This window comes from Ursus arctos, unplaced genomic scaffold (assembly GCF_023065955.2).
Source record: "Ursus arctos isolate Adak ecotype North America unplaced genomic scaffold, UrsArc2.0 scaffold_19, whole genome shotgun sequence".
NCBI classification, from domain to species: domain Eukaryota; kingdom Metazoa; phylum Chordata; class Mammalia; order Carnivora; family Ursidae; genus Ursus; species Ursus arctos.
This window is the reverse complement of record NW_026622863.1, coordinates 41123599-41248946: the sequence shown is the minus strand read 5'-3', so window position 1 is coordinate 41248946 and position 125348 is coordinate 41123599. Positions and strand designations below refer to the sequence as shown.

The window sequence follows — 125348 nt, the reverse complement described above, 5'->3', positions numbered from 1 at the left end:
GGACATGGTAAGAATGTGGATGTGTTGGGTGGGGGGTTATGGAAAGCCATGACAGCCCCGGGGTTAGGTGTCAGAGCCTAAGCAGACTGTGAGGAGTATGCACAGGAGGGTTGCACAGTACGGGCTGTTAGAGCCCTGGTGGAGTGAAAAAGACTGATACGGAGGACAGGGGTAGCAGCAACAGTAGGAGATCAGTTAAAGACAGGGGGATTGATCAAAGAAATAAATATATTAATGTTAGCTAGATTTCTCACTATCAGAGAAGGGGCTTATGCATGGATAAGAATGCATCATAAACCAAAGATAATGGTTGATCCCTGAAGTCCAGAAGAAAAGAGAAAAACAGAACAAAACAAAAATATTCAGGCACAACCATGTGCTCATGGAAGCGTACATTTGTACAACCACTTTGTTTGGCTGGGTCTACTAATTCTTAACATATGTATACCCTACAAACCTATAAGTATACTCCAATGTATATACCCAGCAGAGATGCTTATATCTGTGAGCAAAAAGACATAAACTAGAAAGTTCATTGGTACTAGAATCTGAACACAACCCAAGTGTCCACCAGGGAGAATAGACAACTTAGTTGCATATTCATCCAATAGACACTATGACAATGAGGATAAATGAACTACTGATTCAACAGTGTGGATGCGTATCAAACACATAGCATTGAATCAGAGAACTCAGACCCAAAAGAGAACATACTCTATGATTTCATCCGCTTGAAGTTTAAAAATAGGCAAAACGAATTGGTGGCATTAGAAGTCAAGAGTGGTCATCTTTGGGGCAGAGAGAAATAGGGATTGGAATGTGATACAACGAGAGCTTTCAAGGGGGATAATAATGTTGTTCTTTGACCAGGGGTGCTAGTTACACAGGTGGTGTCACTTCCTGCAAATTTATCATATCGAACACTTGTAATATGAGCACATTTATGTGTGTTTTACACTGTTAAAATTTTACATTATATCTCATAAGCGGCATTATGGTTGGAATTGAAATTTTCCTATATGGCGAACCTTTGGTGCCGTTCTGAACAACAAAAATCATCATTTTCACTCTATTCACATTATAGTTTCATTTCAGAAAAAGTATGTTTTAAATCGTACCACAAATTTTTATGCATTTGTATATATGTTATATTAGTAATTTCAGATAATTAAGAAACTTTTAAAACGCCTTTAAGGAAGGTTTCAATTTGTTTAGGGCACGGACGCAGGGTCTAGCGTTCCTGATTCCTCTCCTGTAAAAGTCTGTAGTGCCCTCCAACCAGCGTGGCAACCAAAAACGTTTGCGCAAGTTTCCAAAATTCCCACCAGGGGGCGGTACCGCCCCGTTTGAGAAGAACAAACCTAGCCCAAGATTCTAAGAAAGTGTTTTGTATACTGGGATCTGGAGCTCAGCAGAGAGGTCTGTGCTGGAGATAAAAACTTGATGGTGGTAATGGGAGTGTCCTCTGATGTTAAGTGGTCACCGAGCCCCGATATTAAAGGCTGAATAGGTGTGCAAGTCATTGAAACACAGAGAATCGCAGGAGTACTTGGGGGAGAAAGATTTTCCTAAAATTGTTGCTGGAGAATTGTTAGCGCAGGGAGTGATAGGAATTGAGGCTGGTGAGATGGACTAGGATAAACCATGAAAATCATCTTATGGTGTTTGTACTTTATCCTATGAGTGGTCAGAAGCCAATAAATAGTTGAAATAAGGACAACAGACAAACAGTATTCATAAGCTGTCTCCACATGCCAATCCCTATTCTAAGTTCTTTTTACGTGTTTTCTCCTGGAACCATTAGAACCACTCATGAGCCCAGTTGTTCTATCACCCAGCGTCCATTCACCCTTTCCCATTGCTGACTCTTGGGAAGCAGCAATACCTCTTCCCCCACTTCAAGCAGGCTTTCTGCGTTGGATGTAGCCCCCTCTACTTGGGGCTCCAGCAAATGGCCATTTGGATTCGGCCATTCTGAGTATCTAACTCTCCAACCCCAGTGATTGACTTAGGGGTCATTAGGTGACCCAATCAAAACGGAGAGGACTCTGATCCCACAGCTTTTCTCCCACTTAGAACTATGTCTCTTTGCTAATTTAACAGCCCCTTTCCCTCTCACCACAAAATGGGTGACCACCCACAGGACCATCTGGAGCTTCATGTGAGTACAGCATCTAAAAAGTGCATCTTCCAGCCTCAAACTGAGCTGTCCCTGCTCATACTGCATGGAGCGGAAGCAAGCTAGTGAATTGACAATCTGCAAGCAAAATAAGTTACTGCTGTGGTTTTAAGCCACCAAGTTTAGGGGCAATTTATTTTGCAGCAGTAGATAACTGGAGAATTGCTTCTGCCAACTCTCCCTCCTGGTGGCTTATTTTCTTGTGTGTTTGGTGATCTTTGAGTGTGAACTTATTACTTGATCTTAGTTACTGGGAGTCCTACACACTTAAATTGGGGAAGCCTTCCTCTAGAGAGGATTTTCTTCTGGTTGTGCTGGTAGTTAAGGGGCACGATTAACCTGGGTCTATCCCAGCCCCTCTCAGGGTCTTGGCTTAACTTGCGAGTACCAAGTCCAAATCCCCTACTACCTCTCCAACAGCCCAAGACTTAGCATCTCAGGAGCAGTGCTGTTTTCAGCAACACTCTCAGGGCAACTCTACCTCTCAGCTGTCCCCTGCTCTCCCCCACTGCCAGATCATGAATTTTTTGAGGGGGTGATTCTTGGGGACTCTTTTACTTCTTGTAAGATCACAGTGACTCAAGAAGGGGGTCTTATCCACAATTTACTCGTACTGCTGAAAGAAGGAAACTTTAAGTCCTGTGTCCAGCAAATGCCAAATAAATCCATTAAATTATTCATTCATTCAACAAAAGTTAAGTCCCATGCTAATCACTGGGGATAAATTAACGACATAAATGCGGTCCCTGTCCTCATGACACTTATGGTCTGGTGAAGAGGGAGCTATTAATAGGTATTTGCTCAAATAAGGATGAATGTGTCAGGAACTACAAGTAAAGTGTAGAATGGTTAAATTTCTCCTTGCAGGACACCTGGGTGGCTCAGTTGGTTAAGCATCTGCCTTCGGCTCAGGTCATGATCCCAGGGTCCTGGGATCGAGCCCTGCGTCAGGCTCCTTGCTTAGTGGGGAGCCTGTTTCTTCCTTTCCCCCTGCTTGTGCTCATGCGCTCTCTCTCTGACAAAAACAAAAACAAAAAAACTTTAAACTTCCCCTCAAGGCAGGGGCTGCTCAGGGTAGGCCTTGTTGAGGGCGCACCTTAAATCCTGAGACCTGAGGACATGTGGGAGTTAATTATGCAAATAAAAAAGGGAAGAGTTGTTTATTTTTTTATTATTTTAAAGATTTTATTTATTCATTTGAGACAGAGAGATACAGAGGGAGTATGAGAAGGCGGAGAGGCAGAGGGAGAAGCAGACCCCCTGTTGAGCCAGGAGCCGACGTGGGACTCAATCCCAGGACCCGGAGATCATGACCTGAGCCGAAGGCAGATGCTTAATCATCTGAGCCACCCAGGTGCCACTGTTTGTTTGTTTAAAGATTTATTTGTTTTAGAGAGAGAGAGAGAGAGAGAAAGAGCACAAGCAGTGGGGGGGAGAGGGGAGAAGCAGAGGAGGAGGGGGAGAGAGAGACTCTCCAGCAGACTCCATGCTGAGCGCGGAGCCTGACGTGGGGCCCAGTCCCATGACCCCGAGATCACAACCTAACCAAAATCAAGAGTCGGACACCCAACCAACTAAGCCACCCAGGCCCCCGTTTGTATTTTAAGTAGGCTCCATACCTAGCCTGGAGCCCAATGTGGGGCTTGGACTCACAACCCTGAGATCAAGACCTGAGCTGAGATCAAGAGTCAGATGCTTCACTGACTGAGCCCTACAGGCACCCCAGGAAGGGGAGAGTTTTAAGGGAAAAGGAACAGCAAGTGCAAAGGCCCTGAACAGGAAGAAGAGACAACAAGGAGTATAAGAGGGTGGTGGGGGGATATGTGAGGTCTAAGTCAGTGGAGTGTAGGGGTCATGTTAAGCGAAAGAAGACCATCTCAAAGATTACATACCATATGGCTGCATATATTTGACATTCTCAACAATACAAAACCACAGCGATGTTAGAAACGATCAGCGGTCATCGGGAGTTATGGGTGGGGAGAGGGTGTGGCTGCAAAAGCAATGTTTTGGGAGGATGCAACTTATGTTCTTATCTTGATTGCAATGGGGGTGTGTGTGTGAAATGAATTTACACATGTGATAAAATTCATTGAACTGCCCACCAGAAGAAAAAAAAGTTATTTTTTATGGTATGATCATTTTAAAAATAAAATTAAAATAATCTCTCCAGGTGATCTCAGTGTGCAGCCAATGTTGAGACACTGGTGATGGCCTTGAAGACCATTTGAAGGAGCTTTTCGTTCTCTTCAGAACCATGGGGAGCAAGGGAGGGGCATCCTTGAGATGGGAACCCCCAGGAGGATTCATACACTGAGGCGGTCCAGGGAGACCACTCTTTGGTCTGAAGGCGCCAATACTCTGGTTTGTTTCATGCATTCATTCAATAGTTATTCAGCACCTAAGTTGTGCTGCCTGTACCTGGGTAACAAAGCAAGACAAAAACTAAACTACTCCTTCCTCTTACCAGGTAAGGAGAAAGGAGTACTTTAGAGATTGCAAGGGGGAAATCTGGGAAAGGAGTCAGAAGCCTGTATATCTGCTCCCCACACTTGGCTAGAGTCCCTGTGCTGGATTCCCTGGAACCTGGGGTTCTCATGGAGAAGTTTTTGGGGGTCAGAGTGAGTAGACAGTGTCCCTCAAATGCCACACTGATCAAAGTGTTTGTGACTGTCACCCTTCGGATTTGGGGTTTCCATGAGGATTTGGGGGGATCTCCCATCTGTGTGGCGCCCTATTTATCTCTCCACTCTGGCCCCGCCTCATCCTTGCACCCCTATCCCTGCCTCAGTCTCCTCCCTGGCTTCTAGACTCTAACCCTCTCTCTTATCTACTCTCCCACTGGGCAGCCAGGGGGATCTTCTTTATTTTTTTTTCCAGAGGGATCCTCTTAAAGCCTAAATGTGAGTTTCTCTCCCACAGCTAGAATCTTCCACAGCTCCCCAGTGTGCTCAAGGTAAAATCAGTTCTTCATAATGAATATTTAAGGTCCCTCACAATCTAGTCCCAAAAGACAATTTTGTTTCTGGCTTCTCTCCTCTCCCTATACCTCTACGAACTCTAGTCCTCTTAATCGTCCAATGGCAGGTGTGGGAAGGCTTTGAACCTAGCCCCTCAGCCTGTCTCCTACCCTTCTGTCAAGGCTGCTCTGGCAGAGCTGATGAGGAGCCTGGGAGGCCTAATAACATGGTGATTAAGAGACCAGGCTTGGGGACTCTGGAGTCAACCTAACGGTCACCAGTAGGAGGCTGTTCTACTAAATTATGACTCTTGACCAAAACACAGGATTTACAGTAAATACATAGGATAAAGGAACACATTAGGTGACATCACATGAGTATAATCAGGGAACTACAGCACGTGGGGCATTCGACAAGACACCTGGGGTCTCAGGGTCATGAGATCCAGCTCTGCATCGCTGTTGTTGTTGTCGTCGGGCTCTGTGCTCAGCAGGAAGTCTGTTTGAACTTCTTTCTCTCCCTCTGCCCCTCCTGCCACACTGTCTCAAATAAATAAGTAAATCTGTAAAAAAATCATGAGGACTGTACCAAAAATATACCCCAAACACTAAAGAGACATAACAACCAAATGCAAAGCATGGATGGGCATGGATTGACTCTGGTTTAAAAAATAATAATAACAGCTATAAAAGCCATTTTGGAGTCAATTGGGGAAAACTGAACACAAATTCGATATTGATACTAAGGAATTATTGATATTTTCTTAGATGTGAGATGGTGGTGTGGGCATGTAGGAGGATGTTCTTCTTTTTTTCAGATTTATTTATTTGAGAGAGAGAATGAGCAGGGGAAGGGGCAGAGGGAAAGGGAGACAATCTCAAGCAGACTCCCTGCTGAGCAAGGAGCCTGAAGTGGGGCTCACCTCGAGACCCTGAGATCACAACCTGAGCTGAAATCAAGCGCCAGACATTCAGCCGACTGTGCCACCCAGGTGCCCCGTTCTTATTCTTAAGACATACATGCTGAGATGCCACAGGGTTTATAACTTCCTTTTTCTTTTTTTTTCTTTTCTAATATTTCATTTATTTATTTGACAGAGAGAGAGAGAGCCCAAGCAAGGGAAGCGGCAGGCAGAGGGAGAGGGAGAAGCAGGCTTCCAGCTGAGCTCGATTCCAGGACCCTGGGATCATGACCTGAGCTGAAGGCAGACACTTAACGGACTGAGCCACCCACGCGCCCCTGTAACTTACTTTCAAATGATATGGGGCACATGTTTATATTAAGAGGGAAAGAGGAGAGAAAAAGCAAAGGTGGCAAGGTTGCTGGATCTAGGTAGAGGGTGTATAAGTGGTCTGTGGTCATTCTTTAAACTGTGTTTGCCAATTTTTATGCTAAGTGTCAGAGAAAAATGAAATCATCAATGAGGAGAGTCCATACAACAGTACAATCTGCAAACGTTAAAAATGAGACAGATCAGCAAACCATAGAGAAAATTAACAAAGCCCAAGCTAGTTGTTTGAAAAGATCAACAAGATTGATAAAATCCCTAGCTAGACTGATGGAGAGAAAAAGAGAACAGAAATGACCAATATCAAGAGTGAAAGAGAGGTTATCTCTACAGATTCCATAGTTAGATTTGACAATTTAGATGAAGTGACGATTCCTTGAAAAACACAAGGAATGAAAGCTTGTGAAATAGAAAATATGAAGAGCCCTATATTTATTAAAGAAATTGAATTCATTATTTAAAAACTTCCCACAAAATAAATAAATAAAATCTTAAAAAAAAATACAAACTTCCCACAAAGACAACTGGCCTGAATGACTTTACTGGTAGATTCTATTAAAGACTAAAGGAAGAGACAACATAGAACGTCTCAAATTTGAGACGAAGCTATATGTGCTGAGATGGGAATGATCTTTCAAAATACATTGTCAAGTAAAAAAAAAATCAATGTGCAAAGGAATGAAAAGTATTTTCTCATTTCTCATAAGTGTGTATTCTGTCTTTGCAAGGATAGCCCATTGCCTTACAGGGAGGAAATTGAGGGGCTGAAATTCAGGAGTGGGAGAAAGACTAATCTTTCACTCTGCCTCCTTTCGTAGTATTTTACTTTTTTAAATATGAACTGTGCATGGAATTAAAACAAAACTGTTTAAAGACTTAGTTCAAGCTTTACCGGATTTATAGTCTGACTCTACGCACGTGTTCTGTGAACTAGGTACTGATAAAAGACTGCAAAAAGAGGCTGCATGGCTAAAATCTTGAGCCTGGGGTCTAGCGGATGAGGTCATTAAACCCATACTTGGCCACCCACTGGCTGTGTGATTTCAGGTAGGTAGCTCTACCTCTCTGAGCCTCTGCTTTTAACACCTGTGAATTAGGGGTTATGCGGTCAAAGATTAATTTTGCCTGGCTCCTGGGAGGTAACCTCTTGGAATATCCTGCTTGGTAAGAGTGTTTTGTTCACCTGAGGACATGCAGTGTCAGCTTGACCTCTGGAGGACCTAGAGACTAACGTCAATCATATGTGAGCACAGCGGTGACTGTGTGACTGACCCCCCAGCAGAAAGCCTGGACACCAAGGCTCACGTGAGGGCCCCTGGCTGCCATTCCCCGGGCGTGTCGTCACGCACTGGGGCTGGGAGCACTGAGCACTGTGTGCTCCATGGCCCTGGGAGAGAATGACTAGAAGTTTGTGCCTGGGGCCACCTGGATCCCCTGTGCCTCTTCCCTTTGCTATTTTTAATCTGTATCCTTGGAATAAACCCTGACAGTGAGTAAAACAGCTTTTCTGAGTTCTGTGGATCCTTCTAGCGAGTCACTGAACCTGAGGTGGTTTTGGGGATCCCCAAACACAGGAGTGGTGAACAGTGTGCACCTCACTGGGGGCACGGGCACCAGGGAGATCGTGCACACCCAGCACCTAACGATCATAGGCTGTACTTACTGAGCACGTCTGAGGACCAGGCTGCGTGAGCACATGAACGCACCGGCTCCTCACAACAGCCCCAAGAGACTGGCACTCTGATTCATGTTTCCTTTTTATTTTATTGTGAAATGTATGGTACATTCAGGAGTATAAAATGTAGGTGTATGACATGAAAAAAAAGTACTTAGGGGGCTGCCTGGGTGACTCAGTCGGTTGAGTGTTTGCCTTCTGCTCAGGTCAGGATCTTAGGGTCCTGGGATCGAGCCCCACATGGGGCTCCCCCCTCAGCAGGGAGTCTGCTTCTCCCCCTGCCCCTCCACCCACTTGTGCTCTCCCTCTCTCTTAAATAAATAAATAAATAAATAAATAAATAAATAAATAAATAAAATATTTTCAAAAATACTTAGAATATGAACAACTGTGAATCATCAGGTTAAGAAAAAAGGACAGGGAAGCCCCCAGAAGTCCCTACCCAGTTACAGCTCCTCCCATCGCCCGAGGTAACAATATCTCTGACTTTTGAGATAATCATTTCCTTTTTTGTCTTTCCTGAATGGTTCAGCTACCCATGTACATATTCCTAACACTAGTGTTTCATTTTCCCTGCTTTCAAGTGTATTGAACAGAATGATGCAGTGTGTCCTCTTTGGCATCTGGCTTCTTTCACTCACCGCTATGCATGTGAGATTTAACCATGGAGTTGGACGCATCAGGAGTCTGTTCCTTTTTCATTGCTGTATAATATTCCATATAGTTTGCCTTTGTAGCCCACAGTGCATCTCTACCCATTCTCTGGTTGATGGAGATTTGGGCGGCTTGTGGCCGTTACAAACAATGCGGCTGTGAATGTTCCTCCCTCTACATGTTTCCCGACGGCCACGTTCCAATTCTCTAAGATGTATGCTCAGCCTGGAACAGCTGGGTTACAGGTTACGTACGTTTTCAAATTGATTCAGTAACACTGCCGTCTTTCCTGTTTGAAGATGTAGTAATTGCAACAAGCGAGGTTAAGTAACTTTCCCAAGATCACAAAATCGAATTGCCTTGAACCTGGAGATCCTTGTTCAGAGCCCATGCTTTCCCTTAACACCCACTGGCACACGGTGGGCGTCTCACAATCGTGAGTGTTCTGCTGAGGGTTGTTGGGGGCTATGATTGGGGGTTTCCATCCCTGTCCCCGTTATTTTGAACTCTGTCCCCATCAGTTAATAATTAACTGCCCCCCAAGGAGTCTATGACCCTAAAAGATTCGCCTTGCCCTGGCTACTGCCTGGTTAATCAGTCACTCTGCCCCTGGCCGGGCAAGGGGCACTTGGTAGACCTCCTGCCTCCAAAGCCCCTTCACTTGCTCTAGAAGCAGCTAGGGGTTCATGATGCTTCGGACCTGTCATGTGCTCTGTTCCCAAGCTGGACCCTCTGCTGGGGGCTGGCAGCCCCTGAGCTTTGATGGTGGGGCTTTTCACCTCAAAGGCACAGGAGAACTGACACGAGCTTTGTTGGTGCTGCGGCTGTGTGCCTGGCCCCCCCTGGTCACACATGGCCTGGCGGTGAGTGGGGACCCTGGGGACTGGCCTTGGGCACTCCCAGGGCTGGGCTCTGAGCCCTTGCTCTCTGTCACTGCAGCTCCAGGCCTGGTCTCGGCGACTCCTGGGCTCCCGGCTCTCGGGCGCACTTCTCCGAGCATCTATCTACGGGCAGTTTGTGGCTGGTGAGACAGCAGAGGAAGTGAAGGGCTGTGTCCAACAGCTCCAGACCCTAGGCCTTCGGCCCCTGCTGGCCGTACCCACTGAAGAGGAGCCAGACTCAGCTGTCAAGACTGGGTGAGTAGGGCCAGGCCCCGGGAGGCTGGGAGGTTGGCCGGAAGGGGATTGGTGGGCTCCGGAAGCTAATGCCTGCTGGCTGGGCAGTGAGGCCTGGTATGAGGGAAACTTCAGTGCTATGCTTCGGTGTGTGGACCTGTCACGGGGCATCCTGGAGACCCCTGGCCCAACTGGGAACATCCTTATGCAGCTGAAGGTGACGGCGCTGACCAGTACTCGGCTCTGTGTAAGGGACTGGCAAGGTGGGGGAGGGAGGGTATGGCTGCCTACCAGGTCCCCCTCACCACTCCACCCACCACCCCATTCCAGAAGGACCTAACCTCATGGATCAGAAAACCAGGGGCTTCCTTGGAGCTAAGCCCTGAGAGGCTGGCAGAAGCCATGGACTCTGGGCGGGTAAGGATCTCAGGCTGGGAGAGAATGGATAGTTGGTGGGGACGTTGAGGGGGGGAGAAGTTCTCCGTACTTGGATGTAGCAGGCACCTGCCTAGCACCTGCTGGCAAGTAAGATGTTCGAACTATGTAACTACTGCTACTCCCCAGGCTTAGAACAATCGGAATAAATGCGGCTATAGCCCTAGGGTGTGGTTGGGATGGATGGAATATATGGGTCATCTGGGGGTCCTAGGTGAGGGCCTTGGGGCTGGAAGCTCTCAGAGGAGGGAGTGAGACAGTAGCTCTTTACCAACTAGAAGAAAGTAATCAGTATTTGGTCAATCAACTCAGCTATGTCGATGTTGACTGGAAGTTATGATTAGGCCAGTGGGGTTTTGGTTTGGTCATTCATTCATTCACTCATTCATTCACTTCTTTTTCTTTTTTTTTTTTTAGATTGAGATTTTCTTTCTTTTTTTTTTTTTAAGATTTTATTTATTTATTTGACAGAGATAGAGACAGCCAGCGAGAGAGGGAACACAAGCAGGGGGAGTGGGAGAGGAAGAAGCAGGCTCATAGCGGAAGAGCCTGATGGGCTCGATCCCATAACGCTGGAATCACACCCTGAGCTGAAGGCAGACGCTTAACCGCTGTGCCACCCAGGCGCCCCCATTCACTTCTTTTTATTTACATATACTATTGCTACCCTCCCTGCCATTGGCACCCACTCGATCCTGTATAATGTCTATTTCTTTGTTATTGTGAGTTTGTTTTGCCAAGTACAGTGTTTGGGGGACATATTTTTCCAAGATTTTATTATGAAAACTTTCAAACATATGGAAAAGTCAAGAGAATTTTACAGTGAACACGGTTAACATTTAACTATACTTGCTTGAAATCGTATCTGTCCCTCTATCCATTCCTCCATCTGTCCATCAATCCATTTTATTTTTCAATGCATTTAAAAATAAGTTGCAGACATCAGCACAGGACCCTCCAAATGCTTCAGGATGTATATCGCTAATTAGAGCCTGATAATTATTTACAGTATTTTACTTCTTTTGAGGTAAAATGCATATGCAATGGTATATACAGGTTGTAAAGGTATCTACTGATTATATCTATTTGTGTATTTCACAAATACACACACCTGGGCAATTCAAGTCCCTATCAAGGTACAGAACATTTTCATCACTGCAGAAAGTTCTGTCCTGCCCTTCCCCATCAGCCTGAGAATAGAATTTTAAATGTATACAGATAGCATGGTTATCTCTCTCTTTCTGTTTTCTGTTTTTCCCCTGAGCACTCTGATTTTAAGATCCGTCCAAGTGTCTCAGTGTGCATCTAGTCCACTGCTTCTAGCCGCTGCTCCTGGCCGCACAGTGCACCTCTCCAGGGACGGACCCGTCGGGGGGCCTCCGGGCCTCCACCACCACAAACAACGCTGTGGGGGAGGTGGTGTTCCTTTTACATTTTTTTAATTTGTCATTTTTAAAATGTGTCGCAGAACACATGGACGCAGGACTTCATGTTTCAGAGGATCAGCTTTAGAGTATAACAGAGTTTTGTCTCTTTATGAGCTTTAGTTTACTCGTGGGGACAGTGAGAGCAACTTCTTCCTAGGGCGGTTTTAAGGATTAAAGCCCCTGCCAGGCTGGCATCTGACTTCACAATGAGCAGAGGGGCCTTCCTCATCCTTGCGTCACATGCTTTCCTTGGCATCCCTAATACAAACCCCTGGTTTTCCTTTTCCATCTCTTCTGCCTCATTCTTAATCCTTGTTAGGTTCTTTTCTGTCTGTCTCTTCAATATGGCGGTTCCCCAACCCTAGCTCCTGGCTCCTGCCTCCTCACTCCTTACCCACCCTGCAGCCTCAGTTTCGCCACTGGGTACTCATGAGGCCCGTGTTTGTCTCCAGCCGCAGCCTTTCTCCTGAGCCCCTGGACATCCTCTAGACCCCTCACACCTACCAAGTCCCCAAGCCTGCACCCCTTCCTGTCCCCATCTCAGAGACAGCCCTCCCATCCCCGTCTCAGTCCCTACCTCAGGAGAAGGTGAAGATTGGGTGAGTTAAATATTTGGTGAGGTACCCGAAATAGCACCAGGCACCAAGTACGCCCTCTTTGAGGTGGCCATCATATGTAGGGAGTCTCACCAGCTACTAACTCCACAGAACTGCCCCCAGACTCTGCCCCCAGCCAGGGGGAGACAATTCTGACTGAGGAAAAGATAACTGGGCAGGTGCCCCGGCTCTTCCCTCCTTCTGGAGAGTTTTCTCCACTAAGCTGAGGGGGGGTTGCCACAGCCTGATCCTGGGGTGTTCCATTAGCAGAACTAGACCTGCGTCTCCACAGGACTCTGCTGGGTCTGGTAGAACTAAGTCCCACCTATTCCTCCTTCTCGAAATCCCCAATTTCTTTGAACCCAGCTGGACTCCTTGAGTCACCAGCTGCTCACATTAACCCTTGGAATCTCCATAGCAAGAACGTAAGTTAGGGACAATTATTATCTCCCCTGTGCACCCCCAGGGGTGGAGGAAATGATGACCAAGACAAACTCCCAGTCCTTGAGGCACTCATTTGCCAGTCAGGGAGGGGCAAGAGACACTCAATTACTAAAACCAAAGCCAATAACTAACAAGTATAAATAAGCATTGTAGGGACCAATAAGGCTGAGGAAGGAGAAGGGAAAGCCCCAGAGAAGGAGTTGCAAATGTGAACCAGGGAAAACCTTGTTGAGAAGGTGACATTGAGAAAAACACCTGGAGGAGAGGTAGGAGTGAAGCAAGTGGACATCAAGGGGAAGAGTGTTCCAGGTGGAAGGAACCGCCAGAACAAAGGTCCTGAGGCAGAAAGGTACCAGGCATGTTGAAAGACTAGCAGGGAGGCCATCATGGCTAGAGGGCTGTGAGCTCAGGAGAGCTGAGGAGATGAGAGCAGTGGGGCCAGACGGGTGGAGACTTGTGGGTTGCAATGAGGTTGCAAAGCAATGCCTTAGATGAGGATATTGAGGTCCTAATAATACCAGGTGACAACTGTGGCACCTACTAAGACCTGGCTACTCTTCCACACACTTTCTATGTGTGAATTCCTAGTCTCTCACTCACCGAGCTTCAGTCTCCTCACTGGTAGTTTGGGATAATTCTCTACCGCGATCATTGTGAAGATTATATAAATAAGATAGTATATGAAGTTACCTATTATTATAATGACAATAACATATATTGAGTGCTTATCATTTGCTAGCCCCACCCCATTCTTAGGTCCAGGCACGTCTTACAGTTCAACACAGCAACTCCATGAGGGAAATGCCATTATCCTCTAATTGTTGAAAAAATAGACAAAAATTGAGGCTCAGAGAGGTTATATGACTTGTCCAAGGCCATACAGTGAGTGGTGGAGTCAGGATTCAAACCCAGACCCTGGGCTCCTAACCACTTTATTCACCTCAATAAATAGTTCTATGTGATACAGCTCTGTTTCCTATTTCTAACAATTTCTAAACTTTTCTCCCTTCTGGGTGGTGGGGGAGAGGAGACCTAGGCCCTGGAAGGATCCAATCACCTGAGCCATTCTCGCCTCCCTGCTGCTCCCCCAGGATCTCCAGGTCTCCTGTCTCAACACCCAGCAAAACCAGCATCTCCAGGCCTCTCTGAGCCGCTTACACCGGGTAGCCCAGGTAACACCAGCCGTGGCCGGCCTCCACCACGTGTGCTGGACACCCTGAGGCCTGACCGTGGTCCCTCTCACCCTCAGCATGCCCGGGCCCAGCACGTGAGGCTGCTGGTGGATGCCGAGTACACCTTCCTGAACCCGGCTCTCTCTCTGCTGGTGGATGCCCTGGCCATGCGCTGGAACGGCCCCGGGGAAGGCGGGCCCTGGGTGTGGAACACTTACCAGGCCTATCTGAAGGTGTGTGGTGTACTCTGGGAGACCACGGGCTGGGGTCCTGGGGCCCTGACCCGAAGCTGCCGGGGTGCCCCACCAGGACACACACGAGCGGCTGAGGCGGGCCGCGGAGGCCGCTGACAGGGCTGGCCTGGCCTTCGGAGTCAAGTTGGTACGAGGGGCATATCTGGACAAGGAGAGAGAGGTGGCTCGGCACCACGGGACAGAAGACCCCACTCAGCTGGACTATGAGGCTACCAGTCGGAGGTAGGACTGGGCCAGACAGGCCTTGGAAATAAACATCTGACCTTTCATCCCGGCGCGCTGCCCGTGATGTTGAGCACCCTACGTATGTTCACATATCATTTCCTCTCCCTTGTCCAGGGCATCGTCACTTCCCGCCTCCTGTTTGGGTTCCCTGCTCCCTCCTTTGTCCACCACCACAACCCCTACCGCACAGGCAGCCAGGGGGAGCCTGTCAATATCTAAGTCAAACCACATCCCTCCTCAGTTCAAAACCCTTCCATTGCTCCCATTGCACCTCAATAACCCCCAAATCCTTACAGCAGCCCCCAGGCCCCACGTGATCTGGTATTGTCACCTCAACTTCTCTTCTGCCCCACTCTGTTCCTCCACACTGGCTTCCTTGATGATCCCCAGGGCCTTTGCATGTCTTGTTCCCACTGCTTAGAATGTTCTCCCTCCAGACAGCTGCTTGGCTCAATCCCTCACCTCTTTAGGTTTCCACTTATTTGTACCTCCTCAGGGGACCTTCCCTGCCCTCCCTACCAAAAACTAAAACACCCACACCTACTCTCTCCCTCAATTTATTTTTCTCTTTAGCACTTACCAGCATCTGAGGTTCTATAGACTTTTGTATTCGATTGCACACTGTCTATCTTCCCCTCTAGAGCGTGGGCCCAGGAGGGCAGGGGTTTCTGATTTGTTCATTGCTGAGCGCCCAGTGCTCAGAACTGTGCCTGCTACACGGCAGCAGTTCGGTACAGATCTGTTGAACACATAACCCCCAAGCAGTAGGCACTATTATCATCACCCCTCCCCCCATTTCACAGAGGAAGGAACCCAAGCACAGAGAGGTAGAATCACTTACCCAAGGTCACGGAGCTAGCAAGTGGCAGGGCCAAGTTCTGAACCCAGCAGACTGACTCTAGAACCTGGATTCTTACCCACCTCAAATCAGCCTGTGCTGGGAGCAAATTTTGGATGAACTCCTTGGGCCGCCATCCCGTGACCCTGGGAAGAACGAAAGTGGTCCTTTACCATATACTTTCTGATCACCTGATTTAGATCAGGACCTGTGCTGGACCCTGGTCCCAGTACCAGCTAAGGTAGTCCCCAGGCCCTGTCCTCCTAGAGCTTACAAAATCTATCTCCATTTCACATCGGATCCAGGAGAGGTTTGTAGAACCACAGGGACTGACCCAAGCTCACAGGACAAGGGGCCACACCATGGCCAGAAGCTAGACTTGCATCCGAGGCCCATGAGGGCTCCTATGTACGTTTGTGCCCCAAAGGCTTAATCACTGGCACCATTATTATTATTTTTTACTAAGATATAATTCACATACCATAAAATTCACAATTTCAAAGTGTACAATTCAGTGCATTTTAGTATATTCACAAGGTTGTGCAGCCATCACCACTAATTCCAGAACATTCTATCACCCCCCCAGAAGAAACCCCATGTCCACTGGCAGTCACTCCCCATACGCCTCCCCCTCAGGCCCTGGCAGCCTCTAATCTATTTTCTGTTCCCATGGTTTTGCCTCTTCTGGACATTCCATATCAAGGAAGTCATACGATGTATGGCCTTTTGTGTCTGGCCTGTTTCACTTAGCATAATGTTTCCAGGGTTCAACCACGTTGTCAGATGAATCAGTTCTTCATTCCCTCTTACATCTAAATAATATTCCACTGTATGGATGCACGACATCGCGTTTAGCCACACATCAACTGATGGGCATTTGGATCGTTTCCACTTTGGACTATTGTGGCTAGTGCTGCTCGAACATTCGTGTGCACACTGCTCTGTAAATACACATTTTCAATTCTCTTCAAAGCTCACTTCTCTACGAGTGGAATCGCTGGGTTCTGTAATTCCCTGTTTAACTTTCTGAGGAATTGCCAGGTGGTTTTCCAAAGCTGCTGCACCATTTTGCATTCATACATTGCACATTCTGAATAAATAATAAATTTATGTGATTAAAAATCAAAATGTGGGGTGCCTGGGTGGCTCAGTCGGTTGAGCATTTGACTCTTGGTTTCAGCTCAGGTCCTGATCTCAGGGTCATGAGAGTGTGGCCCTTGTCGGGTTCTGTGCTCAGAGCAGAGTCTGCTTGGGATTCTCTCTCTCCCTCTCCCTCTGCCCCTCCCCCTGCTTGTGTGCATGCTCTCTCTCTCTCTAAAAGATGAATAAATAAATCTTTAGAAGAAAATCAAAATGATATATGTGATACCTGGATAGCTTAGTTGGTTAAGCGTCTGACTCTTGATTTTGGTTCAGGTCATGAACTCAGGGTCATGAGATCGGGCTCTGTGTAGGGCTCTGCTCTGGGTGTGGAGCCTGCTTGGGATTCTCTCTCTCCCTCTTCCTCTGCTCCTCTCCCCTACTTGCTCTCTCTAAAAAAAATCAAAATGATGTGAAAATGAATACGTTGACATACCTCACTTCCACCCAAGTCCCCCTCTCATTTTGGAGTCTCCTTGCCCTCCCCAGGTGACTTACTTTGGTTAGTTTCTTACACATTTCCTAAGTTCCTTTATCCATAAACAGACAAACACAGAGATTTGTGTGTGCGTATGTGCAAAAGGCATCATGCCTACACACTGCTCCTTGCTTTTCCACTCCATTGCATATTTTAAAGGCAGAATAGTCTAATGATAATAAACCCAGGCCCTGGAGCATCAGACAGCCTAGGTTCAAATCCCAGCCCAGTCACTTTCAGCTGTGTAACCTGGGGACAAGCTTCGGTCTTCCCCTCTGTAAAATGGGGATAACCGGGACATCTACCACATGGAGCTGACTCGAGTGAATGTATGTGGGTCAGGCAGAACACTGGAGGAAAGAGAATTCCAAGCAAAGGGGTTTAACTAAAGGAAATGTAGTAAAATGTACTCTTTCTATAGACTATGGGCAAGGTTAGGGGAACCCCTAAGAGCATGAAGCTGTTATGACCACTGTTCCAGAGCTGAGGAAGTGGGGGCCACCCTAAAGGTGTTACCACGCACGGGACTGTCAGCGTGGGCCAGGGCGGGTGCTAAGGGGCGAAATACCCCAAGCTCCCTCTCCTCCCATCTTCTGAGCTCTTGCCCATTCCTCCATGGGTGATACAGGACATAAAAGTCAGCTTCCTGGGGGGCAGGGAAGGTCAGAGAACAGATCTGGGGGGCAATGGAGAATAACCAGTGTAGTACGCAAAGTCCTTAGGGTGGCACTTGGCTGGCAGCAAGCTGGCAAAGCATTTGCCAGTCAGTTTACCTTTCCGTATCACTGCCCCAGTGTCCTCACCCTTCTTTAGTGCCTGGCGCTGCACTATCCTTTGTGCGCCATCGTTCATTTGAGTCAGTCCCCACCGACAGACAGTTGCATTACTGCTCCTTGTGTTCCGTGGCCAATGCTGCAGTGAATGACCTTGGGTAAGTGTCATCTCGTGCACAGGGATGCGGCCCTTTGCTGTGAGATGGCCATTGAGCCAGGGGCTTTATGACACCCTCATCTCACTCCACCCTCAACAGTGCTGTTAGGTGAATTTGAATTGTTACAAGAGAGGAAACAGGCTCAGAGAAGGGCTATCCTTTGCACCTGCTGCAGGTGAAATGGGGGTATTGTCTGACTCCAGAGTACTTGCCCTTAAGCACCCCACATCCCGAGGACAGGAATCCTGAGTCCCTGGGGGCTGACCTTTAATCACTAGGTCCCATCAGCTGAACAGAATGTCTTCCTTCAGTTACAGCCACTGCCTGGAGCTGATGCTGACCCATGTGTCCCACCGTGGCCCCATGTGCCACCTCATGGTGGCTTCCCACAATGAGGAATCTGTTCGCCAGGCAACTAAGCGGTACATAGAGGGATGGGAAATGGGTACCCACAAGGAGGACCCCTCGACTCCTCTCCCTTGCTCACATGCCAGGGATGGGCAGAGGGTGGCGGACATGGAATAGAGGGAGAAATGGTGAAGGGCCAGTAGGTCCACAGGGATTCAGGGGAGGCTATTCAAAATATTTAACCCCCACAAAACCTGTAGGCCCCAGCTAACCAAGACATTGCTCCTTATATGCTGGGGCATAGGGAGGTCTGAGGGTCCTAGGGAAGGAGCTGGGACTCACTGGCGAGCTTCCAGGAGCCTGAGAGCAATGGTTATTTATCATTGAGTTTAGAAGTACTTCAAAATTTTAATAACTGGAACAGCCATGTGGGTGCATAATGGCTGACTTTCAGCTCTGGATCCAGCCACTGTCTGGATTGATGATGTGGCCTTTTCTGTAGCATGTGGGAGCTGGGCATTCCTCTGGATGGGCCCGTCTGTTTTGGACAACTTTTAGGGATGTGTGACCACGTCTCCTTGGCACTGGGTATGTGAATGGCCCATTCTCCCCATCCCACCACCATGACCCACCCAGCCCTCAGCTTCATCCCCTCCCAGCCAAATCCCTTCTCCCACTCCCAACCAGTGCCTGCCCAGGCTCCCCTCCAGAGCCTAAAGCTGGGCCAGCCGCCAGACTCTTCCAGATAGATCTGTGGTTCCGATATCTGAAGGCCTTGCACGCCTGTCTCTGAGCCTGCCGTCTGTCGCTGTTGCTGGTTCTTGATCATGGTGTCTTGTTTCCTGTGTGCTGTGTTATCTTGCCTGTCTTGCTCCCCGGGGTCTGAGACCAGAAGATTTATGTTTTCTTCTGCCAGGTGCTAAGGGGTACAGGACCAGTTTACCCTAAATTCAGAGCTTGAGGTTTCCTGAGGCATCTCCTGGGTGCAAATTTGAGCTACAAATATGTGAGGCTAATCCCTGGCCTTGATCTCTCAGAGATGGGTTTCTGTTTTCTTCACTGCTCCACTTATGGTCGAGGCCACCATTCTCTGTGAGTGGGCAAAGGTGGGAGGGTTGACTTCTGGTTAACTCTTGACACTGAGGGCGCAGCTTAATTTGAGGAAGTGCTCCATTACAACTCACCCTGGTCAGGCTCTGGGCCTCGATTTCTGCACCCCCTCAACTCTGTGAGGTCATCAAATTTTGCCTTCAGGGTGGAAGTGCCTCCTTCACGTCCTTCCCTCTTTGGATTTTCACTTTCTCTTAATGCTTGGATTACTAAATTCCTTACTCTTTTGGCAGTATTTTAATAACTTTGGGAAGATTTTTCTAAATGTTTACTGCAGGATTTTAAGTTTTTTCAGTGGGAAATTTTCTCCAACTGACCTAGTCTGCCATGTTCTCAGAGACGGAAGTCTCTGTTCTAGATGGGGCCTCCCCCCAAACATGAGTTTACACCCTGCCAACACTCTCCCCACAGGGCAGGCCGGCTATGCCGTGTATAAGTCCATCCCTTATGGCTCCCTGGAGGAGGTGATCCCCTACCTGATCCGGAGGGCCCAGGAGAACCGGAGTGTGCTGCAGGGTGCCCGCAGGGAACAGAAGCTGCTCAGCCAAGAACTTTGGAAGAGAGTGTTGGGGCGGGGCCTGAGGGCACCCCATTAGCATCCCCAGTGGTCATGTGGTTAATAAAGACCCTGAGCCATTGCCCAGGCTGCTGCCCTGCACTGAAGCTGCCTCCTTGGGGAAGGGCTATCTGTGACCTCAGTAGGCCCAAGCTAGGCTGCAGCTCAAGGGAGACCACTAGCTGACCCTAGAGCATAGCAAGGGCATTGATTCAAACACGAATGATGCCTCCCCCTAACCCTGAGGCAGCCTATCCTGCAGTGGGCCTGGAATCAGCTTTCCTCAGCCAGTCAATGACTCCTGTGTGAACTTTCTTCACTCCAGGGGATCCCCAGATGAAGAGCAGGCACTGAGGCTGGGAGGGATAGAGGGAAGAGGCAAACCACTTTTTCATTTAATAAGCATTTACTGAGGCTCCTTCTGAGCTATGCTCTGAGCTGAACAATGCTGGGGACACAACAATGACAAAGACAACTGCAGGCCCTGCCTCACAGGGCTCAGTCCAGTAGGGGTAGACAGACTTATCTTCAGACTGTGACAGCCTGGTGGATCAAGAGGAGACACCTGGTGATCAAGAGGCTTCCCAGAGAATTCATAAAGATAACCAAGGGAATACTGAGTAGAGCATTCAAAGGCAAGGGCGTGTGCGCAGACAGAAAAGTGTGAAATAGACTGGGGAGTGGGAAGACAGGGATGGAAGGTAGGCGGGCCAGATAATGCCATCTTTGATGCCAGATTTCAGGGCTTGGAATCTGTCCCAAGGGCTCAGGGGAGTCAGGAGGGTTTCAAGCAAGGGAGGGACAGAGTCAGGTCAGCCAGACCTGACTTTAGTAAGAGTCCCTGGCTACCATATAGTGACTGTACCAGACTGGGGAGACAGGCTGGGAGCCCAAGGGAAGCTGGAGTAAGAAATCCCTGCAGGCAGCTGGAGCATGGCAGGGCTATAGCGAACGGAGGAGGCAGGACAATCTGGAGGCTGAGTGGATGGGCCCCCGGGCTGAGAGGCTGGTTTGGAGGGAGACATTGAAGGGCGAGGTCCACAGCTCTGGCTTGAAGCGGGGAGACCCTGAGATGGGACTCGGGGAGGAAATGCAGTTTTGAGGAGATACTGCCAGTGCGGGACCCAGTGGATGGGAGGGCCCCAGGGGATTTCCAAGGGGGAGGTCTCCAGGACACCATGGGGCTCCAGGTTTGGGGCAAAGAAATGAGGCCGGGATTAGGGAAAGAGGAGACAGCCTGTGGTGTTGGTGAGAAGCATGGGAAGAAGACAGCCGAGGGCAGCGATCAGGAAGGGCCCAGTACCTGGGGGAAACAAGTCCTGGGGCAGGCGTAAGGAGAGGGTAACGTGTACCGCAATGCAGATAGCTCCGGTGTGGTTATCGCTTTCCCTTTTCTCGTATCACCTCAGCGTTGTAGGGGCGGGGGCGGCGGGGGGCCCACTGCGCAAGTGCAAGGCACTGATGCGCATGCGCCCCTGATTCCCGCTCAGTCCGACGCCGGAGCGAGCGTGCCCCGGTCACGTGGCAGTCATGTGGCGATCACTCTAGGAGTCTAACGGTAGGTGCAAAGATCTGTCCCCTGGGGCCTAAGCCCCAGAATCTTCCTGGAGCTCAGTGGGCCCTCAGACTAGACCCCGCCCCCCAGACCTCCCCCGTCCCTTATACTCCTCCTTCCTTCCCAGGCCTGGTGGCCCGCAGATCCGACCCCTTATAGGAATCCGGTTCCCAGCCTATAGACGCAGCCCTCAGACCCCTTCCGTCCTCATCCCCTTCCCCTAGCCCGCAGACCCCACCCCAACACCCAGAGGCTGCCCTGAACCTCAGTCCGTGTCCCAGCCCACAGAGCCTGCCTCAGGGCCTCAGGCCCTGCCCTGACTGCCCTCCTCCCTTCCACCCCCTCGCACAGCATGGAGACATCATCCCCTCTCGGGCCCCAACACTTCCTAGGCCCCTTTTCCACCAGACCCTTTCCCTAAACCCCTAGTCTCCTTTCCTCAGCTCAGATCCTATCCCTGGAGCCCTTACACCCCCTCCGCCAGACAGAATACCTAGCCTCAGACTCACTTAGACCCCAGACCTGCCAGTCTGTAGCTCTCCCAGATCCCACCTCTTTTCTCATTCAAACACCTAACAGCAGAGCGGATTCCTCCTGAGACCCATCCCTTTCTCAAGCGGCCCTCCAGGACTCCCAGCCAGGTCTGTTTTTCTTGCTCCCAGAGGTCCTATCTTCCCTTCTGTCTTCATGAGACCCCCTAGGTGATCCCTGCCCAGGAGCTGAGCGAGGCCGGAGCCCACAGATGCCCTCCCTGCGCTCTCGCTTCCCCGTGGAGCTGGGCTCTGTTAGGGATCCAGAAGGCCAGGTGGGACGACTGCATCGCCTGGCTGTGGCCGGGGGCCCAGGCTGGGGCCTCACTCGGCTCCTGCGGAGAGGTGAGGATTCGGCTCCTGCAGGTGCCTGCGGGAGCCATCTCAAGAGGCCGTGTAGGAGGTGGGACTTCAGTGGGCCAGTTGTGTACCAGGCACTATTGTGTGCCAGCCTCTGTGATGGGGATTTAAGGATTTAAGGATTACCTTCTGGGTCATTGTGAATGAAATCTATCATGAGAATTTAAGAGAGTGGTGAGGATGAAGTAGATACACCGAAAAGAGTGGCTTTGTAATTACAAGAGCCGGTCATGCAACTCCCCCTCCCCAACCCCAGGGTGAAATAGCCAGTGCAAAGGCCTTGAGGTCAAAACAAATTGTAAGTAGCAGCAGGGGAGGAGGGGGACTCGGAGAGGGCTGAAGCTAAGAGGCACCAGCTACAAACAGGAAAGGGCCTCTGAAGTAGTGGGTGAATTCTGTTATATTTTGTTGTGTGTGTGATGGGAAGCCATTGGAGTTGTAGGCAGGAAATTAACATCTAATTTACAATTTCCATTTTTCACTGATTTTTCTAAGTCGATTGTGTTTCTGGCCACTTTCTGAACTTAATAATTGTAAATTTTTATTCTACAGTTTTTGTTACCTACAGATGGTGACAATTTGGTCCCAGCCCTTTAAACTCTAATTCTTTTTTTCTTCGTGTAAGGTGTTGGCCAGAACCCCCAAACCTTGTTGTCAATGGACATCTCTTTCCTTGTTCTTGATAGTAAAGGGATTATTCTGTATTTCTCCATCAAGTATCGTGGGTGCTCTCGGGTTTTGGTTTGTAATTTTTGTAAAGTGAGGACGTTCCCATCTATTCTTAGTTTTTTGAGGTATTTGCCCCCCAAACATAAGTAAGTATTGAATTTCATTTTTAAAAACTTATTAATTTAGTGATTCATCACTTACATATACCACCCAGTGCTCATCATAACAAGTGCCCTCCTTAATACCCATCACCCATTTAGCTCATCCCCCCACCCACCTCCCACCATCAGCCCTCAGTTTGTTCTCTGTCATTAAGCGTTTCCTATGGAAATTTTGAATTTTATCAGGTGCTTTTTCTGTATCTGCTGAGCCAAATGTGATTTTTGTTCTTTAATCCATGAATATGTTTTCCTACATTGATTGATTTTCTTATGTTGTATCGTCCCTGATTTCTGGGAATAAATCAATTGGATAATCCCTTTTAGTCTGTTGAGGGGGTTAGCATTCCATAAATGGAATTGAAATATGATTTCATTTTTGGTTCTGGAAACTTACCTGGCTTTGAAATTAAGGTCATTCTATCTTCATAAAAGGAGTCTTGCCCTCTTTTTCTGTCTTTTTGTTTGTTTGGTTGGTTGGTTTTGGAACAACTTGTACAAGATTGTCTATACATGAAATGAAATGATTACCATTGTAATGATTATCTATATCGTGCAGTGATTTGTGTTTTAAGAACATCCTTCTGCAGGGCAAGACAAATGCAGAAAACCAGTGAGGATGCCATTGCAAAAGACAGTGGGCTACTGGGTAAAATAGAATGCAGTAAATGTGATATTCAGATATTCCTAAAGGACCATGTTTGGAGGGATTTTGTAACAGAGACCAAGCTGGGTTGGGCCAAGTGCGTGATTGATTTTAGCCGTATCTGCCTAGGACATAGGACTGCAAGGACAAAGACAGCATGCATTTGCCCTCAGTAGGGAGATAGGCGAGGGCCTAGGGGAAGAATTCGGGATAATGGGTATGGAGAGGAGGGGTTGGAAGAGAATCTGGTCAGGATGGTGGGGGGAAGGGATTGGCATAAGTGGAGTGCAGAGGAGGTTGCTACTTGGATTCGGCTCTTAGAAGCAGTATTCAAAAATAAACTTGAGATTTTGCCTGATAAAATCCAAAGAGTTTGCTTTTCTTGAAGAATTGGCTGCTGGCCACATGGGACCTGTATATATACACTGAATTAGAGCTGGGTGGAGGCTGCCTGCCCTGGACAGTGCACGAGGCTCCTGTCAGCCGAGGTCCCTGAGACATACACTTCCACCTGGCCCCCCGGGCACCTATGTGTGATTTTGACACTTCTGGGATGGCAGATGGGTGTCAGCATAGCAGGTAGATATCACCCCTTGTTGCAACTCTGGGGACTTACTAATGGTGAGCGCTGTGTTGAGACAGATTCTGAGCAGAGTTCCCAATGGTTGGAGGATGGGGGTTCCAGAACATACAGATAGAACCTGGAGTTGAGGGTGACCCAGGCAAGGAGGGACTGCGGGGACTGGGAATTGGCAGAAGTATTGTTGCATAGCAGCCCCCAGGACCTCTGCCTCTGGAGTAAAGGGCAGGGACAGTCCTAAGTGTTGCTGCCCCATAGTTGTCCAGGTGGATGGCGAGAACTCTGCTGGGCAGACGGGGCTCTTCCTCTCAGCGCTGCTGGGCCACAGCTGTGCCGTGCAGCTCTTGCTGACCTTTGGCGCCAACCCCAACCAGTGAGTGGACCGATGACCATGCCCCCACACTCCCAGGGGTCTGGGTCTGAGCCCCAGAGAGCCTGAGAGTCAGGGCTTTCCTCCCCAGAGACCACTCCCTCATGACACCTTTCCATCCTGATGATCCTTCCATCCCCACTGATCTCTCGCTTGTTCTCTGGACTAACCCCTTGTTCTCCAGGGACTATTCCCATTCTGCCACTACCTCCCATGCTCACAGTGAGACTCTCACCTCTCAAAGGCCCCACTGTGTCCCCAGGTGACCCCTCCTGTCCCGGTATCCACCTCCCATGTTCACTGTGACTCCCCTCATCCCTCAGTGCTTCCATCCTGCCACCACTTGTCCCTTTTCTGCCCCTTTCCTAATCCATTTCTGTCCTCATTGTTCCGCTGCAGCCGCTGCCTTGATGGCAGCACACCTGTGCACGCAGGCGCCTTCTCGGGCCGCAGCCTGGTGATGCTGCACCTGCTACAGGCGGGGGGTGACCTGCGTCTGCATGACCAGCAGGGTCGCACGCCTCGGGACTGGGCAGAGCAGGGTGGTGCTAAGCAGAGCTGGGAGGTGAGCAGTGGCCCAGGTGGGGTGGGGGCATATAGAGCCGGCACCCCCGTCTGCTTCACTGCACACGTCCCCCATCCAGGTGCTGGAGCTGTTAGAGCTGTGCCGAGCCCACATATCAGCGCTAGTGCATGACGGTGAGTTGGCAGCCAGTGCATCACTGGGCCAGTTGCAGGCCGGCTCTAGACACAGCCTGTGTGGCTCCCTGTCCTTGCTGCGGCTGGTGCGTGTGGACAGGTAACTATCCACATCCTGAAGCCCCCTCACCCACCACCTCCAGCTGCCCTAGACTCACCCCTGGACTTCCCTTTGCCCCAGGGCGCCGAGGCCGGAGCACATCAGAAGACCCCCCCAAATTCCAGCCTTGGGGTTTGGTCAGGTAAGTGGTAGAGGTTGGGGGAGCAGGGAACACCCCTGTCCGCTTTGTGCCTCATAGTCCCGCTCCCCATCCCCAGCTGAGCAGCCTGTGGCCACTGGGGCTGGTAACAGGCATACCCCTCGCGGACCCCAAGGAGATGCTGCCAGCCCAGGGCGAGCCCGACCGCACCTACGAGAGCAGCTCCCACACCCTCATGGCCAAGTGAGAGAGAGCCCCTCCCACACCCCCTGCCTAGCTGTCCAGCAGAGTTCTGGGAGGTGTCCAGCTCTCCTCCTTCCCTCGTAGGAAGACCCCCCATTTCAGACCTGTGGCTCTTTCCCCCTCCCCATTCTCTAGCCTCCTGTGGAGGGGCCACCCTGTGACAGCTCGGCAGCTGAAGGCACCTGGAACTCAGCCAGATGTGCTGTTGGCTGACCTTCAGCACTGCAGGTACACCACCCCCGGCCTTGCCCCAGGCTGGCCCAGCCCCACAGACCAGTCTCCGGCCTGCCCTCCGGACTCAAGTGTCTCACAAACAGGAGGCCAGGGAGTGTGGCAGTGGCCACAGTTACAGTCTTCACCTCTGGGCCAGGACCTGGCAAGGAGCCCTCCTGCTGGAGCAGCCACCCTTCCCCCACACTGTAAAGTGGGTCCCAGGGCTGTGTGCGGTGTATTACAGGCCACAGAGGGGTGGCTGGGCATGGGGAGGGGTACCCCAGATGGGGTATGAACTGGGTGTTGGCCCTGCGAGCCAGGTCTCAGTTTCTCCTCTGTCTGGCGGCTGGTGCAGATCGTCAACCCCTGGCCCATGCTGATCTGTGCCCAGGAGCAGCCCCCGCCATGCAGGTCGGGGCCTCCTGGTGAGTGGCCTGCTCTCCTCCCGCCCAGCACCCTGCACCACCCCAACCTGCTGCTGCTGATGGCACTGAGCCCATCAGCGGACCTGTCAGGGCTGTGCCTTCTCTTCGAACCCGTGTGGCTGGGCTCCCTGCATGTGGTGCTTCACCCACGCGGGCCGAGTCCGGGAGGGCCCTGCACTGTGCCGGGCCTGCTGCCTGGCCACCTGCTGCTGCAGGTGCTGGAGGCCCTGCTGTTCCTGCAGGCCCGCTGGCGCGCTCATGGCGGCCTCAGCTCTCACGCCGTGCAGCTGGTACGGCCAGGCCTGGCCAAAGTGGGCAGCCTGGAGCACGGGCGCCCGCTGCACCAGCGCTGGCTGCAGCCCAGGTGAGTGCCCGCCTCACCTTTCTGCCCCTGTATCCCTGTCCAGTGGCCCCTGGCTCACCAGGCCCCTCGGCCTCCACAGGTCACAGCAGGACTACGCCCGGGGAGGCCCAGGCCCAGGGCTGCCCCCGCCTCCTGAACTGTACCCCTGGCTGCCACTTGAGCTCATCTGCGGTGACATGCCTGCTGCCACCTCAGATCTCTACAGCTTTTGCATCTTGGCCCAGGAGGTGTTCACTGGTCAGTGAGTGATCCTACACCCTGCCCCACTGAGGCCGCCCTCTGGTTTGGGTCCCCCAATCATGCTTCCTCACAGGAGAGCTGCCCTGGGCCGGGAGAAAGGGGCCAGAGGTGAAGGCTAAATTGGAGGCAGGTGAGAGCCCGACCCTGGATCCCCTGGTGCCGGCCCCCTACCAGGCCCTGGTTCAGGCTGGGCTGGGCCTAGGGCCCGCTGACCGCTGGGGCAGCCTGCAGAACACTCAATACCTGCTGCGGGAAGCCATGGCCCAGGTACGGGACAGGTTGGCCAAGGTGGGTGGTAGCCACGGAACCTTAGGCAGGACCCGTGTCACACACGCAGCCTCCTTTCCACAGGACTCAGCTCCTGAGGTGAGTTCCCCGAGGCACTGGACCACACGAAGCCCTGTGTCTCAGGGTTTCCTACCAGGTTAGAGGGCATGGAGGGGGTGGTAGCCGGTGCTGAGCTCAGCTCTGCTCCCCATGTTCCAACCAGCTGGTCTGTCCCCCCAGAGACACTGTACTGTGAGGTGGCCCCCAGAGCCCAGACTACACCCGGGCCTGTGCCCCCTTTGATGTCCCTAGGCCCTTCCCCATGCCAGGTAGGAGCCAGAGCAGGTATATGGAGGACCAGGGGAGCTACGGAGCACTTGGGCCACTCATGCCAGCTCCTGCCATTGTCTCTGCAGGCCCTGAAGACGCCAGAGGTCACAGGCCACAGCAGAGTCCAGAGGGCCACAGCCTGGGACTCAGGCAGCAGCTTGACTCTCGGCAGCAGCCCGAGTCCCGGCCTCAGCGTCTACCCAGGCTCTAGCCCTGCAGCCAGGATCAGCCCGCACTGCTGCCTGGAGCCCAGCTCAACAGTATGGATCCCGCCAGTGACCTGCGCGACTGTCCATTCATTAAACTGTGACCCCTCACCCCAGTTGTCACCAACCCGTTTCCCTGGCTGCCTCTCCTTTGACCAGGGACCCCCCCCGGAACCCCCCAACTGTCCTCTCACTGACCTGTGCCCACTGACCAACCCAACTTCCCCCAGGGCCCTGTGCTGCACTCTAGCCTTCAGGACTCAGCCTCCCTTCTGGGGACCCAGGGTTCTGTGGAGCAGTTTGAGAGGAACTCAGCCAAGATGCCAGCCCTGCAGGGGCTGCAGTGGCACACACACAGGGCTGCCCTGCTGGACCCCCACCCCCGCCCTGTGAGCCCACCCCCTGCCTGCTGACCCACACCCTGGAGGCTGCTGGCAGGGAAGGCCACGAGGGCGGGTGAAGCAGGGGACCCTGAGCCTGTCCCCTGGCCCGTTTCACCCTCCCAGGCCCATCCTGAGCTCCGTGGCTACTGGGGGGCAGCTCCAGCCTTTTTCCCCTGCAGGAGCCCAGTCCTGAGCTGATCAGAGGAGGTCGCTTCTCCAGCCTGCAGAAGTGAGAACTGGGCCCTGCTGGGGACCCCTGGGGCCCTTTCCTCGTCCCCGCAGTGACCCCGGCTCCACCCCATCCCACTGCTCCCCAGGATGGACCTGCTGGAGGAGATCCTAGCAGAGCTGCGAGATGGACGCCGACTCGGAGACAAGCCCAGCCTCGACCCCGCTCCTGACACGGATTCTTAGAGGGCCAGTGACTGCCTATCTGCAGACACCGCCCCTCAGAGCCTCCCAGGAGTGACTTCCCATGCAGCACTTGCTGAAATGATGAAGTGATAAAGTAATCCATCTGTCTCTGCCTCTTTGTTCCCTGAGTCTGGCCCCATCATGACACTAGCAGCCATGTTTTCACTGTTTTTATTCATTAATTTTGTCAGATGGTTTAGTGGGGCGTGTGGGGGGGAGATGGGCAGGAGCTGTTCCCCAACCCCCTGTGCACAGGTCAGGACAAGTTGGGGGCTCCTGGAGGGAGAGGGAAGACAGGGTGTCAGCCTAGCCCTCAGATTTGTGCGAGAGCCCCCAGGATGGGAGGATGGTGGGTGGGGAATGGGTGTGCCCTTCGGCCCAGGGTAGGGAAGCTATAACAGGTTAGGGACCCACATCAGAAACAAGTTACAAAGTTAGAAACCTGGGGTAAGGGTCAGGAGTTCAAGAAAATACAAAACAAGGGACTGAATTGGGCCAAGATCAGTGAGGGGGAAGGGAAGGGAGGAAGGTCTTTCCCTGCTGTGGCTCAGCAGTAGCTTCGGGTCTGACCCTCAGAGTGGAGGGACCAGCTGGGAGTGGGGTAGGGGGGTGGGGGACCAGCCCCCTCCCTTCCTTGCCCCCCATTCCTGTACAAGGACCCACGGTGGTGCTCGCCCCCCCTCCCATAGGCTGGTGGGGCTGCCCTGTACAGCAGGAGAGGCTCTGGAGTTCCCCAGGGTGCAGGCACCCTGTGAGGGGTGTGGGGGCCCCAGGGGGCCCGCTGTTTCTGGGGTAGGCGGGGGGCTGGGGGGCCAGGATCTGAACGGCTACGGGGGTGGGCAGGAGGGGAGGAAGAGCTGGAAGAGGCGGGTGAGGGACCCCTGGGCCCCAGCGCTAGATTAACATAGAGGGGCTCAGGCCGGGTAGGGCGCCTGGCAGGATGCTGGGGGGCTGAGTAGCCAAGGTGGTCATGGGGAAAGCAGGAAGGGGCTGGTGGGTAGCTGAGCAGGAAGTCGGGGGACCTGTGGAGTGGTGGCGATTGGCCAAGCAGGCCATATGAGGCATTGAGCCTATCTGGGGGCATAGAGCGAAAGGGACTCCAGGACCTAGTGGGGCCAGTGTAGGGGGCTCCCTCACCCGTCTCGATTTCATAGTACAGGTTCTCTCCCCTGTCAAGTGGTGCAGGGGGACCTAAGGGGCTCCTCCAGACTGGGGCTGGGGAGCTGGTCTGGAAGGATGAGGAACCCAGGGGGTACAAGCCTGGTTTGGGGACCCCAAGGAAGGGCGGCAGGCACTCCCGAGGGGCTGAAGAGAAGAAGCCGGGAGTAGGAACCTGTGAGGGGACAGAATACAGGAACTGAGCTGCCATCTCTGGCTTATCCCCACACGCCCTGCACCCCCCACCTCTCCCGAGCTGGGCACTGACCTGGGCAGGGCCTCTGAGTCCCCTCCTTGAGGTCCCTGGGGGCCGCTGGCTCCTCACCAGGCTCCCATCACTTTGTTGCCTTGGTAGGGAGGGTGGGGGTCCAGGAACCCAGGCACCTGGGTGGGCTAGGGAGTTGGGGGCTGGCCCAACCCCTGAGGTCCCTGGGGGCTCACCGCCCACCTCCAACGACAGTGAAGGGTGGAAAGGGGAGTGGGGAGCAGAAGGGGTGCTCCCATGCTCCTGTTGGCTCTGTCTCTGGGCCACCTGCTGAGCCCGCTCAGCCAGGGCCAGGGCCATGAGGCGTGCTGGGTTCTTGGGGGGTGGGGGTGGGGCCCCCCCAGGGCGCAGGAGGGACAGGGGTGGGGGCAGCAGCGGTGAATCCATACCAGGACCTACACAGGGAGGAATGGGAAGAGGAGTCAGCCAGGTCTCGGGTGCAGCATCAGGGTCGATCAGGGCATGAGGCAGGCTAGCCAGACTCACCATGCTGGCCTTGGGCTCCCCGGGGAACAGGCAGCGCCAGCTTGCTGCAGATCTCCTGTTGGCACGTGTCACTCAGCTGGGCCTCAGCTCCCCGCAGCAGCAAGGGGATGAGATGGGGCCGGAGGCCTGGGCTGGGGCTGAGGGTTGGCGTTGGGGTGACTGAGGCAGGCGTTCCCCCGGCCCCCAGCAGCTCCAGGACAGCAGGTGGCACTGATACAGCCAGGGGCTCTGAGATGTCCAGGGCAGTGGGCGAGGCAGGACTGGCGGCCCCACGGGGTGAGAGGGCCTGTGGGGTCACCCTGGGTGGGAAGGCAGAGGCAGGGGCTGGGGGTGCCGGGCTGGCGGGAGGTGCCGGGTCCCCTGGTGTGGGGCTGCTGCAGCGAAAGGTCAGGGGATCAAAGTCGAGCCCCCGGAGCCCCTCCAGGCAGCGGGGTGGGCTGAAGTCCAGCTCGTCACCATCATCTAGCCAGGCTGAGGTTCGGTGTGAGGGGGACCCAGAGAGTGCCCCCAGCCCAGCTCCTGAGGATCCAGAGGATGAGGACTCCGAAGAGGAGGAGGATTCAGAGGAGGAGGATGACGAGGACAGGCTCTCGCAGGAGCCAGCTGGTGCCGGGCCCACAGGGAAAGCGTCACTGCTGGAGTGGGGTCGCCGGAGCCTGTGCAGCCTCTGGAGGCCTGGAAGGGGGAGCAGTTAGGTCAGGGGCCAGAACTTGACATAGCCATACAGCAGTAATAGTAGGGTACATCACCCAGTGCGTTAGGCTGGGGAAGTTACAAGAAGAGGCGCCTCCCTGGATAGGGTCCCAGTGGCTGCAAATCCAGGGAGAGCTTTTCGCTGTTCAGACTCACAGTGAGAAAGGAAAGAGACGGCAAGGCCATGATGAGACTCCTTCTACACCCAAAGGCAAGACTGACATCTGACAAGCACGCGGTTGGTGAGCAGGAGTCCAGCAGGGTCTCCTGGGCTCTCACTATGGGGAGTGCAGACTGGGCAACCAGGTTTGGAAAATGATCCTGCCTCCTCACGTAGGTGGAACATGAACAGGAGCATGGCCTGCGGGGCACCCTCCGCTCCTGGGTGCCTGGGGTGCTCTCCACAGTGTGGCCGTGCCGGGAGTGCTCACCAGGGCCCCCAGGCCCCTCAGGAGTCGGATGGACAAGCGACTCTGATGGGAGAGCCGCACACGGATACCAGAGAGCAGCCAAGAGGAATGAGCCTGAACTACACTCCGCCACGTGGGTGGCAGCGAGCAGAAAGTCAAGTTCCATATCCAGCACCACACCCCCTTTCTTAGGAGATCTTTAAAGTTTCAAAACAGCAAGGACTGTGCCATATGTTACTTAGGCAGAGGCCTTCAGGTGGTAAGTAAGACCTTAGAGCAAGGGGATGCTGCCCATCAAATCTAGGGTCCCCTCCGGTGGAGGGGCAGCAGATGGGAGAGGGGAGGAGCTTGCAGGTGAGGGAGTGGGGCTCTTCTAGTTCTGGCCAGTGGGTTCACCGGTGTTCGATTTATTATTTAGATTTTTTTCAAAAGGAGTGAATAAAAGCCTGAGAGGCCCCTGCCTGGACCAATGATCACAGTACATCATGAACCAAGGGTGAGGCTTTATCTAGCACCCTGCACCTCATGCCCACATTAGGAACTAAAAAACAAAACAAAAAACCACCCCAAATGCCCCAAATTTGAAGTACATTTAGAGGCCACCTCAGGGCCCCCAACCCTCCCAGCTCCACCAGGGCCTGGGGATGAGCCACCCAGCGCTCACCAGCCCCGCTGGCTTGTGATGACAGAGACTCCTCACTTTTGGCAGATCTCAGCGTGACTGTGTCAGGTCGGCCGCCTGCGAGGAGAAGTAGGATGGTCATGGGCACTCCGGAGTGCCTCCCCTCCCACCCTACACCCACGGCGGCCTCTGACCTGAAGGCTGCGGTGGGGCGCGGGTGCCCCCCAGCCAGGGTAGAGGCTTCTTTCGGGGGATGCTGGGGCCCCGACCCAGTGCAAAGAAGGTCTTCCAACTGCTTCCCCCTGGCTTTCGCTGTTTCTCGCCTCTCTCCCCTTTCCTCCTGGGGTTTGCGTGAGACACAGGAAGCAGTCTGAGATCTGGGGCCTCCAGGCTGGCCCTGTGCTCCCACCAGCATCCCACTCACCTTTCCACAGGTGAAGCTGGGGCCTTGGGAGGGGTGGGCTCGGTAGGAGTCCCCAGCCGGCCCTGGGTCCGAGCCTGGGCTTCCTCCAGCGTCAGCAGGCGAGTGGAGGGGCCGCTGCCCGCAAGAGACTTGGGCCTGGGGAGGAGGCAGCGGCCTAGGGAGTTGGGAAAGGGGGCAGCTGTCAGCTCAGGGGGCCACTCAAGGCCACAGGCAAAGCCAAGCGCTACAGCCCAAGCCCCGGCCCCGCAGCGTGCCCACCCGGGCTGGCAAGGCAGGGGGCCAGGGCGGATCAGGCGGGAATGGGTGGGCAGCAGGCAGGTGAGGAGGAGGAGTGAGGCAGAACGAGCTGATGAGGAGGCAGCTCCCAACAGCCAGCGAGGGCAGCGGCTCTGGCTTCAGTTACCTCGGGCCAGAGGGCCCTCCGACGTGCTGAATCCTGATTGGGCTGGGGTCCGGGGTAGGGCGGGGAGTCTGGGTGGGGCCGGGGCGGGGTCAAGTCTGGGGACCTCCCACCTCCTCCCTGGTTGACCCATGGCCCCAAGAGCCCCCAGGAGCTACAAGGGGTGAAGGAAGAACGATGTCCGGGCCAAGAAGTGGGGATCCTGAGCGTAGGAGCTGAAATGAGAAGGGGGGGGAGGGGAGGGAGAGGCCGGGGCGGGGTCCTCAAGGAGCCAGGAGGGAGGTCCAGCTTCAGTGGGGTAGGGATAGGGCTGGGAGCCCACCTGCCCTCCCACTGCAGCCCTAACAATGAGGGGGCAGTAGCCAGGACATCAGGGGGTGGGATGGGCATACCTGCAGGGTCGAGGCCAGCAGAGGTGAAGGTGTCGCTAAACAGGACATCCACGTGAGTGAGCAGGAATTCCACCACCACCGACTGCACCCGTACCTCCCTGAAGGCTGCTGCCCCACCCAGCCCCACTGACTCCAGTTCCATGGACCTGGATGGGAGGAGGGGGAGGGAGGCCAGGTGCTTTGAGCCCCAGCTGGTGGGTTCCAGCTAGGCGAAATGGGGAGCCAATGGAAGAAATGACGTCATCTAACACCTCCGACCTTATCAAAGTGATCACATCCAGGATTGGGTTCTCAACCTTTCCCCAAACCCCTACCTCCCTGCCTTCCCCATCTCAGTGAGTGCTCAGGCCAAATCCCTCTGGGTGTTGCTCCTGACCCCTCTCCTTTGTTCCCTCACACCTACATCCAATCTCTCAGCAATCCCTGTCTGCTCCACCCACAAAAATATCTCCTTATTCTAAGCTCTTCTCCCCACCATGGCGCAGCCTCCATCCTCCCACTCCCAGACGTCACAGCAGCTCCTCCCTGGGCTCCCTGTCTGTCCTGCCCCCTGCAGTCTGCTCCCCTCCACAACCAGAGGGAGCCTGTGATGTCAGGGCCCTGCTGGCTCAGAGCCTCCCCTGGCTGCACCTCCGTCCTGGCAGAAACTAAGTCCTCACCATGACCCAGGACCCCGTAAGTCACTCCTGTAGCTGGTGCCCTATCACTTCTGACATCATCGTCTCCTCCCCCTCAGCCGCTCCCTCGCTTGCTCACCCACTCCAGCCACACTGGGCTCCCTGTGGTCCTCCAGCACAGCAGGCACCTTTCAGCCTCCAGACACTGGCACTCGCCTTCCCTTGGCCTGGTCTGCTCCTCCCCAGATATCCCCACAGGCCCCTCCCTCGCCTCCTGCAGGGCTTGACTCAAATGTTACCTTCCCAATGCAGTCTTCCCCACCCACTTTATTTAAAGTCCTAAGCTTCCTTCTCTCTTTTTTTTCCTTTGTCCTAATAGTTCTTATATCCACCATCTCATGGACCACCTATTTTATTTAGGACAGAGAGCTCTTCTGCCTTGGTCACCATCGAATGCTCTGGGGCTCACCCTGCTACTGGCCTTAGGAAGACTTCTTATGGAAACCTCCCTTGTCACTCAAAACTTTCAAAATGCCATGACCCCGTGGATCTCCTTTCCCTGCTTTGTAATCTTTCTCCTTGGTACTCATCACCATCAGACCTTATTCTCTATTTTTCTTGTTGATAGTTCATTGTCCATCTCCCCATGAAAATGTGAGTCTAGGAGCACAGGATCTTGCTCGCTACCAGGTCCCGGTGCTGAGAACAAGGGCTGGCACCCAGGAGGTCCTTACGAAATAGGTGTTGAATGAGATGAATCAGAGAACAAAAGCTGTGTGGGTTCTGGGTGGGAAGTGTGGGGCAGACTTGAGGCCCAGCCTGTGGAAGGAAGCTGATGGGGGCAGGCTGTGAGCTGCCCGCTTACCGTAGAAGGTTGGGTGCCCAGACAATGGCCAGGTTGCGGGCATGCATGCTGGTGTTGGCACTGTGTCTCGCCATGCGGGCCAAGTGCCTCAGCAGGTATTCCAGGGTCCTGAGGATGGGAGTGGAGGAGAACACCTGAGCCTCAACTCCCTTGGGACCCCACCACAGGCCTTCCCTGCCCCTTCTGGCTTACCTGTAGTGAGGCGGGGGCAGCTGCTGGATGACGTCGTGGACACGCACCAGGCGTTCCTCCTCCCCAGGCACGGACATGGCTTCCTGAGATGATGCATAGGCGTGATGGGGGTGGGCCGAGGCATCCCCACACCCTCCAACCTTGCCAGCTCCCTTACTCACACTGAACTTCCCATAGAGCTGGTATGTGAGCAGGGGGTTCGGCAGCTCCCGGAAGTAGAGCTTGCAGAGGGAGGACACACTGTGGATGTCCTGCAGGAAGGCGGGGCCGGACAGTTCAGGGATCCTCTCGCTGTCGAACTCATGCCTGAGGCCACCAGGTCAAGAAGAAAGATTCAGGTCAGAGCTGACCTACATGGCTGTATTCTTCCCCCACCTCTCAGAGTGTCCGCACATGGATGCCACCCTCTTCCTGTGCTGGGCTCTTCAGAGGCAGAACCTTACGGAACCCCCCAACAACTCTGTGTGCTTCAACGGGCGTGCCCCCCATTTTACAGAGGAGGACACTGAGGCTCAGGTGGGAGAGGCTCCTGCTTGCGGCTACCTGAGGCCATCTGAATACAGAGCATGACCACGCATGCTCCAGTCATTTTCCTGGCTTCAAGAGGTCACTGGAAAATGTGGCCAAAATCCCAGCAGCCCCCACTCAGAACTCTCCGGTGGTGTCCCACTGCTCTTGGGTGAACGCCCTCTCATGTGACCTCGTGCCTTGTCTCTCAGAGCCCCAGGCTCCACACCGTCACCTCACGCCTCCTGTTAGTCCTGATGCTCATGCCTCACTGCTTCCCGCTTGAGACTGTTCTTCATGCTGTCCCTCCTCAGCTCAGACCCTCCTGTGGTTACCCCCTTACTTTGTGTAAAAGGCAAAATCCCAACAGTATCCTAACAGAAGGCCTTGTGTACTCTGCCCGCATTTACTTCTGGGACATGAACTCCTGCTGCTTTCCCCTTGTACTAACTGTTCCCACCACGGTGGGTGCTCATCCCAGGACGTCCGCACAGCTGGCCTGTCACCTCCTCTAGAGCAAGCCCTCCGCCAGGCGGCCTTCTCTGCCCACTGTATTTAAAACTGCAATTTCCCTCCCCAACATACTACGATCCTCCTTACCCCATTCTATTGTTCTCCACAGCACTTGTCACCTACTAGTACACTCTCTCATTTCCTTGTTTGTCTCTTCCTCCAGTGTGTGACCCCGCGAAGGCAGAAGTGTCTGTGTCCCCAGTGCCTAGTGTGTGGCATGTGGCGGGTACTCAATGAAGACTGATCTCTGCTTCCAATGCTTATTCTGCTCTTGCCTTTCAGGCCTCAGCTTGGGTGTCACTTCTTCAAGAAAGCCTTCCCTGACCCCAGCCCCAGTCCAACCCCACCCTAAGCTCTCCTAACCGTCCCCTCACCCAGATAACTCTGTGTCCACAGCACATGGCACAGGGCCTGGAATAGAGACAATGCTCAGTAAGTGTGTGTGGAAGGAAGGACTTGGTGGAGGGCCCTCACCGTAGCCTCTGGATGTTGGATGACACTCCTGAGAGCCGGTAGATTCCATCCACCACCCCATGGGCCTCAATAAACTCGGAGCAGCAGCGAAGTACCTGGGGCACTGGGAGAAAGCAGGGCTCAGGTCTGGGCAGGCTACAACAGGGTGGGAGGAGTAGGCTGAGCAGGTGGACATGGGGCCTCACCGTCCTGGCCTGAATTGCTGAGGTGCTCTCCAAGGTCACAGCCAAACACCCTCTGCCGCAGGATGCCCCGCTGCCGCAGCCGCTGCCGAGAAGGGCGGGAGCGCATGAAGGTTCGGAGGAGGCCAGCCAGCTTCCCACGTGGCCGGGGCACGGCTGTGGGAGGAAAGGCAGGTCATAGAGTGTCAGAGCAGCCACTGGTCTTATGGGGAGTGGGGTGGGCAGGGGCCTGGCCTCTTGTTCCCATTACCTGAGGTTAGAGAGGAGACACCCTGGTGTGTTGGGACACCACATGGGGGACCATCGGCATCTGTGGGGTGAACAATGGGTGGAAAGAATGGACGACAGGCAAAGGATGCAGGGAGGCCTCCCCATTGTGCCCCCGGCACTCACCCCCTTTTAGTCCTGGACCAGGCCGCTCTGTGAACAATTCCACACACTCACTGGGGAAGAAACCGACCTGAGGAGGGTTTGGGGTCAGTGAGCAGGCCACCCTAGCTGGCACAGTGCCCTGACCCCTGTCCACCCAAGCCAGGCTCACCTGGAAGCCTCGTTTGCCCCGCCACCAGCTCCGATCCTCGGTGGGTGGCATGTCGATCACGGAGACAATGTCTCCCACCTGGGAGGGGGAAGGTAATTGGAGGGAGGGTCAGAAGGGACAGGGAAAGTGGGGAGCCCAGCCAGGAAGCCCAGGCTTCCCCACAGCCTCACCTCAAAGGAGAGCTCATCTGGAGCCTGGGCTGTGTACCGTTTGATTACGTGCGCAGCGGCCACTGCAGGGATGTTAAGGGAGGCCTCCTCACTGAGGAGCAGTCGCCGCCCGTGGTTGTCCAGCTGAGATGGAGAAAGGCCAGAAGGAGGAGATAATAAGGGCCCGGGGGAGGCTGCTACCTGTCCCCTACCTAAGAGCCTCTGTCAGTCAGAGCTATTGGTCAAACACCTAAATTCTTGCCCAAAAAAGCCCCTCCTTTCCTCTCATGTCCCAGGACACCCCTGTACCCTCATCCTCCAGAGCAGACACTGCACATCTGCTCTCCGAAAACCTACTGGTTTGAGCCACTGCTGGACAGACGTTCTAGGAGTTACAGTCAAACCTATTTCTAACTGATATATCTTGAAATCCTCCCATCCCCACAGTCCAATGCCTGCTGACACACACGCACACACACGCACTCATTCTCTCTCACAGGTATGTGCCCACACAAACACTCCTCTGCTCTGGCTCATTTCTCTTCTGTGCCCACACACACTCTCAGACTGGTTCTTGCTCCTCAGACATCCCTCACTCACTCCCAACTCCAAGTCCCCCTTCCTGGGCCCACCTCCATCCAGGTGAGCACAGGCCCACAGTTGAGGTTACTGTCCACCAGGCCTGACAGGGTCTCCAGGTATTGCAGCAGCAGTGGTACCAGCATCTGGGGGCAAGTTGTCAGGGGGGCTTTTGTGAGGAGACCTTGAGAGAGTTTGCGGCCCTCCTATACTGCCCTAGCTCACCTCTGGGCAGGACTGAAATACAGCCTGAATGCATGGGTGCTGCTCCGCTGGTAAGCACTGAAATATTTCCATATCAGTTAGTAACAGGCTATGCCAAGCTCCTGTGTGCCCCCATGGGTCCGGGCCATGCTGACTCTCCCACTGAATCCCCTGGAATGCCTCATGATCCTAAAACTGAAAGGAGCCTCCCACTGCAGTTTCATTCTGGGCCTCTCCATTCTGACTGGTTGGAACCTGGGCCATACCAGTGTTTAAATATTTAACTATCCTCTCTTGATGGTTTCACACATTGCTCATGAGGACACACCAGAGGATACACCAGAGCTGAGGCGGGGGCTGAGACAACAGTTTACCTGGGCAGCCCTGGCCCCCTCTGGGGGTGGGGGAAGCTCTGGGAGGCAGGAGAACCTCCTGTCAAATATGCACCGGTGTAGGTGGGCATCCAGGGACCGGAAGTCATCATAACTTCGGAGAACTGGCCAGGAACGGCCCTGTGGGAGCAGGAGGGACAGAAAGGAGCAGTAGTCCCATGACACTGAGCTGAGAACCATGAAGACCAGTCTGTCAGGCCAGATGAGAACGGGGTGGCCTCACCTGACACGTCACTTGCACCCCAAACACCAGCTCATTCTCTCCAGAGAAGCTGGGGCCTTCACGCTCTGGGGACAACAGGAGCTGTAGAGGGAAACAAAGGCCCAGGTAAGGGTCTCACTTTTGTCCCAGTCCTGACCTTTCCAGGTTGGCACTATCTAGAGATGAATCTGTGTCCCCTGCCTGGGCCTCCCTAAGGGCAGGTGATGTCTCAAAGTACAGGGTCCTGGCACAGAGCATACACCTAACAAAAAGTTAGGTGAATGAATAAAGAAACGAATGGATGAATGAATGAACCATTCTCCCCTTCCACCCTACAACTCCTGCCACTGACTGCTCAGATGGGGGAAATAGCTATTCCTGAGATAGGTTTCAGGGGTAAAGTGGCTGATATTGCTTCAGGCTTGGGTAAGATCTCACCCTCCCACCTGAGTGCAAAGCCCTCCTACCTGAATATGGCCAAAGTCAACATTCTCATAATGGAAATGGGCACAGTCGGCCAGCCGGGGGAAGGGACCTCGAGGAGCCGAGAGCCTGGGGGACAGGTGACACATCACTGGCGGCTCCTGTGTTTGGCCCCCCTCCTAAGCTGAGCCTCACCCTCACCTCACCTTTTCCCAGGCTTCCCCTTCACACTGGGCCCCCCAGTGTGGGGCAAGGGCTGCACTGAGCCCTCCCCTGGGCCATCCAGGCTGTCAGTGCTGCGAGCCTGTAGAACAGAAAGAAGAATCAGAGGCCTCCAGAGATGGGAGCAGAGAGACAACGGGGGCATTGTTATCTGTGAGCCTGGGCACGAAGGCCCGAATTGCTTCACAGGCAGTCCTGCATGGAGCAGAAGGTAGGTCAGGGGGAGGTGAAGGCAACTAAGGTTAGGCTTGCTTCTTTGTGTGTTGTCTGGGGTGGGAGGCTGGAAGAGCAGAGCCTGAAGGCGAGGCAAGGAGAGCACATGCTGGTACCATCTCTCTTTGTTTAAAGCCCTCCTTCAGCCCCTGCAGGGTATAGTTATCTCCCCTATGTGCCTCTCCACACCTTTTATTGATGTCTGGACAATCACAGCTCCCATCTTATCAATCTTCCTGCTTCTAACCTCTCCCCTCCTGCTAGCTTCTTCACAGCAAGTGCCAGTATAATTTTCATACCACACATATCTGCCTGTCTCTCCACAGATCATAGACCTTCAATGGCTCCCTGTTATCTTCAAGATAAAGTCTGAATTCTCAGGTCTGTTTACCTCTCCAGCCCCATTTGCCGCCACAGCCTCCACTCTCAGAGCTCTCAAACTTCTAAGAGTCCAAAAAAAGCACCATCTTCTTGTTTCCTCCTAGGCCTTTGCAAAGGTTGTTCCCTCTGCGTGGAACGCTCTTCCCCATCCTTTCAGTAGGTTCCTTCCTCCTCATCCCTCAGGTCTTGTCTCTCTCATTCCCTCCTCTTGGAAGTTCTCCCTGACCCAGGCTTTGTCAGCCTCCTCTTCGAGACCCCTCTATCCCCTGAAGTTCTCCCATCCCAGCCCTGAGCACTCTGAAATATTGGTGACAAGTCCATCTCCCCCATTGGACTGTGACTTCCCCAGGATCAGGGTCCAGCACAGAGCTGGGCACAGAATGGATGCTCCTCACAAGTAAGGTTGAGCCTGATTCTTCTCTGGGTTCCAATGCCCAGTCACACAGCAGGAGCCAGGTAAAATCTGATGAATAAATTAACCAGCTGCCAGATCAGGATTTCCCAGGCTGGGCTTTAGCCTCTCCCTCCTTCATATAACTGCGACCCCAGGTTCATCCTTGGGTCTCACCCTCGGTTCTGTCCCTCTCCAGCCCATGAAGCTCCCCAAGGCAGGACAGGATGTGAATCTCTTTGCGCCTGGAACATGGGGTCTGCCAGGAGGTATCAGGGAATGTCTGTTAAGTGAGCGAATGAGGGAATGAATGGATGAATGAGCAGGAGCAGCATGGTGGGGAGGGGGTGGGGAGGGAGGGTGAGGACAAGAAGATGGAGAAGGACCCAAGGATCTAGCGAGAGGTATACTGCTGGTTTGGGATTGGGACTGGGGTGGAGTAAAGAGAGGGGAGATGCTGAAGAGGCTGAGGTTCAGGCTGATGGCAGGGGTAGGGGAGGGTTGATTGAAAGGGAGCTGAACGGAGTGAGAACGAGGAGAAGAAAAGGGTCAGGCTGAGGATGGAGCCGGGTGGGGGTGGGGCTCAAGAACCACCAAAGGGGCTGGTGGTGGAGGGGGAGGGGGCTAGTCAGGGAGGGGTGGTTGTTGGGAGAAGACGCTGAGGACCGCTGTGGGATGGGGGCTGGTGAAGGACCCAGGAAGCTTCAGCAGGTCCCTAGGGGGGGCACTTGGGGGTGCGGGTCCTTCCCGGGACTAGCCCATCCCCCCAAGCCTGGGTCCTCGGCCACTGTCACCTCCATCCAGGGCGTGGAACAGGATGCACACTGAGGGGGCGGGGCCGGGGAAAGGGCTCCGGCCCAAGACCTGCGGGGAGACGAGAGGAACCTCGACGAGGGGTGAGGGGCGGCGCGGGCCGCGGGCTCGGGCGGGGCCGGGGGCGGGGCGCGCGGGGCGGGGCCGCGCGCGGACAGACTGACACGCGGACGGACTGACGGCCGCGTGGGCCCCTCACCACCATGGTAGCGTAGCCTCCTCAGGCGCCGGCCGCGCTCGACCCCTCGCTCGTCGTCCTCGTCGCCGCTGCCGCCGCCATGGCGACACAAAGGGGAGGGCGCGAGCCGCGCGCGGGCGGCTGCAGGCCCCGCCCCTAACGGCTGCCCGTGGCTCCGGCGCGCGCCCCACGGAGGCGGGGGCAGCGGGGACGCGGCGCCGCTTCTCATTGGCTCCACCCTTGGCCTTAGGACGACACCCCGCCCACCCGGAGGGTTTTCATTGGCTTAGGCTTCGGTCCCATCCCTGGCTCGGTCGCTTCAGTCCCGCCCCGCGAAGTTTGACAGCGCCGCGCCCATGACTGCTTTTCATTGGCTGTCATTGCCCTCCTGAGACACACCCCTAGGTTCTTTATGCTTTGCTTCCAACACTTCCGACGCTAACCAGTGGGCCCTCCCCTTAGTCCACTCTCATTGACCAGTCCTCCGACACTTTTTCTCCCCTTTGACATTCTTATTTGGATTCTTCCATGGCCTCAGAGCTTTTCTCCACCGCCAAGCAGCTTTTCAAGGTCTCCCTCCTTTAGCTCCATCTTGTCGGTCCCGACCCTGACACTGCCCACAGAATACTGAGGGCATTTGCCCATGGAAGGTTTTCACTGGCTCAGATACCCTGTCTGGGACGTAATGCTAGGCAGTCTGGGACTGGGCCTCGCCCTTCCCACTGGACATTGTCCTTGCTTCCTCCTCTACTGCTTCTTACAGGCCGGCCTCCAGCCTTGACTCCTTTTTCCTAGAACTGGTTTCGCCCGCAACACCAGAACGTGACCACGCCTCCCATAAAGCCAGTCCCAAGAGTTCCGCCTCTGACTTGAGCCAGGCCCAGAATACACTATAACAACGCCCTTTCCAAGAGAACTTTTCCATTAGTCATGTTCTCAACAGGGTTCCTCACCTCAGAAACTACTGCTTTGAGTCATTCAATCATTCATTCAAAAACTCTAATCACTTAATTTGTGGCTACATCAGTAAACAAAGCAAAGGAAAATATATCCTGCTCACATGGGGCTCAAACGCTGGTGGGAGAAGACAATGAACAAAATGTTCAAAAATATAGAAAATTAGAAGGTGATAAATTCTATGGATAAAAAATTAAGCAGGGATTGAGGAAAGGGAATGCTGAGGGAGGGGGTCAATATAGAGTTACTTATTTCAACTTACTGAACTTGCTGACCTCACTCCCATCACAGGGATTTCTTATATGATGTTCCCATTGCCTGCAGTCTCCCCTCACCCCCCCCCCCCCCCACTAACCCCTTTGGTGGTTTTAAAACATGACTGCAAATTCTCTGATTCTGCTTTCATGAAAAGCTGGAGTCTATGTCCCCTCCCCCTTGAATCTGGGCAAGACTGACAACTTCAACCAACAGAGAATAGTGGAATTGACATTATGTGATATCCAAGGCTAAGTAGCAAAAAAGCAACGCATCTTCCTTTTTGTCTACTGCACTGACTAGCTCTAGAGCTTTGAGGCATCATGTGAGAAGTGCAGCTATGGCCAGGAAGCCATGCTTTGAGGAAGCCCAAGCCCTATGGAGAGACCATGTGTGAGCACTACAGTCCACAGTTCCAGCTGAGCCCAGCCTTGGAGTCATCTGAGCCCTGGTGCCAGACTTGTAAGTGAAGAAGCTCCAGAGATTCCTCCCCTGGCTGTTGAGTCACCTTTGAGTCTTTCCAGTTGAACCCCTAGACATCATGGAGCAGAGACAAACTGTCCCCAACTGTGCGCTGTCCGAATTTCTGACTCACAGAATCCATGAACATAATAGAATGATTGTTTAATGCCACTAAGTTTTGGGGATGATTTATAATCCAGCGATAGTAATTAGGATGGCCCTTTGTCAATTAGATAATTGACAATTGTCAGTTCCTACCTGTCTCAGCTTAAAGGTAACTTCCTCGGAAATCCTTCTAGGCTCCAGTCACCTCCCAACTAGATCAGGTTCTGCTACTATAAACATCTTTCATTTCTCTTTATATCTAAACAGCGACTTCCTTCTTTTTGATTTCATTTAAATGTGTGGTTTATTCAAAAAGGCTGAAAACAAATATATATCATGTCCACGATATACAGAAGCTACTTTTAAAAAAAGATTTTATTTATTTATTTGAGAGAGAGAGAGAGAACACAAGCATGGGGAAGGGCAGAGGTAGAAGCAGCCTCCCTGCTGAGCGGGGACCCCGACGTGGGGTTCATGGGGTTTGACGTGAGGCTCAAACCCAGGATTCCAGGATCATGACCTGAGCCAAAGGCAAATTCTTAATTAACTGAGCAACCCAGGTGCCCCAAGGAGCTACTTTTAACAGAAACCTATTCTATTCTCCCTTTTTTATAAATACAGATATTAAAATAATCCTGATCATACATTCTCAACATTTTATTATGAGAAGTTTCTAATATACAGCAAAGTTGAAGACACCCGTATACCCACCACTTAGATCTTACCATTGACATTTTACTGTATCTACTTTATGTCACATTCACCTATTACTCTATTCATTCTATTTCATTAATCTTACTATTTTTTTGATATATTTCAACATAAATAACAGACTTTGGTATACTGTCCCCTAAACACTTCAACATGCATATATTTAACTAGAGTTCAATATATGTTTTTATTTTGAGGTCAACTTTACCTACAATAAAATTCAGAATTTTCACTGAATTTTGACAAATGCATACACTGTGTAACCAAAATCCATACCCAGCAGGACAACTGGACTTTTTATATGGCAGCCCAGGGCTCCAAAGCACACAAAAGAGAGGGGATGCAGGGCCACCAGGTGGAAATTGTATCATCTCTTCTAATCTGGTTTAGAAAGTTAAAGCAGTGTCATTTCCTCTATATTCTATTTGGTCAGGCAGTCCCCAAAGTTCTACCTAGTTTCAAAGAGAAGGGACACGGACTCTACTTTTTAATGGGAAGTGTGTCAAAGAATTTACAGACAGAACAATAGGTTTTTCAATAGTCCAGACAGGTGATGTAGCCTAGACTGGGGTGAGGGCAGTGGAAGAAGAAAGGTTAAATTCTGGATAGATTTTTAAAGGAATTGCTAGTCAACTAACTGACAGTGGGGTGAGTGAGAGAGAGAAGTCAAGAAGGGCCAGGAGGATTTCGGCCTGAGGAGCTGGAGGGATGGAGCTCAGGAGAAGCAGGGAGGGGCAAGTTTAGGGAGAAGATTGAGAGCTCAGTTTAAGACCTGTGGGGTTTGAGACGTCTCTTAGGCCTTTGAATGGAAATGGTGAGCAGGTATCAGAATATAGGAGCGTAAGGTTCACAGCCAGGTCTAGGCTGAAAATAGAAATGTGGGGACCATTAGAATAGAGATGGGTGTTAGAGTGGTGAAACTAGATGAGAGCACCTGGGAATGAATACAGATAGTTAAGGCTGGGGACCTGGGACATGCTCAAGTGACAGGCTGGGGCAATGACAAGATGTGACCAGAGAGGTGAGGAGAAGGGTGGGACACTGGGAGCAGGGGAAGGAAGTGTTTCAAGGAGGGAGGGATGAGCACGCTAAATGCTGCTGCTGGCTCAAGCAGGCTGTGGACTGAGGGCTGACCACTGCCCAGCACTCTGATGAACCCATTAGCTTCATGCTCAGAGAACAGCCCTTTGGTCTTAGCTGAGACAGGAGGATCCATTTTCCGAGCTGAGAGTCAACTAAGGTGAGTCCCAGTCTTGCTTGACATCTGGCCCGGAATCCCTCCCCAGTCCTAACCTCAGAAACAATTCCTCAGAGGGGAAACCAGAAGAGATTTCGTGCCAATGGTAAGGAACTAGAGTGAGGGTGGGGCAGGAGCTGGATAGGGGAGGGAGAGAGCTATTTCTCTGAATTAGCATGACCCTTAGCCTTTCCAGAACGACTTTCTCAGAGGCAATCAGTAACGTGGAAAAAAATTTTTTTATTGGGAAAACTATAATTTGTACAATTCAACGTCGTCTGGTCTCAAGTGAAGCTCCTTCCCTCCGCAGCCGCCTTCCTGGGGACCTGGGAGGTGACCTGGTTGGAGGAGACCAAGTCCCTGGGTCTTCAGTGTGCTCCAGTAAGAGTGACAGTTGGGCGTCCACTTTCCTACAAAAAAAGCCAGGGTAGTAGAGGCTGAGGTTATGTGCTCAGGATTGGGGTCTGGGGTGGTGGTGGATGGCTCTGGGAACGGGGTGTTGTAGATCCTGGTGATGGTCTACCTTTTCTGCCGTCTCAGCTCCGCCCTCTGAACTCTTAGCAACTGAAGTACCGGGTCGTCCTGGAACTCGCTGCCGTCAGAGTCTAGGAGTAAAAGGCAGAGCGCCAGGAGGTCGACTCGTGAGGTGCTGGACTGCCATCCAGATCCGGCAGCACGCACAGCAGCTCACCTTCTGCAGCCTCCAGAAGTCGGGCGGCCTGGCAGAGCAGCTCTTCTGAGGGGGCGTGCTCAGCAGCGGACGAGGGCGTAGCCACCGCCTCGAGAGACCCCGCCTCGAAGGAAGGGGGCGGGGCCTCGAACGAAGGGGGCGGGGCCTCGACGCAAGTGGACACCTCCTCAGCTGGAGGGGGCGGGACCTTGCGCGGCGGATCCCCAGCTTCAGCCAAGGGAGTGTCTTTGTCTTTCCGAGACTCCCACACCGCTAGGGGGAGCGTGGCCTTGGCTTTCCGAGACTCGGCTTTAGACCGACCTGGCGGAGTCCGTGCCTTGGGAAATCGTGATCCAGATAGAGGGGGCGTGACCTCGGAGCGAGGTGGCGCAATCTTGGTTTGGGGGTGTGCGGCCTTGACTTTCAGAGATTCAGCCTCGGGCAGAGATGGGCCCTCAAGGTGAGGGGGCGTGTCCTCCAGGCTGTCCGGGAAGAGCCGAGCGGATACGACTTGGCCCAGGGCGCCTCGGAGCTGCGGGCCAGGTCCCTCGTCGGCTGCCAAGACTGTCCCAGCGGACTCCTGGCGCGGGGCTCTGCTACTCCGAGGCTTGGGGTCCTGCCTCTCAGGCTGGGCCGCGCTGCTTGGCGCAGGAGTGGGCGGGTCCTGGAGGGCGACTGGGGGCGGGACGGTGGAGGCTGTGGGTGCCGGGGTGGAGGCCGGGGGCATGGGTGTGGCAGCCGGAGGCGCAGGGGTAGAGGGTGTGGGAGGAATGGCCCCAAGAGATACCCAAGGTCCAGACTGTGGGGTCCAGAAGAACCCAGGGGGGCTGGGGCCCCAAAAGATGTGTGGAGAGAACCCTGGGGGAATAGGAGGCCTCTCCATATAGAAGGCCTCCAGGGGCCCAGGCCAGGCCACAGTGGCCCAACGTGGGACGCAGGTAGGCTGGGTTCCCAGGGAGCCAAGGGTCTCTGCAGGGGTAGGAAGGGCCTGTAGACAAACAGGGGCAGGGACCTGAGAGGGAGAGAAAGGGTAGAGGGCTCTTCAGTCCCCTTCTGGCTCCCCCTTCCTCCAGCTTCCCTTAGCATCCCTCCCTCCAGCCCCCTCAGGCTCCTCCCTCCCCCGGCTCACTGGAGTGGTGAGGGCAGGAGTCTGGGGTAGCACCCAGGTTCCATCACCCTGCCCTCCTCGAGCCTGTTCAAGCTTCCGCCGCTGCCGCCACTGGTATAGAATGTCATCCTCTGGATGCAGGGGTGCCTGGGAGGAGACCGGGGCTGGAGCAGGGACGGGGGCAGGTGCTGGTGCTGCTGTGGGGGTAAGTAGAAGGAGGAAGGATAAGGCCACAGCTGGGGTGAGGAGCAAACCAAGGACAGCCTGTGCACATACCCTTCAACTGTACCAGAAAGGTATTCAGACAGGCTCTCCAGACAATGTCCCAGCTCCTTTCCCAAGCAGGAAGTGAGAAAAGGGGCAGGGTCAGAGGAGAGAGCACTCATGGGCTTCTCAACCTGTCATCATTCAATTCTTTATTCATCCGCAAATATTTATTGAGTTCTTCCTATATGCCAGGCACTGTTCTGGACATTGTGGTTACAAGAGTGAACAAGACAGATCCTCCAGAATCTGCCCACTTCTCCTCCTCGTGACTGCCCTTTCTTGGGGCCAACCCTAAAGCAACCTCTTCTCTGGTCCCTCTACTTCTGTCCTCCCAATCTGTCTACCCCGCCCCCCCGCCCCCCACACATACCTCAGCCCACCCCACCCCCGCAGCCAGAGGGAGCCTAGGAACACCTGAGTCAGATCAGGGCCCTCCTGGACTGGAACCCTCCCCTGTCCTGATAAAAAGCAAAAGCCTTTGCATTTGTGCTTCCCACTGCCTGGAGTGCTGTGCCTCCTGTATGCACAGGGTTCCATCCTTCCCATGCTTCAGATCTTGGCTCAGTATAACCTTCTTAGCGGGGCCTTCCCTGGCTACTCTATTTAAAACTGCAGCACCCCCCAGCCCTACCACTTCCTGTCCCCTTTCCTGTTCCAGGTTTCTCCTTAGCTCTCTTCACCTTTTAACATATTCGGTGTGGTACTTGTTTGCTTACTTCTCTCTCCCTTCACAATGCCAGCTACACAATGGCAGTGGTTTTCGTCTGTCTGACCATTGCTATATCCACAGTGTCAAGAACAAGGCCTGGTGCGGTCAGAATTTATGGCATAAATGCCAAATGAACTATTTATTATATTGAAATGCAGGGTCCAGACCTGTGCTAGGGATACAGCAGTGACCAAGGGCAGGGCCACGAACTGTCCTCAGTTCAATGGGGCAAATGGACATCATTCCCATCACCCAGAGCATAACTTCATCGGTCATGATCAGTAGGGCTCCCATTGTCTCTTAGATGCCCCACCATCTGATGCTGCATAGAGAAGGGGGGTGTCATCCTGGATCTCTCTCTCCCCAACTCCCCTCTATATCCTGTGACTCTACTTTCAAACCTGGCCACTTCCCTCTACTCTGTTCCTCAGGCTCTGGACCAAGAGAAATTGCCAGCATCTCTCACTGGGGGGTCCACAGCAGCCAGAGGGAGTCTGTTAATAACCCAAGAAAGATCACATCCCTCCCTGCTCAGAACCCTCCCATGGCTCCTCAGTCCTAAGATAATGACCTCCCTAAGATAATGCCTCCCATGCCTACATGGCCCAATGTAATCTGACCCCTGCCAATCTCTTCCACCTGACCCCACACCACTCTCATTCCCTCCCAACACCCCCCCACACCCCACCATTTCTAGTCCATTATTTATACCATGCTCCCTCCCACCTCAGGTCCTCTGCAAATGCTAGAGGGCTGTTGTCCCCACCTTCATTGTTCAGGTCTCCACTTAGACAGCACCTCTTCCAGGAAGGCCTTCTCTGACTTCCCAGCATCACGATCCTCTCTTGCATGGCCCTCATTTCTGCTTACATTTCACATTTGTTTGTGGGGTTATGTAGCTATTTTCTGCCCCACATTCACTATATTGTGAAGACCATGAAGGTGGGACCACACACGGTTCGTTCACTGTGGAATCCCCAAGCCCAGGGCCTTATCCACAATAGGTATTCAATGTTTTTTAGATGAAAGAATGAATAAATTTAATCTGAAGGATAACTCATAAGGTCCTAGTTTTATCCCCATTTTGCAGATGAGAAAACTGAGGCTCAGGAAGGAGAGGTGAATAAAAGGTGAGGTGAAGCCAAAAAAGAGCAAAGAATCAGACAAGCGAGAGCTCAGCCAGGATCACACACCATGCAGGAACACCTCCCTGTTTACCACGCCTGCCTGGCCCCACTCACTCAAGCCCCATGAGACACGGACAGCATCTGTTCTGTGTGCCACCGCGTCCCAGGACCTGGCCATGCAGTAATAGTAACCCAGGTCCTTAATCCCATCTCTGAAATCTGAAGACTCCAGGTGGCAGGAATTGAGAGTTCAACAGTTTGTCTGCTTCAGCAAAGTCACGTCATATGTCCAACATCGACAGAGGGCTGGCTCAGTACACCAGGCTCAAACACATTAGTATTTGGTTGAACACTATGAACTTGTCCATATCCAACCATTTTTTACTGACAAAGACAAAAGTTTCATGTGGTTCAATGTAACACCATAGCAAAAAGTATGTCTGTTCACCCTCAATGAGATATAGAGACATGATAAACAGCCTTCGTATTCTTTAGGTCAGATTTTGCTGTCCAATCAGGTATGGGGTCAAATGAGCAAAAAGCCACCTGATTTTTGGAAATTTGTGTTCAGAACTGCAAACAGGATCAGAGAGAGAACCTGTCATACTAATGATAGGTATTGTTAGGACCCGTAGCAAGTGCTCCCTGTATCCCCCAACTCATTTATTACCCCTGTTTTAAAGTTGGAGAAACAGAGAGGCCCGGAGAGGCCCCAGGTCACACAGCTGGTAAGTGTCACAGCTGGGATTCACATCCAGTCTCTTCTCAATCCTGGCCTCAGAACTTACCATGTGCCTTGAGGTCAGAGCCCTTGCTGGAGTCAGGGGGCAAGGTCACAGAGAAGGGAGAGAGGCCCTCAGAGCTGACTGGGAATGAGGAGCTGCTGGTATCGCTCCGGCTGAGTGAAGAGGAGGAGATGGAGGCCTTGCTGTAGTGAGAAAGCAGAAGGGAGGCAACGGGGGTCTCAAAGGCAGTGGGTGGTGCTTGGAGCTGTAGGAGTGGGGAGGATGGTGGGGGCAGGGAAGGCACCTGCGTTTGAGCAGCCTGGCAGCTCTGCTCTGCAAGCTCAGTGTCTCCAGGTCCAGCAGGGATGAGTTCCATGTGTTGAGGCTCTGCAAGGGAAGAGGGATTAGAGGCTAGCCCCCATCTCAAAGAACACTGGGAAAGTGGCTTTGGACAGAGGGCCTGGAGTACAGGTCTGCATTCCCCCTGGTATCCTCACATGCTGGTAAGTCATTCTATGGAATCCGCTCCTCCTCCTCAGGGTCAGGGAAGAGGGACCCAGTTCTCCTCTGTGGATCCGCACCCCTCCTTGTAGTCATTATTGTGGGAGAAGTGTTGACCCCCCACCTTCCTGACCAGGCCTAGCTAATCACAACAATCTGTCCTCTGGTTCCACAGCAACTGGCTCAAAGCTGAATGCATGAGAGTAAGGCCTGGTGCTTTGGATGGAACTACTGGAAAATCTTCCTCTTTCTGCTGAATTAACTATGTAAGTTAGAAGCCTAGATTCACTGGAGCCAACTTCACTACTTCAAAGGGAAAGCCTGTCTGAGATTGAGCCCAACAAAGAGGAACAGAGAGTCAAGAGAGTCGAGCTCCTCCTAATAGTGTTCAAACACCTGGATCCGGCCATGCCTGAAAGCATATACATTTGGGATTTCTTGATTGCATTAGCCAATAAATCCTCCTTTTTTGTTTAAGCTTCCTTGAATCGGGGATTGACTCCAATTCTATCCCAGGGCTGGTGCTATCAGTTCAGGTACATAGGGAAGGAAGTAGATGAGGATGTCACCTGCTTCATTTCCTGAAGGGGTGCCACAGCCTTAGCCTGAGATGCGCTGGCCACCTTGGCAAGAGTTGGGACTGCTGTGTTGGGTCTTCCTTCTGGTTCACTGGCTCCTGCTGAGAAGCCCCAGTTGATTTTGGGAGGCCATGACGAATCTCTGCTGGGGGCACTGATCAGGAAAGGTTTTAGGCCGGCAGTGGATGGGACTGAAGCTGTTACCTGCTGCAAGTTGAGTGCTGGTGTCCGGAGATTCAGGCCGTAGCCACCAAAAGTCAGCTGGGGTTGGGCCTGCAGGGTGGCGTTCCTCTCGGCTTGTGGGCTGAGCCTGGCGGAACCGGTTTATGTACCTGTGCGCATCAGAGAATGGGAGGTGGGTGAATGAGGAGAGCCATGTAATAATAATAATAATGACAACAACAATCACAACAGCGATGTTTATCAAGTACTTTGGCAGTACCTAGTACTTGTCCCTCAACATCTGTTCTCTCTTACAGAGTAATGCAATATTATATAAGACTGTATAATACTGGGCACATAGCCACTCTTCTACAGATAGATTTAGCAGGGGTACCTATAGTTTTATGGCCACATAACTAGGTTCTTGACCAGCAGGGTTATGAGATGAGGAGATGTGATTCTGGAAAATTGATGTGGTTGGGAGCCATTTTGGTCCATAAAGGAAAGGGCAACAGCCTAGTGATGGGAGGCAGTAAGAGAGAAGGAAACTGTGTCCCTGACACCTTAACCAGGGGCTGCCATGTCAGCCCTGGTTGCTTCTGTCTGGATTGTTGGGTGAGGGAGAAATAAATGCTATCTTGCTTTAGCCACATTTAATTTGGGCCTGTTTGTTAAAGCAGCTGAACTTGGGTCCTACAAATCAAAGGGCTCACTATGTGATAGCACTCGTTATAGATGCTTTATAGACAGTAACTCACTGAAAGCTTGAAACAGCCCTAGGGGATATGTGCTGTTAATATCCCCAATTTACAGATGAAGAAAACTGAGGCCCACATCATACAGAGGGTAAGTGACAGAGCTGGGATTTGAACCCAGGCAGCCTAGTTCCAGAGCTCTTAATAACACACATAAAGTGTGGTCCTAAAAGTGCTGCATAAACAACTCTGGCCATGGTGATTATTATGGGAAGCCTGGCCCCTCCTGATCCAAAGCCTTCTTCCCCCCTGTCCCCCCAGGGCTGCTGGTACTTACTTGGCTACCACGGACTCCCTGCTGTCAACCAGGATGGGTGGTGGGGAGGCTCCCATCTGTCCTTCTGTGGTGCTGGGTGGGGAAGGGGTCCCTAAGCTGGATGGCCAGGACTCTTCAAACAGTTCAGAGGAGTTGGGACTTGTGGCCAGAGCCTTGGGAGCTTCTGGGCTTCTGGACCTCTGGGACCTGGATGGGCTCAGGGTCTAAGATAGGGAGACGGGGAGAAGAAAGTGAGGGTTGAGGGGTCATCCCTGTAGGGAATGAAGGCACACATGAAGTGTGTCTTAGTCGAGAGGGGAGGAAACATATCTCATAATGGTAACAACTCAGAGTGACTGGAGGCTACGATAGGAGATCCAGGTGACAGAGGACTGGGTGAGGGCAGAGCCACGAGGAAGGACTGTCTCTTAATCCCCCAACCCCCAATCTCTCATCATATGTCCTCCTTCCCTCTAGTTGTCACTCCCTCACCACTGGGCTCACACACAGCACTCTCTATGGAGTGTCCTCACCTTGGGGTGCCAGGTCTGGCTTTGGGATGGCCAGTAGTGGCTTTGATCCAGGGGAGTATCCTCAAAGGGGCTGTCTTGGATGGAGAAAACTGGCAGACTGCAAGGGCAGAGTGAAGGTTGGCAGGCAGAGCCCCCCTGTTGGGAGGCTATGGGGTGGAGTCAGGTTTCAGGGTTGGGAAGAGGAGGGCAGAGCCAGATTACAATTCCCATAGATTCCAGGAAGAAATGGACTATAATTCCCACGAAGCAGCACTGCACATTCAAGATAATGATACTAGAAGCTCGATTCCCACCAGCCCTTGGGGCAGTCTCAGAAAACCAAGTAACTGCCAACTGGTGGTTCTTAACCCTGAATCCAATCTAGGAGACGTTTAAAAATACAGATATACTGTCCTCACCCCAAGCCAAAAGAATCATAATATCTGGAAGGGGGCTGGTCATCTGCATCTCTTTCGCACCGTCCCAGGTGATTTTGAAGTGGAGCTCGGGTTAAGAACCATGGCTAAACCCGAATACTGTACATTTCCCTTAAGTACTGGGGACACTAAGGAGGAAATGGTAAATGGACTACAATCCCCATCAGTAACTGGGCTCCGCCTAAGCAAGAAAGGTCAAAACCAACATTCACAGGAGTCTGGGGCAGTTTCAAAATTCAGAAATTTAATTCCCAAGATGACACTGGACACCCTTAAAGGAAAAAGAAAAGCCCTTTGAGCCATTTGGGAAGCGGAACGTAAGACGCTAGGGGACCCAGATGTTGTGAAGTCCAGGCAGGAGCTGCCAAAGGATTTGGAGCATCTTGGGAGTTGTAGTTCCAGTGCGGTTGAAAAAGCGAAGACTCCGGACCCTAGCAAACCTAACCCAACGCTGTGTTAATCTCACCCTAGGACCTCCCCAAGCCTCCTGTGGTCCCCGGGAGAAGGATCGGTCTCACCTGCGGTCCATTCCGCAGCCACCTGGGCGCTTCCGCCAGCTCCGCTCCCTCACTGGGTTGACCCCGCGCGCATCTTTGTCGCTTAGCAATGCTCTGTCAGGCCCGCCCCTCTCCGGGAGTGCCCGCGCGGGAAGAGAGCGGCCTCCAAGGCGACCAATGATGGAGAGGAAAATAAAAGTAATTGGAAAGTGGCCAAAGAGAGATGTCGCACAACCAGCTGTAACTTCGGCCTGACTGAGAGAGCATGTTTGATTGGAGAACCGTAGCGCGCAGCAGTAATTGGCAAGCCTGTGAACCAATGGAAAGGACCTGAAGGTGAGCTCGCGGTTAGGAGGGGTCATAAAGTACTCTCGCTTTCCTGCAGTGACTTATAGCCACTCCCCCTTTTGCTGCAGAAATCTTGTCGGGACTCCAATGTAACGGCCGCTTTTCGCGTTGCAGGGCAATCGGGGAGTCCGTCCCCTCTCTAACCGCCGCCCCCTCCATCAGTCGGGCCAGCCAACGGGTCCCGCGGAGTCATTAACCACTTCCGTCTTGCTGCAGGAGCAGCTGGTTGCGCTAAGTGCCAGGCCTGGGCTCCCAGCCGAGGTGGTGGGATCAAAACGAGCTATTTCGGGTCCGACGCGCGGCCCCTGGGGGGCCAGCCTGGACTGTTCGTGCCCGCGCCCTCTGGCTGCTGCTCACCTGGCAGACCGCGCTACCCTGCGCACCCGAGGCTGAGTCAGAGGCCCAGAATTAGGCCCGGCTTGCCGGGGGGCTGGGCTCAGGGCCCTGCTGAGATGGAAGTAGGGTCTGTTCTGTGTCCTCCTGACAGCCTGGCCGGCTACCACATTCCCTGTACCCAAGACTCTGCTCCTAAGACCGCCATCTGCGTCATCCCCAGAGCTGCCTGCGGGGCGGGGGTGGATTAAGGGACTGCGAACTCTGCGGTGGGGTTTTCGGGCCCTGGGTCCCAAATGCTGCGTCGTCCTACCCACTCGGCAAGGCTTCGCCTCCTCAGCCTTAGTTTCCCCTTTGGGAAATCGGGGCATCACCTCTCCGGCATCCAGCAGGCACTTAGTAAATGGCCAAGTCATTGTTGGGCTTTCTAAATAAGGCTCTATTAATGGCCGGGGCTGGCCGTGGTCCCAATGTCCCCGGGCGGCCCGCCGAGGGGCGGACACAAGGCGTACTATAAGAGCGGCTGCGGCGCACGCAGGGGCACTGCGGAGCCTAGGGGAGGCGGCGGCGGCGGCGAAGCAGGATGGAGATCCCCGTGCCCGTGCAGCCGTCTTGGCTGCGCCGCGCCTCGGCCCCGTTGCCCGGGCTTTCGGCGCCCGGGCGCCTCTTCGACCAGCGCTTCGGCGAGGGGCTGCTGGAGGCCGAGCTGGCTGCGCTCTGCCCCGCCACACTGGCCCCCTACTACCTGCGCGCACCCAGCGTGGCGCTGCCTACCGCCCAGGTGCCAGGCCTGGGGGAGGGCGGTAACTCGACCACTTGCAAGGCTTGGGGCCCCGGTCATCCCGGGGTGGGGGGCGGTGGTGAGGAATGTCCCCCGACTTTGAGCGGGGGGAGAGTCCGGCCACTCAGAGGGGGTTCCAGAGTTCGCTGAGTATGGAATCTCAGGGCTGGATTACCGAAGGGGCTGGGAGGTCCCTGCCGGTCTGAGGAGGGTCTCGGCTCCGAAATGGCTGAGTCACGGATAGGGTGGGGCCGTCACTCTGAGGCGAGCGTTGGGGAGTCTGAAGGAGGCTGGTGACCCAGGAAATCTGGGGGAAAGAGGGCGCTCAGTTATTCTGAAGGGCATGGGGTTCCCAGGGACTCCTGAGGGAAGGGAAAGTTTTGTCATTCTCGGGGAAGAGTTTGGAGACGAAATGTGGCGACCCTATGTCTTCTGGAGAAACAGAGGGGAGGAAGGGTCCTGTGACTTGAGAAAGGGGGGCCTGGACACTCTGAGAAGTAGGGGGAGAATACTGGTAACTGTTGAGGGCATAAGCGGCCCCGTGACTCCAGTGGGAGGGTAAAAAGACGACTCTGGAAGCTGGGGGAAGAGGCATCTTGGCAATTTCGGGGGGGGGGGGGACGGTGTGCAGTAAGGGCACCAGGGGTTCTGAGGGATAGGGGGCTGGGGACTCAGTGTCCAAAGGACGCTCTGACACTGGGGGAGGGGCCAGGCCTGTGAGAGTGGAGGTCACTGACCTTGCAGGGGAAGGGGGTCTCATCACTCTGGATGAGAGAATCTCAGTGATTACAGAGGGAGGGATGAGCCCAGTTATTCTGGGTGAAGAGATCCTCTGGATCTACGAGTAGGAAAGGGGACTGCCCAGTTCCGGAGGCCTGGGACGGGAGCAGCGCCGGAACCGACGGGGAAGGGGCCTTGCTGGGTCCTGGGAGCCTCGCCCCTCTGATGACGATCGGGCTGTGCTTAGGTCCCGACAGAACCCGGGCATTTCTCGGTGCTGCTGGACGTGAAGCACTTTTCCCCAGAGGAAATCGCCGTCAAGGTGGTTGGCGACCACGTGGAGGTGCATGCGCGCCACGAGGAGCGCCCGGTGAGCCCGCTGGCAGGGGTGGGGCCAGAACGCGTGGGCGGGACCCGCAGGCCGTTGGGGCGGGGCATCCATAGGGAAAGGGCGGAGCCACTCAAATCTCTCTCTCCAGGATGAACACGGATACATCGCGCGCGAGTTCCACCGCCGCTACCGCTTGCCGTCTGGCGTGGACCCTGCTGCCGTGACGTCCGCGCTGTCCCCTGAGGGCGTCCTGTCCATCCAGGCCGCACCCGCAACGCCCCAGGCTCCACTGCCGCAGCCGCAGGCTGCTGCCAAGTAGGCGTCATGCCTGAACCCCGGGAGCCGCCTCAGGCCCCCTCTTTTAAAGCCGACCTGACTCCGCCCAGCCAGATGTCCCGAGCGCGCCAAAACCACCCACCCAATCTGGGATCCTACCCTGACCTTTCCCACGTAGACTGCCCTGGTAACATAGACCATTCCACTGACACTCTCGTTCTCACACCCCCTCCAGCTTTCAAACTCCTGACACCTTCCTAGCTTCCAGGCCCTCCGCGGACAATTCAGCCTACAGTCTCCCGGCCCCACTGACCCCTTTCTTGGCATATAAACCCACTCAAAACTCCCTCCTCTGCTTCCTTCTGACTCATCTATTAAAACATGCCCACATCCCATTTTAATCTTCTTCCCCCTCTAACACTAGATTATGGTGTGGACAGCCCTGCCTCCACCCTAGGCCAGTCAAGCATAATCCCTCTCCACCCCTCAAACATCCCAGACCATCCAAGGCCTGGTTCTCAAGATTCTGGATCCTTCCCCTCATCCCAACTGACAATCTACTCCCCCCCCATCTTGTGACTTGAAACCCCAGCACCCCTCTCCCTGACTCCTAAACCCCTTTTCTGACCCCCCACCCTTGGACATCTATTCCGGGCCTAGCAGGACCCTCAACCTCAGACTGCACAGATACCCATCGCATCTCCCCAGACTCTGCACGGATATCCTAAGCCCCACCCCCAACTCTAACCAGAACCCCCCCCCATTCTGTCTTAATCCCCAAATCTCCAACCACATATCCCACGTAACCCACCTTTCACATACCTCCCCTCATTCTCCAAGATTCAACCAAGCAGCCACTTTTGCTTTGGTACCCCACAGTCCTCCTCCCTCCTTGAATTTCCTGCCACCCATCCCCTCATCCGTTCCCCCAATAAATGTGCTAAAGCCGTGCCAACTGCTTTATGTCTGGGCCAGGAAATATGGGCTGGAGCAAGCAGAGGCTGGTGTGAAGGAGGGGAATGTTTATTGGGGGGATGTGGGGGGGCAGGGGAACATCACTGTCGCTCATACATCTCCCGTAGGATCTTCATGCTTTCTGAGTACCGAAGCTGATTCCGATGAGATGCCTCCTTCCACCTGTGGTGGGGGTAGAGAAGCAGAGGGAAGACTCAGCAGTTGGGGAAGAAGCCATAGGAGTACGAACAGGTTTGGGGACGCTCACCTCTGGCGGATGCGTTTCCAACGCTGCATGTTGCGGTAGATGAGTGTGGATGGTGAGGGCTCAGGCTCGGAGGGCTGCGTGGACAGAGAGGCCAGGCTGGGTTGGCCACGCCCAAGCCCCGTACCATATGCCTCATAGCCCTGGGCCAGCCTGCATACCCACCTCATCCTCAGGGGTACCCTGCGTCTCAGGCTGCAGGGGGGATGGAATTCGGGATCTGCAAGCATCTCCAAGTGGCCCAGGGGCTGTGGGTGGAGGCAGCTTGTACACATCACGACTCTTGCTGTTGGTGACCTCTGAACTCTGCGGACGCAAGGGCCCCACACCAGGCCCAAGAGAGTTTGAGAAGAGGGCCAGCAGTACACACTTCACCCCTCCTGCCTTTCCCAGTGACAGCAGACAGGAGGGTTTCACCAGGGACTGTCTTAAGAGCCATGCCAAAGAAAGGTCTGCTCCAGGGATCCCTGCCTGTATTCTGTCCAGCCCAGGGACCCCCAATCACTCCTACCCAGCCCAGTAACCCCCATCTGCTCCCCTAGGCCAGGTGGCTGCACCTGTTTGCAGTAAGGATCTCTGTCAAGCCCCCCAGCTTTTGGGGACCTCTGATCTTGGAGTTCACATCTACCTGCCCAAGGAAACCCTGTCCCCTCTCCCTCTCAGGCCAGGTAGTCATGTCTGTCTACTTTAAGGGGTTCCATCCATACCCTTGGCCAAAGGGTTCACATCCGTGTGCCTCACCGGATCGAGAAATCACTGTGGGACACGGAGACCTGTGCGCATCTATCCCACCAGCTTTGGGAGAGGACACCTCTAACCATCTACCCACTGGCTGCTGGGAGGGGGGCCCACCCCACATCCAACCTCCTCATCTTCAGGCAGTGGGGGCAGTGGTGAGCTGGGTGAGCGTTCACGCTCGCGCACGGAGGGGCTGTTGCGCATCCAGGCTCGGCAGATTGGGTACAGGGGCGTGTTCTCACTGAACTGAGCCAAGTCCACACTCCGGTCAAACAGCTTGATCACATACGTGTCTAGGGTAACAGGAGGGGAAGGTGTGTGAACAACCTCACACAGCTCCCTGTCACCGCCTGCCCTCTCCGGCCACTGCCTACTCACTGGATCGCTGTGGCCCTCCCTCAGCCAGCCCGTCATCCATCTCCCTCCTCTTCTTCCTTCGCTGGTGGGGGAAGCGGGCGGATGGCCTGTGTGGGGCAGGAGAACATCAGGACCAGGGTGGGGGTTGGGAACTTCTCGTCAGTCGGCTGGGGCCCCTGCCACCTTACCGTTTGCCAGTGGCTGCAACAGAACAATCCCTGTGGGGAGAGACAAGGTGTCAGCAGACTGGCCCTCGAGGGCGCCCCTGGGGATCCTGAGATGTTCACGTGGACCCCACCAACCCCTTAGACCCTGAGTCCCGCTCACGCCTCCGGGGCTGTAGGTGGCAACCATGAGGGAACCTAAGCTTCTGCTGCCACAGAGTCTCTGTACATGCAGGGTGGAGGACTACGGTGGAGGAAGCACGGAGAACGGTGGTCAGGGCTTGGATGAGGGAGGAAGTTGTCCATCACAAATGCTCAGATCCAGATCCCATCCACGAAACTTACTTGTTGTGGGTGTCCGAGGGGGTTTTCCCAGCTTCCTCCTCCAGACGCTCCCTGGTAGCAGAAGAGAACTATGGGCTTGGGGTTCCCAGAGCCGAGTGGGAAGGTGCTGAGTGGCTTGTCCACTGGGATCCTTGCTCCCTAATCCAGCCTCTGGGGTCCCACCCAGATCCGCCCAGGACTGGAGGGTCCAACTTGCCAGGACCCCCAACCCCCTGCGACCCGTGCCTGGCCAGGTCCCAACCTGTCCATGTGGCTCTTCTCCAGCAGACATTGCAAAACAGCATCAAGTTGGTTCCGGGCCTTGGCCATCTCCAACTCTGGGGAAGAAGATACCGAGCAGGACTCAGTTCCCAGGCCCAAGGCAGGTGGGCAGCCAACTGGGCCAGGGGCCAGGTATGCTGAGAGAATGCAGTGGGCAAGGACAACTGAGCAAGAGTGCTGGGTTCCAGGGCTGTCCCACATGCTCGTGTGTGACCACAGGCAAGCCACCTTACCTCACCTAGCCTGTTTCCTCATCTTGAAACTAGGTCTCCCAATGATACCTATCTGCAAGGACTGTTTTGAGGTTTAAGTAAACCTATGATGTATGTGAATCTCTTAGCAGCATGCATTAACAGTAAGTTGTACAGAGTACTTTTATGTGCCAAGAATTGTTCCAAGCACATCACACACGTTAACCCCGTTACATTTTCACAATAACTCTGACAGGTAGATATGATTATCCCCATCTTATGTATGATGAAACGGAGGCACAGAGAAGTTAGGCTACTTGCTCAAAGTCACACAGCGAAGAAATTGCAGGGCTGAGGATTTGCACACAGGCCATCTGGCTCCACAGCTGACATTATAAGGCAGAGACTCAAACTGGGTGCAGAATCTAGCCCCCAGATGTGCTTTGTTTGGCTGAAGCAGTGGTGTTATTTTAAATCTCAACTAAATCTGAATGGAAAACATTTAATAATTCGGAGATTGCACCTAAAATATCCATTTTTGGCTCCCCCCTCCCCCGTCAGGAAATGATATCTGGGCCCAGCTTCCTGTATTCCTGGCTCTGTCAGCCTGTGTGTTTACTTCCCCTCATCATAAAACTTAAGGATGTGATATTATAAATATTCTCCTCTTGCCCTTGTGGGGCGTTTGCTCTCCTCTTCCAACCAGTACCTAGCTTCACTCTGGCCCAGTGCTCAAAGCCTGGAAGGATACCTGGGGACATGCTTTACCAGCCCTTGGATGGGGAGACACAGGGATTCCCAACATCACTGAGGAGAGACAGGGTGGGGGGAAGGGCTTAAGGGCAGCTAAGATTCTAGCAAAGAGCCCTGGGCAGGAGCCAAGGTATAGATCATACCCACATCTCTTTCCCTAGCTCCTGCTTCTTTCCTGAACCTTAGACCTTGGGATCCCATGGTCTCCTAGATACCTTTCCCTGGACATCCCCTAGGCCCCTACCATCTACTGGGTCCCACACTAGCCTCAGTGCCTCTCTAAACTTTACCCCTTTTCCTGGGCCCCCACTTCGGGGGTAGCCCCAATGTCCCCCAGTCCCTCTTACCCTCCCGCACCGCAGCTCACCAACCCCATGGCCTGTCCACTTGGCCTCCTGAGTGTCTCTCCACCTACCTCCTCCCTACCCCGGTCCTCTCCCTTCCTTCTCCTGGACTCCCAGACTCAATCTCCTCCTCTGATCTACCCTTCACAAGGTGGCCAGAAAACCAAACCAACGCTCTCCGGCTTAGAACACTCCACAACTCTGAAGAGCCCCAGGACTGAGCTCTTTGGCCCAATGTTCACAGGCTCCCATGACCCTGCCTACCCCTGCCCCCCCAACCATCATTTGTGGCCAGGCTTTTACTCTCTGACCCAAGTTTTTTTTTGGCATTTGGGGGGCATTTTTAGTAACTCACTAAACTCATTTTAGTAACTCACTCCTCAGCTCCAAACTCGCCCTTGGCTCCCCATTTCCATCAGAGCAAAAGCTAAAGTCCTAACTTGGGCCCACAGGATCTGTCATTCCCTCCTGCTCCCCACTGCACTCCCTCTGCTCCAGCCACACTGGCCTCCCTGCTCCTCCTTGCACAAGCCAGATGAGTCTTCCACCTCAGGGCCTCTTCAGAGCTATTTCCTTGGTCTGATTTGCTGTTCCCTCACCTATCCTCATAGCCCTTTCCCTCGTCTTGTCAGATCTTACGTTCTGCTTCATTGTATTACCACTTATACCATCTAACACCCTACACATCATTTTACTCCCCGCCCTGGTCTGGATTCCATGCCTCTCTCACCACCCTCAACGTGCCAGTCCTGGTTTCCCATCAACTTGGACCCAACTCAAAATGACTTCCTCTCTCTCAGCGTCGGTTTCCCCATCCACCACGTTTCCTACTTCCTAGGATTACTGGGCTACAGTGACTGCCAGGATTAAAAGCTTCCTTGTACTTCAGGCGCTGAGCACAATGCTTGACCACTGCTGGAAATAGGGAAACTGAGGCAGAGCCAAGAAGAGTCCTTTCAGAGTCACACGGCTCGGGATCCCCATGTCTTACCGCACCACACAGTTTGAGCCACCACCATTCAATCTCAACGCTACCTAGAGCACAAACCGGTAAGGTATGAAGATGGCAAGAATCGTTCCATGCCTGACATGGCGATAGTCACAAGGGCGGCAGGAAGAAGTCGCGTGGTCCGTCTTATCGCGATAATCCTGTCTTTCGGGACTCCCGTACCCTGCTCGGTCGGTGCTCCCCTAAAAGCCCCCTACCTCGGGGTCCTCACCTGATTTCTCCACTTTCACCTTCACCGGGAACATGGTTTGGGTCTGAGGTGTGGCTAGCTGGGTCAGAGGAGCCCAGAAGAGCCCAGGGTCACAAATCAAGGCTGAAGGCAGACGGGAAGAGGTCAAGATAAGCTTTGTGCGCAGCCAGTCCTCCGCGGTGAGCAGTGTCCGGCGGCGACCGCTACTGCTGCTGCCACCTCCACTACTTTCCCTTCTGTGGGCGGGCCCTTTTGGCAATTGCCTATTTCCATTTGTCAGTGCAACCGTCGATCTCGTCCCTGACCAATTGACAGCTGCCTCCATCGGCTCCCAGGTCTAAGTCCCACCTTTCGAGGCCCCGTTTCCGGAAACAAATCAACGACATCCCGGAGCGCTTCCTGGGAGGTGTAGTTCCAGCTCCCGAGACTCAGCCAGAGTAAGGGCGCCTGCGCCGCGCGTGGCACGGTGGGTGATGTAGGATGAGGGCTTCGCAAGGCTTCTTGGAACTTGTAGTGTTAGAAGCTTTGCGTAACACCAACTTAGCTATTGACAGGGTTTATTTAACTGTGGGAGACCTTCTTGTCCCTGAGGAAGAGAAGTCTGGAGGTAGGCCTGTTCAATCTTACTGAGCACTCGCTAGGTGCCAGCTACCTCTTAATCTCTCTTCAGGCACAACCTCATTTATTTAGGAAATGTTTAGTAGTGTGCCCGGCACTCTTCTAGGCACTGGGGACGCTGCACTGAACAAAACAAAAGCTCTTGCCGTAATAGAGCGTATATTTTAGAGGATGTAAGATTACAAGAAACAGTGGAATATTTTAAATGAAATGAAATGAGAAAGGATACAACCTGAAGGCACATAGGGAGTACCAAGGTAGGGATTGAAATTTTAAATAAGATGGTCAAGAAAGCCTTCTCTGATAAAGCTCTTGGCTATGTCTATTGCTGCGGACATCTTCAGAAAATGGGAAACTTCCATTTACCACATATGGTTTGGCTTAGACAAATTCTAGGAGGTAGCACTGATATCCACATTTCTGATGAGAATACTGAGAACAAGTGGGAAAGTACAGTTTTCAAATTCACACACCAGCAGAGGATAAAAGCCCCTAGCAGTGCAAGCATTATTCCTTTCCTAGTTCTGCATCTGTAAAATAGGGTTCCTGAGCAGGAAAGTTCCTATTTCAGAGGGTGCAAAGAATGAAGGATTGCACAGAATGTGCGAAGCACTAAGCCTGGCACAAAATGGGCATTCAATACGTATTTCTGAATATTAAAAACCATTTTATGCTTCAACCTCCAAAAGATCCATAAAGTCAATATAGAGAATTAGAGTCCTTTATTGGGGGATGTCAGCAAAGAACACAGGAAATGGGAAAAAGTCTTAGGGGTTTGAGAGTGAGCTTAGAGTAGAGGAGCCCATCCTGGGTGAATGAGAAGGTCCCAGGCCTGTGCAGAGGAAACTATCACGGAGTACCCAGGGGTATGGTGAAGGAGAGGTAGTCACCAAGGGCGCCCCAACGGGGCCGGTAGATCTGGAAGATGGTGATCCAGGTGGTGAGCACAATCACCCAGAAGAGGAAGCCCACAGCTGAGCGCCAGACATCTATAAAAGGGAACAGGAATGGGTAAAGTTGGCCTCCACCTGCTCTCTGGTCTCTCCCCAACCCAACCGCTGGGCCTCTCTTCTCTCCCAGAGAACCAGAATTCTGGAACCTCCATCATTCCCTTCCAACACCTGATGGCTTCCCTTCATCTGTGCCCTGGACTCACAGCCTTTGATTTGGCTCTGCTCCGTGTATGCTGGGACAAGGAAGGCCTCTCGGAAGAACCAGAAGATGTTGACCAACCAGAGAAAAGGCAGGAAAGCAAATCCGCCTAAGAGAGAAAAAAAGCAAACAAACTGGAATGTAAGGCAGTGACGATCCTCCCCCCTCCCCCCGCCCCCAACTCCCACCTAGAGGACGGAAGGCCCTCTCCCATACCCAAGTTCAAATGGAAATCTCTGCTATCAGAGACTTAGAAATCCTGGCCCCTCCCTAGGGCCCCAAAATCTGACTCCTCATTCATCTCTTCCTCAGGACCCAAAGTCCGGACCAACTCTTCCCGTCTCTTGGGACCCAGAAGCTGAGGCCCCAGCTTCCTCTTCCCTCAGGTCCCAGGCCCTTCCCTCAGACCCAGGAGTCCGCAACCCCAGTCGCTTTATCCCTTAGACTCAAGAATCCAGGCCCCCGGGCTCTCTTCCCTCAGGCGCTCTAGTCCGGTCCCTTCTCTGTTGGGATCCTAGGAACCGGCCCTTACCCAGATAGTACTTCCGGCACAGATTCAACTTCTCCTCGTTAGACACCCGCTCCAAGTTCATAGTTGCGCTGAGACAGAGTTGTCCCGCGGGTATGTAGGGCAGGAGCCAAGCCTTGACCCCAAATGACAGATGCAGGGATCGCGAACAACCACGCCCCTATTACGACAAAACGCCGATAAACTGAAGGGTGGATTTGCTGAAAGAAGGGTACCCCGGCCCCCACCAGCAAGCTGACTGGGTTGAACGCTCTTCATGTTTATTCGGGTGCGCGAACGGCCCCCAACTCACCGGTGCCGTCTACTTCCTCCGCTTGGAAGCCTTTGCCACTTTCAACTCCGGACGTTTGCGCGACAGAGCGCAAGTATCTCTGGAGTTTGTAGTCTTTTTGGATGCGGCAACGCTGCACGCATGCGCTTTCGGGGAACTCCAGGCGGTGATTTTTGCCGGGAGGGCTCAAGCCTCTAACACGCAAGCGCAGTAGGCAGTTTCTGAGCGCGTGCTGTGTCGGGAGGCAGCGACGAACTACACTTCCCAATGCTCTTAAGGAACGGAAATGACGTGAGAGCAGCCAGAGTTGGAGGGTTCGGGTAAAAATGGCTGAATATTTAGCTTCGATATTCGGGACTGAGAAGGACAAGTGAGAACGGGCGCAGGGAGTGGCCCCTTGCGGGGGCCGGGACCGGAACGTTTGGTTCCCTGGTGGCTGGGAGGCGTTGGGCGGTGTTTCTGGGGTGTCCAGCCTCCCCGGCCCTCGGTTCACCTCTGTCTTTGCACCTCTTCCAGGGTTAACTGCTCTTTTTACTTTAAGATCGGGGCCTGCCGGCACGGGGACCGGTGCTCCCGGCTTCACAACAAACCGACTTTCAGCCAGGTGAGACCCGGCACGGAGCCTTGAGGGTTAACGCCTCCCGGCCGTTTCCCCTTCTGTTGTCCATCACCACGAGGTCCCGCCTTTTCCGGATTTCTAAGCCCCACCCCACCATCGGCTTTTTTCTTGTCGGGCCTCTGCAGGTTCCTCCCCCTCCTTCAGGCCCTTCTCCCAGGAACTTGGCCACGCCCCCGTACGTACAAATCACACCGCTGGGCTGTCCCTGACTGCTAGGTGTCTATTCTGGTTTCCTTAGGGGCAAGCATCGCTGATGCACTCAAGATGCTTAGACTTCTTCTCTGTTGCCAAGTCTCACCCCCAACCTTCATACCTCACCTCACCCCTTTGCATGCGCTCAGGCCCCGCCCCCTTTAAATTCTGTTCAGACCATAGTGCTGCTCAACCTGTACCGGAATCCACAGAACACTGCCCAAACCGCAGATGGATCGCACTGTGAGTGAGGGACCGGTCTTGGGGGCAGGGCGGACAGCCGCCAGCAGGCCACCCCCTGATTTCACCCTGCCCCCTCCTCCAGGTCACGTGAGCGACGTGGAGGTTCAAGAACACTATGATAACTTCTTCGAGGTGAGGATTGGCAAGGGATGGGTTGAGTTTCCTGTGGAGCAGGAGTTCAGCTGAGCTCCTCCTGGTCTTCCGCAGGAGGTGTTCACGGAGCTGCAGGAGAAGTACGGGGAGATTGAAGAGATGAACGTGTGCGACAACCTGGGGGACCACCTCGTGGGCAATGTCTATGTCAAGGTGCCTGCTGTCCCCACATTAGAGCCTAGATGTGGAGGCATTTCAGTGCCTGATGGCCACCACGGAAGCCTCACAGCTTGAAGTCCATCACTAAATCCAGCCCAGCCCAGAGCTGCTAACCGATCCCCTAAGACTTCTGAGTTTGATTGCTGACCCTGATCGACTTTCCCCTCAGTTTCGGCGTGAGGAGGATGCAGAGCGGGCGGTGGCTGAACTCAATAACCGCTGGTTCAACGGGCAGGCTGTGCATGCTGAGCTGTCTCCTGTCACCGACTTCCGGGAGTCATGCTGCCGGCAGTATGAGATGGGGTATGGTAGTACGGGCGTGGGGTGGGCACCTGGAGTCCCAGACTCCTGTGTGTTGGGGTGCTGTCATTGACAACAGCCTCGTCCATCCATCCATCCTCCACCCAGGGAATGTACCCGCGGTGGCTTCTGCAACTTCATGCACCTGCGGCCCATCTCCCGGAACCTCCGACGTCAGCTGTATGGGCGGGGACCCAGACGCAGGTACCTCAGGACTAGCTTGTCAAGACATCTCATACCCTAAGGCCTTTATACCCTGAGATGGACCTGATCCTATGCCCCAATAACAGTGTCTCTCTTTTGTATCCCAAGACTGGCTCTGAGCACCATCCAAAGACCAGCGCCTGAGTCTCAACCCCCAAACCAGCTGGAACTCCAAAGCCCCAAACACAAGACCAGTCTGGATCTCCAATCTGGAGATCAGTCCCTGAGAACCTGTCCTGATACCACTCAGGAACTCTGGTTACCTGCCCCATCCCAGAGCAGAGAGGCAGACCTGGGGAACTGTGCAGCACTCCTTACAGCTCTAATCCTCATCTCTCCACTCCTGTCCCCAGGTCACCCCCGAGGTCCCATACTGGCCACCGTCCCCGAGAAAGAAACCGACGACGTTCCCCAGACCACCGGCATGGCCGCTTCTGAGACCCTGGCTCCCTTGACCTCCACCCTTGACAGGCATAAATGTTCCTGGCCAGGACCCCTCCTGAAAGCTCCCTTAACCCCCCAGCTCCATCTTCCCCAGGCTCCGGGGCTCCATGCTGTAATCTGTTCAAAACAGGGACCTTCTCTTACCACCCCTCCCCTAATAAAGTTCTGTATTAAGGGTTTAGAACCTGTTAGCTTGAGCCTAGCTGTGGGCTGGAGTTTCCTTCCACCCCCACATCTCCTGACGAAAAGGGGAAGCGGGCTGGGCTCTGGCCACAACTTCTGCTGAAGAACTTCCAACAACAGGTGGGAGAGCAGCAGGCTCAGGGCCCAGGGCTGTAGAAACCCCTCAGTGGGACCGGTTGGGGTGGGGAAGCCTCTGTGCTGGGAACCTCAGCACTCTCAGGCTTCTCAAGGGGGCGGTACCTGGTTGTGGCAGGTTGGAGGATTCCCAGCCCGCAGGAGATTGGGGTTAGGGAGCTGAGGTAAGGTTACTGGGAGTTGAGTGGGAGTCTCCAGAGGCTGAGGGCTGGGTCCTCCATGCCAGCTGCCCTGAGGTGGGAGTTGGAAATAGCTAATACTTAAGCTTACCATATGCCAGGTGCTGTTCTAAGTACTTTACTTCAAGTAATGATTTTAATTCTTCACAATAAACCTGTGAGACAGGTGCTGTTACCCCCGTTTTAGGGATGAGAAAAGAGGTAAGGAAGATGGCAGAGGTGGGATACAAATCCACTCATTGTGGTTCCAGACTCCTCATTCTAGCCATCTTGAGGCCTTGGTGGCCCTTCTGATAATGAGCCAGGAGCTGGACTAGGGGCTGGGGATAGATTCCCGTCTTCCAAAGGGGTCTGGGGATCTCATACCCCCACATCACTGCTTCCTTCTTCTGCCCTGGTTTTCTGGAAAGTGTGACAGCGGCGCTGTGGTCGGAAGTCCTGCGGTCACGGCCCCCCAGGCTGCAGACCCGCCCGGATGAGGCCCCTATGCCTCCTCTTGACTGCCGCGCTGCTCCTGGCCCAGGCGGCGCCTCTGGGGGCCTCCCAGCACTGCGGGCGCCTCGAGTACTGGAACCCTGATTACCGGTGCTGCGGCAGCTGCCTGCAGCGCTTTGGGCCGCCCCCCTGCCCGGGTGAGGAGCGGGGACAGGGGTATGCATATGTTGGGGCGGAGCCAGGGGGTGATAAGGAGCAGGGGAAGGGACGAAGTCTGTGGGTTATTGCCTGTGAGGCTTGCTTCGGGATAGGGGCAGCGGGCCTTACGCAGATAACACGATGTGGGGCTCAGCTTGTGATGGAAGGGCTAGTACAGGTTACTTCAGGGCCACGGCGAAGGGGTGTTGCCTGTTAGGCGGGATCGCGGCAGTGTCCGAAGGGTGGGCGGGGCTTGGTGCCAGAGCGGGATGGGGTTAGTGGGGGGGCGGGGCCTGTGGAGAGAGGGTCTCGAGACTGGCAGGGCTAGTGCGGGGAGGGTGGGCACGTCGGTGATAGGTTGGGTTAGTAGAGTACAAGGGGTGGGGCCTGCTGGGATAGGACAAAGGGGAAAGGGTGTCGCTAGTGCAGGAGAGGAGGGGCTGGGCGGCGGCACGTGAAGACCCTGTTTCCCACCAGACTTCGAGTTTTCGGAAACTGCGGGCTCAATGACTCTGGCTATCACGTGTCGCGCCCCTTCAAAGAGTGTCCTATTGGGCAGTGCAACCCCGACAGTGCGGAGCAATGTAGCCCCTGTGGCACCGGAGCCACGGCCCCTGCCCCCGCGGGGAGCCAGAGCGGCGGAACACAGTGGCGCTGCAGAGAGGTGCTGGTCGGGCCCCGGAGGGCCTGGGATAGGGTGCAGCTTGTTGGAGACGGAGCGGGGGCTGGAGGGCGTGGTTTGGGTTAGATGGGCGGGGTCTGGAGCAAGGGAGGGGGTGTAGCCCCGCTGAAGAGAATAGGGTGGGGGCATGATAGGATCGGAAGACCTACCTGGGTTAAAGTGTGTGTGTGGCGGGGGTTAGCTGGATCAGGCGGGGGTTGGATCCCACTGAGGGAGAGAAGGATGGGAGGTTCAGGCTGAAGGGGCAGGAGTGGGGCATGCCTCCCGCTTTACTCCAACCTATTTGCAGAGGTCGGTTCCTCCCAAGGAGCCCTGCCCTCTGAACACCGGGAAACCAAGCGTCCTTAGCTCCCAGGAGCCCAGCCCATCAGCGATTTCCAGTGTCCAGTGGACATCTGAGCACAACGTCACTCAGCAGGCCTTGCTGAATTTTGCCCTGCCGGTGGTGCTGGTTCTCTTGGTGCTGGTTCTGCTGGTGACCTCAGCAGTGATCCTTCTGCTCGCCCAGCGGTGCCACCGCCAGGCAAAAGGTCTCCACCCCTATCCTGGCTTGGTCTGTGGCGACACCAACACCCATACCCTCTTCTCCTTGCACTCGTCCTCTCCAGGCTCCCTGGAGGCATCAGAGGCAGGGGTCTCACGGAAGGTCGCTCTGGTTCCACTCCTGGGCAGAGGTTAGTCGGGGACATGCCAGGGAGGGAGAAGGCGGGCTGGAAGATTGCCCTCACCCCTCCATTTGTCCCCCAGAACTGCCGCACCTGGCATCGCAGCCCCTGTCTCGCGTCCTGGATGAGCTGGAGGTGCTGGAGGAGCTGACTGTACTGCTGGATCCTGAGCCTGGGCCGGGTGGGGGGATGGCCTGTGGCACCACTAGACACCTGGCGGCGAGATACGGAGTGCCTGCTGCCTGGTCCACCTTTGCCTACTCACTGCGGCCCAGTCGCTCACCACTGCGGGCCTTGATCGAGATGGTGGCGAGGGAGCTCTCGGCTTCTCTGGGCCAGCTTGGCACACACCTGGCCCAGCTGGGGCGGGAAGACGCGCTGCAGGTGCTGTCCAAACTTGGCTGAGCTGGGGCTTGCCCAGCCTAGTCCTCAATAAAGTCTCCTGTGAAATAAGCGCCTGCCGTCTCTGGGCCTCATTAAGGCACGCTTTTGAAATAGTCTTAAGTGGGCCAAGACCGAACAGGAATCCTCTCATTCCACCACACACACGAGACCAGATATGGCCTGACGTGCCCCTGGGGGCTGGCCTCAGGTGCCTCTGGGCAACCAAGGTCCTCTCTGAGGACCCCGACTGGGTTCTAACTGGGAGTGTGTAGAGCACGTGTTGCTGTGAAGGTGTCACAGACCCCCCACAATTTACCCGTAATTCTGAAGGATGGCCTCTCACCCCTCTGTGGAGGCTGACAGGCTTCCCCGGCTCAGGATTGCTGTGGAGAAATGGGAGCTCCTACCTGCCCCCAACACCGTACAAACGGGCAGACCACCTCTCCAAACATTGACAGACTTTATTATGGGGGGTTCCCACCTGGGAACCCACCCTCTTAAATAAAAAAGTGCATAGAAAAGAAGGGATTTAGAAACCTTTGTACAGTATCTACATCCTGGGCCCCCAGGACAGGAAGGGGGCGACTGCTGGGTGGGCTGGAGGGGTGGAGGCAGGGCCTTTGCCACCTGCATGCCCACATCCACCCTGAGCAGGAGGGTGGGCGTGAGATGCTCTGGGAGGGACTCGGGAGCCCCCAGACTAGGGGCCAGACGGCAGCAGGGGGCGTGGCAGGCAGCCGCGGCTTCAGTTAAGGAAGCGACGGCAGCGCTTGGCGCCGCAGTTGCACGGCAGCTTGTTGCTGGCATCCTCGATGGGGAATTTGTAGTCGTAGGTGAGCTCCTCACCACGCAGGATGCGGCGCAGCGCGAAGATGACGATGTGCTTCTGGCCCTCCACGTGGATGACGCGGGAGAAGCAGTTGGGCTCACACGAGTGGTTGATGAAGCGGGCGGCGTTGCCGTGCATCGTGGCGTCCACCACGTCAAAGTCATCCATGCGGAACATGTAGCACCCGATACCCTGCAGGGATTGCGAGGGGCCGTCGGGCGCCCTGTCCCCAACGGAGCAGCCCCGCTTCACCCGCCTCATTCCCACGGCCCCGGGGAGCCCACCTTCCCATCGTAGAACTTCTCCCGCTTGTCAGTCAGCACGGAGCGAATGACGATGCCAGAGTACTCGATGACCATCTCGCCGGCATCGATGTTCCGCTTACAGAATAGGCCCCGCCCGTGGATGGCAGATCTGCAGGGTAGGACGGGCCAGGGGGAGCTCAGGGGGCAGGGGTACAGAACCAAGGCGGCCCCGCACCAGGGCACCTGTCCATCCACCCAAGGGGCATCCTCCCCCCAACCCCACTAACCTGTAGACACCCACAGCCTCTTTGGATGTCTTCTTGAGGTGACGAAAGCGCATGGCCATGGGCAGCTCCAGGCTGGTGGCACGTCTGGTAGGGTCAGCAGTGTCACAGGCTGGTACCCAGGAATGACCTCTCTTGCCCCTGGTCACCCTTTTTAGGACCCTTCCAGAACACCCCCAACACCATGGCCTGCCCTCCATACCTGGTTGACCTGAGCTGCACCTCATCCTCTTCCTCATCACAGGTGGCTCCCTCAGGGAGCACCCGGTGCTGGGAGGCCAGGAAGTTGAACATGTCAAAGGTGCACTTCCTGCAGCAGGGAGGGAGGAAAGAAGGGAGGATAACAGCCATTCCTTCAAAGAGGTGCCATCTACCTATTCCTTTGGCTTGGGCCTGCTGCTAGCAAAGAAGAAATACTGCTACCCCTGAAGACACAGGCAAAGGGGAATGGATGGGGCTCATTCTTCTGACGTGAATGCTAGGAAGAGTTCCTGGAGTGCCCTGGCATCTTCTCCCGGGCCTCAGTTTCCAACCTCTAAAGACCTAACTCCCACGCCTGAGAACCCCCACAGGGCTCCCCAGACCTCTCACCGGAGATAGACCTCGGCACGGGCCGCCCCGTGGGGATTCAGGGGTGGTTCCTCCTGGCCCTCTCCCTGCTGGTGGTAGCGGAACTTATAGTGCTGGCAGCGCTGGGCCCCGGGCAGCTGCTCTGCCAGGAAGATGACAGCGTCGTGGTGGATGCCCAGGAGCCTTGCCCCGCTCATTCCTGGGGACAGTCAAAGGTGAGGACACATGCATCATGTCAGAGGCCCATCTTGTCCTCTGGGAGTCCTCCCAGCTCTCAGCATCCCTGCGGCCTCTCCATTTACCACTGAAGGAGAGATGCCGGAGCCGGGCGTGCCCTCGGGCCTCTTGCACCTTCTCAATCAGAGTTCTCCATGCCCCTGAGGAGAGAGCAGGGCCAGAATGGTCAGGATGGGGCTCGACTGGACACCTTCCCCCCGTCACCCCGCACTCCCGACTCACCCTCCAAGCTCTCCGCTTCCACGCTGAACCCATCCTCACTGCTGATCTCAAAGCGCAGATGCGGGCCAGCCCGTTTGGGGGCCTGGTTCTCTTTGTCCTCTGGGGATGGAGGCTCTTCCTCAGAGCTTGAAGCCTCACCTGGTCCCAAGCAGCAGGTCAGAGCAGGTGAGGATCACCCCTCCTGGAGTCCAAAGTCCCGGGTTCCCCACCCTCTCCCATGGCCTCCCTGCACAAGCAGATACTTGGTCTGAGGGCTCTCTTCCTGCTCTAATTGCCCCGTGAGCCCTACAGGATGGACATTATTTTTTTCCTAAAGAGCCTGCGGTCCCTTTTCTGTAAGCGTTCTTGGAGAGATGAGCATCTCCGTAGAGGCCTGGACTGCCCTGGCTCTGCAGGAGACACTTCTGGCTCACTCAAACCCAGTTTACCAAAAATGCTCATCCACCCCTCATTCTTCTCTCACAGAAAATTAAAAATACCAGAAGTATATTTTACACATGTATTTTTTTTATATGCAGCACGTCTCTGTAAATATTACAAATTTATTATATAGGCCCCTACCTACAGACTCAAGTACATGTACGTTATGGGCTATTTAAAGGATTTCTCAGGGGCTGAATATCTTAGAGACAGAACAGAGAGGACTTGCTGCTGTAGGAGCTGGGGATGTGAGAGCCAGTGGAGGGTCAAGGACAACTCTGAGGTCTGGGGCCTGAATAACTGGAATGATAAAACTGCTGATGACTGAGATGGTGAGGGAGAGGGAGGAACAAGTTTGGGGTGAAGGTAGAGGGCTTAGTTTGGGACATGCTGAGTCTGAAATTCCTCTTAGAAAACCTGCCCTTGCAACCTGCAAGGAGATGGGGAGGGAGCCGGTAGCAGGATCCAGAAGCCCAACTACCCATCTGCTGGCTCTCAGAGTAAGAGGTGGGATTTAGAGCCACGAAGTAGATGAGAACACCTGAGAGTAAGTGCAGACAGAGGGCCGGGGCACTGGGACACACCAAAGTGACAGGCCGGGGCAATGACAAGACCTGACCAGAAAGGTGAGGAGAGGAGTGGGGTTTTGGAAGCCAGGGAAGAAAGTGCTACAAGGAAGGGGTGATCATCCCAGATGCAGTGGCTCACTCAAGCACGCTGTGGACTGAGGACTGACCGTCATGTCTGGAGGGGGAGGGTGGGGAGTACCTAAGTTTGAGTGGAGCGTGCTTTAGGAGAGGCAGGACCCACGTGGCCACACTTGCTCCCCACACCACTCCTCTGGGCCAACCCGACTGCATGCCCTCCCAGCACTAGGCAACTCTCCAAAGCTGATTTGCTGTGTGACCCACATCATCTCCAGGCCTCAGTGCCCCTGGGTTCACCTCTGACAACTTCTTCCGCCTTCACTTTGCCCTTACCCCAGCCTCACCTCCATTCTGTTCCCTGAACCCGACAGGCTGACTACAGGGGCCTCACCCGGGTGCTCTCATTGCCTTCTTTCTCACGGCGCTCGTTCTCAGCTGCAGTACACTTGCTAATGTACGTGTCTGTTTCCTCTACCAAAATATGGCGTGGTCCCTAAGGGTGGGGACCTGTTCGTCATGGTCACTGCCATATCCTCACACCACCTCTGACCCCCATACGCAGTCTTTCAGTTAAGCGGTCTCTCGTGTACCTCGCTCCGCTTCCACGCTCAGTAAGTCAGCACTACGTAACGAGACAATCCACACATCCGGACAGGGCTGGGGCCAGGAGAAATTCCGAGCCTCAGGCTGTTCAGTTACCAGCTCGCTTGGCTGTAGCCTACCCGCTCTCCCATAGCCCTCTATAACCAACAGAGCACTCACTGCCCTCCCAGCTTCACCGAGGCTGTCAGCCCAATCCACTCCACATGCCCCGGATCATGTGTCCTGATGGCTCTGCAAGTGCACTGACCTTCCCTTTGCTCCACCTCAGTGGTCTCCTATTCAAATCCAACCGCCACGCCTCCTCCCACCCCTGCTTCCATCCACAGGCCCCCTTCACCCTCCTCCATGGTTTTGCTGTCTCAGCCCTCATACAAACCCCTCTGGGCTGCTGCCCACCCTCTCCTCTCAGACCCTTAGCCAAGCTTGCCGGCAAGATGCCTGGGTCTTGTTTTGGCTTCCTCATCAACCACTGTCTTCAATTCTCACCTCCAGTGTAGCAGCCACCTCTGCCCTCTCCCACCCCCCCAAAAGCCCCTGCTTCCTGGACTCTGCTCCCAGGACCGCTGCTGGGTGTGTTGCCAGTGGTAGGGGTGGTCCGCCCTGCCCCCCCCACCCCCTCCTCCACCAATCCTAGACCCCACATGTCTGGTGTCCTCCGGGGCAACGCTTCTTCCTACTCCTGCCCCTCTCGATCCTAGGTGAGCTCCATCCTCACTGGCTGACCCCCAGGTGCTCTTGTCTACCTGCACGCTCTAAATCCCATCTCTAATTCTGACAGCCCCCACACTGCTCAGTTTTACTAGGGACCTAACCCTCTGACCCTGGCAGATTAGGCTCTGAAGCCAACCCCCAGGCTCTTGGGCACTTTCGAAGGGCCTCTCACGTGGAGCTGAAACTTCATCTCTGTTTCTGCCATGGGCCACAAGCTCCGAGGGCATCTTTCTAACTCTGAATACCTAGTCTCAGGCTCCGAGCCAGGTCGGTGCACAAGGTCTATCTTTTGAAGTGGACCAATTCTGCATCTGACCATCACCCAGCTGAGGCAAGCATGAGGAAGGAGGCATTGAGAGCGAAAGGCTGGTTCTTACCTGAGTAGTGGTGCCACTGGGACTCAAGCAGCAGGTCAGGGGGACCGTCAGGGGCCCTGGGAGGACCACCTTCAGGGAGTGGCAGCAGAGGGGACCGGTCCTGGAGGGGCCTGTGAGGAGACACCTGTCAGAAAGAGGAAGGGACGGAGATCCCAGAGCCTCTAGGGAAAGGGCACTGGCTACTCACCTCGGGCTTTCCTCCCCAGTGGGCTCCCCAGGCTCATCCAAGTCAAGAACTCCACGCACTGTGGGCGTTTTCATCCTCACTCGGCTAAACCTGGGGGAGGAACCCCAAGAAGGCTGAGCTGCCTTCTCCTGCCCACCTATCTTGCCCTCCTCCTTAGACTCGGCACATTCACTCACCCACTGCCACTAAGCCCTGGACCCTGGGGAGCATCCTCCAAGGACTCTCCGTCTTCCTCCAGCCGGGGGGTCTTGTTTGGGGGCGGCGCTGGTGGGGAACGGCCAGAGAAGGTGGACACCCTCTTGACGCGGATGGGCTGATGGGGTGGGCTGGGGGGCCCACTGCTCAACACCAGTGTCAGTGGAGGAGGGGGTGGTGGTGGGGCAGGGCGGACCACCCCTACCACTGGCAACACACCCAGCAGAGGTCCTGGGGGCAGAGTCCAGGAAGCAGGGGCTGTGGGGGGGATGGGAGGGGGCAGAGGTGGCTGCTTCACTGGGGGTGAGACGGGTTCACCCTCCCCAGCCATCTTCACAAACACTTGCCCCAGCTTGTTGACAAGGATGATTTTGGATGTGGCGGGTTTGGGGGGCTCGGGGGCAGGGCCCAGGCTCAATACCCGGACCCCTGGGGCCCCAGGGAGCCAGGCAAACGTCCGAGTGGGGTCAGCTGGGCTAGAGGGCAGGCCCTGGGGAGGCTGGCTGCCATTGGCCAGGGGAGGCGCTGGGGGGAGTGGCTCCTCTCTGGGCCCAGCACCTCCCTCCCCGGGCCCCCCTAGGTTCTTCAACACAAAATCCACAATTTCTGACGGCAAGTCCTCAGGAGGTCGGGTTCTGTCCCCTGCAGCCCCGATGACCCCAGCCCGGCCCACTCCTGGCCCTGAAGGAGTCCCCTGGCCCCGAGGCTGCTGGATGGCCTCTGCCTCGCTGTCCGTGCCGTCATCCACTCCATCCAGCTGTTCGATGCGGGGGGCTCCAGGAAGGGCACCAGGGGCCAGGGCAGGGCCAGACACCACAGTCACAGGGAAGTGGACATAGCGGGGGGTTGGGCTGGCCTCTTCCTCTGAGCTGTCCCCTGGGCCCCCATGGCTGCTCCCCACTGCCCCTGCAGCCACAATCTCTTCCTGGAAGGGCTCAGTCCCCAGCAGGCTGGCCGCAAAGTCCAGGTCAGCAGCACTCAGTCCTGACACCACCTCCATGTCCTCAAAGTCTGGGCCCAGGTCTTCAGGGGGTGGTGGAGGAGATGGGGCTGGGCCAGGGGGAGCCAGCTCCCCTGAGGTAGGTGTGAGGGCTCTAACGACTGAGGTAGGAGGGGGCACCCTGAGCTGTGGGGAGGTTCTGAGAGGGGGAGAGGCCCGCCGTGATGCCGGCAGCCTTGGGGCCAGGGGGCTGGGACGACGGGAACGTCTGGGGGGAGCTGGGAAGTCCAGGTCTCCCACCGTGGGGATGTGGTGGGTCAGAGAAGATGGACTTCCTGTGGGGGGAAGGGTCAGTGTCAGCCATGAGCTCCTGCCTCACCCACCCACCCCTCTCCCCGACACTCCCAGGTACTCACCAGGGGAGGGCAGGGGTCCAAAGGAGACACCCCCCAAGGGCCTCCGGGATGGTGAGTAGTTGGGCACTTTGATTCGAGCCCCCGAGAAGGAGCGGGGGGCCGGAGGAGGGGCACTGCTTGGATCTGGCCGAAGTGGGGGGTCCAGGTTCTGAACAGGTGAGTGGTGCTCAGGAGCTCCAGGGATAAGGGCATCTGTATCTGGTGGGGGGTCCACATGATCCGGGGGCTCTGAGGAGGCAGGAGAATGGCCTCAGGAATGGCAGGGGCTCTTTGTCAAAGCCTCTCCTCACACACCCTCCCTTCTTTTGAGCCAACTGAGCCTTCCCCACCCCTGCCGATGGTCCGGTCACAATGTGCACTCGTTCCCAGTCATCACCGAGGTTCCACACCCCTCTGTGGCTTCTTCAGAACCTCCACACATGCCCGGATCAGGGGCCCTTTGTAACCCCTCCTCACCCATCTCTGCCACCTTCCCCGTTCCCGGCTGCCTACTGTTCTGACTCAGGCCCCGCATGCCGCAAGGGGCACTGCCCTCTCTCCAGCAGGGCCAGTCCTACCACTTTCTCACCTGTGCCGCGCATCCCTGCCACATCAAACACATCTGCCCCATCCTGGCGCTTGGGGCTCCCCATTACCTGGCTCCACCCAATCTGTGAGAACAAATCTCTGCCGCCTCCTTCCAACACTCCCCTGCTAACAGCCAGGATGGCTGCACCCTCCTCCCTTCTCTACTTCATGTCATGCTCCAACCTGGCACAAACCCCTTCCCTGCAAACACAATTGAATCTCTTCCTCCTCCCATTCAGCCCACAACCTCTCCTTTTACCAGTCTCCCAGCCCCATCTTTGCTGTGTGCCACCCGGCTCTCAGCTACATCCCTCAGCACTGGCTCGGCTATGAGGGGACCAAATTGCCCTGAACCCTGATGTCACCGTGCAGAGCGACTGCCCTTGTTGACCTGCAGCACAGCAGAGCTTGTGCCTTCCTCAGAGGGCTGCGGGAGCATCACGGGAGCACATGCCCTAAGTCTGTTTGTCCAGAAGCTGCCACTCCCCACAGGCAGGTAGCTCTCCCCTTACTTCCTGTGAAATGCTGAGCACGGTCCCTGGTGCGTAACTTATAGCTATTAAGTGATCACTTATTGCCATGATGACAAAAGGAAGAATGGCAAACATCCTGGGGTTTCTTTAGAGAAGAGAGGAATTGGGTTGGTGGGTAACCATTTGGGGAGGGCAGCGTTCAGGGAAGGAAATGAGGGCATTCCAAGGCCCTTACCTGAGGAAGGGGCGGGGCTGTGCACAATGGTCTGATTCTCCTCTGCTGCCTCCAGGTGAACTGGCTCTTCCCTGGGACCCCATGGCCGATACTCCAGAATCCGACACCGATACCAGCAGCGCCGCCGAGCATCCACTGTGCTCCAGTACAGACGGGAGCACCTGTCAGGTGGGCGTGTGGGTAAGAGGGTCAGGACAACTCGGGAAATGGGATCCTGTCCTGGAGTCCTTCCATCCCACCTAGGCCCTCTGGGCTGCTCACTGGTAGCCAATGGGGAAGAGCCGTCCCTCGCAGTCCGAGAGATCAGACAGGGTACCCAAGGAGTCAATTCGGATGGAGCCTGTGATACAGAGAAGAGATCAGGAGGGTGGGCCAGGCAGGGTCAGGAAGACCAGGGTAGAGGGCAAAAGGCTTACCAATGAGAACATTGATGGCATCAGGTTCGAGCCCCGTCAAGAACTTTCGCTTAAAGTTGATGCCCTCGAAGTCCACATAGACTCGGCGGAGAACATCAAACCCATCAGGGGTCACGATCTCCTGGAAGGTGGGTGGCAAATGGGGCTGCTGGATTGGTGAGGGGCAAGGGGGATGTGAGGGAAGGCTTCAAGGCAGCGGATGGACATCTGGGGGCTTGGCTCAAGGACTCAGGAAAACAAGGAAGACACCAAGAGGCAGCTGGGGACAGGGCTAAGGGGCTGCAGGGAACTATGAGTGGGACGGGAAGAGAGAGCAGTAGGGTGTGTTTCCCCCATGGTTCTGGCTCACCTTGCCATCCAGCAGGTCTGTGTGTTTCTGGCAGAAAACTTTCTTGTCATCCTGGAAGATGCAATAGCTGGCCCGGGCGCACATGAAATGGAAGTTGCTGAGGCAGGAGGACAGGCAGCAGCCCACTGTGGCTCCAGGCTTCAGGCAGAGTTCACAGCGCTACGGTTGGAAGGGGATGCTGAGGGGAGAAGCCAGTGACCGAGACCAGGGTCTGATGCTCAGCATCACTGTCCTGGAGACTCTGTTTGGACCTGTCTAGCCCAGAACCTCGCAAAGCAAAGGCACTCATCAAACATACCCTCTTCCCTAGCTGCATCCAGGGCCAGGTACACATCAAAACTATTTCAGATTTTCTGAAGCAGAGTGTTGCAATAGCAAGAAAAATAACAACATCTAACACTTACCAAGCAATATTTACCATCTTTCTCACACCATTAAAAAAAAAATATTTATTTAAGTAATCACTACATTCTACATGTGGGGCTTGAACTCATGACCCCAAGACCAAGAGTCATATACTCTTCCAAATGAGCCAGCCAGGTGCTCTCTCACACCATTTTAATGTAAAACCTGTATCATTTCATTTAATCTTCACATTTGTAAACCCCCCCCCCCGTATATATCACCCCAAGTCTCACTTCCTGAGCCAGAGACATTATACAGCACCCCAACACTGGTGAGGAGGGGTTCTAACCCAGGAAATACCTCACCTCAAGGGACACAGTAGGAGCTAAGTGTCTTACTGTATAGAAAGCATCCAGCACAGGTTCAATCAACAAAAGATCTAACTTTTAATCTCCCAGGCTTCAGGCCCAAATTCACGGGGTGGGGGTGGAGGGAGCCACTATCACTGAAGTACCAGAGTCCTGGGACAACCAAAAAAGGTACCCAGGACCGGCAGTGAAAGGATGTGCTGGGGTAGAAATTGTGAAACAAGAGCGGTTTCCCCTGTGGCGGGTGGGGGTGGGGGGCCCTACCCCGAGACCCTGGGGCTGCCCACCTCTCTAGGCCCGGGCTCTCACCATCTGCCTCCCTCGAGCCACAGCAGCATGCACGTTTTTGAGGGAGCCATCATTTTCCTCAAACACTTCAGCTGACCAAATGGCACAGTTGACGTGTGTCCACTCATTCTGCCCAATGTATAGGAGCCGTCCTGCCTCCTGGGGGCAGAGGAGAAATGGTGTGAGGAAAGGCCCCAGCGACTAGGCCCCACAATCTGGGCTTCATATGGTAGCCCTCACCTTAGAATCCGCATCCCCATATTTGAGGCAGAGCGCACACTGACGAGGGTCCTCCAGGTGTGAGAAAGCAGCTGGATCCTTACCCTGAAAAGCTGGAAGAGGTGTGGGAAGGCAAGTCCCAGAATCAAGACCTAGAGCTTGCCCCACCAACTCAGAGTCCCTGGCGTCAGTCCCCACTTCCCAATACCTGCTGAGGGGTCCCCTGGAGGCTGCCCTGATTCTGGGGTCTCTGGTTCCTGCTGCCTCCACTGAGCGTAGACATGGTCCAAAGATGGGGGCAACACAGCATTGGGAAGAACTCCGCTGTGGACAGGCAGGGTCAGCATCTGACACGTCTAACAAGGGTGGCCACCCACAATCTTAGCCCAAACATGCCATGACACACTTGGTCCTCTCTCCATGTGGCATTTCTCCCAGTCTCCCAAATAAGCCAGGGCCCCTCATGCCACCTATGACACATGAAATGCTGTTCCTCATGACTGGAATACTCTTTTTCCACATCTCAGCTTGGATGTCATCTCTTCCGAGAAGCCTTAGCCCTAAACACCTTCGCTGGGCTCCCACAGCCCCCTGAACTTTCCCATCACCACTCTTACCATCTGGATCATCAGGCACTAATGTGCCTGCTCAAACCCCCAAACATGGCTTACTCACTGCTATTCCCCAACATTACCTTGCCCAAAGTAGAAACAAAGTGAGCTAACTGCACAATCTGAGTCTTTGCTGGCCTAGAACCACTGAGAATTCTCATGCTGACGCTAACTCTGTTCCTCGTCTATTCTCAGCCCAGGATTGAGACCCTGGATTCCCAGGTGCCCTTGCTTTTGCCCTTATTCCCTGGATCCCCTCCTGTTACCCAGCCTCACTCACTTCGGCAGCCGGGTACTCCGTCGCCAGTACTTGGGGTCGTGGGCGTCGAACCAGCCGAACGCAGACTCTAGCAGCTGGGGAGTGGGTTAACAGGATGAGAACTGGCTTCCCCGGGAAAGTTGGTAGGGGCAGGGTCTGAAGGACCCACACTCTCCTCCCCACTACCACTCAAGCCACTCTAGAGACATCCTCCACAGTTCTCACCTTCAGTAGGAGCCCCTTCATCTGGCCTCCAGCCCGGCGCTCTGGGGTCTCTCCTTCTTCCGAGTGCCTCATCAGGATGCCCACCATGTCCTCCATAAAGCTGTGCTGTAAGGGGGCTTGTCAGGATCAGAGCCCCCACCCTACCCACAGGCCCCTCCTCCTGGCACCCACCTATTCTTCTCAATGTCCCACTCACCACAGACTTGTAGTGGCCTTCCTCGAAGCGCCGACTCACTGCCTGCAGATCGCAGGGGCCTGGGTGCAGCTGCTTTCCAGCCTGCCCACACTGTAGAGAGAGAAAGTCAGCAGGACTGGTGCTGGGCGTGGCCCCACCCCTTCCTACCTCCTGAGCCCCGCAGACCTGAGTGCACAGCAGCAGTGGGCCCGCCACCTTGGAGCTCAGTAGACCCTGGAGCACCTGGCGCAGGCCCCCCTGCAGGGCCCCACTGAGGGCCTCTCGCCAGCGGGGGTGCGTGGCCCCTGCACACGGTCCGCAGGTATACAGCACTGAGTCTGGCAGCCCAGAAAGGATCTCATAGTCTTCATCTGAAACAGCCAAGGTGGGACAAGAGAGAATGGTTCAGGAGAACGTGAGGGCTCGCAGCAGCCCAGAGGAGCTGCCAAAGACATACATCTATGACACCTGTCCCATGAGGGCCTATGCTGGGGGTAGGACAGGACACCCCGCCCCCTCACCCCGGGGCAGAGGTGGCAGCCCAGGCACTCTGCCTACTCACCTGAGAGCCCCTCGCACTTGGCGTGCACCCAGTGGTCACACTGCGCACACTGCATCATCTTGCTCTCGTAGTCATTGTCTTCATAGCAGCGTGTGCAGATTGGGCAGAAGTTTCCTGCAGAAGAGGGAGGAAAAGGGCAAGTCAGAGGGGCTGGGGCCACCACCTACCCCTTGCAGGTCCTGTCTGGAGCCAGCCCCCATTTGGCTGCTGTGAGGGCTGCCTCTGCTATGCCTTATCTTGGGTCCCTACCATCCTCAAAACACTGGCTGAGGATACAGCCTCTTCAGCCTGGCAGCCCCAACGCCTCACAACCTTGCTAACATGCTGCCTGAACAAATGGGGAAAGCCCAGGTTTTCAAGGTCATCAGTGGAGACTCAAGGTTCCAAGAAGAGGTTGTACAATGGTGGGATCCAGGCTGACTCCCGCTGCCCCGAGAACTGTGTCCCTCCACTTGAGGTACTGGATAGGCTTCTGTGGGAGACTACCATGAACAGAAGAAAAGGTTCTGTGGCTACAAGAGGAATACAAAGCCACTAGAAAACCACATCTGTCCTGCCTGTCTAGGAGCCTGGCCCACTGCCCGGTGTCCCCCAGGTCCCCTGACAGGTCCCCACCTTTCTCATAGAGCTGGGTGCACCTGGGGCAGAGGCTGTAATCTCCAGACCACTCGACGTCCCAGTTCTTGCCTGGAGTCGCCCCACAGCTCTTACAGCGCACGCAGGCTGAGCAGATCTGGGTGGGGGGGGGGCAGGGTGATGTTAGGGGGAGCAGGCTGGAGCAGTGTGTGGGGGGTACAGTGGGAGGAGATGGGCAAAGAGGAATGGATGGTAAGCAGGAGACATACGAGGAAAGACAGATAAAAGGTGTACAAGAGAAGCAAGGAGGAGGGAGGAACAGGAATAAAATAGGGGAGACTGACAGAAGGAGACAAGGAAGAGTGGAGGTCAGGCAGGGGCAGGGGATTCTGAGCCCAGGACCATGGAATGCATGAACCCTTCTGCATTCTGCAACCATTCTGTACAAATTCTGCACACACGTCTTGTCTATGTGAAATTTGGGAAGAGAAAATGCTATTTATCAGATAAACTCTCACAAGGACCTCCAACCTTCCAGTCTGGGGGTAGTAGCGGCCTTAATTAGAACTCCAATGCAAGGTATGTGGGCCTCATTTCTCACCCAGTGGCGCCGTTTGCGTGTGGCCCGGGTTGGGTAGCTGGGCCCCAGGCAGGCTGGGTGATAAGCATGGCGGCAGCGCTCACACTCCAGGAGGTGCTGTTGGAAGTTGGGAGAAAAATAACAATGGCAGAACCTACTGGCACAAGTATACCCCTCTCCTCCATGCCTCCACCCACTCTCATGGCTCCTGTGCCCAAACCTTGGATCCCCGGCCTTTGCGCCCACAGACGTGGCAAAACTTGCAGCGGCGGCAGCACCAGGTGTCATGATGTTGGGGCAGGGGCCGCTCGGCCTCCTCCAGACAGAACGGATGGAAAGGGTCACAGCAGACTTGGCAGAACACCAGCTGGGGGTGGGGAGAGTGAACAATGGGCACAGTGTGAGGCCAGGAGGCCAAGGGATGAGACCCTGTAGAAAGGGCCCAAGCAATCAGGCAGTAAGGGCCAATGGAGACCTGGGGGGCTGTGGAAAAAGGCAGGGATCCAACCTCATGCAGGCCTTTGCTGGCACACAGCAAGCACACCATCGGTGGCCCCCCTGGCACGGACGTTAGCACGCTGAGGCCACCCATCAGCCACACGTTCTCCAGGTCACAATCCTCCTGAGGAAAGAGGATGCGGGATCAGAGAGCAGCCAGGAACACAGCCACAGCCATCTTTAAAGCCCTGGTTTCTCAGATACAACCCACAGGTTTCTTTCAAACACGGTCCTTGAAGGACCCTCTCCCTCAATGCCATACCTTAAAATCCACACGAACCCTGTGCACTCCATCAGGGGACTTCTGTTTTCCAGTCCAGCCATTGGGAAAAGATGCAAAGGGGCCAGGGGCCAAAGCATCCTAGGGAGAATGGCGGTGGTCAGAAGGCTGCCAGCCCCACCCTCTGCAGACTTCTCTCCACACTGTCCTCTACCCCAGCCTGCCCAACCCTATCTTTTGCCCAGATCCTACTTTGCTTTCCAGAAGGACAGACCTGCCTTACCCCTCAGGGCCTGTCCTCTGGTGTGGACACAACACGGCACTCAGATGAGCCCGTTACCCTGACTTGCTAGGAAGCTCCTGAAGGGCGGGACCATGCCTTCCACAGGGCTCAGGGTTCTTGGTGTGGGGCCGTGCTGACCTTGTCCAGGCGCCTTCGGGCCTTGAGCTGCAACACAGGCTGGAGGGTGGGTTTGCGGGGCCGGCTCTGCTCCTCGGGTTCTGGCACTGGCAGCTCTAGGCAGCACACATAAGTGGTGAGGGTCCCCCTCTTCCCTGCCCCACCCCTTTCCTCCACACCCCCCTAATGTTACCTGGATCCCCATGGCCGCCTTTAACCAACAGAATAACTCCTAGACCTGGCTCGATAAGCTACTGAGAACTTTATACACCCACTCTCCCTGTCCACCCCAAACACCATCTCTGTACTCAGCTACTTTCTCTATCACACAGACACAGGCCCCAGTCTGGAAACCGCCCCCCGCCAAGACACAGGACTGACTGAAAGGAGAAACAGCAAGCAATTCGCACCATTCTCTCGGGGGGTCCGACGCCGGGGAGCAGGGGGACCCCCAGGCTCTGAGTCATCCGAGTCCTCGAAGATATCATAGGAGGGTCGCTGTTTGACGCAGCGCCGGGCTGACTTGCGCTGCAGTAGGAGGGAGTCCTGCTCCTCGGGCCCTGGGGGGGCCACCACCTCCTCCCGGGGCCCCCCAGCTCCCGCCCCCCGGCGTGGGCCTGGAGGACCAGGGGAGGCCTCAGGAGATTCATCGGAATCCCAGGGCAACAGCGTCTTCACTATCGTCCGGCCTGTGGGAACAGGGGACTTAGTAGGATCTGAGCTCAGCCAGGGACATGGGACACTGGGATGCAAAAAGCCAAAAAGAAGTGGGGCAGAAGAGAACGAGTACAGGAGAGATATAAAAGCACACGATGGAAAGATGACAGAGGTAACAGACTGCAAAGATAAAAGGAGGAGAGCAAAGAAAACAGTTTCTTCCACGCCATGGATCTAAGTAAATTTGTATAAAGAAATACTCCTCAAACCTTGTTACCTTTTTTAGCCAGCCGTTCCATCTTCCGAGCCTCTATCTTGTCGCACTTCCGGTATCTGGGGAGGGGAGCAGCACGTCACCAGGGTAGGGGACTGGTGGTCTGGGGGAAGAGAGGAAGCTCTCCACAAGGATGCCAATCCCACTTCTCTGGTGGGGCAGGAGACCTGGGTGACTGACAACCACGAGTGGGAACAGAGGCTGTGCCCTGACTACTCACACACAGCACTGCTTCTTGGTGTTGGGGCCCCCAAACTTGGGCTTGTCCAGGCAGTTGACACAGGACCCACAGTCCTGCACACGCAGGCAGCCCCGACAGTGTCCACACCGTGCCATCCGCATCTTCTTGCCATGATGGGAGGGCAGTGAGCGCCGGGGTGTATGGGCCAGGGTCCCTCCAGACCCTGCAGGCTCTGAGTCTCCCCCAGGCCCTGCCGACTCCACCTTTCCCCGCCGAGACCGTGATGGGACACTCTCAGTCTCAGATGCTGATGACGTATCTAATGCAATGGAGAGGAAGGAATGGAGCCACAAGGCCACCAGGGCCTTTTACCTCAGTTCCCTGTTCTCCCCTAGATCTCATTCAACTGGCCCTCTGGTCCCGACTTTCCCACAGTGCTTACGTCCCAGGTGCCCCCAAATCTGCTCTAAGACCTAGTACTCCAACCTACTTGCCACCTGCCCCAAGCATCCAACTCAGCTCCCACTCTCCTAGGCTCTTGGTGCATGTGCTCGCCCCCAAACTTGACACAGCTGTCAAATCTTCCCACAACACACCCGCCCCTACCCTCCGTGGCGAGGTCCTGCCGATCCCGGAGAGGGAGAGCACTGAGGCGGGGGACGTCTTCAGGGACCATGGCCCGGGCCTGACCTAGGGCCACAGCAGCATGACGACAGACATGTTTGATACGGGGGCCTTGCACGGGGGACTCGGGGCCCTAGGGGAGGAGAAACCAGGAATACATGTGGGAAGTTGCCCCTTGTGCTCCTGCTACCAGCCTTCTTCAGAGGGCCCTCCTCCCACTCCATACCGACGGTCTCTCTCTCTTAGTTTCCATCGATTCATCTTCAGACCTGACAGAACCTCTATCTGAGATCTGCTTGACAGTCCCCACGACTTCCTCCATCTGCCCTCCAGGGCTCGGCTGGTGGGGGAATAAACAGGGTCAGAGGCTGGAAAATGAGGAGATAGGACCAGGGGACTAGCACGGGGGAGGGCCAGGGAAGGAACACAGGCAGCTGAGAAACAGGGAAGGACTGGCTCTGAGGGTTCCCTGAAATACTGGAGGGGGTCTGAGAAGGCAGAACGTTAATGAAAACTGAGAGAACTGAGAGAATCGAGGCTGGATGACTGGGTGCAGAAACCTGGCCAAAGCGCCACGCTCACCGGCATCAAAGACGCCACCTTCTGCTGCTGCTGCTGCTGATCGATCTTGAACAGCTGCACCTTGGCTCTCTTGAGGAGGCTGAACATTTTCTCCTCCACACCAGACAGCGGTAAGGAGCCCAAGCCTGCAGTACGGGCCTTGTCCAGTGGTGAGGGCTGCTGCGGCGGTGCCTGTGGCTGCAGTTGTAAGTGTGGCTGTAATTGTGGCTGCTGTGGTGGTAACGCCTGGGGCAGCAGCTGGGTTGGCAAGGCCTGTAGGGGCTGCTGCAGCTGAGCCTGAGACTGCTGCCCATTGCTCAGAGCTGGAGCCCCAGGAAGGGGCACCTCGGCCTTAACAGGAGTGGGGACCACAGGAGCAAATCGAGGCAGGCTGAGGTGGTTGGTGCGGCCCACTGCCCGTGGCTCAGGCTCAGCTGGAGAGTCATCGGCGGGAGGAGGCTCTGGCTCAGGGGCTTCAGGGGCCCCAAGAGGAGTAGTAAGCACCGATTCGTAGATCTTCAGGTGGGCTTCGCTTGGGGTAAACTGAGGCGCCCGAAGGAGCAGGGGCCTCCGGGATGGAGTGACAGGGACAGGAGGTGGGGGCGGGGCCGGTGGGGGGGCAGGAGGAGGAGGGGGCAGTTCCCGGGTCAGCGAGGTCCAGCGAAATGTAGGTTCCCTTAGAATGGACCGTCTCTTCTCAGGTAGTGGGACTGGGGTAGATGGGGGGGTTGGGGCACGCGGTGGAGAAGGAGCTGGTGCTGGTTCTGGGGGGGCAAGTGGGGAGGTGGCAACAGGAGGCCGCAGAGTAGGTGAGACTTCTACCTTTAGGGGTTTGGGGGGGTCTTCATCCATAAATCGCCGGGGTGTCTTGATGACTCGGGAGGAGCGGGCACTCACCACAGGCATAATAAACTGCCGGATATTCTTCAGGAAGGTGGTACTTTTGGGGGCCACAGTGGGGCTGTCTTCCGGAGGGCCTCCCATGGTGGTGCTGGGGGTTGTTGTGGGAGGAGAGGTACCCTCTGGCACTGCCCGAGCAGCTTCTCGCTCTGCCCGCTGGCTAGGAGTCAGGGGAGGCCGGCCCCTCTTCCTGGAGCATGTAGCTGGGACCACCAGAGGAGGGGATTCTTCCTGCTCCTCTGGGGCAGGAGGCGGTGGAGGCGATGGTGGGGGCAAAGGGGACACTGGGGGTGGTGGAGGGCAAAGTGGGGATGAAGGAGAAGTTGAGGGGGATGGGAGGGGTGGAGGAGGTGGAGGAGGTGGAGGAGGTGGAGATGGTGGCGGCGGTGGAGGGGGTGGAGGGGCTGGAGGAGTCGAGGGTGGGGATGGCAGCTTTGCCTCTTCCTTTTCCTCTGCTAGCATCATCTCTTCTTCAGGTCCAGCTCTCTCTACCCTTTCTTCTTTCTCTTCCTTGTTTTTCTCTTCTTCTCTCTCTTTCTCTCCCTCCTCCTCCAGCTTTAGCTCCTTTCTCCAGCAGGGGCCCTCTCCCGATCCAGATCCAACTCTTCCTTGGGGGGCATCCTGCCAGCTTTCCTCATGCTGATCTTGACCCTGACCTGATTCAAGTCCCAAGGACAATTGTCCCATCTTCACTTTTTTGGCCTTTGAAACAAACTTGATCACGAGAGGAAGCCCGCCTCGGCCTCGGCCTCTACCTCCACGGCCTCCTCGCCCAGACTGTCCTCCACGCTTGGGGGTCCCAGGTCCTGGGCCAGGCCCCTCCTTGCACTTCCAGCTGCCAGTTCGGTGTTTTACGGGAACCACAGGAGGTGGGGGCTCAGGTTTGGGGATTGTCACAGCTGCTTCTGCCACCACTACTGCTTGTTGCTTCTTCCTGCAGGGGCCTGCTGGCCGTCCTGGGGGCCGTCCCCGAGACCGACGTGGAGTGGAGGGCTCACATGCCCGGCTCCGCGGGGCTGGGGGTGCCTGGGCCCGCCGGAGAAGTTCAGTCAGTGCCTGCACCATCCGTTCTGTGCCCTCCTCACCCCGTTTCCGGGCAGGAGTCTTTGGGGGGGTAGGAGCGACATCTGCTAGGCGAGGAGGCGGAATGGGGGTCGTCTTATGCTTGCGGCCCCGACCTCGGGGGGCTCGACCTAAAAGGAGAATAGGTGTGGGGAGATGGGTCAAGCTAGCCCTGTAGACTGAAGAAGGCACTCCAGGAGGGCAAGAACTAAGTCTTACTTGTCTGTTTCCCCCACAGCCCAGCCTAGCTTGGGCTTTGAACACAAAACACGCTACGTAACTGATGGAGACTCTAGTTAAACAGGGAAGAGCTGACATGAAGAGCAACAGTAACATTCCTGTAAAGCTATAGAGGTAGAGTTTCCCCGTCACTCACCTCGCTGGGATCGGAGCGCAGAGCGCAGGGAACTGGGGGCCACATCTTCATCTGAATGAAAACCCTGAAACTCCTGATTTAGGGGACCAGGGGTGGAGGGGAGAAACAGCAGTCAGTGCCAAAGCCCTCATTCCACCTGAGATTCAGGTATGGAGATATATGCCCAGTTTCCCCCTTAACATACCCCTACCTATTTAGAGAACAACTTAAAGATTGGAAGATACGAAAAGTAGAGAAGACTCTCTCCCTAGGGATGTAGGCACAGGGTATTGTGAGCCCCCATCCCCTGCACCGGACTACACCAGCACAGCCGTCAGTGGTTCGCTGGCCCAGAAGGGAACAGAACTGGGTCTTCTCAGGCCAGGCGGTAGACACTACCCAAAGTCTCCCTCAACCTCCAACTCAGAAAAAGGTGGGACTACTGTTTACACACTCTCAGGATGCAGTTTTCTCCTGAATAAAGATGAGAATAAGGGCACTCAAGTTGGGTTTGGGTGTGTGTGTGTGTGTGTGTGTGTGTGTACGTACGTTTCAAATGGTTTACCATAATAAGCTCTACTCTAAGCCCTCAGGTGACTACAAACTGTCCTAAGTAATACAACCCACACCCTCCTGACTTTTCTGAAAGGCTGGGGGTAAATCCTGAGCTGAACTCAGACCTGCTAGAGTTCCCAGTCTCAACCTTTATTTCATTTTTCTTCAACCTGTGCCCCCAAGAGGAAGCCCTCCATCATGCTACCATCTCTCCACTTTAAGTAAGAAGAGGAATCGGGGTACTGGTGAAACCAGTGATGTGTCAGAGATTATGAGGCCAAGTGGAGCAGCCTACAGGTAAGAGCCCAGAGAACCCTAGCCTGGGTCCACTAAAGCCACGCTGCTGTCAACCACCACCGGTTGGGCATGCAGTACCCATAGCCTTCTCGCTCAAACCTCTACTGCAATAGCTTTGCCAACTACCAAGATCACCAGCCCAGGACACTTCTGCAGAACGTGCCTCAGGCCCAAGTACCCAGCTGCAGCCCCGGGCTTTTCTACTTTCAGAGGCCTTTTTCACCGACAGCTCCGTGAAACCTATCTCCCCCCAGGCCTATTTCCAGGGCCCCTTCCCTCCGCAGGGGCCCTAAGAACCTCGCTTCCCCACGCCACCCCTCGGGGCCACCCAGACCCTTGGAAGCCCCCGGCCTCCGCCCCGCCCGGCGTTGGGGACGCCTCCGACTGCCTCACCTCATCGTCGGATTCCTCGTCACTGCTCTCCTCCTCGGGCATGCAGCCTCGGCTCGGGCCCCAGCCCCGGCCCCGGCCCCGGCCCCTGCCCCTGTGAACGCGCGGGCCGGCCCATAGGCGGCGGAGCCGGCGCAGGCCCCGGCGGAGCCCCAGCAAACGGAGCAGGGCCGTGTCCTCCCCGGGCTCGACTCCGCCCGGCCCCGCCGCGCCGCCGCCGCGCCGCAGAGCTACTCGCACTCTCTCGGCCCCGCTGCCCCGTCCGCCGCGGCCCCCGCCCCCGCCGGAGCCCCGCGGCCGGCCCGGGAAGCGGCCCCGCGCGGAGCCAGGCCCGGGGCAACTGCCGCCGCCCGCCGCCGCCGCCATCTTGGCACCGTGAGAGGGGCCGGGGAGGCGGGGGGAGGGGCGGCCCGTGCGCAGGACCGGGGGGAGGGGAGGGAGAGGTGGGGCGGGGCGGCTGCGGCTCACGACAGTAACCAGCGCCGCCGCGGGGCCAGCGGGAGCCGGGGGCTGGGCCGGCCACGCGCGGGGCACCACGGGAGCGGGAGTCCGAGGCCAGGCGGCCCTCACCCTTAGACCGCGCCTGAAGAGCATAGACCCCGTGTTGCGGCCCGAGAGGGGTGAGGCGCAGGGACTTTCGGGAAATGTAGTCCAGGCGCCTCGCTCCTTCCGCCGGGAGCTAGGGCCGCGAGAGCTGAGACTGTAGGGTCTTAACCGGACTCAGAAAATTATCTCCGAGGCTGCCGGGAAGTGTGGTTCTTGCCCCAAACTCCTCCCATTGTTCTTGTCGAGACCAGGGCACATATGAACTACCACTCCCAGGGTGCAGTGGGCTTCAGACCATGGGTGTCCCAGCGACACTGGGAAATGAAGTTCGCGGCTGCAGGAGGCGTGGGGTAGGTAGGAAAGGGACAGCGGCAAAGGATTAGTCTCAGTTGGAGGCGCCCCTCGGCTGCAGTTCTGCGCAGCATGGAGGGGAGATGCTCGAGAGGCCGCAGCTCTGCGGTCCTTGCGCACGGGAGGAGGAGGGTGGCTGAAAGCTCAAGGAGAGGAGGAGGGTGGAGCTCGCGTTCCTCGAGCCCCGGGCTGGGGGTCCCAGACTCAGATTCTGCGCACCATTGCTTGCTGTGGAAGGGGCGAATAACTTGGTTTCTCACAGCCTCTGCCAACAGGGCTTGCTGCTAAGTTAGCCTGGACTTCGCGGCCCTCACGGGTCCCTACCTCTGGGGGAGAAGAGGGAGACCCGGGAGATGGAGATGGCCCCCCGCGTTGAACGGTGGATGCACCGCCACCAGGGGCCGCCACAGGACAAGGGGCAAGACTGCCCTTCCTTCCCTCTCCCCTGCTCACAGACTAAAGTCTGGACTCGGCTTCTGAGAGGAGGGCACAGGAAACTCTTTATTTGATTATGGAATCGCCAGTTCCCGCATAATTTTCACTCGTGCAAACTTCACTGCCCACACCCCACACGGGCTCGCTGACCCAGGATTCTGGGGCCCGCGGTCATCTGGGAGAAGGCTTTCAGCGCCTTTCCTGCGGTGCTTCTTGGAGCCGAATTTGCTAGGCTGCCATAGCTGCGGTGCTGGGTCAGAAACCTAGCCAGCCTGTCGGCCCGTCTTTCATTCTTTAATCGTATTGTTGGTTGAAGCCAAAGAAGCTATCAACACCCTCAGGTGGTGGAGGAAGGGGACCTACAGGGAGAGGTCGAGGCTCGGGACGGCCTCGAAGAGGAGGAGTACAGGAAGGTGGAGCGAATGGTCCATCCAGGTGGGAGCTGGCTGGGCGAGTGGCCGCGCATGTGCGCCTGCATGGAAGCCAGGCTGGGGCAGCCGGCTCGGCACAGAGGGCAGCGGTAGGGTGCGGCCCCATGCGTCCGCAGGTGCTTGGTCATGGCTGAGAAGTCCCGGGAGCGCTGGGGGCAGAGGCTACAGGAGAAGGGCTTCTCTCCTAGGGCAGTGGAGGGGGAGGCCGGTAAAGGAAAGAAGGGGGTGAAGTCTGGCATAGGGGTTGAAATGGGCAACTGGGCAAGGGAATTGTGTGGGAGCAAACCACACAGAGCCGACAGACCGGTGTTTGGAAGGGAGCAGATACTTTGCACTGGGCGGGGAGCCCATACCTGTGTGGACTCGGTAGTGCGTCTCCAACTGATGCTTGAGTGAGAACCTTTTTCCACAGACAGAACAAGAATAGGGCCGAGAGCGAGCAGGTGGGGGTGGGGGAGGTTGTTGGGGAGATGGGCCTGCTGTACTCACATGACCCACACAGGTTGCAAGTGCACCTGTGGGGACAGAGAAGGCAAAGGAGGTCAGGGCTTGGAATCCCAAATCTGACCACTGGTACTCCCAGACAAGACATCAGGAGCTACAGTGGGGCTGAGGCAAAAGCACCCTCACCCTACTCACCTGTGTGCCTCTGATCAGACTCTTCCATCTCCCCAAGACTGAGCTTTGTGGGGCCCTGGGGGAGGGAACCTGGAGGGAGCGGAGTGAAGGAGGTGCCCTACTCAGGCTGGACTCCTGGAGTCCCAGCCTTAGGAGAGAGAGACCATGTTACAGCATTTGTACAGGGCACTGATGGGCTTACCTGGGGCAGGACTGGAGTTGGCCAACTGGTTCTGATTCCAGAGACCTTTCTCAGGGTTCAGGGACAGTGGGATCCTGGGGATGGGGTGGGGAAGAGTTAGCCTTGGCAAAACCTGGGGTCCTGGCCAGACCCTTCCTGGAGAGGGAGGTGTCATGAGTCCTCCTCAGGGGCTGGGCTTTGAATTCCCCTGTGGTGGAAGCTTCTTGTCCTATCACCAGTTCAGGAAATGTACAGTAGAGATAAGAGATGTGGTGCCCTTCTACCCATCACTGCTGCCTATCCTGAGCCACTTCCTCCCAGCCAGGGAGGTCTTCCATTAGGCTCTTCACTCACCTCTGGTCCCGACGCCAGACCTCCTGCCAGGCTCCAGTGATGGGGGTGCTGTGGGAGAAGGGAGTGCCATATCTGGGTGGCAACAGCAGGATGCTCCATAGGGCAGGCTGGCCCGTCCCCAACCAAGGGGCCTCAGCCCACCAGGGCCTAGGAATGACGCTTGTTTGGAAGGAACCTGGTGGGGGAAGGGGGCCAGAGAACTCCCGCAGACTTTCCTCAGAGCCCTCTGGACTCTCTGTCACCCACATAATCACTTCTTGCTTCCCATCTGTTCCCCCATGGCCAAAAGGGGATTGCTTGAGTTTTTCTTTTGATCTCATCTGCTCCCCTGCACCCTCCTGCATTGCCTCTGCTATCTCAGGGCTCTCTCTTGGTGGACTTTGCTCATATAGTGTCTCCTGTTCTCTCCAACCAGCTTTAACAAATTGCTCTGGTCTCTGCTCTCCATGTCCCTCCAGTCCTCTCTCAGAATCCCTTGTGGGTTTCTCTGGCTCCTCCTGATGTTCCTTAAGCCCTGGACCCAGTTCTCTAGCCCTGTCCCGTCGAGCCCTCCTGCATGCCTCTTCCAGGGACTGCACCCCCAAGGCTCTGGCCGCTTCCTCAAGGGGTCCCAGTTCTCCAGGCTGCAGTTCTACACTCTCCCCATAAACAAAGTACAGAAGCTGGGCAAAGGTAGAAGGGCTGATGCCTTTCACCAGAGCCCAGCGGCCCCTGCGGCCTAGCTGCTGGCTCACACCTGCCAGCACCAGGCTGTGGGCAGGGAATTCTTGGCTTCCCACAGTGATCAAGGTATCACATAGTGCTGGCCGGAGCCTGGCTGCTAGTCGTACCAGCCGATCAGAGCCATAGGGGCTAGGCAGTCTTGTCGTCGGGAACAGGGGCATTTTGCCTTGCCTGGATACCAATCTCAGAGGACCTGAAAGAAAGGCCACAGTGTTGAGTCCATGGTGGAAAGGGGAGGGACGAACAGCATATTCTCAAGCCTGTGGAGGTGAGGGGAGAAAGAGTGAGTTGCTGGTTCAGAACTGTCTGTGCCCTGAATGGAACAAATTAACCCAAGAGAGGACCCAAGCTTATCCAGAATCATAACGGACCAGGGGGTAGGGGTGAAGGTGGGGGTGGCAGGAGAATGGGAATTAGACCATATTCAGGACTTAAAGAGTAAGGACAAGGCACTTAACGACCTTATAAAATAGTGGGTTCAAGGCTAGTATAGATGGGTCCTGCCAATTGGCAGTCTCCGACTTAAAAGAGAGCAGATGCTGATATTTCTGCTACTCTAAGTCCTTCTGCAGGGAAAGATACCTTGGAGCAGGCCAGGCTTTCTTCTTTCCAGACAAAGAGATCACTATAAGACCCAGTCAGACCTTGCAGTTAGGGATGGAGCAAGACACAGCTTCATGGAAGAGTTTTGAAAGCTAGTGCCGCCCCACCCCCACCCCCACCCCCACCCCTTCACATGGAGCTGAGTAGTCCTCTGAGAGGCAGAAAGGACAGTAAGACTGAGGTCATAGCTGCAGGAGGGCATGCCCTATGGCATCAATCAATTATCTCCCTATGGCTGAAACTTCTAGAACATGTCGTCAGAGAAGGACCTAGAAGAGACCCATCCAGTGGATTGAGAGTGTAGGTGCAGAAGCCACAGAAGAGAAGGTTTCCATCAAGGATGGAGAGAGATTTTGGAGAAAGTTTTGACCCCTGAGGAAGTGGGAGAAAGGAAAATGGGAACTATATAGGAAGAGGCTATTTTCTTTCCAGAATAGGATAAGGAAATGCTTTAATTTTGTTTTTCATAAGCCAAAAGCAAAGAATAGAAAGAGCCAACAAGGCAGCAATTTATCACACATCAAAACTACCACAGTGACTTTTAAGAAGAGAACTGGGAACCCAGATACTAAGAGACAGACCTAAGTGTCTCAGTGCCCAGTAGGCATATTCCTCAGTGTGGGCTCATCATGAGTAAGGACCCTTGTGGGGAGGATTACTACTTGGACACCTCAGGGAGAAGGCCACAAGTTGGTAGGAAGTGGACAGAAAAAGGGGTGTAATGGGAGGAAAGTCTCAGCTGGGGAGAAGCAACCACTCACCGGTTGTAGCTTCCTCCTGGACACCGCATGTTCTGAACTGCTGTTGGGGCTCTTGGGGCCCCCCCTGGAGCTAGCCCCGCCCCTGACCTCACAGTCTTCCATTGGGTGTCCCAAGTATCAGTCTGCCACAGTCCCCCAAGGGGGTGTGGTTTTATACCCCTGGCTCTACTTCACCCCTCTAGGAGAGACCACCTCCTCTACTTCCAGATTCAAGACATTCTGCCTCCCTTCCTGTCTCCTTCATTTGTGAACTTCTAGAGTCAAAGAAGTTCATGTGAAGAAGGTGCCTGGCTGACTCTGTAGAGCATGCAACTCTTGATCTCGGGGTTGTAGGTTTGAACCCCATGCTAGGTGTAGCGATTACTTTAAAAAAAATAAAAATCAAGGGGTGCCTGGGTGGCTCAGTCAGTTAAGGGTCTGCCTTCTGCTCAGGTCGTGATCTTGGGGTCCTGGGATCAAGCCTCATGCTGCATCAGGCTCCTTGCTCAGCCGGGAGTCTGCTTTTCCCTCTCCCTCTGCCCCTCCCCTCCCACTCATGCACTCTCGTGCATTTTCTCTACTCTCCCTCTCTCTCAAATAAATAAAAATCTTTAAAAAAAAGAAAAGAAAAGAAAGCAAGTAAGCTAGCTCATCTCGCAACAAGAACCTTGGAATAATCAGACCCGCATTTGAGTCTCATCTCTGCCATTTACTAGTTGAGTCACGTTGGACAAGTCACCTCTCTGAGCCTCAGTTACCTCATCCATGAAATAGGGATAACCTTTGCTTACCTCATTTGGAGGTGAGGGTGAAGATGAAATGACATGATGAATGTGAAAGTGGTTTGTCAGTACATAGCATCATTCAAATAGGATTAGTTCTTCTGAGAAGTGTCAGAGCTCTAGCAGCTGGAAGCTGTTTCTACTGCCTCAGAAGTAAAAAGGACTGAAACATCTGGATTCCAAGGAGAGAGTGAAGGAGGGCTAAAAGCATGCCTTGTCGTTCCTCTCCCTGACTTAGTACTAGGAAGCCTTAACTGCTCTGTGGAAATGACCCCTGTCATCTGGGCCACCACTGGGGACTGAATGTACGAGTGACTCAGATTCTCCCATCAAGCTCTGAAGGGGGCAACCCCAGGAAGGGCTGCGGTGGTCTTCGAAGAGAAAACTCCCTTTTCTTGGGTTGATGACAAATGACATTTCTCTGAAATCAGAACTCCGGGGTTTCTTTCACTTCCTGTCAAAAGGGTCAAGCTCTCAGGAGATTTCCCCTGTTTTCACACTTTAGCGCTCGTTAACCTGGGGAAAGGATGAGGTCTGAAAGACTCAAATTTCTTTTTCCATTTTTTATTATTCCATTATCCCTCATCCTGTGGCAATTTTTTCATTCATTCAACAAGCGTAGAGAAATCACTTATGATATGTGCCTGGTATATCATATATGCTGAATAAATAACTGGAAGATAAACAAATCAGGCATTGGTAGGCTGCTCTGGTGACCTGACACGGTCTGGTTCACCCTAGGATTCTCCCTTAGATCCTGGTCCCCTCCTAGACCCAAATATTATGTGCCTAAACTCGCATTTCTCCCTTTGGCTCCAGGACCCCAAAGTATTCAGACAGCCTTCTACTTTCTCCCTCCAGACCTAACATGCCTTCCCCCTCCACCTCTCATTCTAGCTTGGGTATAGGCAGATGTTAATCCTTCCTAGATCAGACAGGGTGTGCCAATGGGTGGGGCTGGTGGAGGGGCAATAATAGGGTGGGGAGAGGGGAAGCTGAGTCAGAGTGAAAGGGAAAATGCAAATGGACAGGCTGTGTTCATGTGCTACTCTGAACGTTAAATATTTTCCATTTCTGAGCTTTCTAACTCCTCATACCACCACACCCGGGAACTCATTAGACACCCATATAAAAGACACTTGGCCTGGACATAAAAAAGCACCAATCCCTGATATGTATGTATACAGAGAAAAACATCCTTTCTTCAACACAGTAATACAGTCTCTAAACATATGGAATAAGTGGGGAAAACCATGAGAGAAACCCCAAGTATAGAAGAAAAGGTACAGGGGTCTGGAAGATTACATCATCACCCAGTGGCCTCATCTCCCAGCCCTACTTCATGTGCCTGTGACTCAGCTCCCCCACTGGTATGATTTGCTCATTGGTGATCAAGAATGTTGGAGGCTGTGCTTAAAGGGCGGCATCCTCTGTAAGCCAAGTGTAGTTGACAGGGAGTGTCAGCAGGCTTTCAGGAAACCTAATAGGGAGAAGAAGGGCAAGGGGATTCCCCATTCAGTGAACAAAAGCCCCCAAGATTGGGAAACCCCATTTTGCCTCCTACCTGGTGTCTACCCCACTTAAGGATATCCTTCTTAGAGGTATCCCCAGGGCCCTCTACACCTCAGGCCTTAGGCTGGTGACACTCTAGGCCCTTCTCCCTACATTCTTGACTACACAGTCCAAGCCATCTTGCATTGAGCAGTGACAGCAGAAGCACAAGCAAATAGCACTTTGACTTGGATGAGTAGGGACACTGATAACTCTATTCTTGAAAAGTCTCCCATCACAGTCTCAAAAACCTTGTCCATCTTCCACTTCCCAGGCTGACTCTGTAGGAATCACCTGCAGTTGTCCCCTGGGGTGGACCCAGGAAACCACTGGTTCTGAGGACACAAAACAGCAACCTGGGACAGGGTAGAGTGAGTAGGAGAGATTAGATAGGACATAACTGGAAGGAAGTATGTGGGAAAAAGAGGTATGATTTTTGCCTCTCAGTCCCAATACTCATATTACTAAATAAAGTTTAAAATCTACTATTTTTTAAATTCTAATTGATAGGCATGACCATAAGCTCCTTCATATGCCCCTGCAGGTACAACCCAGCTTGATATAAAAATATCAACACAGCAATACAAGTATGGATTCTCTTTAAATACAATTAAAACTAAACCATCAGAATAGGCCAATTAGAGGCATGATTATTTGTTTTATGAAAAATGTTCTCCCTTTATCTCACTTATTTTAAATACTGAGTATTCCAAAGCCGAGTTAAACAAGATTCAATTTAGAAAAATTATATGAACTTTCCACTTTTTCCAGGAACACATCTTTTTCTTCAAATTAAGGTAGTTAAATTCCCCCACAGCATTTTATGCAGATGAAGGCCAATTATCCAAATCTTACATAAACTTTCAAATGCCCACTCTTTCTAGTTAAGTACATCCAACACATACCAGAGAAGAGACACCACGGAGTAAATTAGTTTCTTTCTTCCCCTAAATCTATGTTTCATATAACTGAAGAACCAGTATAATCATAGCCAGGTGAGCTGCATCTAGGTCATAGAGACCCTATCCTAGCATATCTTTTGTGGATCAAGTGAAAAAGAACTAGACTAGAAGTAAAAAAATTTAGGTTCCACTGCATCTTCTCTGTGGGTGGCCTTTTTCTTCAGCCCTACTATGGGGCTAACTCTTCTGAGATCCTCAATTTGCTCACAGGGGCTGTTCTCAAGACCAGTACTGAATACCAATATTGTTAAACCCATTCTGACTCCCTCTGGCTGTGTCACCCCCTCCCCCTTGGGCCACAGATCCCAAGGGCATCTAGGAAGTGCCCACCTAGAACATGTATCCCTCAGTTCTAGGCTGTGCTCTGGGAACTTGGAACCCTGGACTTCCTTGCCTAAATGGCCCACTTCCAGGACCTACACAGCCCTCAATCCCAGGTCTATACTCAGGAGGATGAACTGTGTGACTGATGTACCCACCCCAGACCCTGGTCGTGTGTGAGGGGCAGGTAGACTGAGCTCAGACATACAGACTAATATGCCTTGAAATATGGGCCAACACCAGGTATGGGGAAAAAGGGAAAATCTTCATTTCTAGTCTGGCCTAGGCCCCATAAATAATACAGGACCCTGCTTAATTCCAATGGTTCTTAATGTCATAGGTTAAGGGAATTACCATCCTTTTTAAAATTGTAAGCCACGGAATCAACACTTTACATCAGAAAATTATAGATACGCATACCATTGTGCATGTGAATTACAAGGAATTCATGGACTGAAGCCAGTCCTTGGGCAGGTTAAATATTCCTTGTTTATACTTGTGGCTGCTTTGCATGCCCCCGCCAACAACATGCACACAGTTTTCCTTATGAATTCCAGGAGCTCAAAAACCCTTGAAATCTATTCATAGACCACTCCCTTGCATCCCCCACCCAAGGTTTAAGAACTCTGGGTATACATGAAAGCATTCTGAAAGCTTTAATACCATGTAGAACTTGAACAGCTGAATGAAATTCGATATCAACACCCTGCCCCATAAGAATAAAAAATCTTCTGTAAAGACAACCTGGGTGATTTCCTAAGGAGCAGGATATCTCACACACATCTTCCTGTGCTGCAGTACAACATCCATCTTCCCTATGCATCTGGCCCTATTCTTACTGTCTGATATCTTCTGGGAATGAACAGGGTTTGGAAAAGAGTGGACCAAAAGGCCCTAACATGACCCAATCCTGGTTTTTTCTGGAGTCACATGGCAATAATATTTCATGTAGGGCAAACAACCTCTGAGATTCAGAAACTCCCTCCTCAAGAACCTCCAGAAGACCTTGGGCCTAACCTCCTGCCCAGGTTATCTAACCTGGACTGATACGGGAAAATCTGTACCTCAACCTGGAGTCCAGCGACCCCCCCCCCCAAACCTTGCAGCCACATGTTCTCAGCACAGCCTGGATGCAATGGCCATTGACAACTTCCCATTGGGCTTTTAACCTTGGCAACTCTCACTCTCAGCCCAGGCTGGATCCTAAGACCCCAGGAAATCTCTAAAGTACACACTAGTTTCATCTTTTGGCCAGTGACTCCCAATAAGCTCTGGAGAGTCACAGTCCTCTCCTTCCAGTCACCAGATCCAGACTCAGTCCAGAGCCCTCAGACAACCTTTCACGGTTCAAAGGCCATACGTCATGGCCAATGACGCCACGCAGAGCTCCAGGGGCCTCCAACTGCCCCACAATACACTTCCAAATCAAGTTAGCCTCAGGGACCATGGACCAGCTCAGGGCATGTTGGCCTGGCCTCTACCAGCCTCGGTCCAAAGGTGCCTAGGAAGCCCCATTGCCAGCCTTGCCAGGGCAAAGGGAGTCCCCAGGGACTCAAGCCCTCATAGCCCAGTTTGGCCTGGGCCAGTCCCAAGCCTGAAGAAGTGTAAGAAAAACCATGGCACTCACCGACTTGGATCCTGGTCCTCTTCCCACAGCCTCACATACACTGAGGGTGGCGCAAGCTCGAGTGGCCGTTAGAAAGTGGTGAGCCTTGCGAGGCCAAGAGCTCGAGGCCGCGGCGCGTGCACAGCTTGCCTGGCGCGCCTGGATTCCGAGGCGGACGCTGATTGGCTGCGGCGGTGGCCGCGTCCCGCTGAGCATGCTCAACGTTCTAAGAAGCACCTAGGACAGCTCCACTTGCTCTCTCCCACCTCGCGCCCCGCCCATTGGCTGCCGAGCTCCCAGCCACCCAGCTGGCTCTGTGGAGTGGCAGGGCCTTGGGGGCTGATCGGTCCGCGGACTTGGGGTTCAGGTCTCTAACGCTGAGATGTTACCCTCCAGCTCACCCCCCTCCCCTGCTGAGTGGCTGTAGACTTTGCCCTCCCTCCCGCCCTCTCTGTGAAAAGACTGGGCCCTGAACTTCCTTCGCCTCAATAGCCTTGGAAACTCCCCTCCGCAAGGGCTCAGGATACCACCGCTTTCTTGCTTCTGTCTTGCCACCCTAAAAGGGTTACCCTTTCACCTCTCTCTCAACCCCTGACAGTCTATGAAGTGTGTGTCTGTGGTTGGTTGGGAGGCCCTAAAGAGCCAGCCAGGCTTCGGGTGCCTGTGGGCAGCTTCCCTTTCCCGCCTCTTGCCCTACCCACCACTGATTAGTTACAGAACGCACCCTGCCTCACCCGGAAGTATGCGGGGAGAAGGAAAGCACAAGAGGCGGCAGTGCCTTGACCCGTGATTTGTCTAGATGCTCGCACTTCAAATGCTCATTGCCTGTCAGCTGAGCCAGGGTTTTAACTGCGTACTTCGTGTACTAGCCATCTCCCCCCTCATACACACACACCGCACTGTAGAGAGAATGGCCCGTTGCTCTGCCCCGCCATTAACTGGCCAGGGCTAAGAGCTCAGCCAGCTGGCGTTCTATCCCTGCAGGGTTTTGGTGCTGACAGGCGGCGAGCTCGCACCGCGCCAGTCTGGGAGCTGATACTGCCTCTCCAGTCCCACTAGCCCGGCTGCGGTTGCACTGCTGATTGGTTGGCCCCACTCTCTTCTAAGTGGCTTAGCTTTGGGTCCGCGCTCGGACACATCCAATGAAGAGTTAGGGCGCCTTAAGGAGGCGGGCATTGCCGACCGCTTCCACTTCTGATTGGTCTAGGGGATTGCTTCTTCTCTTTTGATTGAGCAGAGGGCCAGGAGGCGGGAGCCAAGTCCAACGGTTTCAGGCGGCAGTTGGACCTCTGTCCCTGTGCTTCAAGCTCAGCTCCGGGGCTTGGTGGGGTGTTGTCTGGCGCCCACCTCCGGGCAGCTAGCTGAGGAGCTGGGGACGAAGGACTGGCGCAGGGGGACCCTCCTGAGGAGGGCCTGGGACAGTAGCTGCAGCCGAAAGTCGGACGGAGACCGACTAAGGCTAGTGGCCGGCTGGTGGGAGTAAACCCCTCAAAAAGCTGGAGAAGACAGGTGCTGTAGCAATAGTAACAGCTCCCGCTCACCGAACCCTTTTGGGGTGCCGCGTTGTGTGCGTCATCTTGTTGACTCCTCAATAACTCTGTGAGGGAGCTGATTACTCTGCTGGTTAACCTCTGAGGCTCATTTGGCTCACGTCCCACGGCTAGAATGGGCATTGCTGGGACTCTGACCTTGTTCTGGTGAGAGTCCAGCATTTGAGCTACACTATGATTACATAGGGTTGATCATGTAGACGTGGGGTGGGGTCTGATGTGATCACGTGGCCCTGGTTTACCTCATCTACAAATTAGGGTTTTTTTAATTTTTGTTTTGGACTTGAATTTGATCCTGAAGCCTTCACTCCATGCATATTTTCAAGTCCTCAAACTTTTGGGCAAATGCATTTGCATTCTAGGAAAGGATATTTTAAAAATCGTCCTCATAATATCTTTGCCACTTACACTGAACCAAGCCAGTTTTAAGTGCTTTACATGTATCATCTAGTGGAATTCTTATAACAAGCTCTATCAGACATTTACTGCTATTATTCTCACTTCACAGATAAATGAATTGAGGTTGGGAGAAGAAATAGTTTTCCCTAAGATCTCACCAGGAGTAATTTTCAGAGCTGGAATTTGAACTAGGCCTGTTGCAGTCTGACTCCAGAGCCTAAACTCCTAATTCTTGGTATATACTGCCTCCCATCCTAACAGCTACAGGGTCCAGAGTGTGGGCACATGTGGTCGTGGAAAATCCTCACAGACACCCCAGAAATAGGAATAGTGACAACACCCATTGGAGCAGACAACCAAGGCTCATAGAGCTGAAGACACTCATCTCAGCTCACATAGCTGGTCTGTGGCTAAGCAAGGAGTAGAATGAATATCACATAACCTTCTGAAGCTGAACTCACATTCTTAATGACTCTTAACACTAGTCTCTTCCCATTTGACAGATGAAGAAACTGAGGTCCTGAGGAGAAATCAGAGCTAGAATTCAGACCCAGGTCTATCAGACCCAAGAGAATACCGCCCCTGAACCACATTGCCTCTCCTCTAGGAAGTAACTATCTGGTACATCCTGGGTTGGATCAGGTGAGGAGTCCTCTCACCCAGCCATCCTTGTCTACAAACAATGAGTTAATCTGGTCCCAACTTTGGCTCTAACGGTGGTTTGGCGTGTATTTCACAGCCCCAGAACTCTGGGGCAGGGGGGCTTCTCACTGAGAGGCTCTAATCATAAATGTTACAATTTGTTGAGCCATTTTTATGAGCCACACAAAGTGGAAAGCATTCTGCATGCCTCATCTCACTGAATCCCTATAGTAATTCTAGAACATAGGGATTGTTACTGTCCCCATTTTACAGGGGAGGAAACTGAGACCAAGGGAGGGATGTAACATTCCTACGTTTACCAAACTAGTGATAGGTGAAGCCTAGATGGGAACCCAGAGAACCTGACTGTAGAGCCCTCAAATCTAGCTACCTAGCATGTGCAGGCATAAGAAGGTGGAGTGAGGGACTCTGGGTTCTGGCAAGATTGACTAGGAAGAGTTATCAGCTTGGTTCTGGGGTTTGGACTATAAGATTAAGAGAGTCAAATGAGGGGAGTAGAGAAATAACTATTGCTTGTTGAGCAATGCCCGCATGCCAGACCCCGTGTTAACTAAGCTGCAATATATGTTGAGAAGCAGGGAGCTTTGTGGTTAAGAAACTTGACACTGGATCCAAATGCCTGGATTCCTATCCTGGCCCTGTTTCTTTCTAGTTGTGAGACCTTTAGCAAGTTACTTAACCTCTCTTGGCCTCAATTTCTTCATCTGTAAAATGGGGATAATGATAGTAAACACCTTTCAGGACTGTTGAGAGGATTCAATGAACTAATAGAACAGTGGTGTCTCTTTTTGTCTCCAGTGCCCTGAAACTGAGCTGCTTTCTTGCAATCACCATCACCCATCCTTGACTTTGGCATAAACACTGAAAATTAAGGCCCTTCTTTGCAATGGAAAATTCTGGGGGAATTGTGTTTCCAGAAGAGTTAGCGAGTGCAAAGGCCCTGAGACAGGAGTGTACTTAGTATGTTTGAGATACAGCAAGAAGTCTGGCTAGAGCTAGGCAGTTCAACTGCACAGGTGTTAGACCTAAAAATGACCGTGTACTTTATGCTTGTTAGAGCATAAAAGACATTTCCCCAAGCTTTGATCTCCGGAGAAATGCAAGGCCATGATTACTTTTGAGGTTTCAGGATTCAAGGTTGCTCAGGAATTTAAAGATGAAACTTAGAACTCAAGCCTTCTTGCTCTCCATCCAGGGCTTGTGTGTGGGGATCAGGAGACTTGCATTCACTCAAATATTTACTAAACCAACAGCGTATACCATCTGTGCTGAGCCCTGGAGAAGACTCAGCCTCTTTGAAATCTTTAGATTCAAAGATGTAACCTTCTAGAAAGGAATAATTAGACCTCAAAACATATCCTTCCAGAACCAAGTGAAAACTGTAGCAACTAAAGCCCAGAAGGGGCGCTTAAGCCAGGTGTGGGAGAGGGAGAAGGGCGAACAAAGACTTTCCAGAGAAGGTAGTAACACCTGAGTATATATTTTTGGAGTACCTCTTATGTGCTGGGCGTGGTTCTTGGTACAAAGTGTATAATGGCAAACAAGAAGAGACCAAATGTACGCGTACTTGGGCTGCCGTAACACAATTTTCATAGATGGGGTGGTTTAAGCAGCAGAAATTGATTCCTCACAGTTATGGAGGCTGGAAGTCCAAGATCAAATGGCCAGCAGGGTTGGTTTCTCCTGAGGCCTCTCTCCTTGGCTTGCAGATGGCTGCCTTCTCACTGGGCCCTCACGTGGCATTTCCCCTGTGCATGCACACTCCTTGATCTTTTCCTCTTCTTATAAGGTGCCATAGGCTGAACGTTTGTGTCAATTCATATATTGAAACATAATCTCCACTGCGCTGAAATTTGGAGATGGGGCCTTCCGGGGCAGGGGGGCAGGGATGACTAGATCACGAGTGGAGCTTTTATGAATAGCATTAGCGCCCTTATAAAAAGGCCCCAGAGAACTCCCTTGCCCCTTTCACCATGTGATGTTACAGTAAGAAGACAGCTATCTATGAACCAGAAAGTATCTCACCAGATACCAAATCTGCCAGTGCCTTCATCTGGGATATCCCAGCCTCCAGAACCGCGAGCTCGAGAACAGTAGATTTCTGTTGCTTATAAGCTGCCTGGTCTACTATAGCAGCCTGAGCGGACTAAGACATGACACCAGTTCTATTGGAGGAGGGGCCTCCCTACTCTTATGACCTCATTAATTCCCTCCTAAAGGCCCTATATCCAAATACAGCCACGTGGTAGGTTTTGGAGGGGACACAATTCAGTCTGTCACACAGAATATCTACCATTGAACAGCTCCCAGTCTGGTAGGGTGATGCATATTATTTACTTCAGAGCGAGGGAACAGAGCAGAATGGTTAAGGTGTTAGCTCTGGAACAAGACTGACAGGTTTGGGTCCTGCATGTACCACTTCTCAACCGTGTGAACTGGAGCAAGTTTCTTCTCCTTTCTGTGCCTCAAGAGAATCGAATAAACAGACACCCATGAAGTTCTTAGAACAGCCCCGAGCGGAGAGCAAGGGCTGATTAAATGTTGGCTATTGTTATTAGTTGCAAGTAAACTTAAAACTATGCAACGTGCTCTGAAGAAAAATCATGAGATAGATACTTTAAGAAAGGAAAACAGAACTCTAACCTGGCCAGGGTTTTCCGGAAAGGCTTCCTGGAGGAAGTGATGCTTGCACTCAGATTTTACGAATAATTACTCACTAACCTGACTAGGAGAGGGGTGAGTCCTCCAGGCAATAGGAAAATAGGTTCCAGAGCTCTGGGGTGGGAGCAAGCATAGCCCTGAAGTCCATTGTTGTTGGAGTGTAGACAGCAAAGTGAGGGGGGGCTGGGGGCAGCAGGGGAGAGTGAGGCTGGATGTGGTAGGCAGGGCCTGGCCTAGTAGGCCGTGCTCAGAAGTGCTGGCATTTCCTAAGAACCATGCAAAGTCACAGGAAGAGGTATTTTTTTTTACAGAGAATAGTTTAACAAACCCTTCCTGGGAAACCTACGAGCACGCCATGTGAAGAAGCTTGGGCTGGCCTGTCGTAGGCACATGGCCCAGTGAGACCCATTACCCCAGCCACCTACACCAACTGCCAGCCAGCCATACATGTGAGGGGAACCACCCCAGACCAAACAGCCCCCAGTCACCCCACTAGCTGCCTGCAGCTGCAAGAGTCAGCCCAGGTGAGACCCGCAGAAGAACTGCCTGGCTGGGCTCAGCCCAAATGGTCCCAAAGAATCGGGAGCTAAAAAATCATCATTTTCAGTCACTGTGTTTGGGATGGTTAAAAAGGGTAACTGACATGGACCAGAGTAGGTTCTAGGCGACAAATATCACTTGCCTTGATTCTGGATCTTGAAGGTTGAAAAATTCCAGGGCGCCTGGGTGGCTCAGTCTGTTAAAGGTCTGCCTTTGGCTCAGGTCATGACCTCAGGGTCCTGGGAACAGAGACCCTCATTGGAGCTCCCTGCTTAGCGGGAAGCCTGCTTCTCCCTCTGCCCCTCCTCCTCCTGCTCGGGCTCACTCTCCCAAATAAAATCTTAAAAGAAAAGAAGAGAAAGAGAGAAAGAAAGAAAGAGGAAGAAAGAAAGAAAGAAAAAGAAAGAAAGAAAGAAAGAAAGAAAGAAAGAAAGAAAAAGAAAGAAAGTTGAAAAATTCCTTCCATTAACAGACTTGTTTCTTCAATTTTCTGAATGAATTTTTATGAGATGAACTTTAATGCCCAGGGATCTTTTGATCATTCCCCCCCCCCCCAGTAGGACTGGAAGTAGCTCTTCAGAAACAAAACAAAACAAAACAAAACAAAACAAAAAAACCCCAAAAAACAAAAGAACAAAAACCACTGGTCTGTTTTGCATCTTTCTATTTCCATTTGCGGAGCGTCTGAAAAGGCAGTCAATTAAGGGAGAAATGATTCTATTTCATATTTTCAATAAATCTCTTACTTGGGTTAAATGGTGTGTTCCTTGCTGGGCTCAAGAAGGTGCTGGAGGTGGCCAACTACAATGTGGAGAAGAGTAACAGCCACCTGCTGGTCACAGCCCAGGGGAAACAGAAACAAAGCACTGGGATCTGGAGAGAAGCCACTAACTTGCAGTGTCCCTCTAGCGCCCCCTACTGACAAGGCCTAACTTTGCGCCAGCTGATAAATACTGGAATTAAGACGCAATAAATGGATAATTGGCCCAGTGAGTGATGAGGTCCCCAAATACTAATAAAAATGACAGCCATGATAATGGCTACCATTGAATGCTTTTTGTGTCATTTATCTCTGAATCATCAGGAGTAGGGTTATGGGGAGAGAGAATAGTGGTCCTTTCTGCTCCCAGGATCTGTTCATCCTTCCCTAGACTCAGAGCCTGAGTCCACTCTGGGTAGCCAACTTTTCCCTCTGGCAGGCCAGGCCCATTGGGTGGTGCTGAGTCCATCTCTGCTCCAAAGCAGGCATGTGCCCCAGGGATGGTCAGTCCGAGCTCTCTCCAACCCCCACACATGGTGATGGGACAGTGGGCAATGGGAAATAATCCAGAGGAGGGGCCTTGAACTTGCAGAGGGGGGCAAGACCACTTCTGGAGGTTCAGACATCCAGACAGGATGTGGATGTGGTGCTGAACCTGCTTGCCTCTCTTCCCTGCTGGTTTTTAAATTTTATTTTCACATTTTATTTTTCTCCCTAGCACTTATTTCCTCCAACATGTATATTTCCCTCTTTGGTTTTCTTGATCTCCTCTTCCAAAAAGTAAGCTTTTATAAAGGGAGAGATTGAGGTCTGATTTGTTCCCTGCTGCGTGCCCAGATCTAGACCAGTGCCTGGTGCGTGCCCATGTTAGGCAAGCAATAAATATTTGAATGTTTGAGTCATTATGTTACTGGCAAGACATTCACAATTTTACCATCTAGGACAGGGGCAGATGCAACTTGTCTCATCAACATAGCTTCCTGGGCCCCTAGTCCCTGGGGCTTAAGGGATCAGTGACATTGTCTGCGTAAGGTTGGGTCTCACCAGAGTGGCTCAGTGGGTTAAGCGCCTACCTTCAGCTCAGGTTGTGATCCCATGGTCCTGAGATGGAGCCCCATGTTGGGCTCCCTGCTCAGTGGGGAGCCTGCTTCTCCATCTGCCCCTTCTCCCACTCGTGCTCTCCCTCTCTCTCTCAAATAAATAAAAATCTTAAAAGAAAAAAAAAGATTGGTTCTCGCTGGATCTGGAAAATTTGGTTCTTACAATTCTACAGCGTCTTGAATACTCAGGACATTACATCACCATTCTGGAAGAATTTACACAACAATGTAAGTTTTTCCATTTAAGAGCGATTAACCCACATTGGACTCTTGGCACTCACCCCTAACTCAGGATAAGCAAGGCCCAAACTGGGGAGCCAGCAACTTCAGTGGCCAGATTTTCCCGAAGACTGTTACTGCCTTCAGATCCCCGCCCTTCTGGGAAGCCTGTTTCCTGCTGTCTGCTCTGTCTCTGAGGCAGGACTCTGAGCTCAATTCTGAGGGGACGACAACTAAAAATTCATTTCTATACAATGAGTTAAACCATTTGGGCTAATACCAGTAAAAGATTTTTTGATAAATTCAGTGAGTTGGCCATTTGATAACATGAACATTTTGTGAGTTGGTTTCTAATGAGTTGCTCTGTGTCCTTATTTCACTCCAGTCCTCAGCCATGTGTAATTTCTTTCTACAATCCAAACTGAAGACATTTTGAAACTATGCCATCAGATAAAAAAATTCAAATAATGACATTGGCCAGGTAGGTACTCTGAAAAAATCATGATGTGAGTGTTAATATTTTTTAAATCTTTTAAAATATTCATCAGTTATCAAAGTGGATAAATCATTTCTGAATTAAGGAAAATCACTCCTTAATAATAAAAAATTTCAAATAATGACATTGGCCAGGTAGGTACTCTGAAAAAATCATGATGTGGGTGTGAATATTTTTAAACTATTTTTAAATATTCATCAGTTATCAAAGTGGATAAATCATTCCTGAATTAAGGAAAATCACTCCTAAATAAAGGACATTTCTCGTGCATACACAACCTTTTCTTTTTTTTCTCCTTTTTTGAGTTCTACAAATATAGAAACATACAGTTTTTTCATATAAACTTTCAAAAATTTTTTTTTATTTATTTGAGAGAGAGTGAGCATGAGGAGGGGAGGAGTAGGCTCCCCACTGAGCAGGGAACCCAATGTAGGGCTCGATTTCAGGACCCCAGGATCGTGACCGGAGCCAAAGACAGACACTTAACTGATTGCACCACCCAGGTGCCCCCAAACTTTTTATTTTGGAAGAATTTTAGATTTGCAGAAAACTTACAAAGACAGTACAGAGAATTCTTGAATACCCTTCACCCGGTTTCCCCCAATGTTAACCTATTACATAGCCTTGGTACAATAATCAAAACCAAGAAATTAGTGTCAGCACACAACCATTAACTAAACTCCAGACTTTATTTGGATCATGCTAGTTTTTCCACTAATATATTTTGTCTTCCAGGTTCCAATCTAGGATACCACGTTGCATTTAGCATACGTTCAATTTGAGCACGTTGCGTTTTTCTCAATGAACAATTTATCTTGGAGATGGTTTCATAACAGCAAATATAAACATGGCTTCCTTTAAACCCAGCTGCATGGTATTCCATGGTGTGCAAATGAATTATAGAACTCCTTCTCTTCTGACATGATTTAGGTTGTTTCCCAGGTATTGCTTTTTAGTTATTCTTGTACCTAGGTCTTTGTACACACTTGTGAGTGCATTTGCAGAATAGATTCCCAGAGGGAGAATCAGGTGGTCAAAGGGGTGAGAGTTTTACATTTTAGTGACTAAGCCAACCTGCCCTCATGTAAGGAGCGTAAACACCAGTGGATGTAGTCAGAGGTGTGCCTGCTTGATTGCCAGTACAGTTTATTCTTTCCATTCTATCATCTCAGATGGTGAAAGAGAGACTGCCCCTTGGGGCAGGAGAGGGAGATGAGCCTGGGCAGGTGGCAAGGAGACAGGCCATAAGGGCCCCTTGGTGCCAGGCAGAGGTGCTGGACGTTGTCCTGAGGGCACTGGAGAGCCATGGAGGGTTAGAGGCTGGATCAAGCCATGGACAGATGTGGTCATGTAGAGATGTGGTAGGAAGAGCCATCACATGGCTACCTCTCCCTTGGATGGTCCTGAGAGCCTCACCGGGCCCTCACCTCTCTGTTTCCCTCTCACCCACAGGAGCGGGCATCCAAGTGTAGGGGCTGGGGTAGACATACCTGTCCTGCTGGCTGAGGCTTGCCTTGGCCAGGCCACACTGCTGCCAGTCCGGCCGAGTGAGCCACATTCTGCAGGCATGCGACCAGGTGGAGCCAAGGAAAGCAGTGACAGATCTGGGACAGAGGTGGAAGCCTGCCTCCCTGCCTTCCCAGAGGCCAGCTCAACCCCCCAGTCCCCAGCATTTGGCAAGGCCTGACCTGTTTTAACGGCTCGAGTAAAATTTGAAAATGTTTAGCAGAATCATTCTTTCCTCAATGCACATCTCACATCCCACAGTGACATTTTGATTAACATTTATTTATTGGTTTTGGAGGACAGCAATAATCATCATAGAATATTTGGAAAATACCAAAATGCCCAAGGAATGAAATAAAAAAATCCCCTGCAAGTATATCCTCTTCCTTCATAACCAATGATAAACTTTGGGGGACTTTGTTTTACAATTTTAATGCTAACGTGCACATATTTATATTTTTTATCAGAAAAGCAATCATAGGGGCACCTGGGTAGCTCAGTTGGTTAAGCATCTGCTTTCGGCTTGGGTCATGATCCCAGGGTCCTGGGATCAAGTCCCACATCGGGCTCCCTTGCTCAGTGGGGAGCCTGCTTCTCCCTCTCCCTCTGCCCCTCCCCCTGCTTGTGCTCTCACTCTCTCTGTCAAATAAGTAAATCTAAAAAAAGAGAGAAAGCAAGCATACTTAGCATGCTCTTTTTGCGTTGAATAACTTCCCAAGTATTCTCCCATGACAAATATTCTTTTGCACTGTGATTTTTAAGGGAAAACCTAATTTTATGCATACCAATCTCCATTAATTCCACAAACACTCTTTAAAGACCCTCAGATATAAAGTACCATATTCACTCTAATGTACGCTGAGCCCTTGGGTTGAACATCCCTCAGCGAAAGCACGAAGCATTTTCAAGTGCGACTTTGCTGTTTAAAGTATGAGTATGGGAGTCACCCTGGTGAATCAGCCTCTGTACACTGGGCATGGTGGAGTCCGCACATTTGAAATCGGGACTCACGCAGCCTCAGCGGATGGTGTATTTCTGCACTTGATTCTCATTACACAGCATTGAGAAAATTCCTGATTCACAATAAAAAGGTCTGTTAGTTCCTGAGCTTAGAATGACTGGAGCTCTCTGCCCCGAGGCCAGGACTGTTAGAACCCCCCTTTCACAGAGGGGCACACTAAGGCTCAGATCACGTAGTGAGGCTTGTGACAAGCTGTTGAGGCCGCTTTGCTTTCCTCAGAGAATCTGAGTCACAGACGAGGTCACTATGAACTTGCTCATGAGGACATGCCTGAATTTAAAAGCAGATGAGGCCGAATCCCCCCTTTCCTTGACACACGTTTACAGGGCAGTGAAATATGTGCACAGGATCAGGGAGATTTTCATTGCGGAGCCTGCAGGAAAGCCAGTTAGGCCAGTTAACCCGGAGCAGCTCTTGTGTGTTGAAGTATGGTGTGTAGGGGCGCCCGGCTGGCGCGGTCGGTCAAGAGTCTGACGCTTGATTTCGGCTCAAGTCATGATCTCAGGGTGGTGGGATCAAGCCCTGTGTCGGGCTCCTCCCTTACTCCCCACAAAGTGTGCTTGTCCCTCTCCCTCTGCTCCTCCCCTGCTCACTTGTGCTCTCTCTCTCAAATAAACAAATAAAACCGTTTAAAAAATAAAAATAAATAGATAAAAATGCTGTGTATCACATCTACATGGTGTTTTAAAATTCTGGCTTGCAAATAACGCTATACGTTGTTCAGTATCTTAGAAACCACTTTCCTTGGTTTTGAAAAATGATAATCTTTACACAAAGATTTTCAACATTATAAAGATATGCATGGAGTCCTTCGTGGGGAATATATATATATATATATATATATATATATATATATATATATATATATAATTTTTATAAAAATGGGGGGGCGCCTGGGTGGCTCAGTCGTTAAGCGTCTGCCTTCGGCTCAGGGCGTGATCCCGGCGTTATGGGATCAAGCCCCACATCAGGCTCCTCCGCTGGGAGCCTGCTTCTTCCTCCCCCACTCCCCCTGCTTGTGCTCCTTCTCTCGCTGGCTGTCTCTCTCTCTGTCAAATAAATAAATAAAATCTTTAAACAAAAATGAGATCAGTTATGTATCCTGTTCTGCTCCTTGCCTTGTTTACTTAACAACAGATCAAGATGATCTCTGACGCATCTATACCCTGGAATGCATTGCAACAGTTAAAAAAAAAAAAAGAGGTGAATTCATAAACACTGACATGGAAAGTGACCATAACATATAGTTAAGTGAAGAAAGCAAGTTACAAAGCAATATTTTAAAGCATGATTCTATTAAGCACGTGTGCGTGCTAACGTAAATATCTATAGATGTGTCAGTATAAACTTCTGAAAAGCCGAAAAGGACTTTCATCATGTGTTAATAGCAATTATCTAGGGGGGTTGAACCAGATTTGGGGAGGGGTGGTGATTTACTGGGGGTGAAATATGGGACGCTTCCCTTTCTAAATTTTTATAATCTTTAAGCAGAAGGGTTACAAATGATCTTGGGGTTTTTTAAAAAAGTATTTTTTCCATTCTTTTAAACATTATTCTAAAAATATTGACCCATTTCTTTAAAAAGAAAAGACCAGCCCTGAAAATATATCTATGGGAATAAAAGTACTGTACGTGGTTTGCAAATTTTTCTACTCTGCATTTCTTGGAGATTTCTCCATTAAAACATTATTTTTTACTACGGTGTGGTGTTCTAGACTACAGACATGGCATGGTTAACTTAACCAGTTCCCTACAGAGGCCCATTTAGGTCACTGCAATGAACATCCTTATACAAACTTTCCAATTATTCATGCCATTATGACATCTTTTTGTATTGGCTCACATAGCTCGATCTTCTTAAACAGCCCCAGGGAATCCAGTCCAAGGATAGAATATGAGTCGTACAACCCACTCCCTGCTGAGGGATGTTTCCAGTTCTTCACCCTAACAAAAAACCTCTTTGACCATTACAGATTTTGAAAAGCATATTTTAGGGGGCCCCTGGGTGGCTCGGTTGACTAATCATCTGCTTTCAGCTCAGGTCGTGATCCCAGGGTCCTGGGATCAAGCCCCGTGTCAGACTCCCTGCTCAGCGAGGAGCCTGCTTCTCCTTCTCCCAACTCGTGCTCTCTCTCGCTATCTCTGTCGTTATCTCTGTATCTCTCTCTCAAATAAATAAATAAAGTCTTAAAAAAATAAAAGCTGATATCTGAATTCATCTGCAGACCAGTGGAGTAAATGAGGACCCTGGGAAATGTCATTTGGTGGGGAAGGAAGCCAGGCCCTCTTAGCAGGGCCGAATTACTATAAAATGAACAGAGTTTGGCTTGCTTGAGAGAGGACAACAGTGAGGATGAGATTCCTAGAGTGTTTGCTGTCATGCATCCATTAGAGAACTTGCTGGAAGCTACAGCCCCTAGGAGGAGGCTGTCTGCCACCTGTACCAGCACAACAGCCCTGCACTCTAATTTTCCCATGATAAATCCCCCCACTTCCCAACACCATCCTTAGCAGCAGTATTAATTTATGTACCCTCCCTTCCCCAACCAAAGGATGGGTCTAGACTCTAAACTAAGACGGTAAGACTGAATCCCCAACCTTGGCTCAAGCTGTTGGGAGAGAGGCCTCGCTTGCTGCTGCGTGGCTTGGCTATAAAGATGTAAGTCTGGTGTGGCCAGAGAAATCCTGCGTGAGAATGAAGCAGGTTTCCTGGAAACTTAGATTGAACTCCTGGATCTAGACATGTCTGAAGCCAGCAATGCTGATTCAGTAACATGAGCCAAGAAATTCCATATTATGCTTCAGTCAGTGCTGGTTGGGTTTCTGCCACTTCCATTGGAAGAGCTCTTGTTCATTTGTCTTTGCCCCAGAAGGAAACAAATTAATTCATTCAACCAGTATTTATTGGATATTGATGCTCCTCTCTCTGCTGGGGGATGCTGGGGACAATCAAGTGACCATGACAGAGCTTGTCCCTCCCCTCATGGCAATCCCTGTCTACCAGAGAATAAACAATCACAAACTATTTAGCAGAAACGGCAACACTTGCCATGAAGCCTCGAGGAGCTCAGGGAGCTACAGCAGAGGCTTTGGTGATAGGGGTGGTGGGATCCGGGAAGGGTCGATGCTGAAAGACGGGCCAGAAATCAGCGGAGTGAAATGAGCTCAAGGGCTAAGGGTCCCTGTACACATGTCTGAGGGTTTCAGGGCACCACCCAGGTCCCAGCAGGACTCAGGAAGGTGATAAAATGTCTTTGGAAGAGAGGAAGGAGGGAAGGTTGAGGGAGGTGGGAAGGGGAGAGGTGAGGCAGCCATCCAGCCCTCAGCCGGAGGAAACAGGAACAGGAGGGGGAGGAGGCCGAGGCGTGCACGTGGCCTTCCCTTCTTGCTCCTCACAACGTGGTGTAGAAATACATGGCTGTCAGCATCACAGGGAGCTGGATGAGGAGGTGGTCAGGTGAGGGGCGCTCCAGCCCCACACCCACATCCCCCCTCGCCCATAGGCTCCCCGCCTCTCACCGTCCACATCAAGATGGCAAACCCAAACCACGAGATACCCCATGTGTAGCTGTCGATGGCATGGCCGATGTGCTCGAAGCAGCCCTGGGCAGGAGGGAAAACATGGGGTTTGTCACTGCGTGGCCTTCGGAAGTTCCCTTCCTTCCTCAAGCCTTGGTTTTCTCAGCCGTGCAATGGGGATCGTGGCAGTGTCTACCTCCCAGAATGGTTTTGGAGAGCCAGGGGTGTGATGTCGAACCCAGGCCCCAGACAAGTAGGTACTACTCTGGCGGTGGCTGAGCAGTCTGAGGGCAATTTTGTGCAGAGCTGCTTTCCATGCTGCCCACAAGTTCCAAGCGTTTGAAATCTGCCTTTAGGATCAGTGCAGTTTTGATACGTCCCCATTTAGGAAGGAGGCCAGTGGGTCCTGCGCCTCACAACAGAGTCACCTTCAGGTAGACCCCTGCCTCGACTTGGAAGCAGCCAAGAACAAAGGTTCAGGGTGTACATCCTGGAGTCAGGCAGGACTGAGTTGGAGGCCAGCTCTGCCATTTGTTAGCTGTCGGGGCCTGGGAATGATTCTGGCTCTCTGAGCCTCGGTTTGCCCAACTGTGAAGTGACAATCTTGACAGCAGGGGCCTCTGAAAGTAGTCGTGGGGAGTCCATGAAATGACGCATGTGCGCGCTCTGCGCAGAGTGGGCCTTCAGAAACGGCTGTCTGGCTCTGAGAGCGAGGTGGCTGGCGCAGGCTCCCCTCTCCGTGACACCTGATCTGAGATGTGTAACTGAAGGGCCCCAGGCAGCCGAAAGCAGCCAGAGGGACCGTTGGAACTGGTTCCTCTCCTAGTCTAGCCTCTGGTTTCTCTCTCTGCCTCTGCACTCACCTTGCTCTGGGTTAAAGCAGCTGGTTGGGGCCTGACTGCCTGAAACCCCGTCCCAGCTCCATCCCTCACTAGCTAATGAACTCAGTTTCATCATCCTTAAAATGGGATCATTATAGTCTTGTGCCTCACGGGCTGTGGTGGGAATTCAATAAGATAAAGACTTAAAGCACTTAGAAGAATGCCGGGTACAACGTAAAGGCTCAGCGGACGTCGTTACTATGGCTCTTGTGTTATTGATATGATTCCTGTTGCTCTTACTCCCAGACAACCTGAGAAAAGTGGCAGGTGCCAGCTCAAGACCAGACAGGCCCCGTGCCTCCCACTGACTTGCAGAGGGAGGAGGGACACATGGGGAGAGAGGTGAGAGAGCCAGAGAGAAGGAAGAGAAAGAAAGAAGCCAGAGAGGGGAGGAGGAGAAGAAAGTGGGAGGGAGGAAGAGATAGAAGGACCAGAGGGGGTCAGACAGACGCACAAACAGGGGAGCGGCAGGACAGGGACACACCTTGGTGAACAGGTAGTCCGTGTGGCCCAGGCGGCAGCCTTCCTCATGGAGGGGGATAAAGTTGCCAGTCCGCCGACAGCACAGCGGGGGCCAGGGGAACACCACCTCCGGGGTGGCTGCCCGGAAGGCTGAGGTGAAGTTCACCCAATCCATGGGACCGGATGTGCCACAGCACTCTTGCTGGAGGGAAAGGCAAGAGTCAGACGGGCCCTGGCTCCGAGAGGACAGCCACTCGCCTGAGGTCACAGAGTGAGGAAGGGCAAGGTTGGTTGCAGCCGGTCCGACTTCCCCATGTCCCAGGCCTCGAAGTGGCGGGGGAGGGAGGGGGGCAGGCAGTGTGTGCGTGTGAACAAAGAGCAGAAGATATTTGTCCCTGCACCAAGAGGCTGATGGGGGGTTTGAGTCAAACCCACACTTGTGACTCATTTTAAAATTCTTTTGAATTAGCTGGCAACAAAATCTGAGGTAAATGACACCAAAAAAAAGGATTTCTGGCTTCTTCTGGCCCCTGTGGGTGTTTAATTAGTGACCCTGAATGACGAAAACATAGGCTCTTTACATCTGAGTTCCAGTCTTGGCTAGCAGTATGACCTGAACCAAATTGGGACTTCACTTTCCCTTGGGTCCTCAATATTCTTCTCTTGTGCCATATCATGTTGGCTTTAATTAAGAATATGGCTTCTGGGGCTCCTGGGTGGTGCAGTCAGTTGGGTGTGTGACTCCTGGTTTTGGCTCGGGGCGTGACGGGTCATGATCGCAGGGTCATGGGATTGGGCCCCGCGTTGGGCTCTGCACTTGGCACGGAGTCTGCTTGAGACTCTCTCTTCCTCCCCCTCTGCCCTTCCCCACCCCCACACAGGTGCATGTTCTCTCTCTCTCACTCAAATAAATAAGTGAATCTTAAAAAAAAAAAAAAAGAATGTGGCTTCTTCTAGAAGCTGGTGGCTTGGGTTTGAATCCTTCTGATTCTGTGACCTATCAGCTGTGTGACCTTGTGTAAGCCACTCAACCTCTTACCTTGGTTTCTTCATGGCTAAAAAGCTGATCTCCCTTATGGGGTGGTTGTGAGAATTAAATCAGCTTTAAAAGTGCTTTGAACAGTACTAAACAAAAGTTAGTGCTCATTAAATGTTCGTTATTCTGATTATCCTCATTATTAAGAAGGTATCTGTAATGGTCAAGATCACGGGCTCAGGATCCAAGCTATCAGATTTTGATCCCAGCTTACCAACCATGTGACACTGGGCAAGTGACGTTTCCTTTTCTGGGCCTGTCTACTCATCTGGAAAGTGGCCACGACCAGCCCCGCCCCCCAGAAGAACCACCGGAGTGGGTATCATCTACCAGTGGGCATAATGGGAGGCACCATCCACCTCTGTAGTCAGAGCCCCAGGTCCTCCAGCCCTCCCTACCCCCGCATGCCCTCACCCCGCCTCCCCGCCTTGTCTACCTCGATCATGACGCGGTCCCAGAGGCGAGTCAGTTCCCGGCCCTGGTCCGTGTCTGCGCCGTAGAAGGTCAGCATCTGCTTGGTAATCAGGGAGGGGTGGGACACCATCTGCGGAGGGCCAGGAAGGACAGGGTCCAGTGGGGCTAGGTGGGGAGGGAGGTCAGCCTCCACTCCACCCCCAGACCCAGGCCCAGACCCTCGCCACTCTTGCCTCAAGTCATGCCCCTCCCCTGGCCTCTGCCCAGCTCACATAGTCACGGTGAGTGTAGGACGTGATGCAGGAGGCGCACTCAAAGACGTAGACGATGAGCATAAGCACCAGGTACTGCGGAGAGATGGAGGGAGAGACAGAGGGACCACCCGTTTGGGCAAAGCCTGCGAAGCCACACCCCCTCGAGGGATTTTAAAAAGATGCGTAGGACAATGTGAATGGTAGCATCTATGTGGCGGCCGTACAGGTGTTCCCTATTCAAGTCTTTCATCTTTTCTGTATGTTTGAAAATTTTTTATAATAAAGTGTTAGGAAAAAAATGAAATAAACAAAAATATGTAAAGTATCTCCTGAAATTAACTATTGGTCTGAACACAGTAAAATAAATGTCTACTATAGGGAAAAAATAAAGACATTCTTCAGACAACCAGAGACATTTGAACACAGACTAGGTATCGCAAGATGGACATGAAGGAACTTGGGTGAATTTTGTAGGGCATACAGGTGGCACGGTTGTTGTGCATAAAAAGAAAAAAAGCTCTTTCCTCACCCCTCACCCTCTCCCTTAAAGCAACAGGGGGTGGAATGTGGATATGCCAACACTTGTGCCAAGAGATGATGCGGCATAACGCGCCCGACTGCTCTCAACAACGTCCTTATCACTCAGAGAAATGTGCACTCAAGTATTTACAGGTAAATGACTTGGTGTCTGGAATGCACTTCAAAATGCCCCAGAAAGAAGCATGTGGGCAGGCAGAGGGTGGAGCCGAGGGGACCAAGTGGTCCAGGCTGTGGTCGATATTGCTGAAACCAGGTGAGGGGTATGCAGGGTTCATGCCATGCACTCCACTCTATGTTTGAAATTTCCCATAATAATTTTTAAAAATTCCGTATCTTAGTTAATGACAAACTAATAGGGGAGGCAAACACAAACTTTTTTTTTTTAAACTAGTTGGCTGAGTTTTAGGGTTTTGGTTAAATTGTTAATGTCAGAGAATTACATGCAGAAAAGAAAGAAGAAGAGAGGGAAAAGAGCCTTTCTAAGGCTCCATCTTACAATAAAGCCAAAGTCCTTACCAAGACTGGCAAGACTCACCTGATGGGCCCACTTTCCCTTTCTCGCCCTCATTCTCCATGCCCACTGCCCATGGTACCGCCTTCCCTGCGCCCTCATTGCCTCTCCCTCACCCCCACCCCCTCTTGGCTCTGGCTGCACTGGACTCCTGGCCCCCTCTTGCTGTTCCCTACCCCGGGAACACTCTTCCTGCAGACACAGGACTCACTCCCTCACCTCCCCAGGCCTTCCGTTTCTCTGGCTGCAGGCCTCCCCTCCCCCTTCCCCAGCTCCAGATTTCCCTTCCCTCCTCACTGTCCACTGTCGCTCCCATTGGGACATCCTCCCCCAAGGGCAAGGGCTTTTCTGTTTTCTCTCTAGATAGCCCCAGTGCCTAGGGCAGGACTTGGCCCACGGTTCTTCCTCCGTCAACATCTGTTGATTTAATAAGCAGCTGCTCCTGGGAATCTAAGAGGCCCTCAACCGTAGAGGAAGCACAATGTTGGCTCTGTGTTGGGGGGGCAGAATTAGAATGCCTGCCTTCCCTATCACCTGGGCTGTTGGCCTCTTTGAGCCCCAGTTTTCCTGTCTGGTAAATGGGTAGAGAAGCACTAACTCCTGAGGGCTGCTGGGTGTTGACACTGAGAGAGCTCATTTTCTAAACTGTTTAGCCTTGTGCCAGGCACACGAGAGGTCCTTGGGAAGTGTGGGTTCTTGTGGTGGTGGCTATTACTGGCAGAAATGAAGAGCAAGGCTCAAGCTGAGCTGCTCATGTTTAAATCCTGGCTCTGTCACCCACTTGCTGTGCAACCTCGGATAAGTGTCTTCACTTCTCTGAGCCTCAGTTTGAACTCTGTCAAATGGACTCACCATGATGACCGTATCTCCTGGTGGGTTGTGAGGAGTAAATGCACCAATCTATGGAAAGCATTTAGAATGTAACGAGCACTCCTGAAATGGCAGCTGTGCTATTATTACTGTTGTTGTTTTGACAGAGCTCATGTGCACAGAACTCGGGGGACCAACTAGCTGAGCTTCGCATCTCAGTCCTGCTACAAGAGCTGTCCTCCTGGGCAGAGCTCCCTTCCCTTCCTCTCTGTGCCCCAGTTTTCTCTGTAGATTGAGGGTAACAGCTGAGCCCACGTTAGTGGGTTATGGGAAGATTAAATCAAATGATTGCCACGAGGCCCGAGCGTGGCACATGCTGGACACACCTCGCGGCTACGGTGGCGGTGGTTACGTGACTCTGTGGTGACGATCTCCATGCCCGCACGGCCCCATGCCCTCCCCATGGGGCCTCACCGTGAGGATCATGGACCGGTGGCGGCAGAGCGCTGCGCCCACCCCAAAGCTGGCCACCACGAAGAAGGAGAAGCCGCAGAAGATGGCGATCCAGGCGCCAGCGAAGACGTCGTCCTTGCCCGAGACGCCCATCAGTGGGTACACGCGGTACTGGTCGGCTGTCACCCACACCGTCTCAGCAAACAGGGCCAGGCCTGACAGCTGGACAGGGCAGCCGGTTAGACAGGGAACGACAGCCGGGGCCGCGGGACTGTCCCTGAACAAGTTCCCCTTCTGAGCCTCCACCACCCTCGGTAAGGGGGGCACATAAGTCTGGCCAGGACATAGCCTTCCATGAGCGGGGGTGGGGCTGGGCAGAGGGTGGGGCTGCCCGGCTAGATCCCTGGCCCCCACCCTCACCCCAGCTGCCCGTTGCTTCAAGGACACAAGGAGATGCCACATGCGAAGCCCAGAGTGCATGACTGCAACAGAGGCGAGACTCGGTCACCCCGGCCTCCCTCCAACAGTGTTGGTATTCCTGAGCGGGGTTATCTGGCCAGGCCAGAGCAACTACAAATGCATCAATCCTTTGATCCAGCGATTCTGCTTGCAGAAGTCAATCCTGCCCGTGCGGGAAAATCGTAAGCCCACAAGGTTATTCCCTGCACCTCCGTGTCAAAGGCACCAGCATGCCACGCGAGGCCGTGCTCCACGGTGGTGGGAAGGGCTGGGGGAGGGGGCTTGCTGCGGACTCCCGTGGAGTGGCTTACAGGCTATGTGAGCAGGAGAAACGGGGAAGCACCGAACAGGTTGTGGAATGAGCTAGATTTTGGACAGAAAGGGAAGAAAATAGGTATATACGTTCCTCTTTGTATGTGCTTAAAGAAATGTTGGAGAAACTAAAAATCTAGGTACCTATAGGGATGAGAGATGGGGCACGAGGAGAGGGGAAGGCTTCTCAGTGGATACCTTTGACCCCAGTCAAGCTAACACTCAGCAAGCACATAGTGTGTGTGCGCCCCGCGTTAGTTCTAGTAACAGCTTTGTGTGTGATGATCCTTGTTAGCGGCTGCCGGGCTCTGTTGTTGCCTTGGCCGATCCAGACAGTAACCACACGGCCAGACTCTGGGCACAAGAATCCAAACCTCATCCTCTGGGCATTCCTATTTTCTCTCCAGCTACAGATGAAGAAACTAAGGCCCAGAGAGTTTCCGTTGCTGGCCCCAGGTCCCACAGTAGAGAGAGGCAGCAGTGGGGTTTGAACCCAGGCTGTCTGGCTCCAGAGCCATGTACAGGTATCACATTTTTGAAAATTAACTACTAAATGAAAAGGCATCGCTATGGTTAGTGCTCATCACTATGGGCCTCCTGGGCCCCAAGCTGGCACTTTATGTCTATAATCACGTTAAGGAGGATAGCATTTGTCAAGCACTTTTTCTGAGCTGAGGGCCACACGTGGATTAAGCCACACAACAACCCTCACTAGAGGACATAATCTGTATAGACGGGGAAGGAGCGCAGAGTAGAGTGGCTGGCTCACGCATACAAAGCTGGGAAGCAGCGGAGCTGGGATAGGAATCCAGGCTGCTCTGATTCGACAGCCTGCAGCATTGGCCGTGTAGGCGGGGGTTGGGGAGTGGAGGGGGGTCCTGGGCCCTCAGTACCCCCCCCCAGGCCTGGGCTGTCCCCTCCTCCCCACCCACCCACTGGGCTCCCAGCACTGGGGGAGGTCTCACCAGAATAATGAAGTTGCCCACCACCAGCAGGCCCACCACAACCGGAGACCCCTTCTCCGCCTCTGTTGCTGCGGAAGCCATAGTCCTGTCTGGCACACATGAGCCCAAATGAGGTGAGATAGGGGCCGGGAAGGGGGGGCAGCCCCAGCCGGACCCACCACCCTCCCTCCACACCCCAGCCACTAGGGGATGCTCCTGGCTCTCTGCTGAGCCCAGATTGGTCCTGAATGAATCCTCCCACATCCCTGATGGTGGGCCATCGTAAAGAAGAGGGGACCAAGGCTCAGACAGGGCAGTCCCTGGCCAGAGCTCAATGCTGGCCTCCCTGCACCTCAGAGCTTCCCAGTTTCCCCTGCTCATCCAGACCCCAGAGCCCCCTCCTCACCTTCTCTCTCCGAAGCCTCTGTGGCCAGCTCCTCCCACAGTGGCTCCCTATATATGCCCAGGCCTCTCACTGGGCCAGTCTCCAGGAAGGGGGAAGGGTGTCTGGAGGAGGGGACAGAGGTCAGCAGGCCAACCAGCATGGAAGAACAGTTTTATGAGCACCTCCCCCCACCCCAAGTGATTTATAGACCTGAAATTCAAGACTGTGCTCATGTCGGGCTGCATGAGCAGGGTGACGTGCCCAAGGCCTCTGGCCCCCAGGTTGCTGTGGTGGTGGAGGGGCTGGGGTTGGGAGGGTGAATCCACCACTTGATGTCTCTCCTTAGCACATGGGCCTTCCTGGGAGCAGGGCAGAGATCCAGGTCGGATCCACATGTGAATCCTGAATCCCAGAACTGCCTCCTGTTCTGGTGCTCCACCTCTCTGAGGCTGGGAGGGCAGGGGAGGCCCAGACAGGGACCCCAGCAGGCTAGGACAGAGCTGGACCAAGACAAGGAGGTGGGGAGGAGATGAAGGGGCAGGAGGGAGGGCAGCTCAGAAGGCTGATTATATGGGCCGCTTTTCTTCCGATGGTGCCCCCTAGTGTCACAAGGCTGATTCCTCAGGTGAAAATGGCCTGGGGCACCAAGTCCTCCCCCAGAACTTCTCAAGAACCAAGGCACTGACTGTGTTTTCTCTCTGAACTGTAGCTCCCTCAGTGTGTGTGATATGGGCAAACAAATGGAACTTAAAATTTCAGTGTTAAGACACTAGCTTGGTAATAAAACACATGAGATGTGTTCTCATTAAAATTAAAATGAGTACTTTGGTTTTTAGTCAATTCACTTTACATTTAAAATAGTTTTTCTCTGTTGATTTACATTTAAATTAAGGATTAATAAGAAAATTTAAATAATAATGTGCATGATCTGTCAAGTACATTTTATGAGCTTTAGCTAAAATAACTTGGTAATAATAGGGCCATGCTGACAATATGAAATATTTTTATTTTCAAATAGTTGTAACTGTTAGTAGTTGGAACTTATGTCTCAGCCTTTTGGCTAAGATCAAGTGTAAAATGTCTGGTAAAAGCAAAAAGTTATCATCAATGGAGCATTACTGTCGCCAGTCATAAAAGGGATCCATTTTGTTCCAGTGTGATGTCAAAGCCTTCTTTTTGAAAAATTTTTTATAGATTTTACTTATTTGAGAGAAACAAAGAGAGAGAGGGAGAGCACTGAGGGAGAAGGAGAAGCAGACTCCCTGTTGGGCAGAGAGCCCGATGTGAGACTCAAACCCACGACCCTGAGATCATGACCTAAGCTGAAGGAAGACACTTAACTGACTGAGCCACCCAGGCACGCTGTTTTAGTGTGATGGCAAACTTGAATTTTCACGATTCCTTCTTCTCACTATATAAGCCAGTCTTCAAACGATACATTTTGAAGTGCTAATTACTTCCTTTAAAAAATCACAATGCTGGGGCGCCTGGGTGGCTCAGTCAGTTAGACATCCAACTCTTGATTTTGGCTCAGGTCATGATCTTGGGGTCGTGGGAATGAGCCCCTCACCCACTTGCGTGTGCACTCTCTCTCTCTAAAAACAATTAAAAATCACAACGCCAAGATCTCCTAAAGAGGACTTTTGCCTATCGTACGACTATCCTATGATCCAGTCATTTGTCCCTGGGAATCCCCCCATTTTTGTCTACCAAATGCTCTGAATGTATTCATCTTAGTCCCGAGCTGGAAACCACCCAAATGCTCCTTATCAGTAGGATGGGTAAGTTTATTATGGTACATGCATACAAGGGATACTATTCAGCACTAAAAGGCAATGAGCTATTGGTGCTTGCAACTACAGGGATGAATTTCAGAAGCATTACACTAAATGAAAAAAGCCACACCCGAAAGACTGTAAATGTAGGATTCTAGATATGAAGTTCGAAAACAGGCAAAACCAATCTAGGGGGTAAGAGTCAGGGAAGTGGTTGCCCTTGGGGGCATTGTGACTAGAAGGGACAGGGAGGGGATTCCTCTTTCTTGGTTTGGACACTGCTTACGTGGGGTGATCAGATTGTGAAAATTTGTCCAGCCGTACAGTCACCATAACTGTACTTTTCTGTGTAATGTATATATTCTCAATTGCAATGTGTTCTAAAGAGGGTAAAACCTTTTCAAAGAAACATACTCGATGTGTCAAAGGGGTGTTTTCTAAATGGTGCACAAAAGCTGATTTTAGGCTGTCTATGGACTTGAAAGGAAATGGTATGAACCCACATAACTGATTTCTAATGGGAAAATGATCTAGTTCTAACCCTCTAATCTCAATGGTGCCATCGAGAAAGACTCAGCAGTCTGATGCTGTGTCCTGAACACGTCTCTCACCTTGCTTAGAGCAGGTCTCAACAGGCCCCGGTGTCTGATCAGAATTGAATAATATATTTTCATTGTGTTTATTTTTAAGGCAAGACGTTTTGTTTCCCGTGGTCAGTGATGACAGGAAAGTCTTCTAAAATTTTTGATATAAAATATTTCAAGTATACAAGACAATGTAGAGAATACCTGTAACAAACACCAACATCCTCCCTAGCAGCTTTGTCAGATCTATGTATTTTTCTATATTCACCGAAGATTGTTTTTTTTTTTTTAAGATTTTATTTATTTAAGGGAGAGAGAGAGAGTGTGTGTGTGAGCAAGAGAGAGCACAAGCCAGGGGAAAGGCAGAGGGAGAAGTAGACTCCCCACTGAGCAGGGAGCCCGACATGGGGCTTGATCCCAGGACCCCAGGACCATGACCTGAGCCGAAGGCAGACGCTTAACCATCTGAGCCACCCAAGCGCCCCAGATTGTTTTTTTTTAAAGTGGCATATATTGCAGATGGCATTTGGAGCCACCTCATCTCACCCCCTAGATAACTTCATTACTACATTTGGGGCTCATCACCCTCCACAACCCTTGCACTGTCTTCTTTTTCAGATCCCAGATGTCATGGGTTGAGTTAATTCCATACCCTCAGCTCATTATTCCCCACAAGATACCTCTTGTTTTAAATTTAACTTATTCCCTTATATCCCCATCTCTCAGTCGCTTTCGGTGCCCTCTACTGGCAAACACTAATATGTCCGCATGTATCTTTTTAGTTGGGTGTGCTCTTGTAAAATGGAGACCATTGTTTTCTGTGCGTGTATTCTCTTTTTTGTTATTAAGATTCACCAATGAATTTAGAATTATTCACCAATGAATTTAGAATTATTCACCAATGAATTTAAAGAATTATTAAAAAAGATATTGCAGGTGCTATTTATGTTCTTATTTTTCTTTTCTTACATTTTCCAATTTTTCTGTGATGGTGTGCATCAATATTGTAATAACATAAATTAAGTGAAAATAATAAGAACAATAAAATCAATGAATCCAGAACTTTGGGGATTTGGAGATTTTT

At 53.3% G+C, this 125348-nt stretch overlaps 11 protein-coding genes and 1 long non-coding RNA gene across 51 annotated transcripts; 5 read left to right on the top strand and 7 right to left on the bottom strand.

Moving 5' to 3' along the window:
* Window positions 1-9328: 9328 nt before the first annotated feature.
* On the top strand, window positions 9329-28785 carry PRODH2 (proline dehydrogenase 2). Of its 28 annotated transcripts, none has more exons than XM_057314684.1 (25): window positions 9329-9619; window positions 9696-9892; window positions 9980-10118; window positions 10202-10288; window positions 13865-13945; window positions 14023-14178; window positions 14255-14421; window positions 18123-18233; window positions 18662-18747; window positions 22073-22255; window positions 24582-24696; window positions 25093-25258; window positions 25338-25492; window positions 25574-25634; window positions 25711-25835; window positions 25971-26259; window positions 26404-26837; window positions 26917-27074; window positions 27151-27344; window positions 27429-27501; window positions 27585-27673; window positions 27761-27934; window positions 28111-28269; window positions 28443-28492; window positions 28581-28785. In XM_057314684.1, exons 1-25 carry the CDS (start codon window positions 9443-9445, stop codon window positions 28675-28677), a joined length of 3723 nt encoding a protein of 1240 aa, XP_057170667.1. In that variant the 5' UTR covers window positions 9329-9442; the 3' UTR covers window positions 28678-28785. The 28 variants fall into 28 exon arrangements, with proteins under 28 accessions (XP_057170667.1, XP_044234748.3, XP_057170668.1 ...); XM_057314685.1 differs by having other exon boundaries at window positions 9345-9619; window positions 25971-26063; window positions 26502-26837; XM_044378813.3 differs by lacking the exon at window positions 27585-27673 and having other exon boundaries at window positions 9344-9619; window positions 27429-27443.
* Window positions 28786-28832: 47 nt separating this feature from the next.
* On the bottom strand, window positions 28833-41672 carry ARHGAP33 (Rho GTPase activating protein 33). Its single transcript, XM_057314688.1, has 22 exons — window positions 41587-41672; window positions 39574-39671; window positions 39412-39496; window positions 38966-39046; window positions 38725-38862; window positions 38200-38292; window positions 37589-37711; window positions 37419-37496; window positions 37271-37337; window positions 37128-37187; window positions 36881-37033; window positions 36696-36798; window positions 35363-35507; window positions 35202-35284; window positions 35010-35117; window positions 33528-33673; window positions 32736-32889; window positions 32506-32651; window positions 32354-32428; window positions 30587-31261; window positions 30104-30495; window positions 28833-30010 (listed from the first exon to the last, which is right to left on the bottom strand). Exons 1-22 carry the CDS (start codon window positions 41590-41592, stop codon window positions 29225-29227), a joined length of 3795 nt encoding a protein of 1264 aa, XP_057170671.1. The 5' UTR covers window positions 41593-41672; the 3' UTR covers window positions 28833-29224.
* A 3840-nt stretch (window positions 41673-45512) lies between these two features.
* Window positions 45513-53990, bottom strand: PROSER3 (proline and serine rich 3). Of its 6 annotated transcripts, none has more exons than XM_057314355.1 (11): window positions 53618-53990; window positions 52684-52780; window positions 52172-52374; window positions 51182-51309; window positions 50969-51075; window positions 50203-50285; window positions 49962-50071; window positions 47092-47267; window positions 45984-46950; window positions 45816-45897; window positions 45513-45702 (listed from the first exon to the last, which is right to left on the bottom strand). In XM_057314355.1, the coding sequence occupies exons 1-11, from the start codon at window positions 53956-53958 to the stop codon at window positions 45561-45563; spliced, it is 2436 nt and encodes an 811-aa protein (XP_057170338.1). In that variant the 5' UTR covers window positions 53959-53990; the 3' UTR covers window positions 45513-45560. The 6 variants fall into 6 exon arrangements, with proteins under 6 accessions (XP_057170338.1, XP_026340130.1, XP_057170336.1 ...); XM_026484345.4 differs by having other exon boundaries at window positions 45984-46974; window positions 49962-50101; window positions 50969-51078; window positions 53618-53989; XM_057314353.1 differs by having other exon boundaries at window positions 49962-50101; window positions 50969-51078; window positions 53618-53989.
* Window positions 46325-50884, top strand: LOC130544127 (uncharacterized). The gene is made up of 2 exons (XR_008960139.1): window positions 46325-46422; window positions 50575-50884. It is a non-coding gene; the product is annotated as an uncharacterized LOC130544127 (long non-coding RNA).
* Window positions 53991-54203: 213 nt separating the features above from the next.
* HSPB6 (heat shock protein family B (small) member 6) lies at window positions 54204-57335 on the top strand. The gene is made up of 3 exons (XM_026484512.4): window positions 54204-55058; window positions 56026-56148; window positions 56258-57335. Exons 1-3 carry the CDS (start codon window positions 54861-54863, stop codon window positions 56426-56428), a joined length of 492 nt encoding a protein of 163 aa, XP_026340297.1. The 5' UTR covers window positions 54204-54860; the 3' UTR covers window positions 56429-57335.
* Window positions 57336-57387: 52 nt separating this feature from the next.
* Window positions 57388-62202, bottom strand: LIN37 (lin-37 DREAM MuvB core complex component). Its single transcript, XM_026484471.4, has 9 exons — window positions 61978-62202; window positions 59450-59525; window positions 59209-59259; window positions 58888-58917; window positions 58721-58806; window positions 58469-58635; window positions 57770-57910; window positions 57608-57681; window positions 57388-57522 (listed from the first exon to the last, which is right to left on the bottom strand). Exons 1-9 carry the CDS (start codon window positions 62009-62011, stop codon window positions 57441-57443), a joined length of 741 nt encoding a protein of 246 aa, XP_026340256.1. The 5' UTR covers window positions 62012-62202; the 3' UTR covers window positions 57388-57440.
* A 1077-nt stretch (window positions 62203-63279) lies between these two features.
* Window positions 63280-64649, bottom strand: PSENEN (presenilin enhancer, gamma-secretase subunit). The gene is made up of 4 exons (XM_026484526.4): window positions 64548-64649; window positions 64259-64415; window positions 63731-63835; window positions 63280-63563 (listed from the first exon to the last, which is right to left on the bottom strand). Exons 2-4 carry the CDS (start codon window positions 64317-64319, stop codon window positions 63424-63426), a joined length of 306 nt encoding a protein of 101 aa, XP_026340311.1. The 5' UTR covers window positions 64320-64415; window positions 64548-64649; the 3' UTR covers window positions 63280-63423.
* Window positions 64650-64787: 138 nt separating this feature from the next.
* Window positions 64788-67809, top strand: U2AF1L4 (U2 small nuclear RNA auxiliary factor 1 like 4). 6 transcript variants are annotated; one of them, XM_057314356.1, is made up of 9 exons: window positions 64788-64896; window positions 65068-65130; window positions 65271-65320; window positions 65514-65580; window positions 65663-65712; window positions 65788-65886; window positions 66062-66195; window positions 66301-66396; window positions 66505-67809. In XM_057314356.1, exons 6-9 carry the CDS (start codon window positions 65833-65835, stop codon window positions 67124-67126), a joined length of 906 nt encoding a protein of 301 aa, XP_057170339.1. In that variant the 5' UTR covers window positions 64788-64896; window positions 65068-65130; window positions 65271-65320; window positions 65514-65580; window positions 65663-65712; window positions 65788-65832; the 3' UTR covers window positions 67127-67809. The 6 variants fall into 6 exon arrangements, with proteins under 6 accessions (XP_057170339.1, XP_044234850.1, XP_026340243.1 ...); XM_044378915.3 differs by lacking the exon at window positions 65271-65320; XM_026484458.4 differs by lacking the exon at window positions 65271-65320 and having other exon boundaries at window positions 64805-64896; window positions 65043-65130; window positions 66062-66183.
* Window positions 67810-67812: 3 nt separating this feature from the next.
* IGFLR1 (IGF like family receptor 1) lies at window positions 67813-69770 on the top strand. Its single transcript, XM_057314635.1, has 4 exons — window positions 67813-67988; window positions 68448-68634; window positions 68942-69326; window positions 69400-69770. Exons 1-4 carry the CDS (start codon window positions 67813-67815, stop codon window positions 69720-69722), a joined length of 1071 nt encoding a protein of 356 aa, XP_057170618.1. The 3' UTR covers window positions 69723-69770.
* Window positions 69771-70144: 374 nt separating this feature from the next.
* On the bottom strand, window positions 70145-90172 carry KMT2B (lysine methyltransferase 2B). Of its 3 annotated transcripts, XM_026484325.3 has the most exons (37): window positions 89810-90172; window positions 88586-88658; window positions 86269-88340; window positions 85913-86026; window positions 85669-85819; window positions 85102-85381; window positions 84885-84940; window positions 84361-84639; window positions 83972-84066; window positions 83593-83691; window positions 83341-83454; window positions 83053-83199; window positions 82854-82949; window positions 82292-82409; window positions 81677-81790; window positions 81301-81485; window positions 81136-81225; window positions 80940-81044; window positions 80736-80809; window positions 80053-80168; window positions 79866-79957; window positions 79647-79784; window positions 78625-78783; window positions 78276-78396; window positions 78121-78199; window positions 77860-78020; window positions 76585-76812; window positions 75210-76503; window positions 75034-75123; window positions 74847-74956; window positions 72089-72226; window positions 71932-72006; window positions 71651-71828; window positions 71262-71369; window positions 71063-71146; window positions 70815-70944; window positions 70145-70722 (listed from the first exon to the last, which is right to left on the bottom strand). In XM_026484325.3, the coding sequence occupies exons 1-37, from the start codon at window positions 90170-90172 to the stop codon at window positions 70447-70449; spliced, it is 8202 nt and encodes a 2733-aa protein (XP_026340110.3). In that variant the 3' UTR covers window positions 70145-70446. The 3 variants fall into 3 exon arrangements, with proteins under 3 accessions (XP_026340110.3, XP_057170334.1, XP_057170335.1); XM_057314351.1 differs by lacking the exon at window positions 85913-86026 and having other exon boundaries at window positions 89810-89941; XM_057314352.1 differs by lacking the exon at window positions 88586-88658 and having other exon boundaries at window positions 89810-89893.
* Window positions 90173-91264: 1092 nt separating this feature from the next.
* On the bottom strand, window positions 91265-93655 carry ZBTB32 (zinc finger and BTB domain containing 32). The gene is made up of 5 exons (XM_026484429.4): window positions 92723-93655; window positions 92390-92463; window positions 92209-92277; window positions 91923-92084; window positions 91265-91753 (listed from the first exon to the last, which is right to left on the bottom strand). Exons 1-5 carry the CDS (start codon window positions 93604-93606, stop codon window positions 91476-91478), a joined length of 1467 nt encoding a protein of 488 aa, XP_026340214.2. The 5' UTR covers window positions 93607-93655; the 3' UTR covers window positions 91265-91475.
* A 20164-nt stretch (window positions 93656-113819) lies between these two features.
* Window positions 113820-121633, bottom strand: UPK1A (uroplakin 1A). The gene is made up of 7 exons (XM_026484542.4): window positions 121542-121633; window positions 119827-120027; window positions 117510-117584; window positions 117260-117367; window positions 115810-115989; window positions 114445-114528; window positions 113820-114362 (listed from the first exon to the last, which is right to left on the bottom strand). Exons 1-7 carry the CDS (start codon window positions 121620-121622, stop codon window positions 114318-114320), a joined length of 774 nt encoding a protein of 257 aa, XP_026340327.1. The 5' UTR covers window positions 121623-121633; the 3' UTR covers window positions 113820-114317.
* Between the last annotated feature and the right edge of the window lie 3715 nt (window positions 121634-125348).

Excerpts from the sequence above, each read along its gene's own strand:
- ARHGAP33 (XM_057314688.1), bottom strand. Across the intron at positions 38,863-38,965 it reads GGGTGCAAGTGACGTGTCAG|GGCCGTTCCTGGCCAGTTCT; the intron begins GTGAGGCCACCC and ends CTGCTCCCACAG. Across the intron at positions 32,429-32,505 it reads CGCCCCACCGCAGCCTTCAG|GCGGCCGACCTGACACAGTC; the intron begins GTCAGAGGCCGC and ends TTCTCCTCGCAG.
- PSENEN (XM_026484526.4), bottom strand. The coding sequence starts at position 64,319 with ATGAACTTGGAGCGGGTGTCTAACGAGGAGAAGTTGAATCTGTGCCGG. Across the intron at positions 63,836-64,258 it reads GTGCCGGAAGTACTATCTGG|GCGGATTTGCTTTCCTGCCT; the intron begins GTAAGGGCCGGT and ends TTTCTCTCTTAG. Across the intron at positions 63,564-63,730 it reads GCAGAGCCAAATCAAAGGCT|ATGTCTGGCGCTCAGCTGTG; the intron begins GTGAGTCCAGGG and ends TCCCTTTTATAG.
- IGFLR1 (XM_057314635.1), top strand. The coding sequence starts at position 67,813 with ATGAGGCCCCTATGCCTCCTCTTGACTGCCGCGCTGCTCCTGGCCCAG. Across the intron at positions 67,989-68,447 it reads GGTGAGGAGCGGGGACAGGG|ACTTCGAGTTTTCGGAAACT; the intron begins GTATGCATATGT and ends GTTTCCCACCAG. Across the intron at positions 68,635-68,941 it reads CACAGTGGCGCTGCAGAGAG|AGGTCGGTTCCTCCCAAGGA; the intron begins GTGCTGGTCGGG and ends ACCTATTTGCAG.
- UPK1A (XM_026484542.4), bottom strand. The coding sequence starts at position 121,622 with ATGGCTTCCGCAGCAACAGAGGCGGAGAAGGGGTCTCCGGTTGTGGTG. Across the intron at positions 115,990-117,259 it reads GGGACCGCGTCATGATCGAG|CAAGAGTGCTGTGGCACATC; the intron begins GTAGACAAGGCG and ends CTTTCCCTCCAG. Across the intron at positions 114,363-114,444 it reads TTGCCATCTTGATGTGGACG|CTCCCTGTGATGCTGACAGC; the intron begins GTGAGAGGCGGG and ends CTCCTCATCCAG.
- U2AF1L4 (XM_026484457.4), top strand. The coding sequence starts at position 64,853 with ATGGCTGAATATTTAGCTTCGATATTCGGGACTGAGAAGGACAA. Across the intron at positions 66,196-66,300 it reads TGCCGGCAGTATGAGATGGG|GGAATGTACCCGCGGTGGCT; the intron begins GTATGGTAGTAC and ends TCCTCCACCCAG. Across the intron at positions 66,397-66,504 it reads GGGCGGGGACCCAGACGCAG|ACTGGCTCTGAGCACCATCC; the intron begins GTACCTCAGGAC and ends TTGTATCCCAAG.
- HSPB6 (XM_026484512.4), top strand. The coding sequence starts at position 54,861 with ATGGAGATCCCCGTGCCCGTGCAGCCGTCTTGGCTGCGCCGCGCCTCG. Across the intron at positions 55,059-56,025 it reads TGGCGCTGCCTACCGCCCAG|GTCCCGACAGAACCCGGGCA; the intron begins GTGCCAGGCCTG and ends GGCTGTGCTTAG. Across the intron at positions 56,149-56,257 it reads CGCGCCACGAGGAGCGCCCG|GATGAACACGGATACATCGC; the intron begins GTGAGCCCGCTG and ends CTCTCTCTCCAG.
- PRODH2 (XM_057314684.1), top strand. The coding sequence starts at position 9,443 with ATGATGCTTCGGACCTGTCATGTGCTCTGTTCCCAAGCTGGACCCTCT. Across the intron at positions 18,748-22,072 it reads CCACGTCTCCTTGGCACTGG|ACCCCCTAGGTGATCCCTGC; the intron begins GTATGTGAATGG and ends TGTCTTCATGAG. Across the intron at positions 27,935-28,110 it reads GCCTGGAGCCCAGCTCAACA|GGCCCTGTGCTGCACTCTAG; the intron begins GTATGGATCCCG and ends AACTTCCCCCAG.
- ZBTB32 (XM_026484429.4), bottom strand. The coding sequence starts at position 93,606 with ATGCCCCTGTTCCCGACGACAAGACTGCCTAGCCCCTATGGCTCTGAT. Across the intron at positions 92,464-92,722 it reads GTCTGGCGTCGGGACCAGAG|GATCCCACTGTCCCTGAACC; the intron begins GTGAGTGAAGAG and ends CCCCATCCCCAG. Across the intron at positions 92,085-92,208 it reads GTCTGATCAGAGGCACACAG|GTGCACTTGCAACCTGTGTG; the intron begins GTGAGTAGGGTG and ends CTGTCCCCACAG.
- PROSER3 (XM_026484345.4), bottom strand. The coding sequence starts at position 53,958 with ATGACCCCTCCTAACCGCGAGCTCACCTTCAGGTCCTTTCCATTGGTT. Across the intron at positions 50,102-50,202 it reads GCCAGGCTGCTCAAACGCAG|CAAGGCCTCCATCTCCTCCT; the intron begins GTGCCTTCCCTG and ends TTCTCACTACAG. Across the intron at positions 45,898-45,983 it reads ACTTCTGGAGGCTGCAGAAG|ACTCTGACGGCAGCGAGTTC; the intron begins GTGAGCTGCTGT and ends TTTTACTCCTAG.
- LIN37 (XM_026484471.4), bottom strand. The coding sequence starts at position 62,011 with ATGTTCCCGGTGAAGGTGAAAGTGGAGAAATCAG. Across the intron at positions 59,260-59,449 it reads GAGAAGAGCCACATGGACAG|GGAGCGTCTGGAGGAGGAAG; the intron begins GTTGGGACCTGG and ends TTCTGCTACCAG. Across the intron at positions 58,918-59,208 it reads CCCTCGGACACCCACAACAA|GGATTGTTCTGTTGCAGCCA; the intron begins GTAAGTTTCGTG and ends CTCTCCCCACAG.
- KMT2B (XM_026484325.3), bottom strand. The coding sequence starts at position 90,172 with ATGGCGGCGGCGGCGGGCGGCGGCAGTTGCCCCGGGCCTGGCTCCGCG. Across the intron at positions 86,027-86,268 it reads AGGTGGCGTCTTTGATGCCG|CCGAGCCCTGGAGGGCAGAT; the intron begins GTGAGCGTGGCG and ends TTCCCCCACCAG. Across the intron at positions 81,486-81,676 it reads CAAGTGCGAGGGGCTCTCAG|ATGAAGACTATGAGATCCTT; the intron begins GTGAGTAGGCAG and ends TGGCTGTTTCAG.